Genomic DNA, 110,932 nt, shown 5'->3' with positions numbered 1-110,932 from the left:
AGGTTTACTTTTGAAAACTCGAGTTTATTTTTGTATTATTCATTTATTACTGTATTATTTATATGTATATTGTATTATTTGTGTAAATAATGAAGGCTGGCAATTTCAGCACTTACGAGATTATACCTAAGTGCATTTTGCCATTCTTTTTTGTTTGACTTTAGAGAGGAAGAGGGAGAGAAACATCATTCTGCTCTTGCATGTGCCCTGACCAGTGATCAAACTGGCAACCTTTGTGTATCCAGATGATGCTCCAACCAACTGAGCTATCCAGCCAGGCTGATTTGTGACATTCTTTTGAGATAAGAAAGCTGTTGTCATAATCATAGCCTGAATGTTTTTCCATATGAATAACTGTAAACCTACTTTTGCCCTCCCTTGTATTTATATACTGCTCCCAAAAATTAGGGGATATTTCAAAATGAATATGAGGCAATAAAATATCCCGATTTTTGTGAACAGTGTATAATCTTTCTCCGTCTCTGGTAGCTGGCCTTGTGAAACACATCATGCATTTACTGTACGTCTGCCACTTTGGATTCTTGGAAGCCCCCAAGCATGGACAAGGACTTGCAGGTATGGCTTGGAGGACCTCTCCCACCCCAAGCATTTCTTCTGCCCCTCTGTCTCCCAATCGGGAAGTCTGAACTCCAGAGGAGATACATGGGAAAGACTTCCAGACCTGGGGATCCTTGGTGAGGGCTTCTGGACAAGTCACATCCACCTCCAGCTTCCACCTTAATAAAAATGACAGTCTGTCAGTTGCTTAACTACTGAGTTATTAATTAACGAATCCAAAAGAGAAAGAAATCTTGCCTCCTATGCGGCTTCCACCTGAAATACAAAGATGCCCCAGACAGGACGGTACAGTCCCTGCGTAGGTGCTGGATGTGTGAGAAGCTCATGGACACAGTTGGGCACACTCAGTGCCTTCTTGTCAAATAATCCAGGGAAACCGGGGGAATTTGTCAGACTGGTAACAATTAGCAATGTCTTAAAATACAAGTTTTGGACTTGGTATCATTTAGATTTGTTTCCTTTCACTTCAAGGCTGCAGAGAATGCATGTCCAGCTTCTTATTTCATGAATATACAGGAATCAGGGACACAGCAGGAAATACTAAGCCACATGTACTCATCTGAGACCAAGTCACTGCTGGGACTTCTATGTGACAAACCAGATGGCACCAACCTTTGCCTGATTGTTCACATCCCAGCCTGTCCAGTGAGAACTTCTCTAATTCTTTTACACTTTGATCAGTAATGACCCTTTCCTTTACCTTTAATCCAGTGGTTTTCAACTGAGGGTTACTAGAATCCTCCACGGACCTTTGAGGAAATAAAAATAAATATCTAGGTCTTAACTCAGACCTTCACACCTGAAATTTGGGTTAGGGCTGGGTATGCACACATTTTTAAAATACCTAGTAGGGATGCTGGAGTGATCTCCTAGGTAAAAATTACTTCCTAATCCATTCCTCCCAAGTCCACTCATCACTCACCTCCAATTGAGTCATCTTTAACTCCTCATCCCAAATTTACTCTCTACCCAACAAGCAAGTCTCTAATTCTAAAATCTTTTTTTTTATCGATTTGAGAGAGAGAGAGACTGGAGAGAGAAGGAAACATTGACATAAGTTGTTCCACTTATTTATGCCTTCATTGGTTGATTCTTATATGTGCCAATGTGCCCTGGCTAGGGATCAAACCCACAACTTTGGCATATAGGGACGACACTCCAACTAATTGAGCTACCCAGCCAATGTTAGTCTCTAATTCTTTAAGGAAGGCAAAAAGTAACCCAAGTGAGAGTTTTTAAATATAATGGAAGTTTTAAGTGAGGAAGTTTGTGGTTAACAAAGAAACTGGCTATTCCTTGAAAAAATAAGCATGGATTCTTTTTCTTTTATAAATTAAGTTTAATTTATAATTCAGCTTCAGAAATAAAAATAACCTCTAAAATGAGAGTATAAACATGTTTATTAAGCATTCTTCCAAATTTATCTTCTTTCTTCATTTATTAGCAGATAGTCTTGATCTATTCTCTTGCCTAAATATTGTAAAGAAATTAAAATCTTAGGTAGAGCTACCTGTACCCATCGTAAAACACCACAAGTCCCTTTAGTGGCCTCAAAGGCAGAGTGACTTCCCAGTTTTTCCTTAATGTTTATGGCTGGAATATAGCACCTGCTTGAAATAAAACAAAGAGTCAAATATTTCCTCTAAACCAGTGGTCCCCAACCTTTTTTGGGCCACAGACCGGTTTAATGTCAGAAAATATTTTCACGGACCAGCCTTTAGGGTGGGACGGATAAATGTATCACGTGACCGAGAAAAGCGTCAAGAGTGAGTCTTAGACAGATGTAACAGAGGGAATCTGGTCATTTTTTAAAAATAAAACATCATACAGACTTAAATATAAATAAAACGGAAATAATGTAAGTTATTTATTCTTTCTCTGCAGACCGGTACCAAATGGCCCACGGACCGGTACTGGTCCGCGGCCCGGGGGTTGGGGACCACTGCTCTAAACATTACCCCAAGTGTTTGGCATTAAACACAAGGACTTGGTTATTTCAGGAATTTGCTAACTACCAACTACTTAATAAAATGAAGCAAATCAAATGAAATTGATAAAGATTGAAGTTTCTAAATGGGCCAATGTAGTAAAAGTATGAAACTGCCAGACAGTGATGAATGGAAAGTATCACATTCCAGCTGTTGGTGGAAATCCATAAAAACCTGAGAAAACAGACTGTGGCAACAGGTACATTACTGCTTTTTTAGTAACACTTGAATCACTGTTTGCAACTGTGTTTGTTTATAATCCATTTCCTGGTCATTAAGGACTCAGATATAAACAGAATTCCTGCTTTATTCTCTAAAAGCTGTCAACAAGATGGAAAACCAGGGGGGGGGGGGAGTTACAGCATATGGCAGCTCAAGCATTAGAACAAATGAATATTCACAAGGTCAGACAATGCCTGGAGCATATATAGCATCCTCTGTAATGGACTTCAGGTGTGGACAGAGCAGACTCAGAGCTTCAGAGCTCAGAGGATCAGAAGATTGGCATCCAGTCACAGTGGGGAGCACAGGCTGAGTGCTGACAAAGACATCTAATCATTCCTACTACACAAAATGAACTCATCCAAAATATATAAAGGTGTGCACTGTGAGACCTTACCAGTACTGCTGCTAAGAATGAGTTCTTCCTTACTAACTCCTTCTCCTGACCAGGTCAGAAAACCAAAGGCATAAAGAAGTTTGGCCTGGTGAGCTATAAAGGGTGCCAGTTTCTGATTCATCTCCTGTTACCAACTATTACTACGGATACCTGTTTATTTAAACACAGAGTGCCTATCTACAGTCATTTCTTGAGAACCTGTACAAACAAGCTTTAGGAAAAGCTTAGAAACCTGGAATCAATACATCATCCTAAAAAATTCATTTCACCTAATGATTACATCTTCCTCTCCTGTAATCAGAATGACTTCTGTGTTTCCTGAGGTCTCTACTTTGGAGGATAAGTAAGGCATTGGAATCCACTACTGGACTGCATAACCCTAAACAATAAAGAGCTGACCATAATCTCTATTTTAAAATGTTTAAGTATTATAGACATTTTGAGTAGTCTGGTTCTATTCCCTGGAAGTTCCATCTCACAATATTAAAGTCAACTAAAGAGACTATATAGTACCATTTATACTTAAACATTGCTAATCTTTGGATAAGCAAGAAAGTAAAACACTAATATCCCAAATATATTCCCCTAGTGATAATCACAAAAGCATATTGGATACAAGAATACTTTTGAAAATATCAAACATTTACCAATTTTTTTTCCTGGTCTTAAATCTTAGGTATTTTGGAATTTCTCATTTTTTACACTTCTGTCCCTAGATCCCCCTAATTTCATACTACTCAAGTAATTTGCTTTGTTTTATTAAAAAAAAAAAAAAATCTGATCTTTCAGGGCATTTAACTAACAATTCAGAAATAAAGAAACCTATCTATGAAGCACACTATGTCATAAACTGTAGAACCTGAACTTCAGCCGTGTTACACTGCGGGGCCATTACTGAGCTGCAACAACTTCCCCTGTCCCGCGCTGTCACGGAGTCTGCGGAAGTCCTGGCCCGCCGGACACTCACAGATCGCTCTCGCCGTAGAGCGCGGAGGAGAAGGCGGCATAGTCCAGGGCGCCCGGCACTGCGCCGGGCCCCTTGTAGGCCGGCATGCGGCCCAGGCAGTATTGCGCCTGGTCTGGGGGCAGCTCGCGCCGCAGCTCCTCCGCTAGGATGTATGGCTGCAAGAGATGGGTTGGCAAGTCAGCGGGGAAAACCCTGCCGCAGGCCTGTTCATACTGACAGATGTTGACGTTTGTTCAATTTAAATAGGATTAAAGGCAGGCAGTCTAAGCAGCTTGGGACCAAACAACCAGAAGGCAAGGGTACTCCTAAGGCCACACCTTAGGAGTGCCGTCTTCCAGCCAGGGAGCATTGCCACCAACATTTCTCAAACTGAACCACAGGGCCAGTGATAAACGCTGCGATCTCAAGGTCACTGCGGAAAGGTACAGGGATAGTTGGTTTACTTTACTGACTGAGATGGTTGTTTAACATCATCGATATAGTTTGTTTTTAATATATGAGATTTATGCTTTAGAAAATGAAGTTATTTTCCTACTTAGCTTATTAAAACACTAGAAACATACTGCCACTACAGAAAACCTCTTTCTAAAATAAAAATGACGTTTAAAAATGGAGCCTATTTTTCTTTAATGTCACATGTCCATTAGGAAATAGGATAATTCTGGTAAAATAGACAGGCTGCTAAGACTTAAAATAAATGAACAGCAAATATCATGCTATATTTATAAAGGGGTTTGGGGGCTTAGATGAGCCATGGCTTATTACCTCCTATCCAGATGGACTCTATCCCCTCCACCCCTTCCCCATGATAAAGGATTCATTTTAAAATAAACATTACTGCCTGTCCAGGCGGTGGTGCAGTGGATAGAATGTCGGACTGGGATGTGGAGGACCCAGGTTCGAGACCCTGAGGTCACCAGCTTGAGCGCGGGCTCATCTGGTTTGAGCAAAGCTCACCAGCTTGGACCCAAGGTCACTGGCTTGAGCAAGGGGTTACTCCGTCTGCTGAAGGCCCGTGGTCAAGGCACATATGAGAAAGCAATCAATGAACAACTAAAGTGTCACAATGTGCAATGAAAAACTAATGATTGATGCTTCTCGTCTGTCTGCATTCCTGTCTGTCTGTCCCTGTCTATCCTTCTCTGTGTCTGTGTAAAAAAAAAAAAATCTAAAATAAACATTACTGTTTTTATAATAGGTCATCTTGTCTGATGTTTTAAGGTAATAACATGGTCCTGCTATTGTGTTTCATTACCCTGCCTTCCCTTTCTTCAAAGCTAGAATACAGGGTAAAAGAATCATATCCAAAATTGAATTTATACCTACTGTGTTATTGTTTTGTTTAGAGGATGAGATTTAAAAATTCTGGACTTGCAATTAAACTCCCACTTAATTACTAGACTATACATAATGAAAAGCTTGCCCATTTTTTTCAACTACTGGACAGCTATATTTAACTTTGTTCCAGTGTGTAAGCACAAAGTTAGGATCTTGATCCTTAAGAGAAGGTCCCCGTTCCATAACATCTGAATTGTGTAGTTTCTTCTGAGTCTTATCTACCAATTCAGAATATAAAATGGGGTTGAACCAGTAAAACAAACACAAAAAATCTACAGAACACACACTTTTGGTTTCTGCCATAAACTCACTGAAGCCCAAGCACAAATGGCAGGAACAGAATATCTGTGTTTTTTCTGTTCTGGGCAAACCACCGTTTACCTGCTACCTTCTGAATTCAATGCCAATGTGGTACAACCTGGACTAGTATCAAGCGGTTTTTACTTGTGATGCTGTTTCTGTTCTTATTAAAATAATGTAGCAGACTACTGCAAAAGCAGGAGAAAATGTGTTTATGCAGACCTTATCAGAGGCCAGGATTCGGAAGGAGGCGATGACTTGCTCAGCAGTGTCAGTGTCAGCTGTCTCTCTGGTCATGAAGTCGATGAAGGACTGGAAGGTGACGGTGCCCTGTCCATTGGGATCTACCAGGGTCATGATGCGGGCAAATTCGGCTTCACCCTGTACAAAGGTTGCAAAGAAACCTTTATTTCAATAGCACACACTTAAGGACAGAGCAATTCTCCTGCTCTTACCTCTGGCTGCAAGTCCCTTTGCACGTAAAAACTTAACTATTCCTGCATTCCCTTTCAATCTTTGGAACAAATCCCCTTACAGTGACCTAGGGTTACTCCATCCAATGACTAACAGCTGCTGTGGCTTCAAGCCAAAGGCTCCTGACTGTCAGAATGCCTTCCTCCCTGGGACCCATCCCTCAGGCCTGAACACAAGAAGAGGAACTCAGAAGAAAATTGGGCCTTCTCCAAATGACAGCTGAGAAGGGGAACATGCTAAACAGAGGGCAATTCAGAAGCTGGCACTCAGGACTTCTACTTTCAAAGTCTGGGAGGAATCAAGGCAGCTCGTGTTGAAAATACAGAGAAGGTGAGTGGCACTATCACAGCTCGCAGGGAAATATAAGGCTTTTTCGTTCATTTTTACCTTAAATAGTAGAGGAAAAAGCACTTAAAAATCACCAGGATAGCCTGAACGGATGGTGGCACAGTGGATAGAGTGTCGGACTGGGATGCAGAGGACCCAGGTTCGAGACCCTGAGCTCGCCGGCTTGAACGCGGGCTCATCTGTTTTGAGCAAGGCTCACCAGCTTGAGCCCAGTGTCGCTGGCTCACTCAGTCTGCTGGAGCCCCTGGTCAAGGCATGTATGAGAAAGCAATCAACGAACAACTAAAGTGCCACAATGAAGACTTGATGCTTCTCATCTCTCTCCCTTCCTGTCTGTCCCTCTCTCTGACTGTCACAAAATAAAAAAATAAAATTAAAAGAAATCATCAGGATAATAAAAGCCACTGGTGTGTGCACTTTAAATGTGTGAATTATATAGTATGAGAATTATATCTTAATAAAGCTATTAAAAATCACCAGGAAAGCTTATGTGCTCTTCCTTCACTAGAAAAATGTCTGACCAATTACTGAATAAAAAATATGTTCTGGTTTGTGAAATTACTTTTACATAGTAGCAGGCAACCTTCAAAAATATTTCCTATTTAATTAAAATGGACCAATCTCAAATGTGCTACTTGTCCTTGAAGACAGTCACCTCCTATAACATATATCCAAGTTCAATAAAATATCAAATGTTAGTGAAATCTCCACTCCTGCCTTACCAGATCATAGCCCATGGAAATCAAGCAGGCTCTGAAATCCTCATGATCCATCAGGCCGTTCTTCCTCTGCCAACAAATACAAACAGAGAAGCTGCACATTAGAGGCAAATGAGTAACTCTATTTGACCCAGGGAACAAAACCCAGTAAGAGAGGGCACACCTGGAGCTTTGCCAAGGAGACGGTAAAGGTCACCACCGACTTAAGAAGGCAACAGCAACACAGGGATGGTACAAAATGATTTCTTAAAAACGGGGAAGGGAAGGTGGACAACAGACAAAAAACGAAACGAGACCACACATTCAAGAAAGCAATGGAAGGAAGTACCCAGTGCCATTGAAAATGACCTAGTCAGCAGCTGACTACTGCCACCCACTAACAACAAAGCACACCCCACTACCACTCTCAGGCCCTGAGAAAACTTGACCCCAGCACAAATCTTGAGAGGGTCTACACAGAGCAGAGGCTGGTGGACGATAGCCCTCACAGCGGGAAGAGCAAGCATCAGCCCAGATACCACTGAGATGGGTGTCCCCCTCAGGCCCTAGATGTGATGTGGAGTACAGGTTGTGCTGAGGATCCCCTTGAGAGCTCGGGAGGACAGCTAAGGGGCAAGCATTGATAGAAAAATACAGAAAACACTTTTATTATTGGCCAAGCCAATTATCAAATAGAGGTTATTTCCTGGTGTTTTCATAGTCCCAAAAGCTAATGTCAGAGGTTCTTTTTTTTTCTATGAATGTCTGTTCTCACACCTACACGATTGGTCCTCAGACACCCCGCCCTCTCTGCAGCAGCCTCCAAAGTGATGACTCTGCTATGGACACTTCCGGCTGAATTTCTCAGGGGCCCTTCTCTGGCTTCTTGCCTCTCTTCAATAGGGTGAATTCCCTAAGATTTGGGCCTTCTCTCTTCTCACTCTCTAGACACTCCCTTGCCAGGGATGAACACTGGGTTCTGGCCCTGAAGTCCAGACGGGATGCCGCACTGCCCAGGACACCTCCAATTCAATAGCACCACTTCTCTTGTGTTCTCCAGGCTTGGAATTTCCAGGTCCTTTTTTCCTTTCCCTTTCCCTCAGCCCCCATATCCTGCCTCTAAATGATGGCAGGTTTCTGCCTTGACTGACCTCAGTCTGTTCTCTTTTTCTCATTCCCACCACTGCTGTCCTCAGCCCGAAAGTTTGCATTTCTCTTCCCTCACATCTGACTGACCCCTTCTCCCTTTCTCTCCCCTCCTCCATCCCTCCCTCCAGCCCTTCTGCCCAGGGCTTCCAGGCACAGTCTTCTGAAGCCATCACCCATTCTACCTATGCTCTACACCTTCAGGACCCTTAGACTACAGGCTCCGGGCCTCCGCCCTCCTGTCTTCCCTTTGTATCCCGGACACCTCTGCCAACAACTTCCAGCAAACTCTGTTTCCCTCTAACACCATATCCTTAACATTTAATTCAAACAAATGTTCACACTCGACAGGTTCTGCATCAGCCTCCTTTGGACTTGTTGCAAAGGACAGTCTCATTCTCTTGGATTCAAATGAAGGTGGGTTTTCCCTGTGACATGGCCCAAATGAGTGAGAGCAGTCCAACAAGCCCAGACAGGTTTGTGCAGGAACAAGGATCCATTACTTCCCCCTACGGAAACCAGGATGTCAATGAATGAAGTCAGGCAGTACTGTCGCACGATTCTGCACAAAGAAGCTGAAACCAGGCCAACATCCATCTCCATCACTGCATGTAATTCTTGATTTAGGCCTCAGCTCCTTGATCAGAAGTCTGCTCTCGGTGCCACTTAATGGGCCTGCATCTGGCTGGCCCTGCACATAAGCATTTTTTTTTTTTGCACATAAGCATCTTAAGAACCATTTATTGATATTTATAAATCATAAACAGGTCCCAAGTAAAGTAATGGAATTTCCTTTTTAAGGGATCTTTATCAAATGGAATGTAGCCTTTATGATAAGCAAACTAGGAATGTTTTTTATAAAGAATTGCTTTTACTCAATAATATTGAAATCAAAATAGGCTTAACTATTAATATGCTTTTATGATGTAAATGATCAACATTTTGTTGGTTCATTTCCTTAAAACATTTCAAAAGTCAGTTTTGTTAATTAAAAAATAAAATAAAGTTTTGTGTGTCAAAAGAACAGGTTAAATTTCTATCAGGTACTTCACCTAAATAGTTGCTTACAAAAAGTACTTCCCAGGTTTGTATTTAAGTCCTTAGAAAGGGACCTATATCCAACAATCACATTTTGTTATGGCTACACATTCACTGAGAACAAATCTAGCTTTCCTGCCAAGTACATAGACATTCACTAAGTCACTTGCACAGAACAGCGCACAGTCCTAGACTCCCTTCACCTGGACAACATCAGAGCTTCACCCACTTCACTGTGGTGGCTATTTTCCTTTGGCATTAACCATCCCCTGTTCCTAGAACCTTCCTAGAGCATTAAGAGTTAAACTAGGTATGAGCCAGGTTGCTCAGTGGGTAGAGAAGTGCCCTAGTGTGCCAAGGGTATGGGTTCATTGCCAGATAAGGCACATACAAGAAGCAAACAAAAAATGCACAACTAGATGGACCTAGTGGAACAACAAGCTGATGTTTCTCTCTCTCCCTCTCCCTTCCCTTCTCTCTCTCTCTCGAATCAAAGGGAAAACAAAACAAAACATAAAAAGACTTAAACTAATAGCATGGACATTATCTTAAACATGTTTGAATGTCCCTGGTATTGCCTTTCAAAGAACTTGAGGGAGTGGTACCCGGTCAAAGTGGTTGAAGGAGGCTCTGAACTCGTTCATCTGCTCCTGAGTAATGCCCTTGGCATCTCTCGTCAGGATCTGTGTCTCCACCTCGTTGATGGTTCTGGCAATGGTCGTCAGCAACAGCTCCCAGCCGACACGAATGTGCTACCAGGAAAGAGGAACAATCAGCTCTAGGGGCTTCCAGCCCGTTAGGCCTGCCTCCACATCTTCCTGCTAGGAAAATCGACCCAAAGGGAGATAAGTAGCGATTACTATAGACCTCACTATACTGTTTTCCTCCACTTTTCCATCTTTTGCAATATTCTGTAGTGGTAAATACTCAGAAGCAAGGCCAGGATCCTAACAGCAACAAATAGTGCTGTAGATCCTACAGCACTTTGTAGATAAAATATATAGTACAGTACATTGCATCGTCTCTTTGTCACTAGAACTATCTATTTCCCAAGTAGCAGGAGAGGCCCAGGATTACATCTACTGGCTCCCAGGGAGATCAAATTTGTCAAGCTAGTAGGAATGAGACTTCTGGTCCTCCCTCTGAAGCAGTGCGATGAATCCCTGAGTGATGCTGCTGCCAACAACTGTGCAGGGCTTTCTGGGTTCGCAAGCCTCTTTACAAGAGGACAGGAAAGGCTTACAGATCCCTGCCTTCTGCACTTGCAGAACTTAACAGGAACAACCAGACAAGTGTGGGGGTAAACACCCTGAGTGAGATGATCACAACCAGAACCTGCGTCACTGGTGTGTGGTGACTACCTCCATGGTGTAGTTTGTGTGCTTGTTGTCAAAGACCAGGGCCTCCTGGATGAGCTGGTGGTCCCCCTCCAGCTTGTCGATGTTGCTCTTGTAGTTGATGATGTTGTGCTCGTACTGCTTCAGCTGGTTCATCTGGTCCTCCAGGGCCCCGGTGATCTGGATGGAGCTCCGTGCAATCTCCTGGCGCACAAGCATAGGGAGAGACACAGGTGAGTGGGCAGCAACGCGCCCACTCCATTTCAGAGGCTGCGTGGGCAGCAGCCAGTATCACCCGACTTTCTCAAAGTGGGAAACAGGGAAGTACCACAGAATGACACTAACTCTAATTCTGGTCCACCTAGAAAGTGAGGAAAAACTGACTATGGTCAAGAGAAGCAAAGCAAGAAGGGTAAGAAACAGGTCCCTTCAGCTTCGGGGTCATGAAGGCGCCTTCTGGCTGCATGTGCTGGAAGAGCCACGCCAGCTGCTGTGCGTGGATCAGGACGCTACAGTCGCATCCGTGGAAGAATCCCTTACAGCTGAGATGCTCTCCTCTTTCAGAAAAAAAGTTAACATTTTATCACCAAAAGGGAGGGTGGGAGAAAAATAACTGGGCCAATATATGTCTCTTGGTTGTTCTTGGTGATAAAATAAACCCAGAAATCAGTGTTGTTCAAAGATCACTCTGACTTAAAGTTCTAAAAATGTAAAGTATCTGTGACTCTTCACATGTCCTCAAGGAAAAACAGTTTAAAATTCAGGTCCTGCAGATGCTAAAACTAAGAAAAGACCCAACATCATTTTTAACAACAAACATGAATAGATGGCAGCAAACACAGCCTCATCCCCATGAGTGTGTCCCATTGATGCCCATCCCCGTGATGCCCATGGCACACAGGCTACAGAAGCCTGGGCCAACCAGAAGCTACAGCATAGAGGTACCACCGTTGCATCAGCTCAGGAACTAATTTCAAAGCTGTGACAAGCTCTCCCGGGGCATCAACTTACCTCCATCTTGTTCTGGATCCAGGGCCCGATGGCGTTGGCCTGTGCAGCAAACTGGCGCCGCAGGCGCTCATTGGCATGCTGGCGGGCCAGCTCCTCCTGCAGAGACTGATCCCGGATAGGCACCAGCTGCTTTACCTGCCAGAGCCCAAGGGCAACAAGGGTGAGAGGCCAGCTCTGGTCCAATGGGACTGACCAAGAGTTCAAATAATGGTCCAAGGGGTGGGGATGGCAGCTGAGGGGAACAGGGAAGAAGGGGAGTGAGAGTCCCAATTCAGGAAGAGCTCATTCTAGCTTTGACTGCCACCCAGTGCCACACAGTGCCATCCAGTCCCTGTTCAGACTGGGTAGGCCTACATTAGGGGCAGTGGGCTGGGCAGGTGTGCATTGGGGACAGTGGGCAGTGGGCTGGGCAGGTGTGCGTTAGGGACAGTGTGCAGTGGGCAGGGCAGGTGTGTGTTAGGGACACTGACATTCTCTCAGCTGCAGCTCTAACCCCACTCTGGGGTCCAGAGTGCAGAGGATTTGTGAACCTGAATGAGGGAAAACTACATCTTTATTTCCACTGTTTCTAATTGAAAGCACTTCCTTCAATTATAAATGTGGTCAGTAGGTCCACTGTAGGATTTAGCAGTACTGTGACTTTATCACAATAGCAATCACAGAGAGTCTTGTTAACATTAGTGATTGCCTGCCCCTCAAAATATCCCTACTTCAGCATCATTAGATGTGTTGGATCTTGCTTTAAATGTGTTAGGAAAAAAGCACCTACATTAGTACACTCCAACATTTAAAAAAAGATTTTAATAATTACATTTTAATATAATTTCTTTCTGTTATAACCTTAGGTATTTGAATTTACAAATATTATTATCAGAAGGGCATACTGATTTTGCCAACATTTATAAGATTTTCCTTAAGGAAAATCATTTCTACTTTCCTTAAAAACCACATAAGTTGCTGAATGGCATTTAAGAATTTCACATATTTTTTCTGTGAAATTTAGGGTAGGTGATGCAAAATCAGGCAGTCACTCTAAGTACTCCAGGTTTTATCTTGGCCTTCAACCTCAGCTTCATGAAGGCCTGGCCCCACGCCCACCCCTCCATCACCCACCTTGTCCCACTTATTCCGGAGCTCGTCCATGGTGACTGTGCTGTAGGGGTTGCTGGAGCTGATCCTGATGTTGTAGCTCTGGATCACCTTCTCCACCTCATTCTGGATGGCCATGATGGACTGCCGCTCACCATCCGCCTCCGGCAGTGTGGCCTTGAACTGCTCGTGGGCAGTGATCAGACTCTAACCAGAGACACAAGCGGGGAAACTGATCTTACTTCATGTGAATTTCAGTCTTCTGTGTTTCTCTCTTCACACACATGAAATGCCTTTATAACTGCAGGAATCTCTGGAGGAAAATAAATCTGAATGTTTCAGAAAAGCTATTTTGTGCACAAAAGTAAAATTTCTTGAAATTGAAAAAAGATATCATGATGACTGATGGCTATAAATTCAGTCTTCAAAAAACAATGTTTATTTTTTTTAAAAGATCATATTTGCTTTCATCATTTTTGATCCTCAGCTCTTGTTTACGCCTTCCTCTCCAATGAGGAGCAGAATTTAACTTTGTTGCCCTTTCTCATGACAGATTTACCTTTAAATTCAACAAAAGAACTCAACATTTGCTGCCTTTACACCTAAAGACCACCAGGAAGTACATTCCTTACTCCTTAAAAAAAAGAAAAGGCCACAGAAAACAACTCTTTTCCTTAAGGCTTTATATGTATAACCTCCATCTATCAAACTGATCATTTGGCCCTAACTTGTGAGGCAGCAGTCCCTCAGTTCAGTCATGTGTACCACCCTCTGTACAAGTGGAAGGCACATGGACCCCCTTCTAGTGCAAAGCTAACCTTCACTTTAGGTGCTGCCACAGACCAGATGCCAGCAAACCTTCCACTAAACAAAGAAATGACCTCATGTGTTGACCATGGCTCCCCAGATATATTAGAAGGCTCACTTATTACAAACATAAATGATTTTAGGTTGCTAATCTCTGATAAGAGTGCATGCAAGAAACACCATCAAAGCCTCTTCCAGAAGACAAATGCAATGGTCAATGAGGTAATTTCTTTCCCCTTTTACTCAGATGCAAACCTTTCTAGAATGTTCCTTGGTAGGGGGAAGTATGTTCAAATCTCAAACTTCAGTATTATTTTTTCCTTTTTTTTTAAGGTAAGAGAAGGGGAGATAGTGATGCAGACTCCCGCATATACCCCAACTGGGATCTACCCAGCAACCCCTTCTGGGGTCAATGCTCAAGTACCAAGCTATTTTTAGCACCTGAGGTTGACCCACTTGGACCAACCAACCTATCCTCAGTGCCCAGGGCTATGCTCGAACCAATCAAACCACTGGCTATGGAAGGGAAGAGGATGAGAAGGGCAGAGGAGAAGCAGATGGTTGCTTCTCCTGTGTGCCCTGACCGGGAATCAAACCCAAGACGTCCATACACACATACACTGGGAGGACTCTCTATCTACTGAGCCACTGGCCAGAGCCAGTATTTCTTTTACATTTGGATTCTTTTTGATGACCTATTTTACAGAAAAAAACCAATTTAATTAAAAGTGTTTTATCTTTATATTTAATTATACATCAAATTCACTGTCCTATGGTCTTTAAATAAATTGGATCCTAGCTGTTGAAGAATTATCTCACTCTAATATGACCTCTTAGCCATCTTGTTTATAACTTGAAATCCATAAGAAATGAAATGTAAAACATTTGTATTGTGGGCAGCAGAAGGATTGTGGGCTCTGATGCTTTATCATCTGGAAAAACTCAGTAGATTTTAATAAACAGCAATGTGCACACATTGTGCATTGTAGTTAACCTAGTAACCAATAAACTCGTAACTTCCAGTGAATAATTCCAAGAGCATTTATGTCTATTCTGCTCAATGATCCCACATTTTTTCAAAAAAGAACAAGCCCTTTTAGATATATTTGCCTGATGTTCATTTGTTTAACTTGGCAGCAAAGGGTGGAATGAACATTTATATTTTTAGTGAAAGAGGAGCGGGGGAAACAGATAGGGACAGACAGACAGGAAGGGAGATGAGAAACATCAATTCTTTGTTGTAGCACCTTAGCTGTTCATTGATTGTTTTCTCGCATGTGCCTTGTCAGAGGGGCTCCAGCAGAGTGAGTGACCCCTTGCTCAAGCCAATGACCTTAGACTCAAGCCAGCAACCTTGGGCTTCAAGCCAGTGACCATAGGGTCATGTCTATGATCCCACGCTCAAGCTAGATGAGCCCATGCTCAAACCAGCAACTTCCACGTTTTGAACGTGGGTACTCTGTGTCCCAGGCCAACGCTCTATCCACTGCGCCACAGTCTGGTCAGACTGGAATGCATATTTTAAAGCTAAGGCTGAAAGGGTAATGTGGGTTTTCTTAGTACTAAAATGAAACAAAAGAACTTCTCATTAAATGTTGAAGCTGACGGCAGAGTATAGAGGGTCCTCACCTGAATCTCCTCGATGCTGTGAACAATGAACATGTCTTGCAGGTCCTCCATGGCACCTTCCATCCAATTGTTGAAAGGAGCAGCTCTCTTGGCAAACTCCAGGTGCAGCTGATCAATGGTTTCTAGCAATTTCTCAGTTCTCTGAAGATTAAACAGAAGCAAGCATAATTATAGGTTAAATAATTTTTTTATTTTTTTTAAATTATTTTTATTTATTTATTCATTTTAGAGGAGAGAGAGAGAGAGAGAGAGAGAGAGAAGGGGGGAGGAGCAGGAAGCTTCAACTCCCATATGTGCCTTGACCAGGCAAGCCAGGGTTTTGAACCGGCAACCTCAGCATTCCAGATCGAGGCTTTATCCACTGCACCACCACAGGTCAGGCCATAGGTTAAATAATTTTTTTTTAAAAGTATTTGAAAATGTAAATATGTATTCCAGAGCATGACACTATTACCTGACATTTTGTTAATCACAATGCTTTTGGTATTAACATGTCTACACATAAGAATAACCACTATTCAAATAATCAGACTGAACCCTGCAGGTCTCTGAAGTGTCTTCTCAACCAAAGAAGGATTTAACAACATCCAAAGTGGCCTGATTTGAAAGTCCTTAGAGGATTCCACTACATGGCACCTTTTTGAAAACTGAGAAGCGACAGAGGATATATAATAATTTGCTTTGTAAGTTAGAGGATGTGATTCCCTAACTATACCAGGTAACAGAAAATGCAGGGCATCTTCCTCGTTTTAGTCAACACAGTGCAGAAAAGATGCCTTTCCCAAGTCACCCACCTCGTGAGACCGGAGGAACTACAGTTAAATGTTCTCTAAGCCTCATTCAGCATCTAACCCAGGTTTCTTCTTTGCCTTTCTAGGCAAATGAAAGCATAGGCTTCCAGCCAGAGTGATACCAAGCTTGTTTGACATGGCGCAGAGGATGGAGAGTGGACAGGGAAAGCCCCTAGTACCTACACGTCTTCCATGATTAGATACAATTTTTTTCCCTCCTGTTCTAAAACATATGAACTGTCTCTGATACATCCTACTCCTTCCTCTCTTTCAGCATTTGTTACTTTAGGTGAACAGGTTACAGCCATTTGACATCTAGGAAGCACGATACCATCTATTTTAAAATTTCCACAGACTGAGAGTGAACAGACTCAGAAAACTGGTCCCTGCTGCTTTCCTTCACATTGTTGGAGTCTTCCATGGTAAAGGATGGTTAGTACAGTTGTCCACCTTTATTTGCGGTTTCAATTTCCGCAGTTTCAGCTACCCACGGTCAACTGCCATCTGAAAATAATGAATGACGCCATCTGCTCCTGACCTCCAACCATCCATCAACATCGTCATCGCCCAATGATCCAAGACAAACCAAAGCGGGTGGTCCTTCTTTAAGGGTATTCTTAGAAGGTCAGTAGTAGTCTAACTACATCATTCACCTCATTTCATCTTATTACACAGGCACGTGTCATCTCGCACCCATCACAAGAGGGAGAGTACAGTAAGATATTTTGAGAGCGAGAGAGCATATTCGCATAAATTTTATTATACCGTAGTATATTGTTAAAATTGTCCTATTTTATTATTGTTGCCATTAAATCTATTCCTGTGCCTAATTATAAATTAAGCTTAATAACTATGTATGTGTAGGAAAAAACATAATATATATAGGGCGTGGTACTGTGTGGTTTCACGCCTCCTCTAGGGGTCCTGGTCTTACCCCTGTGGATCAGGGAGGAATGCTGTACAGTTTAAACAGCAGCCACTTCCTGCTTTTCACCCTCGTCTTATACAAAGCCAAATACATCTTGATTCTTTTCAAATCATTTCCCTTCCCTCCACATTTGTTGCTATTTCCCTTTGCACATCTCGAGTTAAATCCTTCCTGGTCCTGACTCGGTCACAGCTCAATTTACTCTTCTATAAGCCCTTTTGGAAAGTCACTGTAATCACTACTGGATATAAAATCGGTTTATACCATAATCCCATTACCCCTGGAACAAAGTTCCCAACATTCTGTTTCCCTCTTTTTCATACTTTTTCTCCTCTCTTTAGAGGCTCCTTTCATTGGATAATCTGTTTTGTTTTATACACATAATTCCATGGAAACACAAGAAATTAATAACAGGGACTTAATTAAAGAGCCTTTATTAAAAGGTTCATGTCATCATGTCACCTTGGGGGACCAAGACCCCCAAGGTGGCTTAAAGACCTCACCTCCAGGGCCTCTCTCCTCTTCTGCGTCTGCGTCCCCAGTCTGTCCCACTGGTCACAGATTTTCTGGCACCGATCATTGACATTCACAGCGTCATGATAGTCCAGCTCACTATTAGAAGTGAAAACAAGATTAGCTTTCCCAGATGATATAAGGAAAAGTGAACATGGATCCAAATAAATAGATTATATGTATACATATATTTTTAAATTTTTCCATTGATTTGAGAGAGAAAAAGAGAAGGGAAAGGAGTGGGGACAGGGAGAGAGAAAAAGAAAAGCATCAACGCATTGTTTCACAAAGTTTTTTCAGATAGTTGTGCACTCACTGATTGTTTCTCATATGTGCACTGACCAGGGATCAAACCTGCGACCTCAGCACACCACGGTGATACTTTATCCAGTGACTCACTTGGCCAGGGCTCAGATTATATATTAAAAAAAAAAGATCTGATAGAATTTGCAGATATTTCAGAGGTTTGTTCATCATCACCACTGCTGATAGATTACAGAAGAATTAGCAAAACTTTGCTGGTCAACAGATTTTGAAACAGAGAGTGACGCTGTCTTCCCGATGCCTCAGGCTAATGTCCTCCCTCCGACTTCTTGGCCAGGTCCCCAGAGAGCAGTATTTTTAAGTGGCAGTGTACCTGTAAGTGAAGCCAGCTATCTGACCAGAGGACACTCCTGTGCACCCTGCTGAAGCCACATTGACTGGAACATCAAAATGAGTCAATGGGGGGGGGGGGGTATCAGTTTGCACCCATGTGTTCTTGTGCCTCTCAAAGGGCACAGGGTCGCATGTGTCATGGCGGGATGAACATCCTGCCCAGAAGGAGCACTGAGACTCTAGCAGAAGGGATATCTAACGCCTGGCAGAACAGAGACCTTTCTCTTGTGGACAAAGAGGTTCTGACTTGTCTTACGTCATTCCTGTGACAGCAAGAACAATATGATTTCTCACTAATAATCTTCTTCTTCACCAGTCTGTCCATATGTCATAACTGGAGCTTTAGGAGGTGAATGTGAACAAATTCTCGACTACAAGGTGAACCTGGTATCTCTAGGGATAAAAAAAAGATTAAATACCATACAGAATTTAATCACTCTCTAGTTAGAATCGAAGTGGGGGCCTGACCTGTGGTGACGCAGTGGATAAAGCGTCGACCTGGAAATGCTGAGGTCGCCAGTTCAAAACCCTGGGCTTGCTGGGTCAAGGCACGTATGGGAGTTGATGATTCCAGCTCCTCCCCCCTCCTCTGTCTCTTTCTCTCTCCTCTCTAAAAATGAATTAAAAAAAAACAAAAAACAAAACAAAAAAAAAACTTGGCTGCGAAGTGGGACTCCCAGAGGGTTAAATCACCTTTAGGCGACTTCTTCAATGCAGTCCAGACAAGAGCATCTTCTCCTACCACATCCATCCTGGAACTTAACTTTAGCTCTTAACAAACCTTAATTGGTTTTAATAAGACCTTAAATTCAGACAATGGCTGTTCATTACTTGTTTTTATCCCCCTCTTAAAATAATATTACCATGTCCTTATTAAATGTTATTGTTTCTGTTACTGGATAGAGGAGATACATGTAACTGTGATCCGAGTGTTCTTCCAGGGGGTAAGAAGCTCCCTGTCCCCGAATTAAAGCTGTTTGGTCCTTAAGAGCAGCTTTCTACACACACATACACGTCATGGACTGAGAGGCACTGAGATGCCAGTGCTTATTGTTGTAACTAAAAAACCAAAACCAACTAAAACATACGGGCACTTTGCACAGCCTTGAGTGCAAAGTGAAAAGGCTACAGCTCTTCAAAATGCTAATATTAAAGAGAAAAGAAACTAAAACAAAATCCAAAACTGATGACTATGAAGACACAAATGCTTGGGGCTCACGGTTATATTTAGGACAAACATTTCCCTCTCTCTCTTTCTTTTTCTTCTTTCCGAGAGAGAAGAGGGGAGATAGACAGACTCTCGTATGCACCCCAATAGGGATCCACCCAGCTACCCCCATCTGGGGCTCTGCCCATCCTGGGGCCATGCTCACAACTGAGCTATTTTCAGCACCTGAGGTGGAGGCTCCATGGAGTCATTCTCAGCACCTGAGGCCAATGCGCTCAAACCAATTGAGCCATGGCTGCAGGGGAGGAAGAGAAAGAGGAAGAGGAAGAGAGAGAGGAAAAGAGAGAGAGAGAGGAGAGAGAGAGAAAGGGGAGGGGGAGGTATGGAGAAGCAGCTGGTCATTTCTCCTGTGTGCCCTGACTGTGAATCAAACCCAGGATGTCCATATGTTGGGCCAATGCTCTACCACTGAGCAAACTGGCCAGGGCCAACATTTCTCTCTCTTAACTCAGCATGTTAGTGCTACAGATGCTGCTTTCAAAGAGTTAGGACCTGCATAACTGGGTACACTATTTTATATGCACAGTTTGATTTATTATTATTTTAGGAAAGTTAAAAGGGTCAGGGTTATTAATAACATCAAGTTAAGCCCAGATTTAAATCGGTGTGTGGTTCCTTTCCTGAGAGTGTGAAGAAGAAACAGGCATTGACAATACCTGGAATAATAATAATAATAACGTTTACATTTTATGGGCAACACTTAAGACCATTTCAAATTACTTAACGGAGCTATTAGCAATGAATAGCTTGAGTTTTTTTCACCCACTTATTTCATTTGTGATTGTTAACAAGCAGCTGAACAACCAGCATTTAGGAAGCATAAGCCAGAGAGTGCAGAGGCCACAGACAGAGCACAGACTGCATATAACAACCACACACCCTGATTAAAAGCTTATTTGGGCCCTGTCCAGATAGTTTGATTGGTTAGAGCTTCATCTCAAAGCACGGAGGTTGCTGGTTCAATCCCCTGGCAGGGCACATACAGGCAGATTAGTGTTCTCATCTCTCTGATGCGCGTGTGCTAAAAATTAATCAATAATTTTTTTTTAATAAAAGAGCTTATTTGGGCTAAAAGATAGGATACTCTTAAAAGAGTCCACATCTGTTCATTAAGGAGTTTGCTCTCCTCAGAGGTGAGGAGCATAAGAGCTTTAAAATGCAATATATTAAAATAAATGTGTCGTCTGACCAGGCGGTGGTGTAGTAAATAGAGCGTTGGTCTGGTATGCTGAGAACCCAGGTTCGAAACCCTGAGGTCGCCGGCTTGAGCGTGGCATCATAGACATGACATCATGGTCACTGGTTTGAGCCCAAGGTCACTGGCTTGAGCAAGGGGTCACCGGCTCAGCTAGAGCCCCCTGGTCAAGGCACATATGAGAAAGCAATCAATGAACAACTAAGGTGCTGCAACTATGAGTTGATGCTTCTTGTCTCTCTCTCTTCCTGTCCATCCCTGTCTGTCCTTTCTCTATCTCACAAAAGTAAATAAATAAAAAACTTTTGTTATCACTATATGACAGGCTCTAAAAATATGCAACAATATCAGTAATTCTGATGAGGAATAGGGGCGCAATTTCTTATTTTCAAAAGGGGACAGGGGTGTTTAGAGAAACTCAGAGACACTGCAGGGAGGCCCCTTTCCCGGAGGACGGCCATAGTCGGAGGCTGCACCCTGCTCTGAGTGGGCACTTAGTGATGATAAGTAGAGCTGTACTGCCTCCGCCTTCAGAGATGAGGCAGTCACTTGACTGTTTTGGTTTCTGGACGCGCAGTGTGGATGCCCCCCCGCCCCCAAACACTTTTCCAAGCTGCGCTCTAGCGCCCCCTGCTGGCTTTTGGTCCTACCGCAGGCAGGCGCACTGCCTGCGTTGGGGCCAGGAGCTGACGGATAGGGGCACGCACGATCCTCCCACAACCAAAGAACCAAAGCCAAATGGGTTCATCTGTTTCAGAAGAGCAGGAAGAATTCCATCCCAGCCTCCCCCAGCTTTGCTCTCCCTAAATTCCACACAGGAAACGAAGGCCAGGGTCGTGCCCCTCCCTGTCCCCACACCCACGGGTGTCCGCAGCTGCATGTACTTGAGCTCCTGCGCGATGGCTGCGATCTGCTCCACACGGTCCTGGTGTGCTGCCAGGTCGCTCTCAAAGGCCTCGTGCTTCCGCAAGAGGGCCCGCACTTCGGTCAGCGACGCTGACTCGTAATCCTTCTGCAGCAAGATCTGTTCTTTGCCTGCAAAGGTTGTCACATGAGTAAGAATACTCCTATGTCACACGGCAGCTCCTTTGTGCCTGCAAAGTTCTCCATGATCATTAACCAGGGAAAGGGGGAAGAAAGCCACGACTGACCACGGAGCAGCACTGGCCTGGACTTAGGCTCTCCCTCTGGTAACGACGAAAGCCCATGTCCACAAGCAAAGGGGAAGACTGCTGGCTACATCTTTTTGTTTGTGTTTAGTGAGATTGAGAGATGGAGACAGACAGGAAGGGAAAGATATGAGAACTCATAGTCGCAGCACTTTAGTTATTCACTGATTGCTTTCTCAAACATGCCTTGATCTGGGGGCTCCAGCTGAGCCAGTGACCCCTTGCTCAAGCCAGAGACCATGAGGTCATGTGTATGATCCCGTGCTCAAGCCGGCAACCTTGGGGTTTCGAACCTGGGTTCTCAGCATCCAAGGCTGACATTCTAGCCATTGCATCACCACCTGGTTAGGCCTGGCTACAGTCTAAACAACAAACGTGCCTTGTTCACGATTCTGGTAACAAGGATGTGATTTTCCAGTGTGATGCTCAGTGAGTTAGTATTAGCTCACAGTCACCTGAGATCGTCAAAGGAAACACGTGAACTCTGCCTACCCACAGGTTCAACCTTTACCCCGTTCTTTTTGTTTGAAAGCTTTACCTTCTGTGGTTAAATGTAGCCTGTGGCTTTCTAACAAATTAGACAATTTTCTCTCTGAATCTCCACCTATTTCCCCACAAATATTTCTTAAAACAAGCAATAACTGTGGTTACAACTGGACCCACATTCATTCCTGGTTGGTGACCTTTAAGAATTTAATTCCGTGCCTGACCAGGTGGTGGCACAGTGGATAAAGCAACCTGGGACATAGAGGACCCAGGTTCAAAATCCAGAGGTCGATGGCTTGAACGTGGGCTCACCAGCTTGAGCGCGGGATTGTTGACTTTAGCATGGGATCATAGACATGACCCCATGGTCACTGGCTTGAGCAAGGAGACATTCGCTCTGCTGGAGCCCCCCAGTCAAGGCACATATGAGACAGCAATCACTGAACAACTAAGGTGCTACAATGAAGAATTGATGCTTCTCATATCTCTCCCTTCCTGTCTGTCTGTTCCTATCTGTCCCTCTTTCTGACTCTGTCTCTGTCAAAAAATAAAGAATTCTGCAAAGCTAGAAACAGAAAGCGGATGATCATACACCTAACAATGACAGCCTAGCACTTACTATGTGCCAATACTGATTTAAACACTTAATAAATATGAACTCATTACATCTTCATCAAAACCCTGTGAGGGCTGTCATTCCCACTGTGAAGAAGACTCCGAGGCACTGATTGGTAAAGAATTCAAAGGCACAGAGCTGAGAAGTGACAAAGCTGGGGATCCAACTGTCCAACTCCAGGTCCAGGTTTGTGTGAGTGTCTCATTTGCAGTCCTGATAGTCATACCATCATAAAGCAAAAGGGGACCACAGGACGAGGGCACCCCTTATTCTGCGATGGGAGACTGTTTTGTGCTAGCTCAGCACACAGCAGCCAGCAGGAACTATTAGGACCACGGTTCCTGGCTACAGGAACAGGAATGTGCAAAGTGAGAGAGGGAGATGAATCCGAGTAAAATGAAGATGTTAAGACTAGACAATGACACCTGCATTCTTCCTTTCCAAACAGATTCTCTAAGTGCAGAATTATGCTGCTTTGTGGCATTTAATAAACATCCTATTGGCAGAAGTAGGCTGTCTGATCCACAGGTAGGGAAGAACAGTGACGATAGAGTCAAGTAGAAAAAGCAGGAAGGAGAGGAGGCGGCCAGGCCTGTGCAGGCAAACGTGGGAAGAATACCAGTGCTGCTTTGTGAAAAATAACATTATCTGCTTGATTAGCGAATAAGAGGTTTAAGATGAGACAACAAAATGGAGAGAGGGTTGCCAGCATTAGGGAAGGAGTTAGTAGCTGCACCTGTGGCTCTGTCCCCAGTCCGGTCGAGTCGCTCACCGTAAGCCCAGGTCTCGTGTGTGGACGCCTTCTGCCGGAACTTCTCAGCCAGATGCTCCACGCGCTCCAGCCTCCGGATCTCATTCAGCAGCCACTCCTCATAGCCCTTTTCTGCTTGCTCTAGCCGCTGCCAGGCCCCAGCAATGTCCTGGGCATGCGAGAAAGCGCAGGCCTGGTGTTACACTCAGCCTCTCAGACACCCCTGTGAAACCCCTCACTACGCAGCTGGTGGTGTTTTCCCCTGCTTTCCTTCCCTTCTCTCCTCCATCCCCCAATAACCATTCAAATGTACCAGCTTCTAAATGTCTAATTGTTGCCAGGGCCTTTTAAAGCTAATATAGTTCTCATGAGCAAACAAATGCCTGCTGCTGCTCCATGTGGGGACTGAGGCTAATAAGCTTTAGTATTTTGGCCAGAAGATGAGCAAGCCTCAAGGTGACTCAGTTCAGAAGGACTTTGACTCAGTGAGTGTGCTCAGCCAGCCATCAACCATTTTCTACACATCACACACGTGCCAGGCGTCAGATTTTATATAACATAAGCGATACCTATCAAGTCCCTGTTCCTTGTGCAACCTTCCCAATGGTCAGGGAGAAAAACGTTCATTTCAGACAGTGATGTGCTGTGACAAAAAACAGCACAGGGTCAGGTGATGCTGAAAGCCCGTGGGGGGAAGGTCCTTCATGCAGGTTACTTAGAAAAGGCTCCTCCTCTTTGAGGAGGTGGCATTTGAGCCAAGATCTCAAGGGCAGAAAAGCCAGTTTTGTGCAGAAGGGGAGCCCCAGGAACAAACCGAAAGCCTGGCAGGACATGCTCACATGGGGAGTGAGGGACAGAGCAGCCAGGTAGGGAGGGGCCCAGTGTGTCAGGGCCAGGAAAATGGGTCTGCATCTTGTTCTAAATATTTTGGGAAGCTGCTGGAGGGTTCTGAGAAGGAGACATGCTCTAGATTGACATTTTGGGAAGATGGTGGTGGCTGCTGTGTAGAGAATGAATCTTAGGGACAAAAGAAAAAGAAGAGCCAGGGAGAGGGGTTCCTGCAGGGCCCCAGAAGAGAGGATGGTGGCCTGGCCAGGGGACAGCAACAGAGTGAAGAGCACAGATTTAACATGTGACCTAGAAGTGGAGTCAATGGGACCGGCTGAAGGACCAGATGCAGGAAAGTGACAGAAAGGTCAGTGGTGACACCTGGATTTGGGGCTTCAGCAACTTAGAGATGCTGCCCACTAAGAAAAAGAAAAGAACACTGCAGGGGACTCTTGGGTATGTTAGGTCTGAAACGCTTTTAAAGACATCTATGTGGAGCAGCAAAGCATGGAGCAGCAACTGGAAGGAGACATTGGTGAAGCAGGAAAAAAATGGCAAGTCTGAGGGCAGAAGGAGCATCAGGAGGGAGTCGATGGCGAACCAGCGCAGGCTACAGAGAACAGGAAACAAGTAACTACTGACTGGATTGTAAACATGGATGCTGTGACTTTGGTGAGAATGTCTCAGGGGAGGGAATGGAAGCCAGGTTACTGCAGGGTGAAGGTGAAAAGAGTAGAGGAGTGGGGAGGACCTAACACCAATCTCTTAGAGGCTTCTTTCTAGACGTTTCGTGTGAAGGGAGCGAAGAAGCAGGACACTCCATGGGGACATGAAGACAGGGAGGTCTTACTTTTCGTTTGGCTGGTTTAGAGGACTCTGGGCTAATTTGGTGGAGGGAGAGACTAATGATGCAAAGAGAGGGAGGTGAGTGAAGGGTTGAGCCCTCAAGAAGGTAGAATAAGGGTCCTAAGTCTGGGAACAGAGACCACTTGTTCCAGATGCTGGGAGACCTGGTGGGGACACATGGCCAGTTATGTGGAGGAAGGAGAGGACAAGGACCTTCATCTGGGTTTATTAAAGGCCCGCTGTCTGGGAGGCACCACACCAATGCAGAGAAGAGTCAAGAACTGCATGGTGATTGAGAGGAAATAGCAAGAATGAACTGGTTGGACCTGGCTGGTTAGCTCAGTCAGTTAAGAGCATCATCCCAAAACACTACAGTTGCAGGTTTGGTCCCTGGTCAGGGCACATACAGAAGGCAACCAGTAAATGCACAACTAAGTCAAACAACAGATGAATGCTTCCCTCTTCCTCCCTGTCTGTCTCTCTCCCTCCATTTCTCTGTCTCTCTAAAATAAATTAAAAAAAAAAAAAGAACAAAGTGGTTGCAGGGGTAAAGTTATGTTTATTAACTGAGAAGATGGGAGAAGTCAATGCACCACTCAGTGGCCCCCTGGGAAGAGGCCTTGTCACCGAAACCATCCTGCCCTCAGAGGGCATAAAGGCAGGCACTCTTCAACATCTGCCTCCAGAGGGTATGAGTATGGGCACTCACCGACACCATCTTGCCCTCAGAGGGCATGAAGGCGGGCCGGTTGCTGATCCGCAGCTTGGTCTGCAGTGTGTTGAAGTTGATCTCCAGCTGGCACTTCTCTTGCACCTTCGGTGGCTTGTGCTTCCGCCGATAGTCCCGGAAATCCTCCAGCTTCTTCTGCATGGCCTGCATGGTCTTCTCCGGGGTTCGGTTCTCCAGCCAGGGGATTGTGCGACGGATCCATTCCAGAAGCTGTTCCCAAAACACATAAATGCTTCTAAAAACCCCAGGGAGCTGCCCTGCTGAAAAAATATCTCACAATTTGGGATGGATTAACTTATTGTTCCTTAAACTATAGAAATACAATGCCCCGATTAAAAGAGAGAGGAAAGGCATCTCTGTTCATAAATGAAAATGCCAGTGTCCTACCCACGGCCACTAGTGATCACCCCAACAACACCACACATGGGTCAAAAACTCAGAGTCAACACGAGTCATGTTTTACAAATGTGTGACATTTACAGGAAACTCAGGGACTAGACATTAGCAGACAAATGCTGGATGGAGCTCTCAAATGAAAAAGAAAATTAAAAACATATTAAAAAAAATACCTGACATGGCAAAATGCAGTATAATAAAATCGAAGAAGTGGGTTTAACTCAAGCTCCAATCTAATGAATTTATTTACTAGACAAATGTACTATAAATCTGGGATGACTCAATGCCAAAGTATATTTTAATCTGATATCTAGCTTTGAAGGAAATCCACATGATAAAAGTGAAAATGGGTGTGAATGCCTGAGGACCAAGTACATTTTCTTGAATTACTATCAGTCTTAGAAATGGCCTCCTGAAAAGCCACGGATAATTTACACTTATGATCACTTACAAAATGGCAGCAGAAATAAAAGTTAGTTAAAATGGTCATGTGTCCACAGCCTGACGGTCTGAGGAGGAAAAGAAAGGCTATAATAACTGAGGCTCATTGTCCTCTGGTCCTGACCAGGCCTCAGTCTGAAGTTCATCACTGGTGTTAACATGGCCACACTGACTGTTCCCACAGCAGCAGCGTGAAAACATAAACTCAGCATCATTAGACTGGATTAATATATACCAGTCCTCGGGAAGACTCATTCCATGTGTCCTGATGCTTCTTCCAGAACAGATCAAACATCGCTAAATTAAGTCAGGGCAAAAATGATTTGGTCTGTGGCCTATGTGACTGTGACTGAGCTCCATCCAGAGGGGATGTGGTGGTGGGCCTGATCTCAGCCTGTTCCGTGTGGGGGAAACCATGCAGTGGCCATGATAAGACTACTGAGTTCCTACTGGTGCTAAAATAAGAACAAAAGGGCAACATGGAAAATGCTATTTTAACCGAGCACCTGGCTGCCAAGCATCACAGCAATTCACGGGTAAATGTCGGGCCGGAGGGCTCTGCCCTCTTTGTATCTCCCTCTAGATATTTATACTCCAGGCTGAGCCATGTCTACCACATTGGGAAGGCTCCTCAGAGCTGGGTCACTGTGGGCCAGGCTTCCCACCAGGGAGAGCAGTCTCAGTGAAGTCAGAATCAGGAGAAAATGCACAGTGCTATGTCATCTTGGGGAGCCCAGCCCGGGAGGAGCCCAGCCGCCAAGGAAACCACGTTCTACTTCAATATGCAAACTACCTCTGTGCTCTGGGCTGCTTGAAAAGCCCATCAGGGTTACCTTGGTGCCAACAGTTATATTGCTACAGATGAACCACCTCTGAGTTCAACTGTATTTACCTACTTTTATTCCATCTGAGATTAAAAATGCAAAGAAAAGAACACTGACAACCTGTGTTCACCCTCTTGCCTCACCCTCTGGGTGGGTACAGACAGGACTGCGGGTCACCGTTTCCTTTACCTCACTCGCTAGCCTCTCATATTCTTCCATCAGCCTCTCATTCTCTTGATTCACAGCAAGAACCTTACATATCCTGTTAGCTGCTGTCTCGGCCTGTAAAACACAATAGGTAAACACGACAGCTCTGTCGACAGGACGTGCACACACAAAACTGAGCGTGGCGGGCATGAAAGGGACAGAGGGAGGTGGCGTGCGGTGCAGGGAGCAGATCCAGGTTAGGGTGAAGTAAGACTGAGGGTATGGCTGTTTAATACTATGAATCAGTTCACACCTTTTTTACAGTTTTCACACAGACTTACATGTCAGGCTAAACATACTGTAGGAAACAATGAATGGGGAAATACCATTAGTCTAAACACAAGCTTTGTAAAACAACAAGCAAGTTAGGTAACAAAAACATATGGGTCAAGGAAACCAAACTCGCAGGTCCCTGACTGTCTCCTTGAGCACACTACTGACCTCAGGACCATGGGTGAGAACTCTCTAAATAACATTAGCCTTTGGGAACCAAAGCAAACTGGGTCCGGGTCCTGAGCATATGTCACTGCACTGAGTTCACCGAAGGCCTCTCCTGAAATGAATATGTAAAATGTGCTAGATAGGGTCCTTCTGAGAGCTGAACATGCTTTAGCACTTTGTTTAACCCTGAGAGCCTGACCAGGCGGTGGCACAGTGGATAGAGCGTCGGACTGGGATGCGGAAGGACCCAGGTTCGAGACCCCAGGGTTGCCAGCTTGAGGGCAGGCTCATTTGGCTTGAGCAAAAAGCTCACCAGCTTAGACCCAGGTCACTAGCTCGAGCAGAGGGTTGCTCAGTCTGCTGAAGGCCCGTGGTCATGGCATATATGAGAAAGCAATCAATGAACAACTAAGGTGTTGCAACGAAAAACTGATGATTGATGCTTCTCATCTCTCTCTGTTCCTGTCTGTCTGTCCCTATCTATCCCTCTATCTGACTCTCTCTCTGTCCCTGTAAAAAATAAATAAATAAATAACCCATATGAGAAAGTGGGGAGGTAATAATTCCCTATAATCTTTTATGTGGAGAAAACTTGGGCCCGGACTGGCAAAGTGCCGCAAACCCGGTCACGGGATGAGTCCATAAGAGCAACATGCTACCCAGACTTCCAGGCCACCAGACAATCCCAAAGCCTCTTCTCTGGAGCCCTACTGTGAGCTGATTTCTGGTTCATCACTTGCTGGTGATGGTCTTAAAGAGACCACAGGAGAAATACAGCCTTCATCCACCCCTGTCTGTCAGGCTTCCTCAAGCAGAGATAGGTGAAGGGGCCAGAGACAGAGAAATATGGAGGAAAAAGGACATTTGCCCACAATATCCACCCCTCAGGCTGTTTATCTTGAGAACTGTGAATATTTTTTTTTGAGGTTTTAACACTGTAATCCTTTCTGCATTTCTGTTAAAATGAGATTAGTCTTGAAAGACATAAGAACAAAGCCCTGAGCAGTGAAGGCAGTTTCCAAGCTGTCTGTAGGCACTAGGGCCCAGGAAGGCATTCGTTCTCCTTGTTGAACTTCCCATTTACTGCTCAATGAATGTGGCACCTGTTTTTTAATAAAGCATAAATGTTTCCCACAATTTACTAATGAAATAGTGAATCTTTTATCTTAAAAGAAAAGAGAGATAAAAACACTTAAGAACTGTCTAAAGTTAAAGCTGTTAAAAAAAATAAAAGTATTCACAGTTTGGAACTTGCCATATTAGGTCATCACAAAACACTTAGAAAGATTCCGAGGTCAGATGTGACACACACACACACTGACACCCATGCGTGTCACCAGACGTGTGTTGGGTACCTGCTCCGCGCCCGCGAAAGCATGGTAGAAACAGGACACGTACGTCATGATGGCCCTTTCGTCTGGTTTGGGGGTGTTCACAATGTCTGAGGGAAGGAAAACAGCACAGAAGACACACACACACGGAGAGCAGAAACCAGGGTGAACGAGGGAAGAACAAGCTGTTTACACCGTGTCATCAATGTTCTATGTCCCTTGGGCCCACAGTCCTGAACCTCAGGCAGTTTGTGGTGGCTCGTGAACACAATGACTCAAACCAGCATTTCTTAAATAATCCAATTGAGGGCCTTTTCCCTCCCCCAACCTTGATGGGCTTTCCAAAGTACAGTAGAGGCCTTAATATGGGAGCTGTGCACTGCGAATGGGAATCAGAGCTTGTTGCTGCTTTCTAATGATTCGTGGGGACCACGTCCTTTTGATCATCTCAGGTCATCCGCCACCTCTGCTCTGAGTGATGTGGTCACTCTGTGAGATGCTGGAAACAGCAGCAGAGCCCAGGGCCCGACCTGTCCGCTGCATCCCCACTGCTCTCACACAACTGCGAGGATGAAGTTCACTGGAGAAGCATGCCTGCTGACACTCCTACACATACTTACCATGTCATTTACAGAAATCACCAAGCGCAACAAAACACTGAAAGAGAAGGGCGTACACGGCTTGTATACATTGCAATTCTTGTCGTTTGTATTAGCTGTTGGGTCAACCAACAGGAAGAGAGAAACAGAACTGCGTGACAGTCTTTCCCCCTCCACCGTGGCAGCGCCATTTTTGCCAAATCGCTTTTTAACTTTAAACTGAGCTCAGTCACTGGACAGAATAAAGTTAAAAAGACACCTTGTAGTTTCCTAAAGTGAAACCTAGTCGCCGGGTTTTCAGAGGATATTAATAGCAAGGCTGGGGGGGGTTGTGTAACAGTATGGAATCTTCTTGGAAACAAACATGAACGCATACTGATGTATGAACAGAAAGTTTCAAAGAAAACCGGACTAAAAAAGAACCAGACGGGTCTCCTTACTCGGAGGAAAGGAGGGAAAAAAGAAAAACTGGTGAAAAAAAATGCAGACACAGAAGGTGAGGGGTGAGCAGTGACTCGAGTTTTGCATCCTCACCTTCTGTGCATCAGCAAAAGCATTATAGTAACAGGACACATAGTCATTACGGCTCGCTCACCGGGTCTGGCTGTGTTTACTAAATCTGTGTGAAGAAAACAAGGTTAACTGCTCCCATGTTCCCACACCAGCAGGCTTCTGCTGAGCCACCTCAGAGGACGCAGGGCAATGACTCTTCCCTAGCACCCCACACACATATGTTATGAAAACTTTGGCTCAAATCAAAGAAGTCACACCTCCAAAGTCATTCTTCTGTGCACTATTGAGAACTGCCAATGGAAATAAAGCAATTGCCAAAGAGAAGGGCATACTAGCTCAAAGTCAGTCTTGCCCATGGCCAGACGTAGACCTGGTTCCACAGGATGCACACCGTGACAGTCCCAGAGACTTTGATCGCTGTACACATGGCAGCTCAGGGTCAGCAAACACCCTTTTGCGAGTCCACACCTAACAGATGTGCCCGCACATCTGAACCTGGTGCCTGTCTCACAAGAGGTTTGTGTAAGAAAACAGGGAAACAACTTTCATCACCTTTTAGGAGCATAAAGATAATTAGGATGAGGAAGCATTTCTACAGTTTTAACACAGGTTCCAATTAGCCACTAGAAAATTTCCACTTGGGGTTAAGCAGCCAACACACATGACAGCAAGTCAGGTCAACTGCAGCAGTTGGGATTAGTGATCTGAGGAGGGGACCAGAATGCAACACAACAATGAAAAGGTGGCAAGAATAAGAAAAATTAACACGATGCTGTGCCAACTAAGTCTTAGTGTCAGCAGCATAGATACGAAGGCTAGCTCTGGCCAGTCAGTTCAGTTGGTTAGAGTGCTGTCCTGAAACATCAAGGTTGCGGGTTCAACCCCTAGTCAGGGCACATAAGGGAAATGACCAGTGAATGTACAACTAAGTGGAACAACAAATGAATGCTTCTGTCTTTCTCTCTTTTCCTGTCCCATCTTCTCTCTACCTTTCTAAAAGCAATCAATTAAAAGAAAAAAGATACGAAGACTAACATGGGGAGTCTGCTGGGTAGGTAGGCACATCACAGCGTCCCTATACCCTGGTCAGTCAGAAGACTCTCATGAGAAATTACAAAGAAAATAACATAGTTTATGAGAATTTCTCTGAACCATTCAAAAGGAAAGATGAAGAAAAGTAATGGGAGACGGGTGTATCACAGGAGGAGGAAATTTAATAGAGTGCTAACATTCCATCAGCAGCAAAGGATAGACAGGACAACTGTGAGCCCCAACTGGGGCTCAGACGAGAAAAATCCAAAGAACCAAGAAGAATGTCAGCCAGTCAGAGCAATGACAGTGATTCTGAACTTGCACTCAACTGTGATATGTCAGGGAGGCACGAATGAACACTGGAAGGTGAACTGACTAAATGGCACCAGCTTTATCTCTTTAGTATCTTAGCTATTAAGTCAAGTGAGTAAACTCTGGGGAGTATTTCGCCTCATAGAAAGGTCAGGGGAGAGACCGCCTGAATGCACAGTGAGGGAGCTCCAATGCAAGAAAAAGGGAAAGGAAGTGTTCTGTGGCTACTTCATGATTTTATTGACTTTCTCCCTTGAAAGAGTTCTGGAGAAATGATGAATAGAATTCTGAAGGGTGTAACATGTTAACACCAATAACATAGGTGTTTGATAAATGGCTAAATTAATAAATACGTAAAATTAGAATTTAATTGAGAGATCAATGTATGTTTCCCTGAAAGGTATGCCGAAGTCCTACCCCTGGTTCCTGTGAATGTAACCCTATTTGAAAGTAGGGTCTTTGCAGATATTCAGGTTAAGATTAAGTTATGCTGGAGTCAGAAGGGCTCTTAATCTGTTTTGACTAGTGTCCTTATGAGAAGAGGTTAAGAGACAGACACAGAGGGACAATGGCCCCATAAGACAAAGATTGGAGCAATGCCATAACAAGGCAGGAAAGGCCTGGACTTTACAGAGCTGTAAGGAACCAGGAAGGACCCTCTCTTGAAGGCATGGGAGGGAGCGTGGCTCTGCTGACACCTTGGTTTTGAGTAGAGCCTACTGAACTGTAAGAGCAGCTGTAATGCAATCACCAAGAATGAGGAAGAACAGAAGATTGACTATTAACTATAATCATGGTCTTTGCTTTTCCTAACAATGCAATCAGTGGGAGGAAATAATATTCACAACAAACACAGTAATATAAGTTCCTTGAGGACAGGACTCTACCTTACACATCTCATCACCTCCCATGGTACCTAGGTTTTTGTTCCAAGTGCTCAATAAATGTCTGCTGAATGATGACTGGATCATGAATAAGTGAAGTGAATGAATGTTCTCCACATCTGTACTGTAAAGTGTGAGCCACAGGTCCAGCTCACGAATCCATCACATGTAAAGGGCACAAAAGGCATCTGAAACCATTCCCTGCAAGAATAATGCTAAACTGCAAAATACTTAGACGTTCTTTCAGATCTAACTAAATAAAATTTAACTTAAGACTAATTAAAGGTGAAATGTGAATGTTCAAGAGGTACAATCTATAGTCTAATTTCACATCTTCTACTTGGAAGGAAGGACTTTTTCTTTGAAGTCTTAGCACATTACAAGAAGATTTATTTACTAAAGTTGTCTCTATGTGGGAAGGAAATTTATGGTTAAAAAATTAAAATAGGAAGTTTTACTTTGAAAAATCACAAACAAGAACATTCTGTTTTTTTGCCAAAGTTGAAACTTTCACCAGATCCTTTCACCATAGTTTTACTGGCTCTGTGTGTATGTGGGTAGGATTTTTTTTTTTTTTTTTGTATTTTTCTGAAGCTGGAAACAGGGAGGCAGTCAGACAGACTCCCGCATGCGCCCGACCGGGATCCACCTGGCATGCCCACCAAGGGGCGATGCTCTGCCCATCCGGGGCGTCGCGCTGTTACATCCAGAGCCATCCTAGCGCCTGAGGCAGAGGCCACAGAGCCATCCCCAGCGCCAGGGCAAACTTTGCTCCAATGGAGCCTTGGCTGCAGGAGGGGAAGAGAGAGACAGAGAGGAAGGAGAGGAGGAGGGGTGGAGAAGCAGATGGGCGCCTCTCCTGTGTGCCCTGGCCAGGAATTGAACCCGAGACTTCCGCACGCCAGGCCGACGCTCTACCACTGAACCAACCGGCCAGGGCGTGGGTAGGATTTTTAAAAACAATTTATGAACAGGCTACACATGAGATCCTCTAATGCTCACTGAGTAACCCTAATTACTCAGATGTAGCCTGACTACAAAGTTTGACAAATCCCTGTGCATGGCCACAGCTGATGTAGCCACAGATTTTATGAGAGTCAGTGACACATGTTCATCTCACCTTCAGCATCCAACATTTTGGGAATATCTAGATGCTTCTCCGCAATTTCCATGGCCAGGTTAATATTTCCTACTGGGTCATCCTGCATGAAAAACAGCATAACCAGTTTTTAGAAATGTATTTTTGAACAAGACATATGAATAATGTTTCCTATATACCTCACTTTGGGGAAGAGACCTTCCCTTCCATACAACGCCATTATATAATAGTATAAATGATTTTCTTTCTTATCTCTTCCCAATTAATTCAAACATTTGGAGAACAAAAATGATACAAAAACCACATCAATCATGCAATTCATAAAATGGGAGCAAAGGTTTATTAGAACAAAGGCTTTGTGGGTTGAATGAATTTTCTCTGGACAGGATCTAGAAGGTGATCATGAAGAATTAGTCTAATGCCTTTGTTTTAAATGTCAGAAAGCAAAGAGGTGAAGAGAAGGAAATGTGTCACCAGGCGAGTGCCATCTCACCGATGAATGTGACAAGATGGTTCAAAGAGCAAAATCATGTTTCTGGATGTAAAAGACAAGAAATTATAAAAACTTGAAATTGAAAATGTAAAGTTTTCTTCTTAGGATCATATTATCTTGGCCCTGGCCAGTTAGCTCAGTGGACAGAGCATCAGCCCAGTAGGCAGACATCCCGGATTGATCCCTCGTCAGGGCATACACGAGAAGCAACCATCTACTTCTCTTCCACATCCCCTCCCCCTTCTCTCCTTTCCCTTTGCAGCCAGTGGCTCAACTGGTTCAAGCATCCTGGTCAGGGTGCATGCAGTAGTCTGTCTCATTATCTCCCCTCCTCTCACTTAAAAAAAAAAAAAAGGTCACATTATTTTCCACTATAAACTGGTTAAATATATATAACACAACAAAATAATTCTTTTAAGTGAGAGGAGGGGAGATAGAGAGACATACTCCCGCATGTGCCCCAACCAGGATCCACCTGGGAACCCCTATCTGGGACCAATGCTTGAATCAACCAAGCTATCCTCAGCACCTGAGGCCAATGCTTGGACCAACTGAGCCACTGGCTGCAGGAGCAGAAGAGGGAAAGAAAGGGGAGAGGGAGAGAGAGAGAAGCTGATGGTTGTGTGGCCTGTGTGCCCTGACCAGGAATCGAACCTGGGATGTCCATATGCCAGGTCAACGTTCTATCCTGAGGCAGCTGGCCAGGGCCACAACAAGATAAATTTAACCAGAGGTGTAGAACTGAAATACTGAAAAGTAAAATGACTTAACATTTCTTGTTTTGACCCATTAAAAAGATTAACTGTTATAAATCTGGGGCAGGGGAGAATATAAGAAAGAAAAACCAAAATGAAAAGTTGTTAGTCCAGGAGAATGGCTTTGATGAATTTTAACATAAAAGCTATTTAAACACTGCAATGCTGCGCAGTGAGCACATTTCAATATGGTGAAACATTTACACAGTGTAGGCTTCAAAAGCAGTCACAGCCCTCAAGGAAGAAGCAAAAGCTTCCTGCCTCACAGAGTATCCAATTTCTCAGACAAGAAGCTCTTTCAATTAAATGTTGTTAAATAAAGCATAAAAGCATTTCATAGAAAGCAGCTGTGTCATATAGGGATATTCTATGCAAATGTTCATAAAGCCAAAGCCACAGAGCTGAGTAAAAGTTTCCTTCTTTGTTTTTTTTATACACATAAAAAATTCAGCATTAAAAATGGAGAGGATTAATTCTGAGACTTTGTAAAAGTTTTCTCATTTAGACTGTAACTTATAGAGATAAAATGTGGCAATTAAGTGTTTTCTTGGCTCAGTGACTGGCCATGTGACCTTGGGCAGATTACTGAATTCCTCACTTTCTTCATCTGTAAAACTGGGATAATAATAATATCTAGTTCATAGGTGCAGTGTACTATATTTTACTGCACATTATGAAGACTGAATATATGTGCATGTATATATAGATATAAGGTACTTACTAATCTATGCATCAATATAGATGTACATATATGTATAAACACATATTAATATATACCACACACATTAGTAAATGTATATATAATAAATATATATGCATTTATTTGTAACAGTATCTTATCTAGCACTATGTAATTATTAACTGCCACTTTTAATTATCATTATTTTAACCCATCATATATCACCAATTAGCACAGGTCTGGTTGACCTTTTGTAATAAAATCTGACCATTATACACTGCTATTAAAATGAGGTCTATCTATCTAATACAATCCCCTCGTTTTGCAAATAAAATAAAGATTAATGGAAAAATGTACACACTGTCTATATGTTTGAAACATTTCAAAAGCTCAGGGATAAAATATACTGCTCAAAAAATTAGGGGATATTTTATTGCTTCATATTCATTTTTAAATATCCCCTAATTTTTATGAGCAGTGTATATGCTTTGAAAGGTTGAGAAATCACCACCATGTCACACAGGTGAGGGCAGCATGCAGAGGAGCGGGTTCCACCAAAACACACAGCACTGTGAAGGGCCAGCTAAGCACACCAGCAACTCGAGAAATGTGCCCTGGCGGCCACTTGGATGCACACATACAGGGGCAAAGCCCTTGGACATGTGACAGTATTGGGGTAGCACAGATCGTCCACCACAAGATGGACAGAGCACAGGTTTCCTTTTTCCAGCACAGGTTACATTTTTAAACTTCCTTTAAAGGAAGAGTTCAATGACTATTTGAAATTTAAGCACCCTGAAGTATAAGCTTAAAGGGAGAATTAAAATTTCCTAAATTGAGTTTTCCAGAGAGCAAAACCAAAAGAAATTCTCAAAACTTCTTTTCTGAGGCTACAACTAGTATCTGCTTCAATAGCGAGATAATTATGAAATGTCCCTTGTGTGAGAGACAAGTTAATCAGTTCTGAAGAGGTAAGTCTGCAGCTAAGGCAAAGGGACCTGAGAAGGAAGGCTGGGAGGGTTTGAGCCCCCCTCCTCCAAATATACGCTTCATTTCTCATATTTACAATCTAGGAATGTAAAGACTCCAGCAAACATACATAAGTCAAGCCCAATCAACCAACAAATAGCTCAATTTGAGCAAATAGGGAGACCAGCTTTGGGTGTTGTGCTGCCCTCGCTGTGACGGGAGCATTTCCTGCTGCCCTGTCCGTGTTCACGGTGAGCCGCCGCTGGGGCTGCCTGTGTTCATGGTGAGATTCACGGTGAGCTGCCGCCGGGGCTGCCTGCGTGCAGAGCTCGGTGCTGATGTGCTCATTTTCAGGACCACATGCTAGGGATGGGTGGACCGGACATGCGGGCCCAATGACCTTGTTCAGCTTTGAGTAGTCAATGAGGTCTGGCCGGTGCCGGTGGATGAGCGCACAGAGGCCAAGGCCGTCCTTCCAGCTGCACCACATCGAGAAGAACGGACACAAGTTAACGCAGAGAAATCAGCTCAGACAGCGGCCTGAAATTCAGACCACATGGCCCCTAACTGCCTTCTGACTTAATGCGAAGAAGCCCCATGGATTTTCCTCCCTGCCCATCCAGTGAACTCATGCACCTTCTCGAATACATGTCTTCATCCTGGGGTCACCAAGGACTGCCACCCCCTTGATGTCCACTTTTCATTTTCGGCTTCAGGGCCCCCCTTGCCTGGGCCTCCTCCTAGTCATCTCTTGGTCTGGTTCTGTGCTGGTAGCACTGGCAGTGACCAGAGGGAAGATAGATGCCTCTTGACAGCTGTCCTGTTGTCCTCCTCTGTCACTGTCCGTCCAGCCCTGATTGCCTCCGCCCCCTCTTTTCCAGTCTCTGATCTGGGCCCAGAGTTGGCCTACTCGCCACACACACAGAAGGACACTGACCTTGAAGCGCCCAGCACACACATTCCTCCCGGAGTTCCCACACATCTAGAAGGCCTTACTCTAGGTCACCTCTGTCTTTCCTCATAAAGTAATTTTTTTTTTTAAAGGCAAAGGCATGTAGGTACATAAGGGACTCAGCAGAGAGGGTGTGGGTTTCAGTCCACTTCCTTGCAGACACCAGCACTAACCGAACACAGCTACAGGCACTCCAGCGGTGACCAGCAGGTCACCTGAAGGCTGGGGCAGGAGTTTGCTTCTCAGAGGGCTAGAGGGAGAAGGGAGCCCTAGGGCCACACTACTGCAGTGCTTGGGCCATTCTTGGCCAGAGGTAGGAAAGCAGGAGAGTGGGAAGCACATCAGGGACCTCCAGCCCTTACACTGCCTCTCTCACCCTGCAGACGCGTGTCCAGGGACAGAGAAGGCCTTTCTCACTCCTGTACATGCAAGGCCCTGCTCAGTGCCTGGCACGTGCTGGACACTCCCCTAGTGCTTGTCCATCTGGAAAAACCACCCCACATTTCCACTGTAGCTTGTCCTTACTCTTCATTTCTCCACAGGGTGGATCTGCTTATATTCAGGGTGACCCATCCCAGAGGGTCTAAACTAAACGGCCCTTCCACTCACACATAACAGAAGACCCGCCTGAGAAAGAAGACCAAAGCAAGGGACAAAATCATGGTCTCAGAGTCTATCTGGATTTCCTTCATCCAGTTTCCTATAATTTTTCAACCATGATTTTCCTATTTCTTTTGAATTCCAGCCACAAAGCTAATTCTGGAGCAGAGGGACCAGGATGTAGCTGGCCATAGGATCTCAGGCTCGGCTGTGGCCTCTCCTTCCCACTGAGGAGCAGCGCCTGCTGCCATCTCCCAGTGCGAGGCAGAGGTTGGGAAAAGTGGCTTCTTCCAGCCCCACGTGCTAAAGCCCCATTCTGGCTCTACATCATTCATGCCCACTGTCAACACAGAGCTGTTTTACCATCATCCCTCACCTTCGTCACGTCTTCCTGAGAAACCCCAAGCATCAAAAAGCCGACAGCCAGAAGTCCAGCTACACACAGAAATGCCTCTCAGACGGCAGGAGAGGACACGAGTGTCAATACACATGGTTCCTGCCACCGGGACTCCAGCACTCACCTGGTGTGGAAGTTCTGAATGTTGACATTCCTGTAAGGAGCGGTCTTCCTCTGACACCATAGCAGCAGGCCCTCCTTTGCAGAAGTTTCTGGAATAAGAGCCAAGAAAAATGTCCACAGGGATAGGCTCACCACTTCATTTGCCCGCATTCAGTGACCCTCCAGGGGGTCACCTCACGCATCATCCCTCCTAGTTTCTGCGGGGAACAGAGCTGTAGATCTGAGCCCAATGACTGGCTTCTGATGACACTTAGGGACTCAAAAAAGACACTGCAGGTACAAATGTAAGTTAGGACATAAAACACATAAAACCAGACTTCAAGGTCTTAGTAACATCTTTTATATGAAAAATTTTTATGTATATATTTTATGACTTAACTGTCCTGTCATTCCTCATCTTTATAATTTAAATTCTTAGGTAAATAGAATTCACAGAGGCCACTAGCTCTCAAATTTATACCTTACCCAGAGATTTTATAACACTTAAAGATTTATATTAGTAAATTTCAAGTCCAGCCACTTGAGTTTTACCAAGGTAAGCTCCCACCCCCACCCATGGGATACCATGAGGCTACGCTGCTCTAATGCCCTGCTGCTGGGAGCACAAAGCAGGTGCTGATGTCTCAGAGACCACAGCCCTGCACTCCCCAGAGGCCTTCCTTCCTCAGGCTGCTCCAGCCAAAGACCAGCCAGGAGGGCACATTCCTATCACGAACCGGCCTGACGATGGCACGGCAGAATGAGACACGTCCCCAAGCCTTCTCTGCCTCTTCTCCAGCACAGGTGTCAGCCAAGTGCACTGGCCTGAATCAGGCTCTCACTGCTATCACCTGCCTTCCCACTTTATCCTCCACAGGTACTTCCCCCAACAAGTCTTGTGCATTTATGTATGGAAGTTTGTGTCCCTGCAAAATCCATATTTTGAAGCCCTAACCACCAGTGTGATGATATTTAGAGATCTAGCCTTTGGGAGGCAATAGGATTAAATGAGGTCATGAGGGTGGGGCCTCATGATGGGATTAGTGCCCTTCTAAGAGGAGAAATCAAGGTACGCTGCATGCGTATGCACATGTTCTGTTTGTCTGCCTGTCTGTATCTTTCTCTGTTATGTGAGGACACAGCAAGAAGGCAGCCATCTACAATCCAGTAGACGGCAGAAACTGAATATGCTGGCACCTGAGGTTGGACTTCAGCCTCCACAACTGTGAGAAAATAAATTGCTATTGTGTAAACCACTCAGTCTGGTATTAGAGGGCTTGGCACTTGCTTCTGGAGGACCCAAAGTTCCATATATCAAACAGTTCCTCAAAGCCACTTACATAACTTTGGATTCTGCTGTGGTTACGTTTGAATAATTTAGAAAATCCTTATAAACACGTGGAATCTTAACTACACTGGTCTTCCATTTAAGTAAGGATTTGAAGTATTCCATAATTGTTTATCTAAATTGTCCTTCCAGGTCAGACTTTTCATTGACTCATAACCCAGTTGAAATAAACACACTCCCAAAGTTTCATGTGCTCTAAGAATAATTTTAATGATATCTGTTGGTCAAATAAGTTTGTAAATATGATATATATGTTTGCTCGCTTGTGACTTATATTGGGTGTGGGGGACAGGCTATAAGCAGGCCAGGCTGTTGTAGCCTAAGGTTTGGTTTTAGGACTAAGCTTTTCCCCACACCCTTGACTGATTGTATGATCTGGGTGGTGCACTCTCATGAGAAATCCAATTATGCCTTGGATAAGTGACTTTGTATCGGAGACTTCCTTGTTTGTATATTGGATTAAGGGATTTTGGTTTTCTACACTATAAAGTGGGACAGACCAGGAGCTGGTGCACCCAGTTCCTGCTATCACGATTGCAGGGGCTTCCCTGATCCCTTGCCCTTCATGGGAAAAGCTGGTTTTCTGCTTTCCCCTTGTCTTCTTTTGTGGTTTGCCTGTCTTGGTGAGACACCAATAAATAGGATGGCCCCCCATCCTCTGACTCCGCCATTTCTTTATCGTCTGCCCGAATCCAATGGGAACCTGCATGTGAATGGCCACGATGGCAGCTCCTGGCCTTACAACTGGCATAGTTTCCGGCAGGATTCAGAGATTGATATGGGGCCACCACCCTTGATGGGTGGGATAGAGTACTGGTTGCTGCTCTGGCTCCCCATGGCTGTCCTTTTAGGGGCCATGGGCTACATGTTTTTTACTCAAGAGGAAACCAAGAGTTCTGTGCGAGAAGCTGCCCGAGGTCAAAAGCTTCAGTATGAATTGCAAATAGAACGGCAGAAAAGGCTGGAATTGGAGCGAGCACTGGAGAAGGAATTACGGGTTCGCGAGTTGCAGTTTACCCTGGAAGCTGAACGTCTTCACCGGCAGTTGTTGGAGAAACAACTGCGGATTCAAGAGCTCGAGTCTCAGCTTCTGGCCAAAAGCCAGCAGACACAGGAGCCTAAACAGTCACCAAAGGAGCAGCAGCATCCGTGCCGGTGGATTGGCTTTGAGTCAGCGGGAGCAGACGCTTGCGACTCCTCTTCTGAGGATGAGAATGCTCAGGCTGAAGCTGCCATACGCACACTGAGAGCCTGACCAGTGGTCGCCAAAAAGGTAAAAACCCAGCAGCAAAGAGTCCCTCAGGGGCAGCCACAGCCTCCTGCCCAGGTAATGGAACACTCTGTGGTCCGGCCCTATACCCAGGCAGAGCTGATGGAGTTGGGGGCACAATTTAGGCAGAAACCTACTGAATCCCTGGTAACCTGGTTACTACGATTATGGGATATAGGGGTGGATGGCATCATGCTCTCCGGAACAGAGATGGAGAAATTGGCCGCCATTACCACACATTCTTCCTTGAGGCAGCGTCTTCAGAACTGCCATGGCAACCCAGGAGACCAGACCCTATTAGAATGGGTGATGGCCGTCATTCGTATGGTCTGGCAGAATGCTGGAGAATTGCCGGGGGCAATGAGTCGGTGGCAGTGCTACAGTGAGTTAGTAAAGGTCCTTCGGGAACTAGGTATGAAGAATGCTGTTTTCAACCCTGGGTCTCGTGGGCCAGACGAGGAAGTGTTTACAGCAAAAATGAGGGAATTTGTCCTTGCTAGTGCCCCGTCAGCCCTTTTTGGGTCACTTGTGGCTATATTGGGCCCCTATGTGGGGCAGCCCATCAATGCAGTTACACAGATGGTAGCAGATTTGGGAGAGCTGGAGGCCGCTCGGGATCATAAAGCAGTGAGGGCTGCTGCCTATGTTTCCCCCCCAACTAACAAGGGAAACGGGCCTGTAAAGGTTACCCAAACGCAGATGTGGGTAGATTTGATTGCGGCTGGAGCAGATAAGGGGAAATTGGATGGCCAGTCTAATAAAATTCTTTTGGAGCTTTGGTGGCAGCTTAAACCGGAACAGAAGTTCCAGCCACTGAGACGAAAGGCTCCAGCAGCTACCAATAAAACATTTGGTGCGCATACAGCTCGGTTACAAGATTATATGATAGAGACGGCCGAGGGAGAGGAGAACTCCCAAGACCCATTGTACCAGTTTGAATAGGAAAAAGGCCGAGGGACCCGTCTAACGGGGATGGGTGGGGACCGGAGGCCACATGAGGAACTGGCTATCCACTGGTCCCCTTCCAATGTACAACGGTGTTGGCCTTGGTGGATACAGGTGCAGAATGTTCCCTTCTCTATGGAAACCCAGAGCGGTTTGCTGGGACCCCAGTGGCCACTGAAGGTTATGAGGGCCAAACTGTTCAAGTGAAGCCAATAACTATTCCATTGGGGATAGGGAGACTGCCTCCTAAGCCATATAAGGTGTATGTATCTCCTATTCCTGAATATATTTTGGGGGTAGATGTCTTGCAAGGACTGTGGTTGCAAACTACAGCTGGGGAGTTCCGGCTGTGGATCAGGGTTGTGAAGGCAGTATTGCGGGGACACGCATCACATTCCCCTTTGCAATTACCCGTCCCTCAGCGTGTGACTAACACCAAGCAGTACCGCCTGCCAGGTGGTTATGAAGAAGTCACAGGGACAATCCTCGAACTAGAAAAGGTGGGGATCATCCGGCCAGCACACAGTCCTTACAACTCCCCAGTATGGCCTGTGCGCAAAGCAGATGGAACCTGGAGAATGACAGTAGATTACAGGGAACTTAATAAAGTTGTTCCCCCTTTGCACGCTGCTGTTCCCTCGATAGCTAACATGATGGATCGGCTAAGCCATGAGTTGGGGACATACCACTTTGTGGCAGACTTGGCCACTGCTTTTTTCTCTATTGATATATCCCCAGAGAGTCAAGACCAATTTGCCTTCAGTTGGGAAGGGAGACAATGGACCTTTACAGTGTTACCCCAGGACTATTTGCATAGCCCCACCTTGTGCCATGGGCTGGTGGCTGCTGACCTGGCTAAATGGAAACAGCCAGAGGTAGTCCGCATGTACCATTATATTGATGATATTATGCTAACTAGTGATTCTCTTTCAGAATTGGAGCAAGCAGTCCCTACCCTGCTATCCCATTTGAAAGCATGTGGCTGGGCAGTTAACGAGAACAAATTACAAGGACCTGGGTTATCTGTTAAATTCTTGGGAGTTGTCTGGTCGGGTAAGACAAAAGTTATCCCTGACGCAGTTATAGATAAGATTCAAGCATACCCCATGCCCACTACGGTAAAACAGTTACAGGAATTCTTAGGTTTGTTGGGGTATTGGCGAGCATTTATACCGCATTTGGCTCAGTTACTACGCCCCTTGTACAACCTTATTCGAAAGGTGGTTCACTGGGATTGGACTGAGCAGGCGCAAGGTTCATTTGAAGCTGCTAAGAGAGCTGTCAAGGTGGCACAGGCCTTGAATGTGTTTGATCCTGCCAGGCCCTGTGAGCTGGATGTTCATGTAACCTCAGAGGGGTTTGGATGGGGCTTGTGGCAGCGGACAGAGCGCCTACGGCAACCTATTGGGTTTTGGTCCCAATTGTGGAAAGGTGCTCAAGTTCATTACTCATTAGTAGAGAAGCAGCTGGCAGCTGTGTATGCTGCCCTCCTGGCAACTGAGAGTATTACAACCACAACACCAGTTACAGTCAAGACAACATACCCTATTGCTGGATGGGTGAGAGATTGGGCAACTAAACCACGCAGTGGTATGGCCCAAATGTCCATCCTGGCCAAGTGGGGTGCCTACCTGCAGCAACGCTGTGCTCTTAGTACCAGCCCATTGAGGGCAGAACTGCAGGAAGTCTTGGGTCCAGTCACCTATGCGACCTTAGAGTCAGGTGCAACTGGGGCTCAGGAGGCAGAACCTGAAGTCAGTCCCTACCAGGAGGGGCGGGTGCCCATCCCCGAGGATGCCTGGTATACTGATGGTTCCAGCAGGGGCCAACCTGCCAAATGGACAGCTATAGCCTTCCATCTGGCCACTGAGACTATTTGGATGGACACGGGTATAGGCCAAAGCAGCCAATGGGCAGAATTAAGAGCTGTTTGGCTAGTTGCCCATAATGAACCTTCACCTCTGGTAATCTGTACTGACAGCTGGGCCGTCTATCGTGGACTTACCCTTTGGATTGCTACTTGGCACATTAACCAGTGGATGGTAATGCGCCATCCACTATGGGGTCAGGCTATGTGGCAGGACTTATGGGAAATAGGACACCAGAAGCAGGTGACAGTATATCATGTCACAGGGCATGCCCCTCTAGCCCATCCTGGGAATGATGAGGCAGATACGTTGGCAAGGGTGCGATGGTTGGAGACTGCACCTGCAGGTGATGTGGCACAGTGGCTCCACCGGCGTCTGCTCCATGCAGGACAGAAAACTATGTGGGCTACGGTTAAGGCTTGGAACTTGCCTGTGTCCTATGCAGAGGTACTTGCAGCCTGTGAGCAATGTGCAGTATGTTCCAAGGAACACCCTCGGAGACCACTGGTGTCACCTGGACAGATCCAGAGGGGTCATGTTCCACTGACACGATGGCAGATAGACATTATTGGACCCTTACCAAAGTCAGAAGGGTACCAGTATGCAGTCACTTGTGTAGATACTGCCACCGGGCTGCTTGCTGCTTACCCTGCTCGTAACCCTGACCAGAGGGCAGTCATACAGGCTCTGGACCGCCTGAGTGCTGCATACGGGCGACCGCTGGTCCTTGAAAGTGACAATGGTACCCACTTCACTGGTTCAGTGGTGAGGCAATGGGCTCAAAAGCTGGGGGTGGACTGGAAGTACCATGTTCCCTACCACCCCCAGGCTGCTGGTATCATTGAGCGGTATAATGGACTCTTAAAGCAGGGACTGCGACAGGAGGGGGGCACCGGCTCTCTTACTGGATGGACACGCCGCTTATGGACAGTACTCCGGATTTTGAATGAGCGACCTCGACGGGGGAGGCCAGCTCCAGTAGAGGCCCTCCTGCATCGGACAGCTGCCCCCATTCAGTTGCAGATACGCACCAAGGACATTTTACTCAAGCCAGGTTTCGGACAGCAGGGCAACGTGCTCTTATCTGCTCCAACAGCCCTTCTTAAAGGACAACGGCTTCAATGGACTTGGCCCTGGACTGTACAGGCCCCCCATCTGAGATGGGTGGCCTTGTTGGCACCATGGGGAAAGGGGCTAGAGGTGGACCTTCAGTTAACTCCTTGGGCAACCAGCACCTGGCCACCTAGGGTAGAAGTGTATTATCCCTTGAGCGCTCAAGGGGACAGCATTTTGAAGGGCACCTTTGTAATTTCTTTATGGCCAATAATGAGTTCTCCTATTTTACTACACATAGAACCAGCAGATGCTGGTGTATTGGCCAATAAGGTTTGGTATGCCCGCTCAGGGCGGCCTCTGGTGCCAGCTACGGTGCTGTCTGCAGACAAAACTCTGGCCTGTATTCTGCCAGAGGGAAAGGATTTGCCTCTCTTGGTGCCACTGACAGCTCTCTCATTTCGCCCATGGTTTTTTATCTGTTAATCCTATTGCTGTAGTTGGTACTATTTCTGTTTATGCAATGTATCCCACTCCTTGCACAGTGACCATCATGGAAGATGCCTGTGGTTTAGATTGTAAAGCGAGCAAAAGGGGTGGAATGTTGGTCAAATAAGTTTGTAAATATGATATATATGTTTGCTCGCTTGTGACTTATATTGGGTGTGGGGGACAGGCTATAAGCAGGCCAGGCTGTTGTAGCCTAAGGTTTGGTTTTAGGACTAAGCTTTTCCCCACACCCTTGACTGATTGTATGATCTGGGTGGTGCACTCTCATGAGGAATCCAATTATGCCTTGGATAAGTGACTTTGTATCGTAGACTTCCTTGTTTGTATATTGGATTAAGGGATTTTGGTTTTCTACACTATAAAGTGGGACAGACCAGGAGCTTGGACACAGTTCCTGCTATCACAATTGCAGGGGCTTCCCTGATCCCTTGCCCTTCATGGGAAAAGCTGGTTTTCTGCTTTTCCCTTGTCTTCTTTTGTGGTTTGCCTGTCTTGGTGAGACACCAATAAATAGGATGGCTCCCCATCCTCTGACTCCGCCATTTCTTTATCGTCTGCCCGAATCCAATGGGAACCTGCATGTGAATGGCCACGATGGCGGCTCCTGGCCTTACAATATCTATCTTGTCTAGCAAATTCTTATTAAGGAAAAAGATGACTTTCTAAGATTTTATGAATATATTAACTGGTACAGGTATGGTAATATGAAACTCCATAACTAACTGCTCTTCTATATATAACTGCCTGCCTTTGGGTCTTGGCCAATGTAGTTAATATGAAGAAGTACACAGGAGAAAATAAAACTATCTTTTAATAGTTCAAATAAAAATTAGGTTAGCAAAGTAAACAGATGTAAAGTAGATCGATAAAACCTTATAATTGCTACTGAAGTTTAGGTTTACAAATAAGTGAGTTTCATCAAATGTCTTTCTGATTGTATCTGAACACTCTTAGGCTCTGAATGTGGAACAAAGTCTCTCCTTGTTTAACTGACAGCTCTAATCAAAGCTGACTCTCTCCCAAGTCCATTTCCAGGCTTCATAAAGGTCAACAAGCCTGTGCCAAGTATGTCCGTGGCTGTGGGACACCTGTTCCGGACAGGTGCTGGTGAAATCTGAAGCATGGTGATTTGGCGCACACACATCCACACTACACCCTGATTGTGGTTGTAAAAAGTGTGTTATAAATAGGTGGTGTCATTCGTAATTCCATCATGAAGAACTGTATGACGCACCCAGGAACCCCATGTACTTACCCCTGGACTGCCCTCACCAACAGATAAGTTATTAATCTTGCATTTATTTCTTGGAAGAGGCCCACCATTCTATTAAAGGAGACTGGCTCCTCAAAATTTCAGTTGTAATAACAAGTCTTTTTCTATATAATATACATCATTAAAACAAATTGAGATTTTATTGTAGACTCACAGAAATTAAGTGAGGTTGTTAAAAAATTACTCCATAGGGCCCTGGCCAGTTGGCTCAGTGGTTGAGCGTCATCCTGGCGTGCGGAAGTCCCGGGTTGGATTCCCGGCCAGGGCACACAGGAGAGGCGCCCATCTGCTTCTCCACCCTTCCCCCTTTCCTTCCTCTCTGTCTCTCTCTTCCCCTCCTGCAGCCAAGGCTCCATTGGAGCAAAAGATGGCCCGGGCGCTGGGGATGGCTCCTTGGCCTCTGCCCCAGGCGCTAGAGTGGCTCTGGTCGCGACAGAGCGACGCCCCGGATGGGCAGAGCATCGCCCCTGGTGGGCGTGCCGGGTGGATCCCGGTCGGGCGCATGCGGGAGTCTGTCTGACTGCCTCCCCATTTCCAGCTTCAGAAAAATACAAAAAAAAAAAAATTACTCCATAAAGTAATATATGTATATATTGCTAATAATATATATATCTGTGTATATATATATATACACACATATATATACACATTATTAGAAAACTAACATCACATACTGTATTGGACACTAAATGATGTCCGATTATAGAGATTTAAGCACTTTGCTAATGAAATTACCACTTCTGAATGTTTAATTTCAGGATTAATCTCCTCAATATTAATCTCCTGAAAAGCAGATTAATATTGTTCATGGCAATCTATTACAAACACTGTGGGTTGATTAATTATTAGCAATAATTTGGGGGAAACTCTAACAGATAACACTATGCATAACTACACTTGAAGCAGAATTAAGTTTTTAAAAAATATCACCACAATTTGACATTTTCAACCAATTGGAAAAAACCTGAGGTCAAGTTCACCTCTGTAAAAAAAATGATTTGCTACTCTAGCAAATGCAATAGTATGAACAAGATTTTTAAAAAATAGTATTTGTTCTTTAATGTGGGTTCAACTGTTTAAAGATTTAAACTTAAAAGTATACCAAATTTATAAAATTATTATCAGTTCCTCTTTTTTAATAAAGCAGGAACTTTGAAGAAGCATCTTGTTATTTTCACTAGCATGAGAGGAGTGTACAGTGTGTCCATAAAGTCATGGTGCACTTTTGACCGGTCACAGGAAAGCAACAAAAGACAATAGAAATGTGAAATCTGCACCAAATAAAAGGAAAACCCTTCCAGTTTCTGTAGGATGACGTGGCAGCATGGGCGCATGCGCAGATGATGATGTAACACCGTGTATACAGCGGAGCAGCCCACGGCCATGCCAGTCGAGATGTGGACGGTACAGAGGAAAGTTCAGTGTGTTCTGTGGCTCGCTAAATTCGAATCCGTGACCAAAGTGCAACATGAATATCGGTGCGTTTATAACAAAGCGCCATCACATAGAAATAACATTACTCGGTGGGATAAGCAGTTGAAGGAAACCGACAGTTTGGTGGAGGAGCCCCGTTCTGGTAGGCCATCAGTCAGTGACGAGTCTGTAGAGGCTATACAGAATAGCTACCTAAGGAGCCCTAAAAAAATCTGTGCATGAGCCCACATCGAACTGCACTGAATAGGTATGAAACTGGGAGAGTTTTCCTTTTATTTGATGCAGATTTCACATTTCTATCGTCTTTTGTTGCTTTCCTGTGACCGGTCAAAAGTGCACCATGACTTTACAGACACACTGTATTTTAATAAAAGCACATTGTACAAAGTTTTCAAATTCAACCTATTTATTAATTCAAGCTGGCTGTCATTCCTGAGCCTGAATCTTATAACATCTTTGACTTTTAGGTAACTTTAACAGAGCTTCGGTGCCAGAAGGGACTAATCTAAGTGGATCAGAAACACCTTAAGGGCCAGTACCGCAGGCCTCATGTCATCTGATAAACAGTAGGTTAACTGCTGACTTTTAATGTTTGTTGGTAGATTAGAAACTACACTTAAAAAGAGCACAGTCAGAAGATACTTGGTCCTAGGCAAAATTACAAACAATGGTCCCACCCTCAGCTTTCAGTACCTGGTTACCTGCTGGGTGACATAAAAATTAGGAGAGCTGACTGGACAATTCAAACCACCCTTAAATATGTCCAGCTATACATTTTGTGATGTGAGGGCTAAATAAACAATATTCTAATTTTCAGAATATCAATTTGACAGTTTTCAACAGTGCTGAATTCATCAAAAATATTTAGGAGGGCCCTGACCGGTTGGCTCAGTGGTAGAGCGTCGGCCTGCCGTGCAGAAGTCCCGGGTTCGATTCCCGGCCAGGGCACACAGGAGAAGCGCCCATTTGCTTCTCCACCCCTCCCCCTCTCCTTCCTCTCTGACTCTCTCTTCCCCCGCAGCCGAGGCTCCATTGGAGCAAAGATGGCCCGGGTGCTGGGGATGGCTCCTTGGCCTCTGCCCCAGGCGCTAGAGTGGCTCTGGTTGAGACAGATCAACGCCCCGGAGGGGCAGAGCATCGCCCCTGGTGGGCGTGCCGGGTGGATCCCAGTCGGGTGCATGCAGGAGTCTGTCTGACTGTCTCTCCCCATTTCCAGCTTCAGAAAATACAAAAAAAAAAAAAAAAATTTAGGAGTACAGAGGATATAAGACTAAAGACTTTCATCTTCAGTGGTAGAACCCAGAACTAGAACTCTATCACAAGGAAGGAAAAAGGAAGGAAGGAAGGAAGAAAGAAAGAACAAATAAACAAATTTGGATTTTAATTAATTTTTTTTTTGCACCTGAAAAAAAACAACTGTTTCAGGTATAAGAATTCTGTTATACTTGGGCACATACAAGTAATATAAGCAATAAAGAAGCTCAAAAAATGTTCATTTTAAAAAGTGACTTTTCTTCTGAATGCATGCTCTTTTCCAAAATGAGTCTATCCACATCAACAAAACAGCAGGGTTCATCTATATATAGTACATAACACAACTAATTAACTTGTGAAAAACCAACTAACAGATCTTTCATTCAATCATGTAAGTGACCAATTTTATAAAAGCATATTCAAATCTTAATTTGTAAGCTCAGTTTACAAGTTCTTCTAAATTTCTTAATAAATCAGATTTTTTAAACTATGTCTTTACCTTCAACTGAAATGTCCTGAATAGCAAAGCGGAGGATGATGGTCCAGATCATACCCAGCGTCATCTTCACGTTGCCGTCAACAATTTCTTCAGAGAAGAAAACCCAACATCAGATTAGTGTCAAGATAACATCATTGGTACATAAAGCTTTCCTGTAAATTATGCTGCCTGTAAGTTTTGACTTTAGAGATATTGGGAAAAAATACATATGGAATGACCAGTTTATGTTTTCATAAGTGTTGCAGTGTATCTACTTTTAAATATGCTATTCATAACCAAATGTCTGTTTAAATGAATTCTGAGTTAATAACAAGCACAAATCTTACATAGGCACAATCACTGAAAACAACCCATGCATTTCCAAAGTTTTAAAGACTAGATGAGCAAAGGTTCTAACTATAATCATGCCCCCTTATCCTCAGGGGATACATTTCAAGACCCCCAGTGGATACCTGAAATGGAGGACAGTACCAAACCCTATACATACCATGCTTTTCCCTACACACACACTTTTTCACTTAGAGGACACACAGCTTCCCTTTTTTTTTTTTTAGTTTTTTTTTATTTATTTATTCATTTTTTAGAGAGGAGAGGGAGAGACAGAGAGAGAGAGGAGAAACAGAGAGAGAGAAGGGGGGGAGGAGCTGGAAGCATCAACTCCCATATGTGCCTTGACCAGGCAAGCCCAGGGTTTCGAACCGGCGACCTCAGCATTTCTAGGTCAATGCTTTATCCACTGCGCCACCACAGGTCAGGCACACAGCTTCCTTTTGGCGTATCTGAACTGCCAGCACCATTCTGGTGCTTAGAAGCCATGATTAAGAAACTAAGGGTGACATGACCACAAGCACTACAATATCGCCACAGTGGGTGTGGTGACCATGGGGGCTACTGAGTGACTCATGGGCGAGGAGCCTATACAACATGGAGACAAGGGACAAAGGATGGTTGACATCCCAGGATGAGCAGGACAGATCAAGATTTCATCACACTACTCTTATGAGTTGTTTATTTATGGAATGTTCCATTAATATTTATGGACCATGGTTGACCATGGGTAACTGAAACTTCAAGAAGTGAAGCAGCAGATGTGGGAGGAACCATTGTCACAAATACAAAGAATACAGGCTCATCTTCATCCTGGTCCTTCCAATCCTCAAGTGGCAGGTTCACAGGATAACTGTGTATGAGAGGCAGGGCTGGCTCAGCTCCTGCCAAACCCCCAGGGACTCCCAGTCACCCACAGAGAAGGAAGAGGCCACTTCCTTCCTACTGATTAGTTCTCACTGAGAGTACTGGGATGTATATGTACTTTCTCACCCCTATAATCAGTTTGAAGAGAATGGCATTGTATTTGACTCTATTCTTTACAAATAACCTTAGAGCCCGCTAGTGGAGAGCCTAACACCACCTGGCATCCGGAGCAACCCATGCGCCGCCACCCTTGTGAGGTCAGTACGGCATCAGGGTTGTTCCCGTCACAGCTCACCTTCAGCCCCGATGGACACCAGCTTCACGCCTTTGCTGGCTATATAATCCAAGGCTTTGTTGACATTGGCAATTTTGTGGAACCGCATTTTTCCTCGGTCAGGTTTGGGCAGCCTTTCCCCTGTCAGATGAAAATAGATCAGTGTAGACAGAGAAAGCAAACCCCCTGTTTGCAGAATCAAAATGCCAAAATTCAAAGTTCGTGCTTTCCTTAGGTGGAAATGGTTATCTGTTTCTGATGTGCCCCTGGTTTCTGAATCATAATGCGGAGGGAACATGAACCAAAAAACTTTCAAGATCAAATGGACCAGTGGGGAGCCGGGCTACTAAGGCCTTATGCTTTTCAGTTCTGCAGAGAATATCCAGTTCAGCCTAGGAGCCCAATTATAAATGAGTAAAGGGAAGCTGCTTGGTGTCCCGGAGCATTTGGGGCTGTTGACTAGATGTCAGAGTAAGTCAGGGCAGCCTCGTTCAAATCGCAGAGGTGCTGCCAGGTCTCCTCTCTGACACCTGATTATGAAGATATATGGATCAGGGCAGAGTTGCCACCACCCTTCCCAGTCACACCTCCTCCTCAAGGGTGACCCATTCTCTGGTCCAAAGTCTAAACCAGCCAAGTGAAATTCAGGGCAAAGCATAACCCTCTAGTTATGTCAAAATGTACACTGGACATTTGCTGACAGACCATTTCTGGAATGCACACAGCCTGGACTAAGTGTGGAGAAGGCAGCATGGCAGGTCAACATATAAATGTCTTTTTTTTTCTTCTCTTATTTTGTTACAAGGAGGGTGATATAAACACTACTTTAATATGCCAATTTTAAACACTATAGACTCCCTTGTTTCAACAAGAAATAACTCCCGGCAGACTGCTCTTTGAAAGGCTTACTTTGCCGACAGCTCCATGTTAGTGGGTTCAAGGGAAACCCGTGACACAGCATGTGTAACTGGAGGTGCACCTGCTGCTCACACGCAGAAGTGCAGGGCTGGGTGTGACACCAAAGAAACACCGCATACCAACCTGAGATGACTTCCAACAGCAGCATGAGCTTCAGGCCATTCCTGAAGTCCTCCTCGATGTTCTCAATCTGGGTGCCCGCCTTCCTGAGGTGGGAGTTACACCAGGCGGTGAAGGTCTGCAAGAGAACGCACGCAGCTCAGCACAGCCGCCAGTGGCAGACCTCCACGGGGCCGCACAGGCATCTCACACCTTCTGGATGGAGCTACTTGGGCCATCAAACAAAATGTGACAGAAAAAATTATTTGAGGCTGAAGGGTAAAGTTTTAGTAAAATTTCCTCTTTAGGGACAAAAGCTGTTACTTGGTATTCCAACCTGAGGACTTTGTGTCTTCAGTTATACCTATGCCTTCATCTTCTGAAAACCTCTTACTCTGTAGGATAGATGGACTAAATCAGGACCTGCTTATTCTGTCCAGACAACAAAAATAAGCTTGCCTGAAAGATGGATGAATAGATAATGTGTAAAGACTGTTCAAATGTCTTACTTTAGAGCAGAGGGTGGGTGGTGATGTGTAGCAGAAAGGGGAAAAGAGGAGGAAGCCATAATCACTAATTATCTATGAGTTACCCTTCATGAACAATAGTTTTATGCTAGTAACTAAGTCAATTAAATAAATTTGCAGTATCGTCAATCACTAAAGAAAATAATAGCAGTGGTAATAATAACCTCCTCCTCCTGGCAAAGACCTGGATTTCAAAGACAAATAGACACCGCCCTGTCCTGGAAGGGCTCACAGTCTAATTTTAACAAGTTTCCAGATCTTCAGAGGAGAGACGGACTGCATATGAAGTAGCATCCAAAGTCATTTTGTTTATTTTTCAAGCTTCTTTTAACTTGGCTTCCACTTGTGCAATATACCCTGCCAAAACCAGATTAGAAATGCTCCTGGCAGCTGCTGGCTAAGAATGCACACTGTCCCCTGGTCTCACAACAGCTGCTGGGCTCAAGAACAAAGTGCCCGCCCGCTATACTGGGCGTAGACACAAATGGGCTGTGTCCGAGATGAGAAAATGAACCTCTCAAAAACGCACTATTCCAAGGAAGACTACAAATAGATGTTTCCACAAAAAATGATTTTCCTGGGTAATGAAGAGGATTTTCAAATCTAATAATCACATTGCAAGAAATGTGATGGCATTAAAATCTATGGCAAAAGAAAATACAGGCAATTTCTTGGATTTGTATCAAATTTTCCCCTGAAAAATTAAACAAATATTGACATTTCCTAAAACACATGTAAATTTTAGTAAGGTCTAAACATAAGAAATACTCTAGCCAGGGGTCTCAAACTCGCGGCCCGCCCACCAATTTTGTGCAGCCCGCAGACTAATCAAACTTTGTGGATTAGTCTGCGGGCCAGTCTGCGGGCCGCACAAAATTGGTGGGCGGGCCGCATGCGGCCCGCGGCCGCGAGTTTGAGACCCTTGCTAGCCTAACCTGTGGTGGCGCAGTAGATAAAGCGTCGAACTGGAGCATTGTGATTGCTGGTTCAACAACCTGGGCTTGCCTGGTCAAGGCACATATGGGAGTTGATGCTTCCTGCCCCTCCCCTTTCTCTCTCTTTCTCCTCTCTAAAATAAGTCTTAAAAAAGTGTTTTTTTAAAGAAAATTTTAAAAAGAGGAGATACTCTAAGCCATATGTACTAGGTCTGTACCCAACCCGTGTGGTACACACTAGCCACATGTAGCTATTTAAATGTAAATTAAAATGAGAGGTAATTTAAATTTAGTTCCTCAGCTGCACAAGCCACCTTTTGCTTGCCTAAAAGCCCCATGGCTCAAGGCTGCTGTGTTAGACTGTGCAGACACAGAACACACCCAGCATCACAGAAAGTTCTGTCAGACAATACTAGTTGAGGTGATCAAATTGTTTGTGGAAGCTAAAATTATTACAGGAGTCTATAATTTATTCACTTAAATATTAATTTTATGTATTTGATTTCTGAATAGATAATCTATGTCCTTGGTTGAAAGTTCAAGTGGTACAAAAGACTTGAAGTGGAAAGCCTCCCTGTCACCCTTGTCCAAGCCATCCAGTGTCCTTGCCCAGAGGGAACAAACACCTCTTCAATCATGTTCAACAAGTACATACACACATGGACACATCTTTTTTTAACCCCATCAACACAAATTATAATATGCACAGTGTTCAGCATCTAGTTTTCTTTACTCACTTAAAAAGTATAACCTAGCGATCTTTCTGTATCAGTAGAATCAGTTCTTTCTATTGCTGCATAATGTTATTCCACTGTGGTATATATACCTTTATATACCATAACTTTACATAACTTTATATAACTAGCTCCCTATGGATGTATATTTAGGTTGTTTCCAGGTAACTAAGTTCTTTCAGTAAGAAAAACATCACAGGCCCCATATTTGGCAAGCAAAACTACTTTAAAGGGGTGGTTCTTTTAACTAATAATGCTAGGACTAATCATATACCTAACTTTTGGGAAAGGCACAAGAGAATAGCAGGTTGTGGTCTTTTAAAATAGAATTGATAGAAAATATAAGGTCTACTGGAAAGTTCTGTCCATTTTTGGAATAAAACAAAATACAATTTTTTCTTACCATCAATAAACTTTATTAAATAATATATTTCCACACCAATCCTATCTTCCGAATATGGTCTGAAATGGTTTGCTGAGCTGAATTAAGCCTTTCTGCGATCTCCGATGTTGTCAGAAAAGGATCTTGCTCCAACATGGTCTTAACAACATCGTCATCAATCAAAGATGGTCGCCCAGAACGTGGCTTATCAGAAAGGTCAAAATCACCTGTTTCGAATTTTTCTAACTATCTTCTGCATGTCCTATCAGAAACTGTACCTTCACCAAACACTTTCAATAAACTTCTACATGCTTCTGTAGCATTTCTTTCTTGTTGAAATTCGTATACAATACAGTGGCGTAAATGAACTTTATCAGTAGTCATGGGTACACTATTGCTTCACACATAAGACTAACGTGAATCAACTTTGTTTTAGTTAATTTGCTACATCAGTATGTATACATTAAGTGATAAAAATAGAGAGGCACACATGCGCCAAATAAACATGTGCTTACATGTCGAAACTTGTGATAGAAATGGACAGAACTTTCCTGCAGACCTTATATAATGATATAAAATATACAGTTGCTTTTATTCTTTTTATTTTATTTTTTCAGTGTGTGCATGAGTGGTGGGGGGAGTATGAATGCAATCCTTCACTACCACAAATTATGCAGCTGAGTTTCCCATATTTGGAGAAATCACTGGTTAGTACATCCAGCGTGCAATGGGTGAGCCCCACCCTGGGAAAACCAATTTCATGACCATAGTATTTCACTTGCCAGGTGAGTATACAGTTGTTTTTATTTAAATTATACTTAATAATAGGCAAATATTTCTGGTGCAAATTACTTTACCTTGTTTTTTTTTTGTTTGTTTGTTTTTGTTTTTTGGATTTTTCCGAAGCTGGAAACGGGGAGAGACAGACAGACAGACTCCCGCATGCGCCCGACCGGGATCCACCCGGCACGCCCACCAGGGGGCAACACCCTGCCCACCAGGGGGCGATGCTCTTCCCCTCCGGGGCGTCGCTCTGTTGCGACCAGAGCCACTCTAGCGCCTGGGGCAGAGGCCAAGGAGCCATCCCCAGCGCCCAGGCCATCTTTACTCCAATGGAGCCTCGGCTGCAGGAGGGGAAGAGAGAGACAGAGAGGAAGGAGAGGGGGAGGGGTGGAGAAGCAGATGGGCGCTTCTCCTGTGTGCCCTGGCCGGGAATCGAACCCGGGACTTCTGCACGCCAGGCCGACACTCTACCACTGAGCCAACCGGCCAGGGCTTTACCTTGTTATCATATTAAATCCATTCATAATAAAAGTATCAGAAGCATTTCTGGATTTTATACTAAGCTGCTCATGAAATCAACACAAGCTTCCTGACCCCCACTCTGGAATCCTGTGAAGTCTGTCTGATGCCACCTTTCTATAGGTATATATACATAAATGTAGATTACCATATGTAATTTTAAGCTGTGCAAATCTAGAGAATGAATTTAGTCATATAATCAATTTTTTTTAGTTATGTTGAATGAAGTATCCCTATCTTATATTAGTTTCTGGGATATAATATAATGATTAGACATTTATATAACTTACAAAGTGATCACCTCAATAAATCTAGTACCCACCTGACACCATACTTAGTCATTACAATGTTTTTGACTATATTCCCTATGCCGTATTTTACATGCCCATGACTATTTTATAACTACTAATTTATACTTTTCAATTCCTTTCTCTTTTTCACCCATTCCCCCCAACTTGCCTCCTGTCTGACAGTCATCAGTTTGTTCTCTGTATCTACGAGTATATTCCTATTGCTTGTTCATTTATTTTGTTTTTTAGATTCTACATGTAAGTGGGATCTAAAATCATACAGTATCTGTCTTGTCTGTCTGACTTATTTCACTCAGCACAATACCCTCTAGGTTCATCCATGTTATTGCCGATAGCAAGATTATGTTATTTTTTAATGTCGGAATCATAGTCCATTGTGTATATGTACATTTTCTTCTTTATCACTCATCTATTAATGGGCATTAACATTGCTTCCATATCTTGGCTACTGTAAATAATGCTCAGTGAACACAAGGGTACACATTCTTTCAAATTAGTGTTTTGAGTTTCTTCAGGTAAATACCCAGAGGGGTTTTTCTTTGTTTCTTATTGTAGTCTTTGTTTTAAAGCCTATTTTGTCTGGTATAAGAATTGCTACACCAGCATTTTTTTTGTTTTAATTTTCATGAAATATCTTTTTCCATCCCTTTACATTCAGTCTGTGTCTTTCTATGTGAAGTGAGTCTCCTGTAGGCAGCATATGTAAGGGTTTTGTTTTCATATTCATTCAGCCATCCTGTGCCTTTTGATTGGAATAGTTCATCCATTTACATTTAAAGCAGTGGTCCCCAACCTTTTTTGGGCCACGGACCGGTTTAATGTCAGAAAATATTTTCACGGACCGGCCTTTAGGGTGGGAAGGATAAATGTATCACGTGACCGAGACAAGCATCAAGAGTGAGTCTTAGACAGATGTAACAGAGGGAATCTGGTCATTTTTTAAAAATAAAACATTGTTCAGACTTAAATATTAATAAAACGGAAATAATGTAAGTTATTTATTCTTTCTCTGCGACCAGTACCAAATGGCCCACGGACCGGGTCCATGGCCCGGGGGTTGGGGACCACTGATTTAAAGTAACTGTTGATAGAGTTATAGTTATTGCTATTTTACTATTCATATTTTTTCATCTTTTTTTCTTTCTTCTTAAAAAAGTCCCATTAACACTTCTTATAATCCTGTTTTGGTGATTGTGAATACCCGTAGCTCTTTCTTGTCTAGAAAGCTCTTTATATGTCCTTCAATTCTAAATGATAAATTTACCGTTATTAGGAGCCATGCTGGTCCACGGCACTGGGTAATCTTGCTTGGAGGTTTTTGCTTTTCATCACTTTGAATATTTTATGCCAATCCCTCTAGCATGAAAAGTTTCTCTTGAGAAATCAATTGACAGGCCTATAGGAGATGTCTTGTAAGTAACTAACTGCTCTTCTCTTGCTGTTTCTAAGATCCTCTCTTCCTCTTTAAGCTTTCATATTTTAATTATGATATATCTTGGTGTGGGCCTCTTTGGGGTCATTTTGTTTGGGACTTTCTGTGCTTCCTGGGCTTGCGTGTCAATTTCCTTCACCAGGAAGTTTTCTGTCATTTCTTCAAAGAGGTTCTCAATCCCTTGTTTTCTCTCTTCTCCTCATACCCCTACGATACTCATATTGGTATGTTTTATGTTGTCCCAGAGCCACCTTAAACTTCCCTTACTTTTTTTTATGCTTTTTTTCTTTTCTGACTGGGTGTTTTCTATTACCTTATATTCCAAATTGCTGATTCGAACTTCTGCTTCATTTAATCTACTGTTGATTCCCTGTAATACAGTCTCCATTTAAGTTACTGTATTCTTTCCTTTCTGACTGGTTCTTTTTAATGTTTTCGACCTCCATTTTTATGCATCCTATCTCTTTGTTGAAGTTCTAACTGAGATCATTAAGCATCCTTACAACCAGTGTTTTGAACTCTGCACCTGGAAGATTGCTTGTCTCTATTTTGTTTAGTTATTTGTTTGTTTTTTTAGTTTTGTTGTGTTCTTTCATTTGGGAAATGTTTCCTTGCCTCCTTGTTTTGGCAACCTCCCTGTGTTTGTTTCTATGTATAAAGTACAGCTGCTCTATCTTCCAGGCTTGGTAGAGTGGCCTTATGTAGTAGGTATCCTGTGAGGCCCAGTGGTACAGTCTCCCTGGTCACTTGAGCTGAGTGCTCCAGATGTGTCCCTATGGGGGTTGTGTGTGCCCTTCTGTTGTAGTAGTTTGGCCTTGATTGCTGTTGGCATGTCAATAGGAGGTATTAACCCTCAGGCTGACTGGTTGTGAGAACTGGCAGTGACTTACAGTGGAAGATCTGAGCCCACTGAGCAGAATTTGCTTTAGTGGGGCTCTGGTGCCTGCCAAGTCCACTTTTGGGTGTGTTGTTTGTGGAGATGGTTGGGTGGTGCTGGTGTGTTCTGAAGCTAGCCCCCCAGGTGTATAGGTTCTTGGGCCTCTTGGAAGATGCAGGCCTAGGTCAGCTGCTGCCTGTTCCCTGTTTGGGGCCACTTGGTATAAGCTACAAAGTAATATGCACATGGTTGCCACTTGTACTGGGCTTGGAGGTACCTGGAAGAGGCTAAACCTTGAACTGAGGTCAGCTGCCAACAGTGACTGTTTAGGGCTTCTTAATATGAGATATGAGGCCAGATAATGTTTGTTATCAATATAACCTTTGATATTTCAGGAAAGTCCACAGCATAAACCAAGACAGGCCATTTGTATGGAAAGCCACTGGAAGCAGCTTGAGTGAGTCAGCAGGTTTGGGTGGGGCTGGGTCTCACGGTCCCATCCTGGTGAGTATGGGATGATTGGTGTTAACCAGGTTGATGGAGACTCAGATATGGAGCTCACATACCAGCTTTGTGTGAAGAGGGCTCATTAAAGGAAAAATGAGTTCTGTCAGCACCTCTGTCTGGTAGACAGCTGCTCCTCCAGTCCTGACCTGACCTGAAGCATGACAATTCAGTTCCTCCCCATATATTCTTGGTACCTTTTGAGCTACTGCTCCAGTGCTGGAATGCAGAGGTAGTAAATCCAAATAAGGCCATGCATGGGCCCTTTAAGAAAAGCTTCCTGAAGAACTAAAGCCTCAAGTTCAAGAAGCAAACAGAACTCCAAGTTTTCTTAACCCCAACAAACCTACTCCAAGGCATATCATAATGAAATTGACACAAACCAACAGCAAAGAAAAAATTCTCAAGGCAGCCAGGGAAAAGAAGAATACAACATATAAAGGAAGGCCCATTAGATTATCATCAGATTTCTCAGCAGAAACTCTACAAGCTAGAAGAGAGTGGACCCCAATATTTAAAGTCCTGAAAGAGAGGAACTTTCAGCCACGAATACTATACCCATCAAAGCTATCCTTCAAATATGAAGGAGAAATAAAAACATTCACAGATACAGAAAAGATGAGGGAATTTATCATCAGAAAACCCCCACTCCAGGAATTACTAAAGGAGGTTCTCCAATCAGATACAAAGAACAAAAAAAAACAGAGCCACAAGTAAAAGCTCCAAGAAGAACACAATAAAACCAAATTTAAACTGTGACAACAACAAAAAGAAAGAGGGGGAGAAGATGGAGATTAACAGTAGCAAAGGATGATGGAGTGCAAAAGTACTCACAAAATAGTTCGCTACAATGAACAGTGTAGGGACCCTTTTCATTATTCAAAGGTAACCACCATTGAAAAAACCACCACAGAAGCACATGAGATAAAAAAGATAGTAACAGTGAAAAGATGTATGGAATACAACCAAATAAAAACAAAAGATAGAAAAACAAAAGAGAAGGATCAAACAAGACACAAAACTAACAGAAAGCAAGATATAAAATGGCAATAGGGAACTCACAAGTATCAATAATTACACTAAATGTAAACGGATTAAACTCACCAATAAAAAGGCACAGAGTAGCAGAATGGATTAAAAAAGAAAATCCAACTGTATGCTGCCTAGAGGAAACTCATCTAAGTAACAAGGATAAAAACAAATTCAAAGTGAAAGGCTGGAAAACAATACTCCAAGCAAATAACATCCAAAAAAAAGCAGGTGTAGCAATACTCATATCGGATAATGCTGACTACAAGACAGGAAAAGTACTCAGAGACAAAAATGGCCATTTCATAATGGCTAAGGGGACACTGAATCAAGAAGACATAACAATTCTTAATATATATGCACCAAACCAAGGAGCACCAAAATATATAAGACAGCTACTTATTGATCTTAAAACAAAAACTGACAAAAATACAATCATACTTGGAGACCTCAATACACCGCTGACGGCTCTAGATCGGTCATCCAAACAGAGAATCAACAAAGACATAGTGGCCTTAAACAAAACACTAGAGCACCTGGATATGATAGACATCTACAGGACATTTCATCCCAAAGTGACTGAGTATACATTTTTCTCCAGTGTACATGGATCATTCTCAAGAATTGACCATATGATGGGCCACAAAGACAACATCAGCAAATTCAGAAAAATTGAAGTTGTACCAAGCATATTTTCTGATCATAAAGCCTTGAAACTAGAATTCAACTGCAAAAAAGAGGAAAAAAATCCCACAAAAATGTGGAAACTAAACAACATACTTTTAAAAAATGAATGGGTCAAAGAAGAAATAAGTGCAGAGATCAAAAGATATATACAGACTAATGAAAATGACAATACGACATATCAGAATCTATGGGATGCAGCAAAAGCAGTGATAAGGAGGGAAGTTCATATCACTTCAGGCATATATGAACAAACAAGAGAGAGCCCAAGTGAACCACTTAACTTCCCACCTTAAGGAACTAGAAAAAGAAGAACAAAGACAACCCAAAACCAACCGAAGAAAGGAGATAATAAAAATCAGAGCAGAAATAAATGAATTAGAGAACAGAAAAACTATAGAAAAAATTAATAGAACAAGGAGCTGGTTCTTTGAAAAGATCAACAAAATTGACAAACCCTTGGCAAGACTTACCAAGGAAAAAAGAGAAAGAACTCATATAAACAAAATCCAAAATGAAAGAGGAGAAATCACCACGAACACCGTAGATATACAAAGAATTATTGTAGAATACTATGAAAAACTTTTTGCTACTAAATTCAACAACCTAGAAGAAATGGATAAATTCCTAGAAAAATACAACCTTCCTAGACTGAGTCAAGAAGAAGCAGAAAGCCTAAACAGACCTATCAGTAGAGAAGAAATAGAAAAAACCATTAAAAACCTCCCCAAAAATAAAAGTCCAGGCCCTGACGGCTATACCAGCGAATTTTATCAAACATTCAAAGAAGACTTGGTTCCTATTCTACTCAAAGTCTTCCAAAAAATTGAAGAAGCAGCAATACTTCCAAACACATTTTACGAAGCCAACATAACCCTCATATCAAAACCAGGCAAGGATGGCACAAAAAAAGAAAACTACAGACCAATATCTCTAATGAATACAGATGCTAAAATACTAAACAAAATACTAGCAAATCGAATACAACAACATATTAAAAAGATAATACATCATGATCAAGTGGGATTCATCCCAGAATCTCAAGGATGGTTCAACATACGTAAAACGGTTAATGTAATACACCATATCAACAAAACAAAGAACAAAAACCACATGATCTTATCAACAGACGCAGAAAAGGCTTTCGATAAAATACAACACAATTTTATGTTTAAGACTCTCAACAAAATGGGTATAGAAGGAAAATATCTCAACATGATAAAGGCCATATATGATAAACCATCAGCTAACATCATATTAAATGGCACTAAACTGAAGGCTTTCCCCCTTAAATCAGGAACAAGACAGGGTTGTCCACTCTCTCCACTCTTATTTAATGTGGTACTAGAGGTTCTAGCCAGAGCAATCAGACAAGACAAAGAAATAAAAGGCATCCATATCGGAAAAGAAGAAGTAAAGGTATCACTTTTTGCAGATGATATGATACTATACATCGAAACCCCCAAAGAATCCACAAAAAGACTACTAGAAACAATAAGCCAATACAGTAAGGTCGCAGGATACAAAATTAACATACAGAAGTCAATAGCCTTTCTATATGCCAACAATGAAACAACTGAGAAGGAACTCAAAAGAATAATCCCCTTCACGATTGCAACAAAAAAAATAAAATACTTAGGAATAAACATAACAAAGAATGTAAAGGACTTATATAATGAAAACTATAAACCATTGTTAAGGGAAATCGAAAAAGATATAATGAGATGGAAGAATATACCTTGTTCTTGGCTAGGAAGAATAAATATAATCAAGATGGCTATATTACCCAAAGCAATATACAAATTTAATGCAATTCCCATCAAACTTCCAATGACATTTTTTAAAGAAATAGAGCAAAAAATCATCAGATTTTTATGGAACTATAAAAAACCCCGAATAGCCAAAGCAATCCTAAGGAAAAAGAATGAAGCTGGGGGCATTTCAATACCTGACTTCAAACTCTATTATAGGGCCACGACAATCAAAACAGCATGGTATTGGCAGAAAAATAGACACTCAGACCAATGGAACAGAATAGAAAGTCCAGAAATAAAACCACATATATATAGTCAAATAATTTTTGATAAAGGGGCCAACAATACACAATGGAGAAAAGAAAGCCTCTTCAATAAATGGTGCTGGGAAAACTGGAAAGCCACATGCAAAAGAATGAAACTGGACTACAGTCTCTCCCCCTGTACAAAAATTAACTCAAAATGGATCAAAGATCTAAACATAAGACCTGAAACAATTAAGTACATAGAAGAAGACATAGGTACTCAACTCAGGGACCTGGGTTTTAAAGAGCATTTTATGAATTTGACTCCAATGGCAAGAGAAGTGAAGGCAAAAATTAATGAATGGGACTACATCAGACTAAGAAGTTTTTGCTCAGCAAGAGAAACTGATAACAAAATAAACAGAAAGCCAACTAAATGGGAAATGATTTTTTCAAACGACAGCTCAGATAAGGGCCTAATATTCAAAATATACAAAGAACTCATAAAACTCAACAACAAACAAACAAACAATCCAATAAAAAAATGGGAAGAGGATATGAATAGACACTTCTCCCAGGAAGAAATACAAATGGCCAACAGATATATGAAAAGATGCTCATCTTCTTTAGCTATTAGAGAAATGAAAATCAAAACGGCAATGAGATACCACCTCACACCTGTTCGATTAGCTGTTATTAGCAAGTCAGGTAACAGCAAATGTTGGAGAGGCTGTGGAGAAAAAGGAACCCTCATACACTGTTGGTGGGAATGTAAAGTAGTACAACCATTATGGAAGAAAGTATGGTGGTTCCTCAAAAAACTGAAAATAGAACTACCTTATGACCCAGCAATCCCTCTACTGGGTATATATCCCAAAAACTCAGAAACATTGATACGTAAAGACACATGCAGCCCCATGTTTATTGCAGCATTGTTCACAGTGGCCAGGACATGGAAACAACCAAAAAGCCCATCAATAGACGACTGGATAAAGAAGATGTGGCACATATACACTATGGAATACTACTCAGCCATAAGAAATGATGACATCGGAACATTTATAGCAAAATGGTGGGATCTTGATAACATGATACGAAGCGAAATAAGTAAATCAGAAAAAAACAGGAACTGTATTATTCCATACGTAGGTGGGACATAATAGTGAAACTAAGAGACATTGATAAGAGTGTGGTGGTTACGGGGGGGAGGGGGGAATTGGAGAGGGATAGGGGGTGGGGAGGGGCACAAAGAAAACAAGATAGAAGGTGACAGAGGACAATCTGACTTTGGGTGGTGGGTATGCAACATAATTGAACGACAAGATAACCTGGACTTGTTATCTTTGAATATATGTATCCTGATTTATTGATGTCACCCCATTAAAAAAATAAAATTATATAAAAAAATAAATAAAAAAATAAAAAAAGAAAAGCTTCCTGGAACTCCCACAGCTCGGCCTAACTCAGCCTCACTCAGCCACAATCCCTTCTGGTTTTTACAACCAGAAGTTATGGGGACTTCTCTTCTTCGCACTGGAACTCTATGCTGAGGGGCTTGGTGTGGGGCTGAGATCCCTCACTCCTCAGGTGGGACCTCTTCTGCCATGATATCCCTCTCAATTTTTATCTACCACACACAGGTGTGGGACCAGCCCTTTCTGTCTCTTTGCCCCTCCTACCAGTCTCGATGTGGATTCTTCTTTAATTACCTAGTTGTAGGACTTCCATTCGGCCAGATTTCAGGCTAACGGTTCTGAATGATGTTCCGAATGATGACTGTTCTGTAGTTTCAGGTAATTTTGATGTGGTTGTGGGAGGATGTGAGTACCATGTTTACCTATGCTGCCATCCTGACTGGAAGAAAAGTACCCCTATCTTTAATGAGTACCCCTCGGAGACAATAAGGTGCCTAACCAACCTAAATGTGAAAAAGGATCCCAATGGCTCTGTGGGAACAGCTTGCAAAGAGTTCAATGTACTTTGAAAAGAAACTTTACGCTTTATCAGAATGCTTAATTTCCTTCTATTTACAGTTTTAAATCCCACAGCCTACAGAGACTGTTCCTACACATTTCCCTTCATTCTTGGTTTCTCTGAAAAGCCTGAAAAATATGGAGGATTTAAAAACAAAGTAATAGCAGCAGCAACCAAATCCACTCCCTTCACTTGAAGGTTTCTTTGTGAATTTTCTTGCTGTTTGATAGCAATAGGCATCCCTAAAGTCGATGGAAACTATTTTAGTATGTGTGCTGCTGAAGCAAGCACAAGGTCCATGGGAACTAAGGTAGAATAAAGGTAGGTCCAGTCTGCTTGGTTCAGACCAGATTGCAAGGGCTGTCCTTTCTTAAGAGAAATGGTTTCTATGAATCAGACACAGACCATCAAGGAAAGATGTCAACATCTCTCAGCCCACAGCTAACTCAAACCTACCCTGTCACCTTTGACCAGCCTCCTGTCCCACTTGCAGCTCAGACCTTCCTCTCTCCTGCAGAACAGCTCGCTCCCTGCTCCTTCATACCTCTTGGGAAAGAGAATGAAGGCAGGAAACCACAGATGCATCTGTCTGTGGAAAAGAAGGGTAGGCATTACTAGTCATTGTTATCCTACAAAGCTAAGGGTCAGTGTTAAGTCACCACAGAGAGAAGATGGACAGCAATGGGAGTCACTGTCTCACTGAATATATCACCCGGGAGCAGATTCCAGCATCTCTTCTCGAAACATCAGGAATGACGACCCATGAGTCATGGGACAGGGCTGGCAGTCCTGTAGGCGCAGACTGGTCCCCTTGCCCCATAGGGCCCACCCTGGCCATAGTACGGATACTCTTCAAGCACAGAAAGCAGAGGAGGGGGCCTGGGGGCTATCACAGGCTGTGTTCCCATGACTTGCAGTACTGTGTTTTCATGCAGCAGGTCTCAAACCATCAGCAGTGTCTCCTCAGTTAGATTCCTCTGTGTAAACTAGGAGCCAAAAAAATGCTCTTCAGCCACCAAAACACGGTAGTTGAGAAAAATAATAGCTGAAGGAGTTTCCCAGGAATATATGTAAGCAAAAATTTCAAACCCATCTGAGGGTGGGTAAGGCCACTCCTTTCATGAAAAACTTACCAACAAAGTCCTAAGTCCGTAAGAACTCAAACACTACTACCTCGTTCAAAGTTAAATGATATAATATGAAAACCAGCACAATGTGCGCAATGGCAAAAAAGCACTTAGGTCCTTGTTGAAATGTTGAGATGCACTTGTGTTACTGAATGGTATATATGAATTTGGTTTCTTTTTAAATTAATTAAACCTACAAACATAACCACCTATATTGTAGACCAGGGGTTGGAAACCTATGGCTCATGAGCCAGATGTGGCTCTTTTGATGGCTGCATCTGGCTTGCAGAAAAATCTTTAATAAAAAAAATAATGTTAAAAATATAAAACATTCTCATGTATTACAATCCATTCATTTCCTACCGCTGAAGTTCATGGTTGTGGGTGGCTAGAGCCAATCACAGCTGTCCTCCAGGACAACACCAAATTTTTATTGGATAATGCATAACGTACACAATTGTTGTATGGCTCTCACGAAATTACATTTTAAAATATGTGGCATTCATGGCTCTCTGAGCCAAAAAGGTTCCAACCCCTGCTGTAGACTGCCCACTGAAAGAAGGGAAATGGTCTGTTATTTAAAATAAGTAATTGATAGATATATGAATTTACTAGAAATTCCAACTGCCCTTTTGTTGTCCCACCTGGCTGCCTGACCTCACCCTTACATACTGGACAATCGCCCCTGAGGCAGAAGAGTTCCAGGAAGCTGGTCAACCACCTCAAGAAGGAGCGTTCCAGGAAGCTGAAACTGTAAAACCGTAAAAGGGAACATACCAGAACTTCTGACTCAGTATCCCCTCTGGCTCTCCCAAACTCTATAAAATTCGCCCCTAGTCTGTAACCAGTGCCCTTCTCCCCAGAGAAGTGCCCGGCAGGGTTCCTTTCTTCCTTTCAATAAAGCCTGTAACTCTGGTCTTTTCGGACTCCCATGGATTCCAACATTTGGTGCCAAGACCCGGGACAGGGTACTAACTGCCTGGACAATCCCTCTTTGCTGTCCAAACTTACAACCAGGGAAGCAATGGGCAGCGGCAGCTCATCCCGGGCTTACTCCCTGATTCTGTTTGGACGTGTAATTGTAGGTTGATTGGCCAACAGTCTAACCCTGTCCTGAACTCCTGCCGGACCAGAAGGTAAGGAGTTTCTCCCTACCCCTTCCCTGGTCGGCTTCTCTTTTCCACAAAATTTTCTCTGGTCGGACAGTTTTCTCTGACACGCTTCATGTTTTGAGGGGTATGACTTTCAGTCTCAGTGGACTGCATGAAAGACTAGGCACCTAGCCAAACCTCTCCACTCTCTCTCTTGGAGCTCCCTGACAGGTGGTGACGATCTCTATCAGGAATGACTCCCCCACACGGAGATTTTCTCCTCTTGGGACAGTGACAAAAGGCGGGGATGCCCCCTCTTGCTCACCTGTCTCCACTATGGGCTCCTCAGAGTCTAAGCCTTCCGACCAGACCCCTCTAGGATGTCTCATAAAAGACCTCACTAAGTTGGGCCTCTCTGACCTTAAGCCAAAAAAACTCATTTTCTTCTGTAACACGGCATGGCCCCAATACAAATTAGACAATGACTCCCATGGGCCTGAAAACAGGACATTCGATTAAAATATTCTGAGGGATCTTGACAATTTCTGCCACCGGACAGGGAGGGCATCAGAAATTCCTTACATGGAGGCTTTCTTCTCCCTTCACTCCTGTCCTTAATTTCTGTGCCACTTGTTCTACACACAGGCCATTTTTGGCCAAAGAAACCTAAAACCTCCACTCCTAATCTTTCCTTATCCGTGGACTCCCAACTCTCTCCCCTTCCTGCCTGACCCCCAGGGGTGCCCCTCTCTCGAGACCCCTCTCTGGTCCCTCTGCAAACCTCTTCCACTTGAGTCTCTTCACTCCAGAAAGCCCCCTTCCTTCACAAAATCCTATTTCTCATTCACTTGCAAATACCAGCCTCTTTCCTCCCCTGCTGGCCAGGGGACCCTCCCTTCTCCACTGTGTTCTTAAACCCCTCCTCCCTCCTTACAGACGGGTGGCTCTGTCTCTTTTTCTTCTTTGACCCATTCCCCCCACCTACCAGCTTCAGCTACAACTATGCCTTTCTCCCCCTCATCCTCTCCTCTCTCTTCAGAGCTCCAAATCTTTTTGACTCCTCTGACCACATGGTGCCACCACCAGCAATTTATTTAATCTCTTCCCCCTCCTCCTGCAGATTCTGACCATCCTTTTTTCCATCCAGCTGTTCACACTGTCCATCCATCTGCTTTCTCTCTTCCTTCCCTCTATGCTGACAACTCCTGCCATCTCGAAAAGCTTAAAAAAAGAAGAGTTGTCTATTGGGCTGTGTGAGTAATATGTTTTGTCTCTTTGTCAGAAAATATCTCTAGTATAATTTTATTTGAAACAAGTAAAGCATGCTCATTTAAATTCCTTAATTCACAATCTGTATGTGAAGTCTTTTTTTAATGTGCAACTGTGTCTGTTTCTAAGGCCTTAAACCAATAATTACCCCACTTCTTTAATCAAGGCTTACTCATCCCCACAGACTCTCCCTGCAATACCCCCATTCTTCCTATTCAAAAGCCTTCAGGGGCTTATCACCTCATACAAGCCTTATGCCTAATCAATGAGGCAGGAATTCCCCTCCGTCGAAGAGTTCCTAATCTCTACAGGTTACTGTCACACATTCCCTCAAACACCACTCACTTCATGATCCTAGACCTCAAGAATGCCTTCTTTACCATTCCTCTACGCCCTGACTCTTACTTTATGTTTACCTTTACTTGGACTCTCTTACCCCAGGGGTTCAAAAACAGCCCACACCTGTTTAAGCAGGCACTAGCTCAGGATTTAGCAACATACAATCTAAAAACTAGTACTCTGTTACAATATGTAAATAACTTACTCCTCTGCAGCCCCTCTCTGCCTGCCTCAAGGAGACACACCTCCACCCTTCTTAACTTCCTCCCTATGAAGGGATATCATGTCTTCTCTGTTAAGGCTCAACTTCACTATCAGTCAATAGCCTATCTGGGTATCATGTTAACCCCCACCACCTGAGGTCTCACCCTAGATCTAACTCAGACCCTCTGCAGTCTCCAACCACCTATCAACACAGATCAAATCTTTTCTTTCCTCGGTCTAATAGGATTCTTTAAAAACTGAATTCTCAATTTTGCTCTTAGTCAAGCCCCTCAGTGAGATCTTCTGAGCATGGCTTTTAAGGTCTATAATGGCCAAGGAAGTAACAGACAAGGCAAATAAGGCCCAAAAGAAGTCAGGAATACCAGCTTTTGGCATATGCTTTTAAAGGTTCCAGCGCCCTAAAGGGCTTCATAGAATTCCATCAGGGCCCTGCTTCAGAGTAGAAAGAAAGGTCATTGAACTGAAGCCTGCCAGGCTTCCCGGCCCCATCAAGGGACACACCTCTGCTGTGGAAAGAGGGACATGAGAAGGTAAGCTGCCCCCTTGCTCCATGGAGGGAGGGTTCAGTCTCTTCTAGCCCTGCTCCAGATACCTGTGACCTGACCTTGCCCAGCATGCTGGGAATTGCCACTGAAGGCCCAAGGACATTGTTCATGAGCCTAAGATATTTCTTCCAAGTAGCAGATAAACTGATCTCATTTCTTGGAAACACAAGGGCCATCTACTATGCCTTGCCTGAATATTTGAGTTTTATTTATCCCTCGAAGATCTCTACTGTGGGTATTGACAGTCTAATTTTGTTACTTTATTTAATGTATAGTATCTCCTTTATTCCTCTTATCTCAATGCCCCATGCCTATTATAGGCTGGGACCTGCTGCTAATTCCAGCTAGAAGTAGTGGTCACTAGGACTTAAACTCTAATTGCAAAGTGTAGAGATGTAACCACCCTTTCCCTAAGTACTTGCATGATTTACAGGTTACTCAGCAAACTGTTCAAAGACTGTCCAAGAGGTGCTTCCAGCATTACATCACCCAAGGACTGACTTTCACGTGGACAGGTCCACACATTGTGATCCTGACAACTTCCACTGCTGCTAAAGTAGAAAAACGGCATGCCTTACTCCAACCACAAACTGGAAGCTGATTGGTCTATATATGTTGAATATATGAAGAAACTAAGGACTCTTTTAATCAGGCTTTGGGAAAAAGGAAACTAGGGTAAAGAGAAAGTCAACTTAATTGTCACTAAAAGTTAAAGATTTTTTAAATCAAGAGTTCTGACTAGAAAGGAATTGTATGGTTTTGATAATAGAAGGTATAAGATATGGAAATACTTTTGAAAGAAAAAGGAAAGAGCAAGTTGTTATGAAGGCCAGTTATTTCTGGATAAGAAAGTGCATGAAAGCTAAGGGTTTGTTTAAATTGTAGAAGGTTTGTGCAGGTTGTAGGAGGTTTGTACCGAGATAAATGAATTTGAACAGTCAGAAAACTGGTTTTCAAAGAATGTTTAATTAGTCACCCTAGATAACAATCCTCTATTCTCCCCAGTTATTGGGATGACTCTTTCCTCCACCCTGACCATCTGGAGCTCAGAAACAGAGAAACAAAACCAACCCCTTGTCCTTCTACTCTCTATTCACCTCTCAGCCTGCCTCACCCAATCAGGAGCTTTCTACTCGTGTGGGACTAACACCTATATGTGTCTCCCTACTAATTAGACAAAAACCTGTACCCTAGTCTATCTCATCCCAAATATCAACCTAATCCCACCCCATAAACCTCTTCCAGTTCCTAGTACACTATCTGTCAATCTAAGGACCAAATGAGCTGTACAGGTAATCCCTCTTCTTGTTGCTTTACAGAAGTAGGTCTAGGGGCAGGGGGACTGGCCACTTCCCTGTCCTATTCCTACTCTCTTTCTCTGAAGCCCAGTGAATTCGTAAACATGGAATCAGTGGTTTCACACAAACTGGGTGTTTTGACTATTGCCTTTCATTGGTCCACTCACTCTCCTATTTATTTTTCTAACTTTTGGACCCTGCCTCTTACATTTGTTCACTAGTTTCTTACAGAACCACATACAGACCTTCGCCAATCAGAAAACTGGAAAAATCTACCTAACCCTACACACCAACCCTGAAACCTGCCCTCATGAAACAGAAAAATCTGGAACCCTATAAATACACCCCTACTCCGAACAATGGTGGAAAACCCCCTTGTTCTCAATGTTAGCACCAATTATAGGACCAATCCTAATTTTGTGCCTAATTTTAATACTTGCCCCTTTCTTTATCAAGTTCCTATAGGCTCGAATGAGAGAAATCTCCAGGATTACCTACAATCCAATGCTTTTACAACCCCTACTCCAACTGCCCCAGGGAAAGGTCCATGAAGGAGGCCCCCAATAGGGATAACAGCAGGATGTAGCTCCAGAAGATGGCTGGTCTGAAACAAACCTCCTTCCTGAACCCCATACCCTCTCCTTCCCTCCACCTCTTTTCCTTTTTATCATACCACAGAGTTGAGAAATGATAGATATATGAATTTACCAGAACTTCCAACTGCCCTTTTGTTGTCCCACCTGGCTGCCTGACCTCACCCTTACATACTGGACAATCGCCCCGAGGCAGAAGAGTTCCAGGAAGCTGATCAACTGCCTAAGAAGGAGCATTTCAGAAAGCTGAAATCCTCTAACCGTAAAAGGGAACATACCAGAACTGACTCAGTACCACCTCAGGCTCTCCCAAACCCTATAAAATTCACCCCTAGTCTGTAACCAGTGCCCTTCTCCCCGGAGACGTGCCAGGCAGGGTTCTTTTCTTCCTTTCAATAAAGCCTGTAACTCTGGTCTTTTCGGACTCCCATGGATTCCAACAGTAATAGCTGTGATTATTTAAATTGTTTATATAACACAAGTTCACATCTTCATCTGAATGAGTGTATCACTTGGATACTCAAATGAGGAAAATAAAATCAGTCCTGAGTCTGACACAGTGCATTTCATGGATTAGTTAATTATCACTCTTCTACAATAGGTCTTCCAGGGCTGCAGCCTGAAAGACTACCTGCTCGATTTATTTTTTCATTTTCTCCAAACAAAAAAAATGGTAACAAAGCATCTATAAATCTCCTTTATATTTTTTAAGCCAGCTTTTACTTTGATAATAATCACATAAAATACTGATTTCAGACCATCTTTTCTGAAATTAAGAGTCACCACAGTCTTGGGGATTTTCTGAATTAAATGGAGCGGGGTCTGCTGAGGTCTGGGACACTAGGCGGAGCCTGCAGCATGAAGCTGGGCGGGGGCAGGCCTGAATGGCTTCACTTCTAAACCCACTGATCACAAACCAGCATTGTCTGTCTGGTTCAAAGGTTCAGGGCAGTATCAGGGTGTTCTATGAATTTGAGTTTGCATCCCATTTACTATCCTCAGTGAGTAAAGACATCAAAAGGCTCATGCGCCAATTCTAGGCCTTGCACCATGGGGAGGCAGATAGCCGAAACCAGGAAACAGGCGCAGTGATCTCAGGGAGGGAGCCTCAAAAAGGCAGAACCCACTCCACCTGCAGGCAGGACTCAGAACTCAGATTCTATTTCTGATTCAGATACCATGCAGTTATTTGCCCTTTATGTCCTAATATGTTCCCAGCTATAAAAAGGGAATAATAATTGTCACAATTAACTAACTGTATGACACAGTTCAAAAGCTAATTAGGAGGAGAAGAAATATAAGTGCCGTGGGTCAACAACATGGTACGATGGATAAATGCACACCCTCTCAGGTAAAGCTCCACAAAACCTCAACTCAGGTGCATTCCTTTTCTAAACCTGCTCTGTTTATGTTTTCACTTACAACAATCACTTTAATCGTGTTTTCTTTTCCACTTCACAAATTCCCAATGTGCCAAGATTCCTTCTAATCCCTCTTCTGGTCCTTTCTACGTATTTGAAAAGTATGGGGACTCTAGAAAGCAGTACATCTTTGTAAAATCTCTGGGTAAGGCAGGAGGTAGGGGGCAGAGCTACATCTCTGGAGTAATGTGATCTCAGCTCTGGCATTGAGAAAGGAGACCCTGCCCTTAGAAAGAGCAGGTAGGTGCAGGTTCACTACAGAGATTCACAACCCCAGCCAGAAAGACCCCGCCCAACCTATTGTAAAGTGCCAAAAGCTACAGAATTAATATTAATATTTTAGGAAATTTAAAGAACATTTTATTAATTTGGGCTAGGCATGCAGAAAGATTTTGTAAGTGTGATTTCTATGCTTGTATGATTAGCATAAGACCAAGATGGCATTGTGTTGTAAATGCAGAAAAAGGAAGAAGACTTGGATTCCCTGACCTTCCCCTATACCTTTGGGGGAAGAGTCAATGGCTAGCCAGGTGTAGGGAGAAAAGAATTAAATCTTTTCTTGGGCTGATGGACCATCTGCAGGCATTTATCCCTATGGAAACTACCCCTCCCCTCCTGAAAGCATGTAATTAATGTATGTATCTCTAAACAAAAGGTTTAAACTTATGCTGTGATGTCAGGTTTTCTCCCCTCCCATGTATAATTAGGAGTATATAAACAGCCCCTGAACTGTTTTGGGAGCTGCACAATTTGTGTCTGTTGCCCTGTGTCAGCCATATGCAGCTGGCATATTTAATAAATTTCCATCTTTTTTTTTTTATAGGGACAGAGAGTCAGAGAGAGGGATAGACAAGGACAGACAGACAGGAATGGAGATAGATGAGAAGCATCGATGATCAGTTTTTTCGTTGCAACACCTTAGTTGTTCATTGATTGCTTTCTCATATGTGCCTTGACCGTGGGCCTTCAGCAGACCGAGTAACCCCTTGCTCGAGCCAGCGACCTTGGGTCCAAGCTGGTGAGCTTTTGCTCAAACCAGATGAGCCTGCGCTCAAGCTGGCAACCTTGGGGGTCTCGAACCTGGGTCCTCTGCATCCCAGTCCAACTCTCTATCCACTGCGCCACCGCTTGGTCAGGCTAAATTTCCACCTTTAATAAAACTTTTCAAAAACTTATTTGGACTACGTGCCTCTACAAACACCCGCGGATTTTTGGATTTAGTTACTTTACAACAGACCCACCATCACAGGAGGACCTGCTCTGGGTCCTTGCAAATTCTACAATACCCTAAATGAGAGGTCACTCCAGAACCACGTCAGGAATCAGCAGTGCGACCTAAAATTAAAATAACCAAACGCTCAACCTTCTTTTTTTTTTTTTTTCTTGTATTTTTCTGAAGCTGGAAATGGGCAGAGACAGTCAGACAGACTCCCGCATGCACCCGACCGGGATCCACCCGGCACGCCCACCAGGGGCAACGCTCTGCCCACCAGGGGGCAATGCTCTGCCCCTCCGGGGGCGTCGCTCTGCCGCGACCAGAGCCACTCCAGCGCCTGGGGCAGAGGCCAAGGAGCCATCCCCAGCGCCCGGGCCATCCTCGCTCCAGTGGAGCCTTGGCTGCGGGAGGGGAAGAGAGAGACAGAGAGGAAAGAGGGGCGGGGTGGAGAAGCAAATGGGCGCTTCCCCTATGTGCCCTGGCCGGGAATTGAACCCGGGTCCCCCGCACGCCAGGCCAACGCTCCACCGCTGAGCCAACCAGCCAGGGCCTCAACCTTCTTTTAAAAACATCTAAAAGTGTTCCCGCTGACATTACACTGACATCAGGGAAGCTCCCTGGACTCCAAGGCCACTCACAGCTGACTCTCCAACAGCGTGAACACTGAATAATCCTCTGTGATAAATTTCAAAACGTCAAGGTTGCCAATTGCCCAGGGACACCTTTCAACTACTCACCCAACGTTTAAGAAACGGAATCAAAGCAAGAGGTGTGTGAGTAGGAGAGTGTTAATTCTAAAAATCTTGCATGTGCTAACATCAATTACCAGATGAGCCAGAAGTCCATCTGGGGCCCAAATGTTCTCATAACTTGCATAAGCAAGCATCTTAGTGAGCAGCCCTTTTATTATCCGCCCACAAATCTCTGCTTAGTCTCCCAGATCCTGCTAGATAATATGGCCGGCAACAGTTCAGTTTAGCAACCCCTCAAAACTGCCGCCCTAAAATCTGAAGCCTGGCTCTGTGACCATCAGTGTCTGGTCTGGTATGGGCAAGTCAGCTCGCCTCTCCTGGCTCACCTCCTCCCCTTAACGAGAAGTCTGATGAATTACAGGAGACTGGAAAACATTTCACAAATATAAATTTGCTTTAGAATCAAAGAAGAACAGCAGTCAGTGATGGCAGTTCAGAGAAACTCAATGTGCTTTGGGGTTTAAAATAAAAGGGAATTAGGTCATTGCAAAGAAAAAACAAAGACAGCTTGTCACGACCAAAGTTCACTTAGTGCAGGAGGTACTCCACCTCTGAGAAGCAAGCATACATAGCTCACACACTCACAGACGACTGCTGTGCACAGACAGAAAGGGATTCGAGAACCCAGAGGATACAGGTCTGTTCAAAAAACAAAGAACAGCATTAGCATATCTTAACTTCCTCAAGGAACAAGGTTTCAGAACATTAGTTTTTGCTGATGGGAATAAGAATAATACTTTGCCCATGCATTTTTTTTTAAGTGAGAAGAGTGAGATAGACTCCTGCATGTGCCCCAAGTACCATGACTGGGATCCACTTGGGCAACCCCCATCTGGGGAAGATGCTCAAATCAACCAAGCTATTTTTAGCACCTGGAGCTGATGTGCTGGGACCCACTGAGCTATCTTCAGTGCCAGGGGCCAACACTCAAACCAATCAAGCCACCGGCTGTGAGGGGGGAAGAGGGGGAGAAGGGGGAGGGGAGAGGGAGAAAAGCAGAGGGCCGCTTCTCTTGTGTGCCCTGACTGAAAACTGAACCTGGGATGTTCATACACTGGGCCGATGCTCTATCCACTGACACAACTGGCCAGGGGCTGCCATGCATTTTTAAAAAATGTATTCCTAAGGGCCAATTAATACAAAGGGTTACATTCAAATCAAGATTTGATTCGTAAAAGATCAAGGACAAAGAGCCTTAAAATTAACTCATGTAAAGAGGCTAACCCCATTGCAGTACATAGCAAGTGAAATGCCCAGACTGGTTTCCCAGACTTTAGATGCCTAAAAGTATATGTGGGGCACATTAAAAAGTCAAAATGGATACCACAGCCTCTAATCCTGCCTTCTTCACCCATGTATCACTCAAACAATGGGTTCTAGCACCCAGCAGGGTGCACCTCAATTCACATATACAGGACTAGTCCCTATTCAACTCTTCAATACTTCAAGTTTAAACTGTGACAATTTCAATCACAAATTAAATGAAACCTCACAAGTACCAACACACTGCTTTTAACTTGGGTTCCAGGTAAACTCATAAATACAAATTTAATTACTCAAAGTAAAAGAGAGGCAGCCTTTCCCATTGATCCACCCCAACAAATTCTGCCTACACACAGGATTTCAGGTCTCTTCCCACCAGTGTTAGACTGCCTAACAATCTCAAATTAAGGGGTACAAAAGCCACAAATATCACCACTATCACTAAAAGTGACACACAGAGAAGTCAGGATTTTGCATTCTGTTCTAAATAGTGCTTGGAACACAGTGGCACTCAGGAACTATTTGCTAAATAGCATCTTATTTCTCTGACTTTCTGGGACAGATCAGAGAGAACATCAATCAGATTTTTTAAATTGAAAGAAAAAGAGAGACAGAGGAGCTACAAATCTGTATCTCCTCAAGGTCCAGGCATTTAAGAATTATTATCATGTCAAACTTAACTTAAATGTTAAAAAACAAAACAAAGAAAATACAGAAAACCTCCTGTAATCTTGCCCAGAAAAAGAACAGCCTTGTAACAATTAAAAGGCAACCTCACTGCTGAGGGTATCTAAAATAGGATCAGCCTAATGGATGAGACTTGAAGTGAGTAGGTCAGAGACAGCTCTCTCAGAACTTGAAGATAGTCCTTTCCAGGTCTGGCTTTACTCAGAAATTCTGAGTTGTGAATTGTAGGCTTCAACCACCAGGCTCATAGACTCTTCATTTAGACCCCGAGCTATTTGAAAAACAAGGAAAGGTTCTAAAAATTCTGAGACTGCCTAATGAGAGGGAAAAAAAATGCTTTTCGGGAATTTTAACAAGGCCAACTGGAGCCCAGACTGATTCTGGTTTAAGGAATGATCTCTCTGATATGTGGCATCTCCTCCCCAACTTACAGAAAGGATGGAACAGACTGAAGTTAAGAAATTTGGAAAGGGGAGATGGTTACTAAGGCTCCTTTATATTGGGAAAAATCTGAGGTTCTGTGGGAAACAGGTGCCTTGTCTAGAGCACCCTGTCTATGCTATAGACCAACGGTTCTCAACCTGTGGGTCACGACCCCGGCGGGGGTCGAACGACCAAAACACAGGGGTCGCCTAAAGCCATCGGATTTCCCACAGGTTGAGAACCGCTGCTATAGACAGTCCTGTAAGCCATTAAGAACTGGCAGCATTTTCAAGTCTTCTCATGTGAGACTAGAAGTGCATTCTGCTCAGTGCAGGGAAAACCTTTCTCCGGTAGAGAACTCAGACTCCACTGAGACACCCTCTGCACTGGTCAGTCCTCATTTACATATGTGCCTGTCCTTCAGAGTCTCTTTTGAACTGGGTGTAACACCTCTCCATTTTGTCATTAATTAGTTAACATCTTTAACACATGTGATTTTTATATTTCTATGTCATAATTTTACCTTTAAGAACTGTCATTTAACCTGACTAGGTGATGGCTCAGTGGATAGAGCATCAACCTCAGACATTGAGGACACAGGTTCAAAATCTCGAGGTTGCAGCCTTGAGCACAGGCTCATCCAGCTTGACCATGGGATCACCGGGTTGAGCATGGGATCACAGACATGACCCAAAGGTCACTGGCTTGAGCCCAAGGTCACCAGCTTGAGCAAGGGGTCACTGGCTCAGTTGGAGCACCCCTGGTCAAGGCATGTATAAGAAAGCAATCAATGAACAACTGAAGTGTCACAACTACAAGTTAATGTTTCTCATTTCTTTTCCTTCCTGTCTGTCTGTCCCTCTCTCTCTCTAAAAATAAAAAAGGAAAGAAAAATTATCATTTAATGCACCGTTTTAGAGTTTTTTCCTAAAAAGAGATTCAGATAAGCTAAAACACGCACTACTGCGATCTAATTTTACTGATTTTGATTAAGATAAACAGTAAATACACAAGAATGGTACACAGAAGTAACTGAAGCCTATCATTAGCTGATCTTAAATTACAGTATGATTCCCTCATCCTGTGAAAATGACAACTGTCTTCAGTCTCGGCTTACTGCATTCCTTTTCGACATCAAACTCTCTGTTTACAATCCAACTGTGTCCCCATGTTCCTTCTTACACGGATCACCATAAACAATACTGCATTGGGATGAATTATTTAGCACTTTTCTCTTTTTCATAAAGATCTTATATTTATCTAGAAGGTAATGTATTTCCATCTGTTCATTTACTCCCTACTCAAGAAAATATCCCACAAACATTTTATTACCACTTCCAGGAGTCCTTGTTACACTCAGAACAGAGCCAGGAAACACTGCAAGGACATTGCATAATTCTCTGAGCCACCAATGTCTCATGTTTGTTTGCAATCCAGGCTAGCTCTACAGTTCCAAGAGCTGTTTTAAAATTCTTGAAACAAAATTTTAACTATTAAAAAAAGATAAGAGCATTCTCTCTTCCAAAGAACAATTCATGATCTTGAAGACACTCCCCATTTTAATTGTTATATGGGAAAAAAGAGTTAAGATTAGAAATATGCAGATTCTTCCCAAACTATTTTAGGGCTAGAAGCATATGTTAGACTAACAAATCAAGTATCTTCAGAATCAAAGTCAAAGACATTTTTGCAGTAAAAGGTTAAAAAAAAAAGGCAGTAAGCTCAAGAACCACATAAAAACTATTGGAGCCTGGTCATCTGAGTTTAGAGAAATCCTGTGGCCAGGTGCCTGACTTAGCCACTGGTGGGGAGTTCTATAGGGTCACACCTGTTATCCCCACACTGGCACCCAGCATGGAGAATTCCGGTGGACTTTCTGGTAAGCAAGCGTTTAAGGCTCCCAACAAACAGCCATGCATACAATTGATCCTGAGCTGTGCTTCCCAAAATAACTTGTTCCCTTGGAGCCTGGGTAATTATGTGCACAATTTGGCCCTGTGACAGGCAGACCCAACTGTTGCTCGCAGTGTTTTAGGCAATGGCTACCTTTATTGAACTTTTATAATTCTCTTCATGAGGATGAATTTAAACTTAAAGAAAAGCACATTGATGTTCCCCACACCTCAGCCCAACCCAGGAACTCGGGAAGCAGCTTGTACTATACACATAGCAAAATAAGCATTCTTTAATTAAAGTTCACCATACTGTTACTATTTTCAGGGACACAAATAAAGGGCTGCCCACACAGAGGGATTAAGCATTCATTTACAATGAACCAGCTCTCTGCTGTATATCACTTTCTCTGCATTGGAGTTTCAGACCCAAGCATAATTCTAAGTCAGGAACAGCCCCTAGGCAGGTAGGTCTACAGGTGTCCTCTACTTACGGGAAAAGCATTGAATAACAGAAGAGTTTGTAGAAACAGAGACACTGGTTTTTCACACGGGAGGGAGCCAGGCTGGGTTCCTCCAGCAAGCTCTTTCCTAGGGCTCATGCTGAGTGGGACGTGTTCACAGAAATAAATATATAATAAAGTGTTCACAGTATGAGCCATTTCAGACAATTATATATTACAGTATAAAATCCATAAATACATGCTTCTATATTATAGAATAAAGTGAACTGGTAGGCAATGCGGCAAAATGTTAACACGTGTTTTCTCTAGATTGTGATTTAACATTTGTATATGTCTTTTCTATAGTGAACACCTATGACTTATGCAATCATTTAAAAGTGTTTCTTTAAAAAGTAATCGGGAGAGAGCTGCCCAAGATGGCTGACTTGGAGGATCGAGTGTCGGATGAGGAGAAAATGATTCTGGATCGCCTGTAGCTCCAAGAAGGTTGCTGAGGGCCAGTCAAAAAGCAGTGACTCCCACTAGTCTTCACCAGTTTCCAGCCAGGGAGGTCCAGGGCTGGCACATCCAGTGGCCAGATATGGAGAGCATCAGCTCAAGACCTAACAACCCTAGTTAGAGTGGTATCTTAAGGAAAAGCTACTCACACCTGACCCAGCTAAGGCATAGAAAACGTCACAAACAGCAAAAAGAGCAGTAGGAGCAGACGAGAAGCCCACAGCGGATTACAAACAGCTGAAGCCATCCCAAGAAGATTTAGAAATTACACAACTAAAAGCTGGAGTCAGACAACACCAACCCTATACTATACTCAGCTACACAAACAACATATTTGAAGGAACAGTCTATATAGAGACAAAATGGGAAGACAGAGAAGTGCAATTCAAATGAATCAACAAGAGAAATCCCCAGAAAAAGAACTGAATGAAATGGAAATAACTAAGATGCCAGATGCAGAGTTTGGAATAATGATTGTTAGAATGCTCAAGGATCTTAGAACAACCATAGATAAACAACATGAGCACCTAAACAAAGAGATAGCTGGCATCAAAAAGGACACTGAAAACATAAAAAAGAATCAGACAAGTGACGTCACGGAAATGGCGCCGTGAGCAGCGCATCTGACAGATCTCCCCAAAATCACAACAAATTTATCAACTAGAAACAGAAAAATTTATCCTCGGAGCATTCCGGAGTTCCACACAAACTGAAAGCGAAAGGACTATTATCACTTGAATCTGAGAGACGAGGGTGTGGAGGAAGATAACTACCGCAGGGACGTTCATTCAAGCCGCGGAGGGAGTGCGCATGTGGTGAGTCGGCCCACACTCAGGAGCGGCGAGCAGCCGCCGGCGTGCGCCCGGTCCGGTTGCAGAGTGAGCACCGCTAACATTCCCAGCGGCCCGCACACTGCGAGTGAGAGTCCCCAGCCACCGGTGCCTGGAGCACCCCATTCACACGCGTGCCCTACTGGCCCGCACACCCAGGGTGCCCCATTATCCTGCGCCCGGTGCGCCCTACTGGCCCGCACACCCAGGGTGTTTCATTATTCTGCGCACGGTGCGCCCCAGCCGCCAGCGGCGGGGCGAGCGGGAGAGGCGCCAGGGCGGTCTTCCCTACTTGGGAGATTCTCTCCGTGGGCGGGGCACCTCACCCAGCCATTCAAGCTAACAATCAAGCATTGGAGGAGGGGCGCGCAGGCAGCATGAAATACCTTCGGGAGCACAGCTGCGGACCCAATCACTGAAATTAGCTTAACCCATGAAATCTGTGCACCCACGGGGCTCTAATTGATAAGATCTCTCTCAGTTCAGCGATCCAAGACAAGAGGCGTGATATTTCTTAGTACCTCTCGCTAAAGGGGCGGGGGCAACTTCTGATTGATAGAGCCTCCATATTCAGGGATAAACGCTAACAAGAGGGACTTGGCAGATAATAGGATCTTTACTACACTAGTCACAAGCAGAGACTAGTGCCTCTTCTTCCCAGCCAAAACAGGCTACAAAGTGTGGAAAGCCTGGGTTGAGTGGTCCAACAGAATGCTAGGCGCTGAACAGTCACCTTGACAACAATTGACTCCCACCCCCGCCTGATTACACTGGAAGCTCTGACTGCCAGAGCCTTTCCCAAAGCCTTGCGCTGAGTGGGGATAGAGTGGGGATTTCCTAGCTCTTTGAGCCTCTTACTCCCCAGGCAGAAGCAGTAGCAGCCTTATAGCTGGATCACCAGGCTGCTAATTCAGGAAGGGGGGACTAGGAGAGAGACTCCAGGAAAGCAAACTCTCTCATCGTTGGACCCTGCAAACGCCAACAAGCCTTGACTACCAGCAAGACTAAAGCCAATTATATGACATTGCCATAGAATCCCGTCAACTGCAAATCCCTACCTAAGTGTGACACAAGGGCAGAGCCTGGGGTACAGAGTCACCGACCAGGAAGAGGGAGAGAAAAGAAAAAGGAAGAAGTTAACCTCTCAAAATCAAGAAAAATCCGCAGACTTTACAACTTGTTCCACTAATTTTTTTTTGCTGTTCTTTGTTTCTTCTATCTTATTGCCTTTATTATTATTATTTCTATTTCCTCCACCTTGGTCCTTCTAATCTCTGCCCATCTTATGCTTCCCTTTTCTTGAACTACACTACCCATGAGTGTTACATTTTATTTCTTATCTTCATCCTCACCCTCCTTTAAGGTTATACTCCAAAACACTTAACTCTCACTCTCTCCTCTTTTGTTTTTTTTTTGTTTTGCTTTATTTTGTTTTTTTCTCTTCCTTTTTTTTTCTTCCTTCATTTTTCTCTTTTTCATATTTTTTCCTTTCTATTCGTTTTTTCTTTTCTCGTTTTACTTTTCCTCCCATTTAATCCTCAATCACGAACAAATTAGTTAATTTGGGACTCAAGGTTTTTTTTTTTTGGTTTTATTTTTCTTTTTCGCTTTTGTTTTTGTTTTTTTTGTTTGTTTATTTTTGTGGCATTTTGGGTACTTTTTATGTTGCTTTTTAACTCAATCAATGACAAAGAAAAAATTCTCAAGGCAGCCAGGGAAAAGAAGAGTACAACATATAAAGGAAGGCCTATTAGATTATCATCAGATTTCTCAGCAGAAACTCTACAAGCTAGAAGAGAGTGGACCCCAATATTTAAAGCCCTGAAAGAGAGGAACTTTCAGCCAAAAATGCTATACCCATCAAAGCTATCCTTCAAGTACGAAGGAGATATAAAAACATTCACAAATACAGAAAAGATGAGAGAATTTATCAGCAGAAAGCCCCCACTCCAGGAAATACTAAAGGGGGTTTTCCAACCAGATTCAAAGAACAAAAGAAAACAAAACCACAAGTAACAGGTCCACCAAGAACACAATAAAACCAAACTTACACTGTGACAACAAAGGAAAAAAAGGGGGGAGAGGATGGAGATTAACAGTAGCAAAGGACGATGAAGTGCAGAAATACTCATAAGATAGGGTACTACAATGAATATGGTAGGTACCCTTTTCATTACTTAATGGTAACCACCCTTGAAAAAACCACCACAAAAACACTTGACTTAAAAAAGGTAGCAACTGAGGAAAGAAGTATGGAACACAAACAAACAAAAACAAATGATAGAAAAACAAAAGAGAAGAATCAAACTAGATACAAAACTAACAGAAAGCAATTTATAAAATGGCAGTAGGGAACCCACAAGTGTCAATAATGACACTAAATGTAAATGGATTAAACTTACCAATAAAAAGACATAGAGTAGCAGAATGGATTAAAAAAGAAAATCCAACTATATATTGCCTACAAGAAACACATCTAAGCAACAAGGATAAAAACAAATTCAAAGTGAAAGGCTGGAAAACAATACTCCAAGCAAACAACACCCAAAAAAAAGCAGGTGTAGCAATACTCATATCTAATAATGCTGACTACAAGACAGAAAAAGTACTCAGAGACAAAAATGGTCATTTCATAATGATTAAGGGGAAGTTGAATCAAGAAGACATAACAATCCTTAATATATATGCACCAAACCAAGGAGCACCAAAATATATAAGACAGCTACTTATTGACCTTAAATCAAAAACTAACAAAAATACAATCATACTTGGAGACCTCAATACACCGCTGACGGCTCTAGATCGGTCATCCAAACAGAGAATCAATAAAGATATAGTGGCCTTAAACGAAATACTAGAACACCTGGATATGATAGACATCTACAGGACACTTCATCCCAAAGCGACAGAGTATACATTTTTCTCTAGTGTACATGGAACATTCTCAAGAATTGACCATATGTTGGGCCACAAAGACAATATCAGCAAATTTAGAAAAATTGAAATTGTACCAAGCATATTTTCTGATCATAAAGCCTTGAAACTAGAATTCAACTGCAAAAAAGAGGGGGAAAAACCCACAAAAATGTGGTAACTAAACAACATACTTCTAAAAAATGAATGGGTCAAAGAAGAAATAAGCGCAGAGATCAAAAGATATATACAGACAAATGAAAATGAAAATACAACATATCAGAATCTCTGGGATGCAGAAAAAGCAGTAATAAGAGGAAAGTTCATATCACTTCAGGCATATATGAACAAACAAGAGAGAGCCGAAGTAAACCACTTAACTTCACACCTTAAGGAACTAGAAAAAGAAGAACAAAGACAACCCAAAACCAACCGAAGAAAGGAGATAATAAAAATCAGAGCAGAAATAAATGAAATAGAGAACAGAAAAACTATAGAAAAAATCAATAAAACAAGGAGCTGGTTCTTTGAAAAGATCAACAAAATTGACAAACCCTTGGCAAGACTCACCAAGGAAAAAAGGCACAGGACTCAAATAAATAAAATCCAAATTGAAAGAGGAGAGATCACCACAGACATCATAGATATACAAAGAATTATTGTAGAATACTATGAAAAATTATATGCCACCAAATACAACAATCTAGAAGAAATGGATAAATTCCTAGAACAATACAACCTTCCTAGACTGAGTCATGAAGAAGCGGAAAGCCTAAACAGACCAATCAGCAGGGAGGAAATAGAAAAAACTATTAAAAACCTCCCCAAAAATAAAAGTCCAGGCCCAGACGGTTATACTAGTGAATTCTATCAAACATTCAAAGAAGACTTGGTTCCTATTCTACTCAAAGTCTTCCAAAAAATTGAAGAAGAAGCAATACTTCCAAACACATTTTATGAGGCCAACATAACCCTCATACCAAAACCAGGCAAGGATGGCACAAAGAAAGAAAACTACAGACCAATATCTCTAATGAATACAGATGCTAAAATACTAAACAAAATACTGGCAAACCGAATACAACAACATATTAAAAAAATAATACATCATGATCAAGTGGGATTCATCCCAGAATCTCAAGGATGGTTCAACATACGCAAAACGGTTAACGTAATACACCATATCAACAAAACAAAGAACAAAAACCACATGATCTTATCAATAGATGCAGAAAAGGCTTTTGATAAAATACAACACAATTTTATGTTTAAGACTCTCAACAAAATGGGTATAGAAGGAAAATATCTCAACATGATAAAGGCCATATATGATAAACCATCAGCCAACATCATATTAAACGGCATAAAACTGAGGACTTTCTACCTTCAATCAGGAACAAGATAGGGTTGTCCACTCTCTCCACTCTTATTTAACGTGGTGATAGAAGTTCTGGCCAGAGCAATCAGACAAGACAAAGAAATAAAAGGCATCCATATCGGAAAAGAAGAAGTAAAGGTATCACTTTTTGCTGATGATATGATCCTATACATCGAAAACCCGAAGGACTCCACAAAAAGATTATTAGAAACAATAAACCAATACAGTAAGGTCGCAGGATACAAAATTAACATACAAAAGTCCATAGCCTTTCTATATGCCAACAATGAAATATTAGAAAACGAACTCAAAAAAATAATCCCCTTCACGATTGCAACAAAAAAAATAAAATACCTAGGAATAAACATAACAAAGAATGTAAAGGACCTATATAACGAAAACTACAAGGCATTATTAAGAGAAATAGAAAAAGACACAATGAGATGGAAAAATATTCCTTGTTCTTGGATAGGAAGAATAAATATAATTAAAATGGCCATATTACCCAAAGCAATATATAAATTTAATGCAATTCCCATCAAAATTCCTATGAGATTTTTTAAAGAAATGGAACAAAAAATCATCAGATTTATATGGAACTATAAAAAACCCCGAATAGCCAAAACAATCCTAAGGAAAAAGAATGAAGCTGGGGGCATTACAATACCTGACTTTAAACTATATTATAGGGCCACAATAATCAAAACAGCATGGTATTGGCAGAAAAATAGACACTCAGACCAATGGAACAGAATAGAAAGCCCAGAAATAAAACCACATATATATGGTCAAATAATCTTTGATAAAGGGGCCAACAACACACAATGGAGAAAAGAAAGCCTCTTCAACAAATGGTGTTGGGAAAACTGGAAAGCCACATGCAAAAGAATGAAACTCGACTACAGCCTGTCCCCGTGTACTAAAATTAATTCAAAATGGATCAAAGACCTAAATATAAGACCTGAAACAATAAAGTACATAGAAGAAGACATAGGTACTACAATCAAGGACCTGGGTTTTAAAGAACATTTTATGAACTTGACTCCAATGGCAAGAGAAGTGAAGGCAAAGATAAATGAATGAGACTATATCAGAATAAAAAGTTTTTGCTCAGCAAGAGAAACTGATATCAAAATAAACAGACAGCCAACTAAATGGGAAATGATATTTTCAAACAACAGCTCAGATAAGGGCCTAATATCCAAAATTTACAAAGAACTCATAAAACTCAACAACAAACAAACAAACAATCAAATAAAAAAATGGGAAGAGGACATGAACAGATACTTCTCCCAGGAAGAAATACAAATGGCCAACAGATATATGAAAAGATGCTCAGCTTCATTAGTTATTAGAGAAATGCAAATCAAAACTACAATGAGATACCACCTCACCCCTGTTAGATTAGCTATTATCAACAAGACGGGTAATAGCAAATGTTGGAGAGGCTGCGGAGAAAAGGGAACTCTCATCCACTGTTGGTGGGACTGTAAAGTAGTACAACCATTATGGAGGAAAGTATGGTGGTTCCTCAAAAAACTGCAAATAGAACTACCTTATGACCCAGCAATCCCTCTACTGGGTATATACCCCAAAACCTCAGAAACATGGATACGTAAAGACACATGTAGCCCCATGTTCATTGCAGCACTGTTCACAGTGGCCAAGACATGGAAACAACCAAAAGCCCTTCAATAGAAGACTGGATAAAGAAGATGTGGCACATATACACTATGGAATACTACTCAGCCATAAGAAATGATGACATCAGATCATTTACAGCAAAATGGTGGGATCTTGATAACATTATACGGAGTGAAATAAGTAAATCAGAAAAAACCAAGAACTACATGATTCCATACATTGGTGGAACATAAAAACGAGACTAAGAGACATGGACAAGAGTGTGGTGGTTACCAGGGGTGGGGGGAGGGAGGACATGGGAGGGAGGGAGGGAGAGAGTTAGGGGAAGGGGGAGGGGCACAGAGAACTAGATAGAGGGAGGCGGAGGACAATCTGACTTTGGGCGAGGGGTATGCAACATAATTTAATGACAAAATAACCTAGACATGTTTTCTTTGAATATATGTACCCTGATTTATTAATGTCATCCCATTATCATTAATAAAAATTTATTTAAAAAATAAATAAATTAATTAATTAATTAATTAAAAAAAAAGAATCAGACAGAAATGACAAACACAATATCAAAAAGGAAGACTACACTAGAAGGAATTAAAAGCAGGCGGGATGAAAGAGAGTATCAAATCAGCGATTTAGAGGACAAGATAAGCAAAAGCACAGAAGCAAAACAGCAAAAAAAAAAAAAAAGGAGGATCAAAAAGTCTGAGAAAACTCTAAGAGAGCTCTGTGACAACAGGAAGAGAAACAACATCCGCATCATAGGGGTTCCTGAAGGAGAAGAGAAAGAACAAAAGATAGAGAACCTGATTGAAGAAATCATAGCTGAAAATGTCCCGAAATTGATGCAGGAAAAAGTCACACAAGTTCAAGAAGCACAGGGAATCCCATTAAAAAGGTACCCTAATAAACCTACAAAAAGACACATAATTAAAATACCAAAGCTAAGAAATAAAGAAAGAACATTAAAAGCTGCAAAAGAAAAGCAGTCAATCACCTACAAAGGAGCCCCCAATAGGATGACATCTGACTTCTCAACAAAAACACTTGAGGCAAGAAGGGAATGGCAAAAAATATTCAAAATAATACAAAACAAGAGCCTACAAACCAAGACATCTTTATCCAGCAAGGCTATCATTTAAAATTAAAGGAGAAATAAAAAGCTTCCCATACAAAAAAAAAAAACCCTCAAGAAATTCATTACAACCAAACCAATGATGTAAGAAATGTTAAGGGGCCTATTGAAAACAGGCCCCAAAACTACATTTGTCTAGTAAAAGACAAATGTAGATTTAAGATGTAAGAAATGCATCCAAATTGAAAAAGAAGTAAAACTATCATTATTTGCTGATGATATGATACTGTACATAGAAAACCCTAGTCTCAGGCAAAAAACTACTGGAACTGATAAATTAATTCATCAAGGTGGCAGGAAAAAAAATTAATATTCAAAAATCAGTGGCATTTTTACACACCAACAATGAACTGTCTGAAAAAGAAATTAAGAAAACAATCCCCTTCACTATTGCAACAACAACAAATAAAGTACCTAGGAGTAAGCTTAATCAAGGAGGTTAAAGACTTGTACTCAGAAAATTATAAAACATTGATAAAAGAAATCAAGGATGGTGCCAACTTGGACTTGGTAAACATGTTAAGGATACTACTCTTTTATGGATTCTTGCTGTATTGGCCAAGAGTTTGCTTAAAGGCTTTAATCACTGTAAAAAAAAAAATAGAAGACTGGATAAAGAAGATGTGGCACACATACACCATGGTATACTATTCAGCCATAAGAAATGACACTGGATCATTTATAACAAAATGGTGGGGTCCTGATAACATTATACGAAGTGAAATAAGTAAATCAGGAAAAAAAAAACCAAAACCAAGGACTGCAGGACTCCATACATTGGTGGGACATAAAAATGAGACTAAGAGACATGGACAAGAGTGTGGTGGTTACACGGGGTGGGGGGAGGGAAGGAGGGTGAGGAGGAGGGGTGAAGGGGCACAAAGAAAACTAGATAGAAGGGGACGGAGGACAATCTGACTTTGGGTGATGGGTATGCAACATAATTGAATAACAAGATAACCTGGACATGTTTTCTTTGAATATATGTACCCTGATTTATTGATGTCACCCCATTAAAATTAATAAAAATTTATTTATTAAAAAAAAGAAATCAAGGAAGATACAAACAAGTGGAAGCATATACCGGGTTCAAGGATAAGAAGAATAAACATCATTAAAATGTCTATATGACCCAAAGCAATTTATAAATTCAATGCAATTCCCATTAAAATAGCTATAACATACTTCAAAGATATAGAACAAATATTCCAAAATTTTATATGGAACCAAAAAAGAATACAAATAGCCTCAGCAATCTTGAAGAAGAAAAATAAAGTGAGTGGTATCACACTTCCTGATATCAAGTTATACTACAAGGCCACTGTACTCAAAACAGCCTGGTACTGGCATAAGAACAGGCATATAGATCAATGGAACAGAACAGAGAACCCATAAATAAACCCACACCTTTATGGACAATTGATATTTGATAAAGGAGGTAAGAGCATACATTGGAGTAAAGACAGTCTCTTTAACAAATGGTGTTGGGAAAATTGGACAGCTACCTGCAAAAAAATAAAAATAGACCACCAACTTACACCATTCACAAAAATAAACTCAAAATGGATAAAAGACTTATATGTAAGTCATGAAACCATAAGCATCTTAGAAGAAAATTTGGTAGTAAGCTCTCCGACCTCTCTCGCAGCAATATATTTCCTGATTTATCTCCACAGGAAAGTGAAATAAAGGACAGGATGAACAAATGGGACTATATCAAACTAAAAAGCTTTTGCACAGCTAAAGACAATATGAACAGAATAAAAAGACAAACCACACAATGGGAAAACATATTTGACGATATGTCTGACAAGGGGTTAATAACCAAAATTTATAAAGAACATGTAAAACTCAACACCAGGAACATAATCCAATCAAAAACTGAGCAATAGAAATGAATAGACACTTCAAAGAGGACATACAAATGGCCAATAGGTATATGAAAAAATGTTCAACATCACTAATCATTAGAGAAATGCAAATTAAAACCATAATGAGATATCACCTCACACCAGTCACAATGACACTCATTAACAAAACAGCACAGAATAAGTGCTGGCGAGGATGTGGAGAAAAGGGAACCCTCCTGCTCTGCTGGTAGGAATGCAACTGGTACAGCCACTGTGAAAAACGGTATGGAGATTCCTCAAAAAATTAAAAACGGAACTGCCTTTTGACCCAGCCATCCCACTTTTAGGAATATAGCCTAAGACCACCAAATCACTGATTCAAAAGAAGAAATGCACCCCCATGTTTATTCAGCATTGTTTACAATAGCCAAGATCTGGAAACAGCTCAAGTGTCCATCAGTGGACGAGTGGATTAAAAATCAGTGGTACATATACACAATGGAATACTATGGGGCCATGATAAGAAGGAAATATTACCTTTTGCGACAACATGAATGGATCTGGAAACTATTATATTAAGTGAAATAAGCCAGGCAAGAAATATTGAATAAAAATATCATATGACCTCACTCATTTAAGGAATCCAATGAATAATGTTAACTAGGAACAAAATAGAGGCAGAGGTGGGATCAAAGGGACCAGAGGGAAAGCGGACAGAGGGAAAGGGGATGAGAGGATGAGATCAGAAAAGGGAAAGAGATTGGTGAAATTATATATATATAACACAACGTTATAGAGAGCAGAAAAGCAAATCCTGGAGGGAAAGGGGGAGGGCGTTGGGGGGAGAGGGGTAAGGGCGATGTTGAGGGGAATATGGAGGTGGGGGAGGATGTATTCGGTGGGACACTTGAATCTATGTAAACACAATAAATTTAAATCAATCAAATAAATTATATGAAATGTAGATGGATAGAAATTTCAGAACAAAAAGACTCCTATAAAATGTATTACAGTTAAAAAATAAAATATAAATAGATAAGTAAATAAAGTAACCAGGAAATGTGCCTACAGTTTGTGAGCCCAGTTTTTGGCACTAGCCTGGTCATCTGTAACTGCGTAACATAACTTTACTTCTTTAGTCTGCCTTATCTCTACCTGAAAAAGAAACAGGATTTGAATGGCAGAAACCCCAGCAACCCTAGATTTCTGAGTTAATCACACAATGAAGTACAGTGGTACCTTGACACACAAGTTTAATTCATTTCATGGCCGAGCTTGTGACTCAATTTGCTCATGTGTCAAATCAAATTTCATCATTTAAATTAATGGGGATGCAATTAATTCGTTTTGGCCCCCCAAAACCACACAAATTGTTTGTTTTATATGCTTTTAAATAAGAAAATGTACTTTATAAATAACAAATACATATATAAAATAAGAGAGAATGTAAAGAAATAAACTGGTTTATGAAATATATTTACCTTCGAGGTCAGGCGAAGATGCTGGCAGAGGGGGGAGGCGACATTAGTGTAACAATGTCTTCTTCTCAAGGAGGAAGCTAATTAGCAATTTCACAGATAGCTGTCCAGCACCATTTTTAACCATAAAAGTAAGCAAACTCAGAAAATACAAATTCATCTGCCCAACAATCATTTTCTTCACTAACATTTGGCTTTTTCGCCACACTTTCCTCGCTTTCACTTAGAGGCCATTTTAACAAAAAACCTTTCCATGGAAGTTTGTTTCTTCCTCCCTTTCAGAATGTTCGGCAGGCCATCTATTGGAGGGTGGTGGAAGCTTGTGGTTCAAATATCCACTTGTGACTTAAAGCAAAAAATCCTGTGAGTGACAGCTCATCTCTCAAACTGCTTTGATTTAAAGTGCTCGTGTGTCAAGGTACCACTGTACTACTTCAAGACTTTTTAAAGTTTCACATTAAAATGGCTATTTCATCATCACATTTTTAAATCTTAACAGAGAAGGTACACACTGTCTAACTTGTAGGACTGGAGAACAGAGAGTCTCTGGAGTCCTCCACGCCCCACCCCCACACACTGGTCACAGTGATGGACCCCACTGTCACCCACCAGAGGTTTCTGGTAGGATCTTGCCTTAAAGGACTCTAAGGGTGACCGACTTACTTGGGTCTCATTATAGAAGCGTGGGAAATATTTGTATTAAACATCACTTTAATACACAGTAAATGTATTTACTACCACTTCACTTCCAGGTTTTCAAGTGTCTGAACATATAAGTAAGTTATTTATCTTTTTCACCAAAGACTTAAACTGTCAGAAGAACAAACTTAGAGATCTGACTTTGGTTGAGATGTGTAAATAATGTTTAACTTTTAGTTTTTGAAATGTGCAAAATAAGCACCCTACAGCCAAACACATGCTAACAGCACATATTTACCATTTATAAAACCAGACAGATCGCATAAAAAACACCTGAAGTGGAAGAGCAGCATGTATTCCAGTGGAAACCCTGGCCCATGGGAGGCCCCCAGCAAGGTTGGTGGTCCCAAATGCTTTGGACAGAAGGTTTCCTCCCTCCCCCAGCAAGCAGGCTGCAAGGCTTGGTCTTCTAAAAGATTCATGAATTAAAAGTCAGAAATGACAAGACTGGTATAAATGTGTCAAAGCATTAGAAATCGTACTATACAATATATGCATTTTTTCAAAGTTCAGAAATAGGCCAGTACTTTGAGGAAAGGCATTGCTATCTTAGCCATAAACTGTTTGGCCTCACATTACTTTACCCCTCTCTGAGGTTGCCTGGACTATGTCCACAGCCCACACTGGCCATGGAGCTTGTAGTCCACACCAGACCACAGCTGAGAGCAAAGCAGGGACTTTCATAATTGCCCTCGCTCAGTGCAGGGTTACCCAACCTCTGAAATCAGTCCCCTCCTTCAACATTTCCTTCATAAGGACTGGAGGCCCTGAGCAATGGACAATACACTGAACACCTTACACATACACAATTATATCTCAACGAAGTTGGAAAATAAAAATAAATTACATAAAATTAAAAAATTTTTAAGTAAAACGATAAAATAAATGAGTCTTTGTATGAAATTAGGGGCCCTGAAACATCCCCCCTTGCCCGAGAAATTCACATTTAAGTGGGCGAGGTCCTAATCTGTGTCTAAATAAATTCCTCAGAAGTCATCTTGGCAAGACCGCCCCTAAAAATAACCTCTCCCCTAGAACTCTGTAAAGGCCCTGGCCGGTTGGCTCAGCGGTAGAGCGTCGGCCTGGCATGCGGGGGACCCGGGTTCGATTCCTGGCCAGGGCACATAGGAGAAGCGCCCATTTGCTTCTCCACCTCCCTCCCCTCCTTCCTCTCTGTCTCTCTCTTCCCCTCCTGCAGCCAAGGCTCCATTGGAGCAAAGATGGCCCGGGCACTGGGGATGGCTCCTTGGCCTCTGCCCCAGGCGCTGGAGTGGCTCTGGTCGTGGCAGAGCGACGCCCCGGAGGGGCAGAGCATCGCCCCCTGGTGGGCAGAGCCTCACCCCTGGTGGGCGTGCCGGGTGGATCCCGGTCGGGCGCATGCGGGAGTCTGTCTCACTGTCTCTCCCTGTTTCCAGCTTCAGAAAAATACAAAAAAAAAAAAAAAAAAAAGACTGTCTTGCCCCTTCCTCCGGCTGTGCTCTGGGTGGGGGGTGGGGAGTGGGGGGTTGAGAAGCTCAAGTATCAAATTCAGCATCCTCAGATGCAGCTCCTCCCGCCTGCTGTCTCCAGTTCCCCACTCAAAGCAGTAAAAGCAATGGTCACAGGAGCAAAGAGAGGACCAGACTGATAAACCTGAAGGAGGTCACAGGGTCAGTTTTTCAAGTCAGTTTGCAGCAAGAGGAAAAAATACATCCCATCAGTACTGACTTCACACGTGGGCACTGATAGTAGCTAACCCTCCACATTTACATGATGCTAAAAGGCTTCACCTCTGCTTTTTGGACGAAAATGCTTTCTTAGCAAAATGTTTCTTCTTTTCCTGTTGTGCCTGAAATCCTGGAATTGTATAACAGGGTTACTGTCTTAGAAAGGTCACCTTTAATATATTGGTGATTTCTAGGAAGACAGGTCTTGGAAATCCAATTTTTAGGACTAGACATTACAATGTCAGTAACATGAGAGATCACTCCAAGAACCTGGAGGTCAGAGAAAGTGATCAGATGAACAGTGGAGAAGACTGGCCTGCCAGAAGGGGAGCAGGATGGGAGGGTCCTAGGTGAAGTGAGACGGTGCAAATGAGGCCATAGTTAGCTGACTTCGCAGTTCTGCTTCATGATAATTTCTTTTAAAACTTTGTTTAGAGAGTAAAGCATTTGTTGGACATAAAAACTTTTTTCCTTTTAGATTCAGATGTCTGAATCTAATCATTTCATAATACATATGTATATCAAAACATATTATACACTTTAAATATATGTAATTTTTATTTGTCAGTTATACTTCAATAAAGCTGATAAAAAGGGGACTGGACAATCCCTATTAATGAAACTGGGAATTTCTTTGGTCAGTTGGGTTCAGAGGGATTCACCATATTCTATATGCTCTCTTTTATCATATGTGTTTGAAATTTTCCATAATAAAAGAATTAACTAAAGAAAAGAAAAGCAGGATTTTTGGATGCAAGGGAGTCCTTGGTATTAATATTTCACACAATGTGTTAGAGCAAATCTCTGCGGAGCCCACTCTTACATGGCATCCTTGTCCACAAGACATCAGGTCACTGCGGGACAACTCTGATCTACTCAACTCGGGAAGTCTCATCTTCTAGTACCAAAAGGGAGTGTGACTCAATTACTTAGGTGTCCTGAACTCTGCCTTCTTTTGGACCTGAGTCAGACAGACCAGCAGTTAATTCCAAAGCTGTGCCCTTGATGGCACACCCTATATAATGCTGCTGGAGAGACTTAGCTGGCTTTTGCTGTGGTCCCTTCTTCCTACATTATTATTTCTGTCTGCTAAAGCCTGACATAGAGAAAACCTGTGAATGACAGTATGTGCCACCTCTCAGGATTTTCTCTTCCCACTGTCGTCAGATGTTCTCAGTGTACCATTTAGAAATTAAAAATTCACATGCATACCCTTCCAAAAGGCAGTGATAGTTAGGAATGCTGAATCCCAGGGCTTCTGCTCTGAGTTATTGGTTACAAATCTGAGCAGAAAGCAACAAAACCAGAAAAGTTTGGTGGTTAAAAGCTTTGCCACTTACAGACCAAAATCTGCATTAAAATAATTAGCATCTCCACATTTTATAAAATTTCAATTGTGAGACAGAACTGTATCTTTATAATTTAGACAAAATTCTGTATGTGATTTTCCAGCTACTATTCTTAGCCATCCTTAGGCAAGTTACTTAACCTCCTAAATAAAAAATGAGGATAATACTCATCTCTCAAGATTGTTGTGAAGACTGAATAAAATGATATCTATGGTCAAAACAGTGTCTGGGAATTCTTCCTAAACAGCTGGTCTTCCATCCTCAGGAAATAACTGGGATAGTAGAAATATTATATCAAATCACCTCCGCCTCTTTTTTTAAACCTATTGGTAAAACACCTGCATTATTAACATATTACCTGTACTGTCTTATTGGCATTCTGTTTGTTTTGGGGTTACATTGAAAAAAATTTTAAACATCCTTTTGTGCCTAAATTTAACACAAAAGATCAAAGTATGCAATAAAATAATCAGCCACTTCCTACTGCATGCAATTATAAACAATAGAAATGTTATAATTTGTAAACTTTGTAAAAGGCATGATTTACAGTTTTTCAACTAATATTGTCTTCTCACATCCCATTTTGCCCGCTTTCCCTGAAAACTGTTAACAGAAAAATACTAACTTCTCTGGCTAATCCCTAAACTGTATATAATTCTGCATCTGTCATTTACCATTTTCATGGTTGATATCCTCCAACACCCAAAATACTGAGTATTTTTAAACTTTAAAACAAAACACCTAAATGAGGACAATAACTTATTTCACTTCTTTAATTTTATAAATAATGAACTAGAAAAATGAAACCTATCTTGGGATTAAAACTCTCATTTAGCATGTTAAGATGAAACAAATCCAGGCCCTGGCCAGCTGGCTAAACAGTAGAGTGTCAACCTGGTGGAAGTCCTGGGTTCTATTCCTGATCAGGTCACACAGAAGAAGTAACCATCTGCTTCTCCCCTCTCCCCCTCTCTTCTCCCACAGCCATGGCTCCACTGATTCAAGCACATCGTCCCCAATTGCTGAGGATGGCTCCCTGGAGATTCCACCTCAGGTGCTAAAAATAGCTCCGCGAGCCACCCAAGATGGGTACAGCATTAGTCCTAGACAGAGGTTGCCTGATGGATCCCAGACAGGTGCATGAGCAAGATTGTCTCTGTGTTTCCCTTTCTCTCACTCAAAATAGAAAGAAAGAAAGAAAGAAAGAAAGAAAGAAAGAAAGAAAGAAAGAAAGAAAGAAAGAAAGAAAGAAAGAAAGAAAGAAAGAAAACAAATCAGACTTTTTTCAGTAATCCTCATGAATTTTCAATATTCTTGCTCAGTAAAACTATCAATGGCCATTCCAGTTACAGAAGGATTTACATCACAGACTTGAGCACAACACCATAAATAATTTCTTGTAGTTTTTCACTTCCTGGGAATGTATAACATGGTGCCAAGTCTCTGGGCAAACACCACATTAAGATTGACTGGCAGAGTGTCAATGGAATACCAAGTGAAATTTCTCCAGGAAGAAAATGAAAGCCATTTATTTCGACAGTTCAACTGTTCCAAGTCATCTAACACATGAATGTTTTCATCAGAGAAGCAATGCTGCCAGGTTCAGGTGATACCACTGCTTCCTCCAGAAGCCTGCTACTTAGCTCACCTCAGTGCCTTCCAGGTAGATCTTCTTCCCCTCCCACTCCCCATAGTTTCAACCACTGCCTATAAGTACTCCAATTCCCAAATCTCTAGCCTTGAACCTTTCTCCTTGACATTTCCATTGAATATCAATGCCTCAATCTAAACCCAACTAACTCCCCCACTTTCTTAAATGAATATGAAAGGCATTAAAAATAAGGCTATAAAGGAGAATTCAGTTTAATGGCTTGTTCTTATATGGGATTAGTCAAGGACCTTGAATATAGCTGCACAATAATGGTAACAGGCTTTATTGGGCTGAACCTTAAGATACTGAAATTTTTGGAAAAAATTATGGTATCAAGAATTTCATATGGTTCAACCTAATACATATAAAGTATCTCAAAATCCTAATACAGAGCAATGAAATTACCCTCCTTCTAAGTAATTATTCACATCTTGTTTGAATATAATGAAGTAATTTAGAGACTCCTTAGGACTTCAGAAGACAGGATTTCTTGATTTGTGAAAGCAATTATAATTGTCTGTGCGAGACTCAAACATAGCTTCATATTTAAACACTGTTTTCATTCCCCCAAAACAATCTCATAGTTACCTCCTTGTCTATTTGGTCCCCACAATCACTAAAATAAGAGTTCTTTTGCCAAGATAGAATGCTTTTTAATAAAAAGTTTCTATAAGAATGTATTCTCAATGTATAGTAATTTGTAAAGACCATGACTAACACATTTACTTCCTAGCAAAAATCAACAGACAGACAATCCAAAGTCCTACTCACTTCCAAGCCTGGGTTTGGCAAGTGTCAATCTCAGGCCAGTTCTGTTCAGAATCACCTGCATTTACTCTATATTTTCAATTCCACTTCCAATTCTGAAGCATAGTGTGTCTTCCAAAAAAGTTGTTTCACCATATTTTGTATACAAAAACACAAAATTTAAATTTATAATTATCTGAATCCTAAATGAATTTTTCACTTTCTTTATTAAGTGAATAAAGGTTTTCAATCTGTAAAAACAGTCATTTATATTGAGTTTAGGTTATCAGAATTTTGTTCATTAATATGGTAATGCATTTTATAATTTAAATAAAACTGCATGTATAATGTTTTTGAATTCCAAAATCTCTAAATTCTAAATTATTTTATTTTTAAATTAAACTTAAATATTTTTTATTTATGATTTTAATTTGTGTTTACATAGATTCAAGTGTCCCACCGAATATATCTCAGCCCCCCATGTCCCCTCCCCCAATCCCTTACCCCCTTCCCTCCAGGATTTGCTGTCCTGTTCTCTATAACGCTGTTATGTATATATAATTTCATTAATCTCTTTCCCTTCTCTGATCCATCTTCTCTTCTACTTTCCCTCTGACCTCTTTCCCTCTGGTCCCTTTGATCCTGCCTCTGCCTCTGTTCCGTTGCTCAGTCCACATTATTCATTGGAGTCCTCAAATAAGTGAGGTCATATGGTATTTTTCTTTCTCTGCCTGGCTTATTTCACTTAGAATGATAGTTTCCAGGTCCATCCATGTAGTCAAGAAAAGTAAGACTTCCTTCTTCCTCATGGCCACATATATGTACCACTGCTTTTTAATTCACTCATCCACTGATGAACACTTGGGCTATTTCCAGATCTTGGCTATTGTAAACAATGCTAAATAAACATGGGGGTGCATTTCTTCTTTTGAATCAGTGATTTGACATTCGTAGGATATATTCCTAAAAGTGGGATAGCTGGGTCAAAGGGCAGTTCCATTTTTAATTTTTTGAGGAATCACCGTACTGTTTTCCACAGTGGCTGCACCAGTCTGCATTCCCACCAGCAGAGCAGGAGGGTACCCTTCTCCACATCCTTGCCAGCACTAATTGTGTGTTTTGTTGATGAGTGCCATTCTGACTGGTGTGAGGTGATATCTCATTGTGGTTTTAATTTGCATTTCTCTAATGATTAGTGATGTTGAACATTTTTTCATCTGCCTATTGGCCATCTGTATGTCCTCTTTGGAGAAGTGTCTATTCATTTATTTTGCCCATTTTTTGACTGGATTTAAACTTAAATATAAGGTCTACCGGAAAGTTCTATCCATTTCTTTCACAACAAGTTTCGACACGTAAGCACGTTTATTTGGCGCATGTGTGGCTCTCTATTTTTATCACTTAGTGTATACATATTGACGTAGAAAATTAACTAAAACAAAGTTGATTCACGTTAGTCTTATGTGTGAAGTGATAGTGTACCCATGGTTACTGATAAAGTTCACTTACGCCACTGTATTGTATACGAATTTCAACAAGGAAAAAATGCTACAGAAGCATGTAGAAATTTATTGAAAGTGTTTGGTGAAGGTACAGTTTCTGATAGGACATGCAGAAGATGGTTCAAAAAATTCGAGGCCCTGGCCGGTTGGTTCAGTGGTGGAGCATCAGCCTGGTGTGCAGAGTCCTGGGTTCGATTCTCGGTCAGGGCACACAAGAGAGGCACCTATCTGCTTCTCCACCCCTCCCCTCTCCTTCCTCTCTGTCTCTCTCTTCCCCTCCCGCAGACAGGGCTCCATTGGAACAAAGTTGGCCTGGGCGCTGAGGATGGCTCCATGGCCTCTGCCTCAGGTGCTAGAATGGCTCTGGTTGCAACAGAGCAACGCCCCAGATGGGCAGAGCATCACCCCCTGGTGGGCATGCTGGGTGGATCCTGGTCCGGTGCATGAGGGAGTCTGTCTGCCTGCCTGCCTGTTTCCAACTTCAGAAAGATACCAAAAAAAAAAAAAAAATCCGAAACAGGTGATTTCGACCTTTCTGATAAGCCACGTTCTGTGCGACCATCTTTGATTGATGACGATGTTGTTAAGACCATGTTGGAGCAAGATCCTTTTCTGACAACATCGGAGATTGCAGAAAGGCTTAATTCAGCTCAGCAAACCATTTCGGACCATATTCGGAAGATAGGATTGGTGTGGAAATATTCAAGATGGGTACCACATGAATTAAGTCGGAAGAATTTGGATGATCAAGTCGTCCAAAAACGGACGGAACTTTCCGGTAGACCTTATATTTTAATTGCACTAAATTCTTCTCAGAAATATGATTCATAACTCCTTCATTCCACAAATACAAGTGCAGCTCTGAGCAGGCCCAATGCAGGCCCAGGGAAGCAGAGCAGAGCATCTGCCCTTCGCCCTTGGAGGGATGACCAAGACAGCACCAAGTGACCCCCATTTTCTGAGGGGCCTGAGGAGGAGGAGCTGCCAGCCCCATGGAGGCAGGGCAGGCTGGGAAAGCACCTGCAGGAAGTGAAAGAGTGGACAGACACGGACAGAGCTCAGGCCTAGGGGACAGTCTGGACCTTCTCCTGAAGCAAAAGGAATCATATAGGGACTTGGGGCTGTGAGTACCATGGCCAGGTTTGTGTTTTATAAAGATCACTCTTGCCAGCATAATGGAGAAGAGCCTGCAGCCCTAAAGCACATACCAAAAGAAGTAAGTTTCAGAGGACTTTAGGACATGGGTTCCTCAGGATTTTCCTCCTTGCTGCCCCCGTAAACCTCTAACCTATTTGCATGGGGCCCCATGAATGTGGCTCTTCAAGCTCAAAACCTGCACAGCTCTGCTCTGCTTAGAGACACTCCTCCAGGATGACACTCAGGTTCCTGGCATAGGCGCAAGATCCATCTGCATGCACCTTGGGAGGAAGACGTCTGCATTCACCTTGACAGGGGCCATGCAGGAGGGGCATTTAGGCTAGCCTCTCCTCTCTCACTGGGTGTTCCCTCTGGGCTTCCCCTGACCTCTGGCTCCTGAACTCGGCTGAAAGTTCTTTGTCCATCCCTGGCCTCAGCAGGTGAACAATACTTGCCTGTCAAATGAATGAAAGGGTGGACAGTCATACTATGTTCCTTTATATTTTTCTCTTCAGTAGGTAAAACTATCTCTGGTTTCTGATCTGGAAAATTGTGGGGAGGGAAGGGGTGTGTGTATGCAAAATATGTTCCCTGACTTCTTTAGAAAGACCAACCTCTTACCCTCAGATTGTCCTTCCGTTGAAATTTGTCAAGAGCAGCTAGCTGACTTTACTCTCATCTCTCTGGTTTCTGTTCTTTCTGGAAGAATCAGTACCGTTCCCAGGGAAACAGCGGTACATCCAGACTGTCCTCCAACGTCTTCCGTGTCACCTCCTCTGCTCACCACAGCAGCTCCCACCCACTCCAGATCCGTGTTTCTGGAGGTGTCCCCAGCTGCGCCACTTACTGCAGTGCCTTCTGACAGTTTCTGAAGCTGCATTCATTAAGTTTCCAGCTAAGGGTTTTATTCCTCCCCCACCAAGGAAATCTTACTTGGGGTTTGGGTTTCTTCTCTGGTGAACGTGGCTGAGGGAGGGCAACTTCCCAAGAGAGGAAAAGACAAAGGACAACTTTCCATCTTAGAGCTGTACCTGTGACTGTCCACAGCAAACCAAGGGCACGTTTGGAACCACCCTCCCTCTGCAGGTAGAGGTTTCTCAGAGCTCATCCTAGATTCTGCCTTTACCTGCCCGCCCATCAACAACTGGACATCAAAGGCTACCTGAGACCCAAGCCCTTCATGCCGTGGCCACTTGAATACATGGCACACCCCTCAGCACTATAGTTCACTGCCCTGCACCTGATAACAGGTCCTGTGTATACCTAACTCTCCATTAGACACCACCTTCCGGTGCATAAACAGACTCTCCTCATTAGTTGTCTGTTACTTGTCAATACCACTGTCTTGAGTTTTAAGTCCAGGAGCTCTAATGGTGAGATCATGTCTCCTTAATTGGATTTATACCACAGCCTTCCCTGGAACAGCATGGGCTTATTTAATACTTTTTATAATCCCTCCTGATCACTTTCAAATGGATGCCTTCCTCCTTGCTGCCCCCGTAAACCTCTAACCTATTTGCATGGGGCCCCATGAATGTGGCTCTTCAAGCTCAAAACCTGCACAGCTCTGCTCTGCTTAGAGAGTGCAGCCCACACTCACTGCAGCATCCCAAGCCCCTATGTCCTGGCCCAGTTACCTCCCGCCTTCCTCCTCCTCATGCCCCCTCCATCACACCTTGAGCAGCGGACACATCCCAGACACAGCTGGCTCCAGTGGTGGGATTCAAATACTTTAGCAACTGGTTCTCTGCCCTAATGACTATTTTAAGTATAAAAAAAGATATACTAAAAGGTAGTTCATTATTTCATGCATTTAATACTTAAATAAGAATAAAAGAGGTACTCAAAACTAGATTATGAGTTTCAAAATATTAATGAAGAAATATTAAAGAATACCTGACAAAAAACAATGAAACTGTTATTTAAGATATTTTCATATCGCTTCTTGATTGGCATCCTCACTTGCATTTTCTTTTCACCTATGGACAGAATGAACATTACTACGGGTGCTTAGAATATGCTGTTGCACAGATGAACATTAAAAAAGAGTAAGGAGGCCCTGGCCAGTTGGCTCAGCCTGGTAGAGCGTCAGCCTGGCATGCAGGAGTTCCGGGTTTGATTCCTGGCCAGGGCACACAGGAGAAGTGCCCATCTGCTTCTCCACCCCTCCCCCTCTCCTTCCTCTCTGTCTCTCTCTTCCCTTCCCGCAGCCAAGGCTCCACTGGAGCAAAGTTGGCCCGGGCGCTGAGGATGGCACTATGGCCTCTGCCTCAGGCGCTAGAATGGCCCTGGTTGCAACAGAGCAACGCCCCAGATGGGCAGAGCATCGCCCCCTGGTGGGCATGCCGGGTGGATCCCGGTCGGGCGCATGCAGGAGTCTGTCTGACTGCCTCCCCGTTTCCAACTTCAGAAAAATACAAAAAAAAAAAAAAAAGAGTAAGGAGCCTGACCAGGTGGTGGCGCAGTGGATAGAGCATTGGACTGCGATGCTGAGGACCCAGGATCAAGACCCCGAGGTCGCCAGCTTGAGCGCTGGTTCATCTGGTTTGAGCAAAAGCTCACCAGCTTGGACCCAAGGTCGCTGGCTCGAGCAAGGGGTTACTCAGTCTGCTGAAGGCCCACGGTCAAGGCACATACGAGAAAGCAATCAATGAACAACTAAGGTATCTCAATGCACAACAAAAAAATAATAATTGATGCTTCTCATCTCTCTGTTCCTGTCTTTCCCTCTCTCTGACTCTCTCTCTGTCTCTGAAAAAAAAAAAAAAAAAAGAGTAAGGAATGTAAATTTGTGATTTCCACATTGGGCGGCTGCCCAGGCACCCACCTTAAGAGAGAACCCTGATTACAAGTGCCACTTTAACAACTAGTTCACCGAACTCAACAAAAAATTAGGTATTGGTTCTGCCAAACTGGTGCAAACTGGCTGAATCCCACCACTGCCTGGCTTCCTATTTCGTTGGGTGGATGAGGAGGCCCCGTGAAATAATGGACGTGCTTTGAGAGAGCTAAACAGTTACATAAACACTTATTACTATTGTGAAATCACACTTATCACAATTCCCACCCCCCAAAAAAAAACCACTATAGGCTGTTTACCTCTCTAGCCAGGAATGATGCTCTGTTCCTCTTTCCTCCCCATTCAGCTAATACTGAGCTATTACTCAAATAAAGGCCCACCCCAAGTTCTAGTTCCTTATAAAGCTGTTATGTCATTATGCTTGCCCATAATGATTTTCCTTACTTGACCTTTATACAGTATGCATCTGCAGCTTAATATAAAACAATTTTTGTTCTTTCTAAGTGTTTGAATGTGTAAACTCTATCCCCAAAAGTATATCAGGGGATGGGGAAGTTATTGTTTGATAGGCACAGAGTTTCAGTTTGGGATGATGGAAAAGTTTGGGAGTTGGATGCTAATGACGGTTGTACAATAATGCGAATGTATTAATATCACAGAATTACACACCTAAAAATGGTTAAAATGGTAAATTTGATGTTATGTATATTTTACCACAATAAAAAAAAGTATATTAAAATCATGAAATAACAAATCTTTTGCTTCACTATCCTCCCAAATTCAAGCGTGGTGCTGATTACTATCATACCAGCTGATAGAATGGACTTAATATTTGCTCCCTGGGATAATAATATTTGAACATTTACAAATCACTTCACAGTGTATACAGTTGCTTTAACATAAACTAGCTTAACCATTTGATCCTGCAAAACCCTGTAATGGGTATCATTTATCTTTATTTTCTAGATGGAACTATTGAAACCTGAAAGGTTTAATGACTCGATTGTGGTCAAACAGAGAACACCAGACTGAGCTGAGAGTCATCTGGGTCTCACGAATCTGAGAAATTTCAATCTTTTCATTAACTGTTCACGTTGTTAGAACTATTACTGCCTTTCTTCCCAGGCAACTTCATGTCAGTGCATTTTTCATTGTGCAGGGAGAAAAGCCTTCACCTTGGCCTCTAAGCAGCAGCTGCTCCCAAGGGGCACTCACAGGGCACCCTCTTTAATCCCGACCCTGCACCCTGCGGGCAGCTGCTCCCATACACATGTCCTCTGTGTGCCAGACCCCACATGACAGCATTTTGGCCTGGATGACAGAACTGACAGGAGGTGCTCCAAGGTGAAGTGAATTAGTCCATTTAACTTGTGAACATAAAGATGAACTTCAATTTCTTTAGTAACAATTAAAGCCAACAAGAACTCTAAATGTGGAACAAATGAATGACTCTAATGCTTCCTACAACAGGTAGAGACGTTTATCCATCATGCAGCCTTAAACAGATTAAGAATGTAAGGCCCCTTTATGTATCGAAATATGAGTCAATTCCTTAAAAGGTCAGCGCCAGCCTCTGCAGTGAGGGAGACAGCGCCCTGTGCTTGGGGAGATAGCGCACATATTCAGCATTGCTATCTTGACAAGTCACCTCCTTATTAGGCTTCAGTTTAATTAGGGGCTGACTATGTTCCTTGTTTCCAGGACAAGCTTGCTTCTAAACACTGAAGCTCTGGAAGTCTCTACAGTCCCTTGAAAAGAGCCTACTTAATATGAATACAAATATTACGACTCATTTACCAAACAGCCTAGAGAAGGGGAGTGCCTGGAAACGCCTGTCCCTCCTCATGCCAAACGCAACATCTTCGGAATTGCTACCTTTTGCAAAAAAGCACGTGTCCTCAAAAAACTGAAAACAATTACCACATGATCCAGAAATTTCACTTATGGGTATAAAACCAAAAAAGTTGAAAGCAGGGTCATAAAGAGATATTTGCACACCCATGCTCACAGGAGCATTATACACAATAGGCAAGGGACAGAAGCAACCCAGGGCCACTGTCAGATGAATACATAAACAGAATGTGGTCTGTCCATACAATGGAATATTATTATTCTGCCTTATAAAGGAAAGAAATTCTAACACATGCTACTACATGGATTAACTTTGAAAACATTGTGCACAGTAAAGTAAGCCAGTCATAAAAGGATAAATACTGCATGATCCACTTAAATGAGGCACCTAGGGGAGTTAAATTCATAGAGACAGAAACTACAACGGTGGTTGCAAGGGACTGGGAGAGGGGGGAAATGAAAAGGTATTGTTTAATGGGTACATACAATTTAGTTTAGCAAGATAAGAGTTCTGGAGATGGTTATACAACAAAGTGAATGTACTTAACACTACTGAACTGTACACTTAGAAACAGTTAAGATAGTAAATTTTGTTATGAGTTTATCACAATTAAAAAATTAATAATCTCATAAAAAAAGCACATTCTGACCAGATAGCTTAATTGGTTAGAGGGTTATCTAGAAGCTAAAAGGTTGCTGGTTTGATCCCTGGTCAGGCCACATACAGGAAGAAATCAATGTTACTGTCTCTCTCCCTTCCTCTTTCTCTAAAATCAATAAATTAAAAAAAGAAAAAGCACTATAATTTTACTAAGTCCTCCTAAGGCTTGGATTACCATAGCCCAGGAGACTCTGAACTGTGGATATAATTAGTCACCATGTCTGTTACAACACTGCAGACGTCACCATGGGCTACCAGCATCTGTTGACAGATCTCATACCCAACATATCACTGAAATGGCAAGTGTGGAGAAGGTGGCCCACAATAGAAACAATGGCATTTTATCCTCGTCCTGTTCCAAGTTTGTCTCATAGGACATAAATAGAGGCCACAGCTCCGGCTACACTGACTTCATGATTCAATATTATTTCACAAACTTCAGTACTTCAATACCAAAAGTAGAAATAGAGTATCTTCTGGTGCTGTTCAGGTCTGTGTCCTAACATCCTGTTTTGTTTTGTTTTCCCCCAGCATCTACAACACTCAACCTATCTTAAGAAAAAAAATTAATTCTTGTTTTAAACTTTTTAGCGCTATCTTGAACTGGGATCACAAAGTACTATAAAATTGTTTTTTAATAAAATACATCAAGTGTTATACAATTATAATAGTCACACAGAAAACCAAAACCTAAAAAAAAATTACAAAGCTATTATATCCAACAATATTGTGAATACATTAAAAAATTAAATATGGCAGAAGAAATGTCGATGTGATCTTCAGAAATTGACATTAGTTCTACTCTGCTATTGTATCAAACTTTAAAAAATCAACAGAAGCCTTCCGATTATACTATTACTTCCAAAGATGATGGGCAGACTATCTGTACAATTCCTAAGCTATTTTACTGTTCCTCATAAGAAAAAGAAAGCAATCTTTGAAACAAAGACTTGGAAGTTTTCTTTATCCATGAATAATGTAACAATCAAAATTGTAAGAAAAATTTTTAGAAAGGAACACTCCCTACTAGAAATTAAAGTCACTTTTTTAACTTCTTGCTGATTGGTGCTGCATCACCTAGTCCAAATGTCACATTACTAATCCTCAGGCCACACATTTCCCTCACAATAAAAGTCATTAAAAATGGTGGAAGGTTTGAAATTGTATTTTCCTTTCTAGACTCAACTTCTACTTATCACTCTCATTCTTTCATTTCCAAGAAGATATGGATGGTTGGAAGTCTTAGGAAACTAAGGTGGGAAATCAAACATAGCTAAACTAGAGTTTTAAAATAATAATAATAATAATAATAATAATAATAGTAATACATATTTTAAGAGAGAGGGTAGACAACAAAAGAGAACTTCTGATATAAAAATAATGCTTTGTTATTTGATAATCACCCAAATATGGGACCACTCTACTTCCAGCTAACATTTGTTGGGAGGGAAGTATGGGGTGTGTTTTCCAATCACATACTGATTCACGACTATTGCACGATCACCCACAGTGACAGCTGCACTGGCCAGGCACACATATGGTTAAAAAGGCTCTCCACTTAAAAGCAGAACCTAAGAAGGGAAATCCACTTTTAAGAAGGGAAATCCACTTTGCCTGACCACCAAAATAGGGGAAAAGCACAGGACACTTTGGTTTTGCCATGGCAGGGTCATAAGGCTGAATTAGCAGGTCTGTGCTAGCAGGCCTTACCCAGCCAAGCTCTGTGCCAGACAAGCAGGAGGTGAGATTTATCCTCCTGGTGAGCAGCATCCCTGCTATTCCAGCCAAGGGGATCAGGAAGAAAACACTGAATAGTGGAATGTTCCATTAGGCCCCAGGCAGTGCCAACCAGGATAGCATGGAGCTTTTATGGCCAGCTCAGTCCCTGGTCCTGTGCACTTACTCAGTGACCCATAAATAGAGTCTGAATAATCATTACTTTATCGTGAATGTCCAGTGTTCATAGAGCATCCCCTCTAAGGAGCCCGAGGCAATTAAGAAATGGTTTTCAATGACTGGGGCAGCCCTGTGAAAACAACTGGGTCAGGAGAGTGTAACTCTGCGGTCAAGGTCACAGACTCAGGTGTCGGGGCTCTCAGGCTCCGGTCAAATGCAAGCCGGAACAGAAACATTAAAGAACGCTATTCTTTTTGTACTCTCATGTCACTCACACGCGCACGCACACGACACCCGGCTCCATGCCTGTCCGTGGAGCGCTCCCCTCTCTAATCCAGCACCAGGCTGCGAGGACCCTGAACAGGACGCGAACCAGCGCCACATGACGACCTGGGACAGCACTACTCCTCCCGCTCGTCTTCAAGGCCGGCGTCCCAGGGGAGGGACACGGGCACGTGCGGGGCCGGACACGCGGGGGTACACGGACACGCGAGGAGACACGGCACGCGCTGACCTTCCTCTGCTGCTTTTCCCAGGCGGGGTCCAGCAGCAGGTCGCGGTCCCACTCCTCCTCCTGGATCATGTACTCGTCCTCATCGTATACGTAGTTGTACTGCACGCCGGGCTCGACCTGGTTCATGGTGTTGAGTGTCGGAGGCTGGAGGGCGGGCTCAGACAAACAGACGGCGGGCGCAGATGTGAAGATGCGGAGACGCGGCGGGACTCGGGCGCGGGCGGACACGCGGCTCTTCTGGGCGGCTGGCCAGGGCCTTGGGTCGCGACGAAAAACCAGCTCGCGCCGCGAGCGGCTCCGCGCCACTTAATACCCGCGCCCGGTCACGTGGCCTAGCGCCCCGCCCCCGCCCGCCCAGATCAGACTCCCGTCACGCCCCCTTTTACCCTAGCCCCGCCCACTCTCACAACTGGAGGCGGTGGGCAGTGGAGTGGGGGCTCCGAGTGGCTCCGGGACCTGGTTCCCACCTGCTGCAACCCCTTGGCCGCATTCTGAGTCCCTACCCCGCCCACCTGCTCCCTTTAGCTCAGCAGCTGCGCTCGCGGGCACCTGGGAGAGTACCCCAATAGTGGGTGTACATGGGCCAGTAGAGACCCCCACAACCTCACCACCTCTGACAAGTTCACGTTTTCCATACATCGTTTGCATATTCACGTTTTCCACGTACTGTAATTGCACATATCCACTAGCTATCATACACACCACACATACACCACTAAAAAGTAACGTTTAAGAGCTAAAGAATCCTTTCTTTCTTCTTCCCCTCCTCTATGCCCTCACCTGGGGAAATCAAGGCAAGGGACTTGGACCAAACATATTAAAATGTCAGGAACCAAAATCATGGCAGGAAGTGTCAGCTTTCACCTGCCAGTCATAACTTTAAAAGAACTAACAATGGAGGACGAGCAGCCAGCTCCGTGTTACATATCCATCTGGTCCTGATGTGTTACACTTAATTAAGCTTTTCACCCCATAGTGCTGCCTAACTCTTCCCTATCATCTGAAGGACCAAGACAAGGTTACTTGGAACAAGCAGTTTGAAATTTTCATAACATTTACTACCTACCTACTGTAAACTAAACACTGCATTAGGTACTGGAGATGCAGAGGCAAGCTCATAGACAGGGCTCTTGCCTCCTGAAGCATATGTCCAAGTTAAATGAAAGTTGCCCATAGATGCTACCCAACTGTGGTTCAGTTACTAATTTGCTGAGGTGTTTCAGGCTGAAAGTATGACTGAGTTTATCATTGTTCCTTAGACTCTTTACATCACTTAGCTTTGAGGATTTTTTTTAGCAAGAGAGGGAGAGAGATAACAATCTTAAAAGCGAAATGTGAAAAGCTCAAACTGTTTCCAAGTCACTTAATGATGTTCCAGAACAAAGCTCAGAAATCTCTATAGCAATACAACAACATTCAATATTTAACAAGATAAAATTTGCCATTTCTAGCACTATGAAATATTACCAGATATGCAAAGAAGCAGTAAAGTACACTCCATAATGAGAACACCAATCAAGTAGAACTTATTCAAAATGAACACATAATAGAATCAGTAGAAAAGAACATTAAAAGTAATTATTATTGTATTCCATATTTCAAGAAGTTAGGGAAGTTTGAACATTCTCAGGAGAAACATGGAAGCTATTTTTAAATTCAAATTTAATATCTAGAACTGAAAAGTACATCTGAGATTAAAAATATACTGAATGGGTTTTATTATAGGGTAGACATTGCATAAGAACAGATGGGTGAACTTGAAGACATGACAATAGAAATAATCCAATATGAAACACAAGGGAGAAAAAGACATTAAAAAATAAGCAGAGGGTGAGTGAACTGTGAGAAAATGTCCAGCAGCCTACTATCTGTGTAGTTGGAGTTCCTAAAAAGGAGGCTAGGGAAAATATTTGCAGGAATAAGGTTAAAGTCAAGAAGTAAAAGTGAGGAGACCTACTTCTGGCCAAGAAGGAGTAATAGAAACTGAGATCATCTTTCCTTCTGAAACTTTTTTTTTTTTAAACACAAAGCATATGAAACAATGGTTTTCAACACACTGGACCTCAGGCAACTAAGGACAAGGATCTTGAGAGAAACAAATGAAAAGAGTCCAATAACTGAGTCAGTTTACAGCCTTGAGGTCAGAGTGTTGAGGTAGAGTCTGCAGGACTGCCTGAGTTGAATGGGTAAAGCTGAGTCACCAGAGAAGACAGCTTCTGGCATTCATAGGACAGAATAGGGGAAGGAGAAGGGCACACAGAGAGAGAGCTCTGGAGGTCATCAAAGTATCCCCAAGTATTCAGCAGAGTAGTGATCACAACATGCCTATG

At 42.9% G+C, this 110,932-nt stretch overlaps 1 protein-coding gene, 1 long non-coding RNA gene and 2 other non-coding genes across 4 annotated transcripts; 2 read left to right on the top strand and 2 right to left on the bottom strand.

The window, feature by feature from the left end:
* Positions 1–1,961: 1,961 nt before the first annotated feature.
* On the bottom strand, positions 1,962–108,896 carry ACTN2 (actinin alpha 2). The gene is made up of 21 exons (XM_066383709.1): positions 108,603–108,896; positions 53,096–53,210; positions 52,076–52,195; positions 50,587–50,673; positions 39,155–39,242; positions 37,482–37,560; positions 34,207–34,288; positions 29,771–29,856; positions 27,957–28,049; positions 26,086–26,316; positions 23,724–23,871; positions 21,565–21,715; positions 17,591–17,699; positions 15,369–15,509; positions 12,957–13,139; positions 11,844–11,978; positions 10,857–11,036; positions 10,101–10,247; positions 7,336–7,401; positions 6,014–6,172; positions 1,962–4,308 (listed from the first exon to the last, which is right to left on the bottom strand). Exons 1-21 carry the CDS (start codon positions 108,726–108,728, stop codon positions 4,150–4,152), a joined length of 2,685 nt encoding a protein of 894 aa, XP_066239806.1. The 5' UTR covers positions 108,729–108,896; the 3' UTR covers positions 1,962–4,149.
* On the top strand, positions 49,706–49,781 carry TRNAG-GCC (transfer RNA glycine (anticodon GCC)). Its single transcript has one exon. It is a non-coding gene; the product is annotated as a tRNA-Gly (tRNA).
* LOC136390038 (U1 spliceosomal RNA) lies at positions 56,281–56,442 on the bottom strand. Its single transcript, XR_010748566.1, has one exon. It is a non-coding gene; the product is annotated as a U1 spliceosomal RNA (small nuclear RNA).
* On the top strand, positions 65,250–70,968 carry LOC136389116 (uncharacterized). The gene is made up of 4 exons (XR_010748271.1): positions 65,250–65,374; positions 67,974–68,024; positions 70,200–70,342; positions 70,791–70,968. It is a non-coding gene; the product is annotated as an uncharacterized lncRNA (long non-coding RNA).
* Positions 108,897–110,932: the final 2,036 nt, after the last annotated feature.

The sequence above is a fragment of the Saccopteryx leptura genome, chromosome 1 (genome assembly GCF_036850995.1).
Source record: "Saccopteryx leptura isolate mSacLep1 chromosome 1, mSacLep1_pri_phased_curated, whole genome shotgun sequence".
Classification (NCBI taxonomy): domain Eukaryota; kingdom Metazoa; phylum Chordata; class Mammalia; order Chiroptera; family Emballonuridae; genus Saccopteryx; species Saccopteryx leptura.
The sequence above is the reverse complement of the archived record's forward strand: the minus strand, read 5'-3'. Positions and strand labels throughout refer to the sequence as shown.

Excerpts from the sequence above, each read along its gene's own strand:
- ACTN2 (XM_066383709.1), bottom strand. The coding sequence starts at position 108,728 with ATGAACCAGGTCGAGCCCGGCGTGCAGTACAACTACGTATACGATGAG. Across the intron at positions 15,510-17,590 it reads AGAGGAGAGAGGCCCTGGAG|AGAACTGAGAAATTGCTAGA; the intron begins GTGAGGTCTTTA and ends TTTAATCTTCAG. Across the intron at positions 10,248-10,856 it reads ACACAAACTACACCATGGAG|CACATTCGTGTCGGCTGGGA; the intron begins GTAGTCACCACA and ends CTTTCCTGGTAG.